Raw genomic sequence first — 142,751 nt, forward strand, 5'->3', positions numbered from 1 at the left:
TTGGTTCACCAATCAGAATGTGCTTACGGAAGTCAGGTAAAAGAAGGAGTTTTAGTTTAAGTCCAGTGGGATCATGAATTCATTTTGTGGCTCCCAGTCTCAAGAGGTATATTTGAAATAGATATATTTAGTAATTAAAAAACCCTCATATCTGAGCTGCAGTGAGCCAAGATCGCACCAGTGCACTCCAGCCTGGGCGACAGTGAGACTCTGTCTCAAAGAAAAAAAAAAAGACATTAAAAAACCAAAAAAACTGCCAAGATCTTCATATCTGTTTCCTAACTCACAGACTCACAGAGTGAGGTCTATGGCCATAAGGGAGCACCAAGTAGCAAATAGAAGACCCTAGAACTGCCCTACCCCAGCCCATTCCCCCGTGCCAAGCTAGTAACCCAAAGTAAACCCACCGCCCCAGAGGAACTGCAGAGTTAGTGCCACCCTTTAAAGACATGACAGAGGCAGAAGTGGGATTCTAACCACATCTCCACTTAGCTTCTTTCCTGGCTCTTACAAAAGCCAGATGGTTTTGGAGAATGACTGTGGATTATTACAGATTTAATCAGTGGTGCCACAGTGCAGCCCTTGGAAGCTGGTATGTGGATATTAGCCTAACAAATTCCTCCTCCATCCCATTCCTACCACCAAAGGAAATCAGAAGCACTCTCTTGCCTCAGGCTATGGTAGTGTTCCTGCTCTTTGTCATCCTGCTGTCTGGAGAACCTTGGTTAACTTAATATTTTATAGAACATCACACTAGTCCATTACATTGGTAATGTGATAGAATGTTCAAAGGCTTGCCACATCAGTGAAGTTCATAAGGGTCTACAGGTCTAGTTCATATCAAGATATACTTTTTAAAGTAAAAAACAGCTGGGGGCCATGGCTCATCCCTGTAATCCCAGCACTTTGGGAGGCCAAGGTGGGCAGATCACTTGAGGTCTGGAGTTCGAGACCAGCCTGACCAACACAGCAAAACCCACTCTCTACTAAAAATGCAAAAATTAGCCAGGAATGATGACAGGTGCCTATAATCCCAGGTACTCCCGAGGCTGAAGCAGGAGAATTGCTTGAACCTGGGAGGTGGCGGTTGAGTGAGCCGAGATCACGCTACTGCACTCCAGCCTAAGTAACAGAACGAGACTCTGTCTCAAAAAAAAACATAAAATAAAAGTAAAAAATAATGGGTTGCTTATACTGCCCCTCCCCCAAAAAGGCATAGTGCTTGGGCAGCCTCTTTGGATTCTAGAATCAACAGATACCACCTATGAACATATTCCTTCTACCTATTTATCAGGAAACTCATAACAAGGTAATAAGACTGTCTGTTTTGAGTAGGATCCAAAACAAAAAACAACTTTGCAACAGGTCCAGGCAAGGCATCCGTTCACTTTGAGTCACACAGGATAACACTGACCAGCTGGTAAGTGAATGCAGCAGGTAGTGCATTCCCTAGAGGGATTGTCTTGCATAGCTATGTTCAAGACAAGCTTCTCTGGAATAGTAAAGCTGTGGGGTCATATGCTGGAAAGGAAGGGCGAGTCCGGTCCAGTCAGGGAAAATAGCTAATCAGCTGGCATATTGCCATGTAGCCCTTGTTTCAAAAATCCCAAGCGCAGGAAGTCTTCCTAAATGAGAGAGTTCATATTAAGCTCAGAGTTTCCCACCAGGATTAGGACCCACTTCTACTCAAATTCTCCTCTGTGGAACCATCAGGAAGGAATGGAAACAGAGGTGAAGTCCATCCACCACACCACTTCTGCCATTGCCTGCGTCTCTCCGAGAGGGAGATCCGAAGTGAGCGTCTGCCCGTCACAGTCCTGTGATGACTGAGGAAGGAGCCTGGGCGAAGAGCATAGTAAATAGTTGGCAAAGTTAGCAGCCTTCCGAGCGGGAATGGAGAAGGGAGTGATTCAGAGAGCAACGTGCAGGCCCCTGTAGCGGGAGCAGGATTTTTGCTCCTATTCCTGAGTGAAAGGGAAAAGGCTGCTATCCCCTGGGCCGGAGGGAGCTTCCAGCACCTCCCAGCGGAGTGGCTGAGCTTGAGGCGACCGGAACCCAGAACAGGGACGGCGAGGGCTAGAGTGACCGCAGCAGCGAGTTCGCAGTCGGGCTGCGGGGAGGGAGGGTGTCAGCGGCGCCCACAAGTATGCGGTGCCCTTTATGTGGGGAGCTGCTCTGGGACGGAGACGAAGCAGGGGGAGTTTAAGGCAGCTTAAGTTGTTGCTGCCTAACCACACAGTTGTCAGCAGCGGTACTGTAGTCGTGGCTTAGCTCCTGGCAGCGCCGCCTCCCCCCGCTGCGCTCCCGGCTGGCGGCTGCGGTTCCCAGCAGCTCTCCCGCCCGCCCCTCTGCACCGGCGCCCGAGCGCCTAGCCCGGGGCAGGCCTCCACCTTCGTCTCCCCTTCTCCTCCCCGTCCCAGGGAGCCTGCAGCCAGGGAGCGGGCAGGCGAGATGCTAAGGTACTAGTTGTATCAATGAAAATGGCAAACACACATCCTTTCCATCTGGCAGCACAAAAGGATAGGCTGTTGGGAATGCAATTACCCCCTAAAGGAGACAGTAAAATATTTGTCAGGTTTAGCAATAAAATTAATATCCCCAATTACTAGCATCTCAGTAATGAGATGAATACAAACTGCTTTTCCTAGTTGCAGAAGGAAGAACCCAAAGCCCAGAATCTCTGCCACTGAGACACATCTTCCATGACTGGAAACTCAGGGAGGTGAAGCTAGAGAGGAGGTTCCGATTGTCAGTGTCCTGCACCCTAACATTGCAGAGTGGGGTTGTGTATTGGGGAGTGTCCATCTGGAGCCTGTGCATCCAGGACTCTTGAGAGTCTGGCCGATCCCAGACCCACATGACAAGATGGCCAAGGGCCCCACACACCTTGGCGCACTGGTCGCTTTCCCCAATCCATCTGCACAGGCTTCCAGGTCTCCTGCAGCTGGTGGTAGTAGCCTACTTACGGTCAGATATTTCCCCAATTTCCTACATTATTTTCCTTCATGAAATTTGTATATAGCAAAAGCTGAGTTTGCTTTAGGCAGAGCATATGCTTCCTATTTATTGGAATAAGTTTTCTAGTTCCTTAGCATTCTGTTCACTGATATTCCGTATGTTAAAAATATCTCTGCTTTTTCCCCTGATACTCAGTAGTAGGCAGCCACAGTTTTCCTGTATAGTTTTTCTGGGTAGAAACCAGAACATGCTCTCCACAGCCTGGGGGAGTATTCTATACCTTTGCAGAGGATGACCTGATTTCCCACCCATAAAGAGAAATACGATTTTCTTACTCTCCACCAGTTTCAAGGATAATGCTATCAGGCATCCTGATTCCAGGGAGGACCCTTATTTTAGAAAGGAAAAAGCTAAGATCTAACACTTTGTCTCTCGCTAAGGGAGTCTGGAATTCTTATTCCTCTCACAGGTCTATAATGTGCTCTATGTAGGAAGCAAAAAGAAGAGGATCTGAATCCTTTGGTGAGTCTGGGACTCTAGGAGATTACAAATAAGCTCTGCAGGAGCACTCTTCCCAGGAGGAGGGGGGTCTATGGTCCCCTGGGGACCTCGCATGCTGAGCCCACAGCTCTGATGCCTCTGCGATTTCCCAGAGGTCCACTGTGGAGGCCATCGTCCCTGCTGAGCCCCCCAGAGACACAGGGAGCTTCGATCTCAGCAATGGGACATTGATTTTTTACAACTCCAGCAACAGGAGAACAGTGAGTAAGCCAACACTACCCACATTCGAGAAACAGAATTTGGAGTTAAAATGGCAGAATCAATATTCAAATTCATAGTTCTGTGTGTGCACATGTGTGTGTGTGTTTCTGTGTGTGTGTGTGTGTGTGTGAGAGAGAGAGAGAGAGAGAGAGAGAGAGAGACTGAGACAGAGAAGGAAGGAGAGAGACAGGGGAACGGGGATTTTATGACTAAAAGGGAAGAACAAACAATTCCTTGGAGGGAGGAGATCTCAGTTGAATATGCCCCTCGTCTGTGCTGCTGGAAGACTGGAATAGAGGATGGAGTGGCCAAGGCCAAGGGTGATGATGATACACTTTACTGGCTCCATCAACCCAGAGGTCTCCTGGGAAGAACCCACCCCAACCCCACCTCCTCAAAACCCATGTATAGGGATTTGTGCAATCTGTTGTCTGACCAGGGCATGGTCCAGGGGCTAGGCTATAATAGATCATGGCTTGGTAGAGTCACTAGCATAGCAGGGACCACCCTGGGTCCCCAGATCTGTCTTCTTAGGCCTGCGGGCTCTATAAGTAGATTGAACTTACATTTCAAATATTATGAACCTCATAGTGTTTCAAATATTCTTTTGTAAGCTGGTTGTCTATAATTTAGAATGTTTTTTCTCATATATGCAACACTCAACAAATGTTTATGGATTGTCTATCAGGTACTGGGGATATAATGGTGAAAAACAGAGGTCATATTCCAGGACCCACCCATAAAAACCTATTTAATCATTAATAAAGGCAAACTAATCTTTGTGTGTGGAGCATTGTATTCTGAGCTCCATCTTGGGATACCTGGAAAATAGCATTCCCTGGCTTGGCAATAGCAGTTGAAACTCCCACCTGGTCCCTGAGCAACTGCAACCACAAGTAAGAAGTGTAGAAACCAATATTTGTTGAGTGCCTACTGTATGTCTGGCTGTGCTAGCTAGCATTTTACATACATCTATGAGGTAGATATAATTGCTCTTGTTTTACAGCTAAAGAATCCGATACTCAGAAGCTAAGCAAGTTCCCTAAGGTCACACAGTTACTAAGCTAGAATTTGAGTCAAGGCTGCAGATACCAAAGCCCGTGTTCTTTCTTCTAGGCATCAACTGCCTCATTCTGGGCTTTGGCCAGGAAGGACGGGGCAGCATGGGAAGGCACTGAGGGCACTCTTAGAGTGCTCTGGCCATGGGGAGCCATGCAGCCATGGGAAAATGGAGCAGGCAGATGTACGTATGGATCATTTCCAGGCCCATGGTTCTGAAATCAAGCTCTGAGGGCACCAGTTTTCCTGACGTGGCTTGTTGCTGTTATTCACCTCGCTAGCTGCCCCGGAATCCTTAGGAGTAACCAGGCATTCAAGCCACCAAGACTCAGCTGGAACCAAGAACCCTCTTGTTCCACTGTGTTTTCTAAGGGGACATACTGTCGAGTCTTGCAGGAGGAAGCCGGAGTATAGTAATAAAGGAGTTGCTTATGTAATAGGAAACCACACTGTCTGGGGCACACAGACTTCTCTGGATCCAGGGAGCCAGAATTCCAGGGTTCTCGTTCAAGTTTACCCACACTTGGATCCATCTTTTTGAGCAAGTCACCTCACTTTCTCCAGTTTCCTGCTGTGCAACCTTGACACAGTGATGTTCTTTTTTACCCCTTCCCATGATGAGACCCCCAAAGAATGGCTGTGCATAGCGGCCACTGGAGCTGCGTGGCACTCTGAGCAATATCCTTTGGTTTCTACCCCCAGCCAATGCCTGTCTCACCTCCAGGTGCTCACTTTTCTCATTCCCCAGTGGGGATGTGGCCCCCTTTTATGCCTCAAATGTCTTCAGCCTTCTTTGATGTGCCTAAGATGACTTCTCCCTGCCACCCTCCAGGGGTCCAGTGACTGTCTAGCTTGTAACTGTCTAACTGTGAACACAGGAGAGACATCAACCGCTTCTACTTAAAATGAAATGGCTCAGCCTGGATGCCGTTTTCCAGTTCCACCCCTGCCACTAATGAGGTCTGTGTTCTGAGAATGTCATTTACTTCTCTCGACCAGTTTCTTCCTTTGTAACAAAAGGGGATTGAACCAGAGGTCTCTAGGAATCTTGCAGTTTCCTGATTTTGAACCCTTTACCTAGGAACCTGAGCCACCTTATACATCCTTTCATTTGATCACCTTAAAAATGACAAGGCTCCACAGGTTTATTAAAATGGGCACATGGAAACATGTACACAAATCCAGGCCCTTCCCAACCATGCACCTAGTTAGACCCCTAGTGTCGGTTCTCTGAGAGGCAGCATTCCAGCCACTGCAGTCAGGAGCCATCTTCACTAGGGCTCTGCTCTCTCCCCATCCTTGCACCTTCTCCCTGGCACACAGTCTTCTGCCCTAGTCTAGCCCCGGGAGAGTTTCTTCTGCACAGCAGGTGGCTGCGCACCAGCCAGTCCCTCTGGAAAGCTGGAGGGGCCAAGCTGTATGAGAAGATATTTTCCTTACAGGAAAATGTACTGGGATGCCACCCGCATCCCAGCCTCAGGACAGTTTTGCTCTGCTCCACACGCCCTGCGTGGGTTGGCTCCTGTTGCTAGGAGAACCTGACCATTTGCATTTCCTGCTGTTTTTATTTTAGATTAGCAGCCGCACTGCTGCAGGAACACAGGGTATTTTAAGAAAGACAAAAAAGGGAAGGGTGAGGGGAGAACATAGGATGGGCCCTCCTTCCCATAGGCCCCCAAAACACTCAGACCAAGGTAACAACTATCCCAGACCCTGTCCCCCGCACAGGACTCTAGGCTTCTCCCCCCTGAACAGCACAGTTGTCCAGTCCTGACACTTTCACAAACACCTTCAATCCATACAGGAACAAATGGCCCAGTCTTCTCACACAAAACACAGACAAAGGCCAAGTCTTGAAATCAACCTCACATGCACAGCACCAGCTTCCCCATGTTTAAAGAACCAAACAAACAGAAATGCTTCCAGATTCCCATGTGCATTCTCCAACCCCAAAACACCTGATCTCCAGAGATGACTCCTGCTTTTTTCTTTGTCCTTGCCCTTTCTCTACCCCAGAGAAAAAGACGTAACTTTTCCTTCAAAGCCTTAGCACAAATCAGCATTGCCTTCCCAGAGCCCCCTCAGTTCTACTAATCTTTCCCTCCCCTGTTCTAAAGATCCCTGCTTCTTATCACCATTACCTTTTGATCAGATCGGTAATCTACTCTTCTGTCTCCCCCAGTAGACTGTGAACTTCTAGAAGCCAGTGTCTTCATCATTTCTTTTCTTTCCTTTTTTTAAAAAAACAAGGTCTCACTCTGTTGCCCAAGTGGGAGTGTAATGGTGTGATCATAGCTTACTGCAGTCTTGACCTTCTGGGCTCAAGTGATCCTCCTGCCTCAGCCTCCTGAATAGCTGAGACTACAGGCATGTGCCATGATGCCTATCAAATTTTTTATTTTTCATGTAGAAATGGAGTCTCATTATGTTGCCCAGGCTTGTCTCAAACTCCTGCATTCAAGAGATCCTCCTGCCTCAGTCTCCCAAAGTGCTGGGATTATAGGTATGAGCCAATGTGCCCCACTGTCTTTGTCATTGTTAATGTTAATCTCCTTATTATCTCCAGTGCATTTTGCTCACAGCAGATGTTCATTGACACTTTTTAAAGTTTGTTCATCCCCATCAAACGCTTTGAGAGTTATATACCATAGATGGCCCAAAACAATCTCTACCATGAAGGAGCTCTTAGCCCTGTGAAGGAAGGCAAGTCGATAGTTTTAAACAATGTGACAGGTGTGGTTGTGAAGATCCCAGAGCAGATACAGAGGATTACAGAGTCACAAGAAGGCTCCTGGGGCAGGGATGGGGGATATAGAGAATGGTCAAGAAAATCAGGAACAGCTTCATGGACCTGACTCTCGGGAGGCATTCAGAGTCCATCAATGGGTGACCACTCCAATCAGATGGAACAGCTTGTGCAAAGGCTCAAAGATCTAAGAGAAATGAATTGAAGTGAATATACTACCCAGGTCCTAAACAAGTGGAATCTCAGACTGGCCCAGCTCACCCCTCCCACACTCACACCCAGACCCTTCCTCACTGTATCTTCCCTTAAGAAGTGAGAATGTCTTCTCTCTCCTCGGCCACCTGTTTCACACTGTGGGGAGCAAAGTATCGCCAGGAAGAAGATGATTATCAGAAACCAAACAAAGCTGTTCCCACACACACTCTGCAAAGCCTCCTACAAGGCCATGGTCCTTAATGAAACAAGCATCTCCTTTTTTAGCCTTCTTTCTAATAACCCTGCCAACCTCACTCAGGAGGACCAGCTTCTGAGGACCAATTGTGAGCTTTGCAATCCATACCAAAGTAGACATTTCCATGTTAGGCTTTTTCCTTCAGTCAGCTTTGTCTGAGCAGGGAGCACAGAGACCCTTGAGAGATGGTAGCATCTCCTCCCCCAAAGCCAAGGTTCTTGACCTTTTGTGAGACAGAGACTGCAGCAGAAATTCCTAGCTGTCTACCATTCTCTCCTTTTCTTTCCTACAAACACAAACACTGGTATTGTATGGAGATGCCCCATGTCAGCTAAACTGTCATATTTTCCCAGCCTCTCTTGCAGGTAGAGGTGGACAGTAAGATGGAAATGGATTTCTAGGAAAGTTCATTCACAGAGGGACAGAAAACTGGAGTGGAACTTTTTGATCTGTCCCACCCACCAAGTTTTTCCTGCTTCCTGCCTAGAATCTAGGTGTTCAGCTAGATGAGGCTCCAGCAGCTATCTCAAACCATAAGCCGACCTCAAAGATGGTACCACATGCTGAGGATGACTCTGTGCATCACATAGCAGCCCTACTGGAAACTCTGTCTCCAAAAAACTGGTGATATGCACAGAAACACTTTTGCAAACAACTTCCAGGGTTTGATGAGCCCTGAAACCAGTGCACAGATCCAAGATTATGAACTCTCAGTCTTAGGCCTGGCGCCGTGGCTCATCCGTGTAATCCCAGCACTTTGGGAGGCCAAGGCGAGTGGGTCACAAGGGCAGGAGTTTGAGACCAGCCTGGCCAATATGGTGAAACCCCATCTTTACTAAAAATACAATTGCCAGGTATGGTGGTGGGTGCCTGTAATCCCAGCTACTCAGATGGCTGAGGCAGGAGAATCACTTGAACCCTGGGAGCTGAGGTTGCAATGAGCAGTGAGCTGAGATTGTGCGCAACTGCACTCCACCCTGGGTGACAGTGCAAGACTTCGTCTCAAAAAAAAAAAAAGAACTCAGTCTTTGGGAAGTGGGGAGACCCAGCTTTACCTCAACTTCTTAGATAACTTGTTAAAGTGGAAAGAGCCTAGGATTGTGCTGTGATGTGTGCTCTGTGACTGGATGCGTCCTATCTTCCCTCTGGAATCCCAGCACAAACACCTTCCTAGCCTTATCAGTCTCAATAGTTCTGATGCAGGGCTGCTGCCGCCACCACCCATCTCTCCCTGCTGCCTCTCCCCTCTCCCCAGCTATTCTCCCTGGGCTGCCAATCCCACTCCAAAGTCACTTTCTACAGCAGAGGAAATTAGCATTTGTGTTGGGACAGAAAGTGACACTGCTCAGCTCTCACTGTCATTCTGCTCTTAATTAATATTTAACCTCAGAGAGATTGTGTAGCAGACGGAAGTGGCTGATGGGAGAACAAAGCCCTGGCTGGCTCTCCTTTTCAACACTACCTCCCCTACTTGCAGCTCCTCCCCCTGCACCTTCAGGCCCTGAAGGACCCAGAGGCCCAGGGGGAATGGGCAGGAGTGGAAGGGGACACCCCTGGGGACCCTTGACTGTACTGTGTGGATTTTCTCCTTTGGACCTCTTGTCTAGAAAGCCCTTCTGCAACAAAATGAGAGCAGCCAGTGCCCAGAACCTGATTCCCAGTGCCCAGAGCCAGACCCAGGCCTGGCCTGCCAGGAAGGATGAAGAGACGGGCAAGGGGGAAAGAAAAGCAATGCAAATGTGCCCCTCAACAGATTATATTTAATGATTTAATGCACTATTTTTAGTTGCCTTCAATCCCTCGGGGCTGTCAGGGCGGTTGCAGCCCCACTCCCCCGGGAGAGGAAATGACAGGCATTATTACCCAGCCCAGGAACACTGGTGCAGTGCGTGGTGGGTGGGGGAGGTGCTGCCTCGCCAGCTCCAAAATTTGGGAACTTAACTTCCAACGGGAAATCGAGGACACAGAGAAAGATGCAGCCTCAGGACCTCCTCCTCCCTTCCCAGCCAGTCAGCCAGATCACCCCACATGCACGTCCACTGGGCTCAGACCAGGCGTGTGGGAGTCTCCTCAGTCCCCAAGTTGTCTCAAAAACTAGGTTATACAACATCCTTCACTGCCAAGTTCTTCCTTCTCTCTAATCTTAGCCCTGCCTTCGGTCTAAGCCCATTTCCCCTTGCTCTGCAAGCAGAGGCAAAGGAGGACAGCTGGCCATCATCCCCCCCGCGAGAGAACCCTTCTTTGTCTTGGAAATGATTCAGTTTCCTCTCGGTCTTCTCGTCTTCAACCTGAGTCATTCCCGTTCCTTGAACCTTTCCATACATCATGTTTTTTTAGCTCATCTTGTTGTCACTCCTCTAACCTTGCTCTGAATATATCCCCAACTCCTCCTTGCAACCCCAAACAGAAACTGGACTTTGGCTGGGGAAGCACCTGTGCATCAATTTGAATGGAAGAACTTATTATGTATCATCTGGAAGAGGTTTTCTAATTGCCTTGATTGTCTTGCCTCTCCATAAGACCAAACACTTCTTACAGACTGCTCTGAACTTCCCTCACCCTCACCCAGCCAAGTGCAAGGCTGATTAAAAAGTGGCACATAACTTCCCATGGTGTTTAGGTTTGAATGAGATGCATATGTAAAATGTGTTGACCAAGTGCCTATAATTTACTTTGTAAATTATGCAATGGTATCTAAGTGGTAGGTTTTTTTTTTATTACTGCGGTGCATACCAGATCTTTGGAGAAGGCTTGTTTTCTTAACCATAGCATTGTAAATCATATAAACTGTAACATTATACTATATTCATTCATTCATTCATTAAATATTTATTGAGCTCCTACCATGTGTCAGACACTATGCTAGATGCTGGGATATCAAAACGAAAGGCCAGGCAGGGCACAGTGGCTCATGCCTGTAATCTCAGCACTGTGGGAGGCTGAGGCGGATGGATCAACTGAGGTCAGGACTTTGAGACCAGCCTGGCCATCATAGTGAAACCCCGTCTCTACTAAAAATACTAAAAATTAGCCAGGTGTGATGGCAAGTGCCTGTAGTCCCAACTACTCCAGAGGTTGAGGCAGGAAAATTGCTTAAACTGGGAGGTGGAGGTTGCAATGAGCCGAGATCGAGCCATTGCACTCCAGACTGGGGAACGAGCAAGACTTTACCTCAAAAAAAAAAAAAGAAAGAGAGACCAAATCCTGGTTCTACAGGCAGTCACAGCCTAGTGAGAAAGGTAAGACAGAAACAACGACAAGGCAGTGTCAATACAGCACACACTTGACAAGAGGGCATATAGGGAAACGGGGAGCTGACCACAGCTCTTTACTCTGCAATGATTCCGCCTTGCTAGGCATTAACATAGCCATTTTTTTGACTGCCAAGGTCCCTTCCTAGGGCTAGCTCACCCCTGCCCCAGTCCCCGTGGTCCTGGAGTGTTTGTCAGTAACACAAGCAAACACCCAAAAAAGGTTGCTTAGAGCCCTTTCACGAAATTTGATATACAGATACATAGAGATTGTTTCTTTTTCTCTTGAGAGTTTGGGGATAATAAACTTCTTTTCTCCACCATCATAAAAGGCCAATCTGAGGGTGAATCTAATACAGAGAGACCCTGAAGGAGGCACTGCTGAGAAATGGAAAGAGAGACAGAAACCTGATGACATTGTTCTAAGCCCCTGATCCAGCCACGTAAGCCCAGTTAAGTGGCTTCATAACATCCCCAATTTTGTTTGAGCTAGTTATTCCAGAAGGAAGCTGAAGCCTGGGAGAGCCCTCGATACCAAAATGACCTTTGCCAGAGGGGAGCAGAGAGGGAGAAAGTTGCTTAATATGCAAATTTAGTCTTCTGTCTTAATGGCTTCACACAGATTAAGGCCAAATTCATCCAGGCAGGAGAGGTGACCAAATAGTGGTGACAGCTTTAGAGTCGAACAGACTTGAATAGAAGCCCAGCTTTATTGTCTACCAGCTGTATGGCCTTGTTCAAGTTACTTTTCTGTGCCCCATATATATATTTTTTAACGTATAAAACATGGGGAATGGTATTTCCTTCACCAATGGAATTTGCTTGGATTATTGTGGGCGTGACACAACATAATGTACTGAGATGCGCGTGCATTCTTTAGTCATCCAGTACAAAACACCCTTTTCTTTTGTGGAACTGCTCTTCCCCCACTCTTACCAAATGGTTCTGCAGGGCCCTGCCAGTCATAGAATCCAGCTGGCCCCACAGTTGTGCCACAGGCTGGGTCAATTATAATGCTTCTCTGACCTAGCCACAAGGGTTGGTGTTGGGATGGGCATAAGGCTCAAATCTGGTTTATCAGCGATCTCCTCTGGGAATTTTACAATTATTATTAATGAGGTTGGAATCGAAGAATTCTATTTCTTCCTTGGTCTCAAGGCTATACTGGTTTAAGTTCAGAGCTGCCTGCAGCCACCGTTCCAGCATTATGGAAATGTCAGCATTATGCAGAAGGAAGCAGAAACAAGAGCCATAAAGGGAGGAAGAGAGTCTGAATAAGATTTTACATTCCTGGAACTCCACCTCTGCCCTTTCAGTGAATCAGTGTTTATGTTAATGTAAGTTGAGTTTCTATCCTCTTCTTCCCAAAGAATCTTGATCAATACAGTATGTAATGCACTTAGTATAAAGCAGATGGCACATAATAAATGCTCATAACAAAGATTTGGCACAGAAAGTGCTCCCCGGAAAATGATTTAAGACCTTCCAGACTTATAGAATCTTTGCTTTAACTTGAAATAAATTCTTTCTATTTTTTAGTTTTCTATTTTTAGAGGCAGAGTCTCACCCTGTTGCCCAGGATAGAGTGCAATGGTGCAATCCTAGCTCACTGCAGCTTTGAACTTTCGGACTCAAGCCATCCTCCTGCCTCAGCTTTCTGAGTAGCTGGGATTACAGGCATGGGCCTCCATGCCCAGCTAACTTTTTAATTTTTTGTAAAGACAGGGTCTCACTATGTTGCCCAGGCTGATCTGAAACTCCCAGGCTGAAGAGATTCTCCTGCCTTGCCCTCCTAAAGTGCTGGAATTACAGGTGTGAGCCACAGTGCCCAGCCTAAGATACATTTTTAAGCCCTTATATATATATGTGTGTATATACATTGGTTAACAATAATACAAATGTATAATAAAAAGAAGTGCCCCACCAGTGTCCCAGAGGTTTCTACCTTGTCAGTATAAGCCATTTCCATATGATAATTAAAAGTAAGTAATACTTATTTTAAGGGAGGCAAGAACTATTAGGGAGTCCTTGTCCTAAGAGTATCTAATTAACCTTTCAGAATATCAGAATAACTAGATTAGCAACTGTTATGGACTACCAAGTGCTGTCTGCAGGAATGGCAGAGCACAGGAACCGCTCCCAGAAGGATCTCCAAAGGCTGCACAAATGAGGGACTCTAGATGAACATTCACTCTGCCTTTAATTGATCTCCCAGTGCTAACTTTGGAGGGTTTTATTTTTATTCAAAGAAATTAGATGTTTCCTCATTGGGTTGTCTGACACGGTTGATCCTAATCCCCTTAACTAAGTTCATAGGTTAATGACTTCTGTCTACCAGGCCAAACCAGTGACCAGTTGGATGGAATGAGGACCAGCCAGCCACTACCATTCATAAGAGAGTAAGGGCCTACCACCTATCACTTTTTTAAAACCAATATACATTGGCCATTTGGCTAAGAGATAAAATGCCTAAACCCATCCAGTCCTCATCTATCTCTGGGTCCTCATCTTTGTCTTAAAGAAATTTTCCTTGGTTTTTAGTAATTCCTTAGTTATTAGTAATTTCCTTAGTTATTAGTAATTATAGCAAGCCCATACTCCAGACATAAGACAACTGGGAGAGGTTCACATGATAGAAATAGTGAAAGAGACCAGGGCACAAAGGCTTGAGTGTGACTATAGGAACTACAGTCACTTGGAATCCTACAATGGTTCTTTCAGTTAAGCAAAGCTAAGCTAGGACAACCAATTAGAAAATCAAGTTTGCACCAGATTGCATTCATTTATGTCTGAATTACAAGGTGTCCCAACTTAGACATTTCAGGCCTGTTGTCAAAGAATCCGTGGAAAAAACTTGCACATGCTGTCCCCATCTTGTCAAAAGATAGGTGCATTGATCTGATGAATTTGAACATCTCTTGTATTATTGTGGCACATTAGGGATTCATTCATATAAATCTGGGTTTGTTTTTGTTTTTTTGAGACAGTCTCGCTCTGTCACCCAGGCTGGAGTGCAGTGGCATGATCTTGGCCCACCGCAACCTTTGCATCCTGGGTTCAAGCGATTCTCCTGCCTCAGCCTCCTGAGTAGCTGGGATTACAGGCACCTGCCACCACACCCAGCTAATTTTTCTATTTTTAGTAGAGACAGGGTTGCACCATGTTGGCCAGGCTGGTCTTGAACTTCTGACCTCAAGTGATTTGCCTGCCTCAGCCTCTGAAGTGCTGGGATTACAGGCATGAACCACCAAGTCCAGCCTCATTCATATAAATCTAACGGAAAGACTGAATTATAGTGGCTTAAGTCTGTAGGATTATGAGGGGTTTTGCCTCATGATTTTATCATGTTGACATTTTGCTTCATGGTCATAAGACGGCTGATGCAGCTCCAGACTTCAGCTCTGTATTGAAGGAATAAGGAAAGAGGGACTGGTAGTGCCATCTGCCTTCTCCTATCTGGGAATTAAGAGCTTTTTCAGATTTCTCAGCAGAAATCTGCTTGTGTCTCATTGGCTATATCTGCATCTTGTGACTAGCCCTAAACAGGCTTAGACTATGACCTACTGTCATGTCTGGATCCACAACAACCCCAACAAAATTGCAGTTGCGTTATCAAACAAGAAGAGGGAGTGCATGGATATTGACTAGGTAAGCAACAGTGTCTGCCATGATGGTTTCATTAAGGTCTACACAACCCCACTTATTATCCCAAGTGCAGACTTTCCTATAGTCATGATCTGACATGTGTTTAGCAAATAGTAAAGTAGCGTGGCTCCACCATCCTGTTCCAGTGGAACAGGAAGTGTTTTCTCTTCAGGCTGGGCGCAGTGGCTCACGCCTATAATCCCAGCACTTTGAGAGGCCGAGGCAAATGGATCTCTTGAGGTCAGGAGTTCAAGACCAGCCAGGCCAACATGGGAAAACCCCGTCTCTACTAAAAATACACAAATTAGCCAGAAGTGGTGGCACATGACTGTTGTCCCAGCTACTTGGGAGGCTGAGTCCGGAGAATCTCTCAAACCCGGAAGGCAGAGGTTGCAGTGAGCTGAGATCTCACCACTGCACTCCAACTTGAGTGACAGAGTGAGACTCCAGATCAAATAAACAGACAAACAAACAACAACAACAAAAACAAAACAAAACAAAAAACAAGGAAGCGTTGTCTCTCCTTTAGGGATCACGCTGTACATTTTTCCTCTTTGGAAGAATATCTACTAGATAGGATTGTGCCTAGTACGAATCTTTGACTCTCTCTACTAGGTAAATGTGAACACTGAACATCTGTGGAAGAGTTATCTGAAGACCCCAGGGTCAAAAGAAAGTATGGTTTTTACCTTCACTTCCTTCTCTCTAAACATACCTTTTCTCTAAGCAGAGAGAACATTTCCACTAACAACCCAATCCCAAAACAGCTCACGTTCCAGTTCTCCCCTCACTCACCCCACTCCAACACACAATCCCATGAAGGCAAAGCAAAAGCAACACAAATACAGCAACCCAAATAACTATGGGTACATACCTCATTAAACCTAATTGTCCCACCCAAGCTGTAGTTAATCATCCAGCTGTAGTTAACAAAAGCTTGTACTTAATAATCCTTTGCCTTTCAGTGCTTCAGTCTGACCAAAAAGAAAAAAAATAAGTCAAAACAAACATCACTTTCCAAGATTAGTGCCAGGGCTTATCTGGGTAAGAGAACTCTCGTTTCTACGTAAAGTAAGACATTTGTTCATATAACCAATTCCAAGTGTCATGTGTCATGATCCAAGTCCAAGGGTATGTGAAGTATCTTTCACTTTGGGTGATGCCCTTGAAGAAGCTTTGGCTTGCATATGGCCTGCCAGCCAGCCTTTGCAATGGCTGACTTCTAATATCTGCTCATCCGTATGTTGGCCATGGTGGATGACAGTCCACTGGAACAATCCTGTCAATGTTTTCTTTCTTCTGAAGTCCTAAACTTCAGAACATGCCAACACTGACTATGAGAGGCTCATATGAAAACTCAGTAGGAGATGATTGTTGGTAACACCATCTTCAGCCAGATGGCTGACTTGGATTGGTTTAGAGAAGATGATAGCTGTTATGCCCTTAATTCCTCATAAGCAGCAGTGAAAAGGTGGTCTTCATCTACCCAACAGGCTGCTGCTTTGACCTGGTAGGCAGAAGTCATTAGCCTATGAGCTTATTTAAGCAACTGGGATATGTCAGAGCACCCAGTAAAAGAAATGTCTCATCTTTCAAAATAAAAATAAAACCCTCCAAGATTAGCACTGGAAAGAAATCTCCACATGCAACAGGACACCACGACCACGAAGCCCGAGAGTCGTATCCTCTTGTGATGTCTCCCTAAGGACTGCCACCACCAAGCTCGCTGCCCCACCCTGGTCTCTCTGGCCCAAGGCCTAGAGTGTAACTCTTCTTCCAATGTCCCCTCACACAGCTAAGACAGGTAGAATTGCTTAACCAAGTTAAAGAAAGAAAATAATAAAATAGAACTAGACAGAGAGTGACGTTAAACTAGATACATTGGAACAGATGTGGCTCCTTCCTGGCTTTCAGGTCCTGTCTTGTTCTGTCTCCCAACTGCTCCCAAAAAGAGGCCACCTCAGTATCAACTTCCTCTCTGTCTCGACTCCTCAAAATGGAAGCCCTAAGACCAAATTTCAGAGAGATGAAGTGTCGCCTCCCTATTGAAGGCCTAACTTCTGAGTTCTTGCTGAAAACATATCTGGACCTCTGACAGATGCATGGCCTGCTGCAAATAAGATCATGCCTGACCACAGCAATATGCACTTTACTGCTTGTTTCCTCTGATATATATTCATTCATTCTCCTTATTCATTCAATTATTCAAAAAATATTTATTGACTATCCACTATGTTCTGGATATTGTGCTAAGGCTACAGTGGTAAACAAAACATCTCTAATCGCTTTCCTTATTTTTTTCTTTACATTTTGTATTTTTCTTTTTCTTTTCTTTTTTTTTTTTTTGAGACAGAGTCTTGCTCTATCAGGCTGGAGTGCAGTGGCACAATCACAGCTCACTGCAGCCTTGACTTTCCAGGCTCAGGGGATCCCCCACCTTAGCCACCCAAGTAGCTGGGACTACAGGTGTATGCCACGCTTGGCTAATTTTTGTATTTTTTGTAGAGACCAGGTTTCATGATGTTGCCCAGGCTGGTCTCAAACTCCTGGGCTCAATCGATCTGCCTGCCTCAGCCTCCCAAAGTGCTGGGATTTTGAGGCATGAGCCACCATGCCCAGCCTTAATTTTATATTTTTCAAGCTTTATTGAGGTATAATTGACAAATAAAAATTGTACATATTCAGAAAGTACAGTGGGATGATTTAATATATGTATACATTGTGAAATGATTACCCCATCAAATTAGTTAACACATCCATCATTACACATAGGTGCCATTTTTGGTGTGCATGTGTGTGGTGAGCACGCTTAAGATCTACTCTCCTAGCAAATTTCGAGTAAACAATATACTAGGTTTTTGGGAGTTTTTTTGAGACGGAGTCTCACTCTATTGCCAGGCTGTTGTGTGATGATGTGATTTTGGCTTGCTGCAATCTCCACCTCCCAGGTTCAAGCAATTCTCCTGCCTCAGCCTCCTGAGTAGCTGTGACTACAGGTGCTGGCCACCATGCCTGGCTAATTTTTGTATTTTTAGTAGAGATGGGGTTTCATCATGGTGGCCAGGATGGTCTTGATCTCTTGACCTCATGATCTGCCCACCTCAGTCCCCCAAAGTGCTGAGATTACAGGTGTCAACCACTGCGTCTGGCCCTACAATATAGCATTATTAACTTCAGCTGCCATATTGTACATTGGCTCCTCAGAATCTAATCTGTTTCCCCACAGAACTTACAGACTAATGAACATATGCTTTAAAAATAAGTATTAAAAGGTCCTCATATTTCGGAGAGACATACTTAGATATTTATGAATGAAATGATAATGGGGGAATCAGAAGGAATATGAATTAAATAAGTTTAATGATAAATTGAGAATTATTGAATGTAGATGATGGGTACAGTGGAGTTCATTACTTTATTTACTTCTGCATATGTTTAAGTTTTTCTAAAATAAAAAAGTTTCTTTAAGTGTTAATATGAGGCAATAAATACTACATGCCGAATTAATGACACAGCCATAGCCAGTGGCTCCAGATTAGAATGATCAGTCCAAGAGTCCAGAGAGCATCAGCACAGAAAAGTGTGAGTCTGGGGTGCTGACCACATACAAGCAGGCAAGAGCCACTTATTCTGTATGATTTTAAGTGGGTCTCCATCTTCTGGATAAGAGTTCCCCTCTCCTTCTGCCCTTGAGGTAGACAATGATGGGGAGAATGGCCTGAACCTCACTTGGTTCAGCAGGCATGCATTGCTGGTTAAACCAGGAACTTCTTGTCTTTGACTATCCAGTAGAACCACAAAAAGAGCCAACATCCTTAAAAGAACTAAGAAATATGGTAAAAACTACATCTCATGTAAATCTTTTTGCAGAAATCAATTAAAACAGGTCTCTGTCTGGACCAACACTGAAATGCTTATTATTAGGTTTGTTCTAGAGTTTATTATTCAAATGGTTGGTGCCTTGTTATTAAAAAATTGTGTTGGTCTAACGTTTATGGGCAGGATATGCAGGCGCAGCAGAGACAGGCATTGTTTAGCTATCGGCAGCTTTCACACATTAGGAGAGGTGGGGAAGCAAGCTGAGGAAAGGGAAATGAAAAGGTAAGAACAAGTAGGTGTTTGGAGCAAAATAGGAATAATGAGCTACTATGTCCAGGACTTAGAACTACATCTGAGACCTAGAAAAATGGGATGGAGGCAGAGGAGGCAGGCATCTGGCACATCTATAGGAGCAAGGGCCAGGTGTGCATTAGAGCTCTGAGGAACAGCAGGGCTATGTTACTGTACATGAATTCAGAGCTCTGAGCTTTGGACATAAAACCCTGGGTAAGAGGAAGGAGAGTGGGACGGCTGACTCAGGGCCCTTCTGGGCTGGGGTGGCATGCACTCACAGTGACACTAAGTGTGGTACGTGGCTCACATTTGCTCCTGCCTCAAATGCTCTTCTGCCCACTCCCCGCCCTCTTCGCTCATCTAAGTCCTATTCTTGCGTAAGCCAAAAATAAAATTCTACGGCTTCCAACAGCCATCTGAACGAACCCCTCCTCTCAACGAAGGGCAATCCAAAGTTAACCTGGAAAACGAGTTCAGGCCATGATGGGAAGGCAGGTGGTCTGACATGCTTCATTATACCCTCCTTCCTTTTGGAATTCAGGAAAAGCCAACCAGCATTAAGACCAACACAGGCCAGGCACAGTGGCTCACGCCTATAATCCCAGCACTTGGGGAGGCCAAGGTGGGTGGATCATGAGGTCAAGAGATCAAGACCATCCTGGTCAACAAGATGAAACCCCGTCTCTACTAAAAATACAAAAATTTGCTGGGCATGGTGGTGCACGCCTGTAGTCCCAGCTACTCGGGAGGCTGAGGCAGGAGAATTGCTTGAACCCAGAAGGCAGAGGTTGTGGTGAGCTGAGATCGTGCCATTGCACTCCAGTCTGGGTAACAACAGCTAAACTCCGTCTCAAAAAAAAAAAAAAGACCAACACAGACCTTAAGTCTGGTAAGAAACATTTACAATCTATTCTCTCTGCAGCCTGCTACCTTGAGGTTTTGTCTGCATGATAAAACTCTGCTTATCATTGTATCCCAGACATTTTCTTTCTATTGATTCCAGGTCTTTAGATAATAACTCTTTCAACTGATCACCAATCAGAAAATTTTTAAATCTACCTATAACTTGGAAGCCACCACCCTCCACCACAGCTTCAAGTGGTCCCACCTTTCCAGATCAAACCAATGTACATCTTACAGATACTGACTGATGTATTACATTTCCCTAAAAAATATAAAATCAAGATGTACCCCTTGTACAAGCTTGTAAAGCAAGCTTGTATCCAACTACCTTGGACACATGGCATTCTGGACCTCTTAAGGCTGTGTCAACAGCTGCATCATTAACCTTGACAAAATGAACTTTTGAAGTTGATTGAGACCTGTTTCAGATACTTTTGTATTCACACTTGCTTCAAACCATCCTCCATGGAGCCTTCCTTGACCATCTGAACTCTCAGTCATTTCTCCCACACCTCAACTCTCATAACACGGTCTGCTTCATTGCTTTGGCATCTATCATTTATCACTTTATTTTATACATGCAGATGCCCACATATATGTACTTTTTCCATCAGATTACAATATCCAAGAGAAAAGAGATTATGTCTGATTTGCTTAGCATATGCTATGCTAGGAGCACTGGAGAGAAGAAACGCAGAATTCAAGGTCAGAACTCCTGAGTTTTCATCCTAGTTCTGCATTTAATCAGAGAGCTAATGCTGGACAAACGGCAAGTCATTCTCCCAGCCTCAGTTTTCTCCTCAGGAAACTCTTTCCAAAAGATGTTAGAAATAACACTACCTCCTAGGCTGGGTGTGGTGGCTCACGCCTGTAATCCCAGCACTTTGGGAAGCTGAGGCAGGCAGATCACTTGAGGCTAAGAGTTCAAGACCAACCTGGCAAACATGATGAAACCCTGTCTCTACTAAAAATACAAAAAAATTACACGGGCATGGTGGTGAGCACCTATAATCCCAGCTACTCAGGAGGCTGAGGCAGGAGAATTGCTTGAACCTGGGAGCTGGAGGTTGCTTGAAATCGTGCCACTGCACTCTAACCTGGGTGACAGAGTGTGACTCTGTCTCAAAAAAAAAAAAAAAAAATATGAATACCTCTTCACACAGTTCTTGAGAGCACCACTTTAAATAATGGATGTGGTAGCACTTTGTAAAGCGCTATTCAGATTTAGCCTAGAACTCACTCAAGAGTGTTGGTTCTTTCCCCATTTAGAAAATATATTAAATCAAGCCTTTCGTATTGCCTCCCTAGCAGCACCCTGAATGCAGCAGAAGTTCAAGAAATATTTACTCCTCTTGATAATGCTGCTAACAATCCTGATGCCGACAATGACTGATACTGAAATGACTGCTGGTGAAAATGACTTAATGGCCACCCAATGCCCAGCGAACCTGATTTCTACCTTTGAATACGCCACTTAAGCCACGTGCTTTCTCCCCCTCTCCTTTCTGACATGTGGGGTGAGGGTGGGAAGAGGCCTCCAGCCTGGCAGAGGCCCCTTTAAAAATGTACCCAGGCTCCTCCTCTGCCAACCAGGTTGCTAAAAATACCACAACAGCAAAAGCTGAAATATTTGCAGAGAAAACTGAATTTCCTGCTGCCTCCACCCCCTCCACTCAAATGGGTAAAATCCTGACCTAAGAAGCCCCCAGATCACTTCCACCAAAGGCATAGGCCTCTTCCTTTCCAGCCCCCTTCTGATTATGAGTCCTTCCCTGGGCTTGAGCTGGGATGTGACGTTCAGAAAGTGCCCACTCTGAGGAGGGGAAGCCACAAGTTATTGGCAAATAGATTGTCATGTGCCTTGGCTTTTCTCCCTGCTTACTAGGACCAACCCTCTCCAAATCCCCTTCCATCTGTCCCAAGAAGGATGTGTATTGGACTGCAGAAGCTTCCCACTATTCCATCTTTTATCCTGTCTTTTGTCTACCCCTCTCCTCTTCTGCTGCCTTGGCTTCTATTCTTCATCCCTCTCACCTCCATGCTTCCTGCTGGTTCCATCCTTCGGCACCCATCAACATGCCCCAGCTGCCTCTCTACCCTGGCCCTTCCCTTCCAGAGCTCATCTCCTTCCCAGGCCAGCAGTCCGTCCTCCTTCAGTAGTTATGGGGGTTGGAGACTGTAGATGAGAAGTTTTGAAATTTGAAAAGCCAAGAATAGCTACAAGTTCAAGCTCAGCTGGACAGTAGGTAACACTCCAAAAGTTGACCAGTGGCACCCAGGCCCCAGGCCAGGCAGGCTACTGTGGGGAGTAGTGGGGAGTGACTTGGCATCATTCTGCCAAAGACCAGAGGCCTGTAGAGGCAGACCCAGCCATCCCTTACTGCATCCGTCCTTCCTCCTAGCTCATCTATCTGAGTATCACAAGCTGAGTCCACCAGTCTACCTTGCTAACAAACCCCAGCCACCTAGAAGCCCAGAAAAGGGACATTTTACCAGAGCCAGTGGGTGCCCTGGCCCCACAATGGTTAAGGGGCCCACACTGAGCATGTCTTTGGATGTCAGTGGGTGACAACCTGTGCAGGGTGTGTGTCTCTGGGTGTGTAGGCAGTGTGTATGTCTGCATCTTTGGGTCTGTGTGTGTGTGTGTGTGTGTGTGTGTAATTTCTATGTAGCCATATGTGTTGCTGCTCCTGCCGCTGGTATTTGAGTTTGTGAGTGTCTGTCTTCCCATCTCAGGCTCTGCCTTCCTCTCTGCATTTTCCTCACCTCAGAGCCTGCCCATCCCCCAGGGCCAGCACTGTGGCCAGTTCTGCGTAGGCGCCTTGAGTGGGCTGTTGCTGAAATGGTTGTTTTGCGGATGGAATTGACAGTTGCTGTATCTGTTCCCCCATGGGCCCTCCAGTGTTCAGAGACACCCTCACCCCACACAAAGGTGTCCTTCAGGAATAGGGAGGGGCTGTGTGGCCTGCATGAGAGTTGGTGGGGAGGTGTTGTAAAGATACCCCCCACCTTCAGTTCTGACCAGCAGGAAGAAGGGCCCAGAGGCAGCGCAGTCTGCAGAGGGATGTTGCCTAGCAACTTGGGGACTTTACTGCAAACTCACCAAATCCCGAATTCCTCAGCTCTAATTTGGGAAAAGAAAAGCACAGAGTCTAGGCCTGGAATCCTCTCTGTCCCCCAATTTCCCCCTTTTCTCTCCTCTCTGGATTCTGGAGTTGAAGTCCAGCAGGAATTGGCAAAACCGAAGGCCACAGATGTGCCCATCATTTAGGCAAGGGCCTGAGTTCCCAGGACATCTGGCCATTTGGTGGAGGTGGGGAGATGGAGGATGTGCCAGAGACAGATTGGGGAACAGATTTTTCATTACAAAAGTGGGTGGGCCCCAAACATGCTGGGAGAGACACCCCTACATCCCAAGCCCTGGAATCCCAGCTAGCATCCAGCTCAGCCTGGGACCCCAAGCTGCCCACCCTGAATGGACACAGGCATTTCCCTCCCACTCATTTTCCCTTGGCAAGCAGAGCCTCTGGCCCAAACATCCAGGTGGGAAGGACTCATGTAACCATCATGGGGTCAGCAGGCATGGCCAGGGGCTGGGGATGCACTGCAGAGCTGTCTCAGGGTCTGTTGTCCCACCCAGAGCATTTCCTTCCTTTGCTCCGAGTGGCAGCCATCCTTTCCTCCTTCCTTTCTCTGGGACCTTAGCTGAGAAAGACTTCCTAATTTTCTCAGAGAAGGCCTACCCTACCCACATAACAAGCCACACTGCCAGCTCTTGTACCCTGCCGAGTTGGGGGAGGCTGACGACCACAACAGTGGCAGGCTGTCCCTCCCAGATGCTCTTTCCATAGCTCCCCTTCCCAGCCTCTCACGAAGCCCACATCCTGCCTCATCACCGACCCAAGAGCCAATTATTTCGAATTCCTTATACTTGGGTTTAGGATATTTTTCATCTTCTCAGGAGCAAGGGCGAGGATGGCCAGCTTTTGTCTTATCCTGAGGAAATAGGTCAAGAGGTTAGGCAGAGTCTGCTACGAAGGGGAGGAGGATACTTCTTCCAAGTCGGTGCCCATATACAAATACATGCAAAATAGGTGTTGTGCATATATGATTTTGTTTGTTTGCTGCCGGGCATGTGGACAGATCGATAATAGATATGTAATGCCGACAGCTTGAGCTGGGTGACTGTCCGTGCGCTTGCGTGAGCGCCGAGCGCCCACAACAGGGTGTCTGCATTTACCTGCAACTGAAGGTCTGCGTAGTTATTTTTGCAGGTTGTGTGTCTGCAGTGTCTGTATGCTGGAAGAAGGCCTGGGAAAATCATATATGGACATGTGGGGCTTGTGAGCTTTTGTGTGGACGCATGCCCATCGCCAGGTTGCACCAACAGGTTTCTCCTTCTGTAGCAGGAGTGATGATGAGACCTTTTTACCGCACATCTTAGGGAGCCTTTCTTTGCGGACTGTGGGGGAGTGAAGTTAGAGGGAGCCATATTTGGGACTCCTGCTAGGTTGTCGAAGTGTGGAGGGGTGCGTGGTTTTCTATGAGTGGGAGGGACTGCTGTGCCCAGATGTGGGTGTGTTTGTGCCTAGGGTGTCGGGGGCCTCCTTCTGACTACTCCGGCGTACATCTGCCTGGCAGTCTGCCGCCTAGCAAGCCAGGGGACTGAGCCCGGGATGATGGAGTGTGTAGGAGGCTAGGATACAAGCGTGTAGGCGAAGGGGCTGGGGCAGGAGGCGGAGCGAGGCGGAGGGAGTCGCAAGAGGGCGTGGTCCCCCCTCCACTTCTCCCCGCCCACCCTGCCGGAGGCTGCTCCTGATTGGCTTCCCGGCCGTGGAGCTCAGGTTACATTCGCGAGCGGAGCCGAGCGCGGGAGACCGGACCCGAGAGCAGAGCTGCTGGTTCGGCGCGGGTCGGCGGGCGGCCAGCTGCCCCAGAGCCCCCACCCGGCACCACACAGACCCCAGGCCCCCGCCCTCCGCCAGCCTCCTTCCTCGCCGAGGACCCCTGCCACCAGCATGGACTGCTGCACCGTAAGTTAGAGGGCCCGGGGGAGGGGCACTTGGCGGGGTCTGATGCGAGAGGCGCAGGAGAACGCCCTGGAGGGCGAGTGAGGGTTGGAAGTGGATGCGGAAGACCTAGGAGCAAAAAGAAAAGGGGTCCCTGCTGAGACGTGGGTGGTGGATGGTGGAAGGCGCCCGCTTGACTTGGAAGCCCTAGGACAAATGCTCCTCAACTCGCGGGGGCGTCTGAGCGCCCATCCGCCAGGCAGCCTCGGCTGGACCTGGAGCTCGGCAGGGCTCTGCAACGGGGAGCTAACTGCAGGTTAGACGAGAGGAGGCACTTCCTCCCCAGTGAGACGCTTGAAACCATCGCCTAGAGACACTGCGGCCACTCCTTTCTCCCGCCTTTCGGCACCCCCCCGTTCCCCTTCCCACTGCCGCCGCCGTCGGTGGGCGGACAGGCTGATCCTCACGACCCCCGAACGATCGCCGAAGGGCCCTCTACAGTGCAGGCTGGTGTAATCGATCCATATCGGTTAGCTCGGTTGTGATGCTGGCTGCAAAGAGCCTAGCCAGGGTGGTTCTGGGGAGGGGTTGTCCCGGTCCCCAAGGCCTTCTGCCTCGGAGAGGGCTGAGTGAAGTGGCCGTGAGAGAGCCCTGCTGGCGAGGGAAGGAAGTGTCTGCAATTTGTCAGCGCCCACGCGGAAACCTGGGTACTGCAAGTGCCCAACGCCCGAGGGTTACGGTTAAGGTGACTCGGTATGAAAGCGCCTGGCACAGGACCTGGCCCCTGACTCACCGGAAGACTACAGTGATCATACGTATATGAATTTTATTTGTTTGCTTATTTATTTTTTGCCCCTACACTTGGATAAAGACTATTCCAAAGTCCTTGTATTTTCAGTCATTCAGTCAACCAGCAAATGATGAAAGAGGTTACTGACTTTGCCACCCCATGGCACAGAAAAGAAAAGAAAAAGTGAGCTTTGAAAGGAAAAGATAGCCCAGGTCTGTAATAGGTGAGACTTTCCCATGTCTGGGTACCAAGAGGCAGAGAAAACTTAGGGGCAAGTGGTGGCCGTTGCGATTTTAACTCTTATTAGTGTCAATAATAGTTGCCAGTTTGTGAATGCCTACCCTATATTTAATCATCACAACAACCTGCGAGGTAGATATTATTTCACAGATGTGCCAACTGAGGTTTAAAAAGTTAAATGATTTTTCCAAGGAAGCATGACTCCTAAGTGTGGAGGTAGGTGTCAAACGTAGCCCTGTCTTCTTCAAAGAGCTGTGCTTTAACCTCTCCTCTAAATATATAAAAGCAATCTGCTCATAATAGAAAACGTAAAAACTAGAGAAAAGTATGAAAAAAAAAAAAACAAAACCTGTCAGTCACCTACAGTCCCACCCCCTGGAGAACACCCTGATAACGTATCTCCTTTCAGCCTTTTCCCTCTGATTCTTATTCTACAGGAAGCAATGTTGTGGTTATTAAGGGAGAAATGGGCTCCTCATGGAGGTTCCTGGGCTCCACTGAGGAAGAGCTCCTCCTCCCAGCAGTGTTGTTTAGAGAAGATAAATGGATGGTGGGTTCTGGGAAAGGAGTTGGGGGGAGGGGAGAGGTAAGGATGAGAGGGGAGTATTGCTGGGGAAGGGGAAGTGGGAGACATAGTCAAAGAGGTGAGTAAACAATCCAAGAGACGAGGGAAGGAATAGAATTGGTCTCCTCTGTCTGCAGTAGTAATTAGAATAGGATGTGGGGGTCTCTGCCTGGAACTGTTGCCCTTGAGTGTCATATTGAGATTAGAAGACATGGTTGGAGTGAGTGTCCCTTAAAAAAGGAGAGGTTACCCATTCAAAAGGTAAAGAAGAAGCAGATACACAATGAACCCTGAGGCCCAGGGCCTGGGGCATGTCCTTCAGTGCACCATGTACACAGGAGCCTTCCCAAGGTTGGCAGGGCAAAAGTGCTGAGCAAGAGAGAGCACCATTATCAGACTGTGTAGGGGGGCAGGAAGAAGAAGAAGGGGTGATAGGTGGAGGGGTGGGGAAGGGCAGAGCTGGGGTGGGCATTTTCCTCCCCTTTCTGTGGAGGGCTGAACTTAGTGCTGGGAGGGAGCTAGGATGTGTAGGAACAACAGCATACCTCTGGGGGGCTAGAGGCAGGTCCCTCTTCATCTTTGATTCTGGAACTCTCCTCACTGACCACCTCACCTAGTGTTTGGGAAGAATCTATTCCTGCCTTATTCCTGTTTCTCCTTGCTACAGAGGCTCAAATAGAAATGAGGAAGAAGAAAACAGATCTGCCTATTTTTTAAGAGACAGAGGAATGGTTTTTTATTCCTTTTGATTCAAATGTTGCAGTTGCTGATTTACATAGCCATATATATATATGACTTTTCCTGCATTCACTGCGTATGAAAAGGCAAAGAATTATTTTTTTTTGGATCCTACTCACTTCTTTTGCTTAGTCCAGTTGGCTTGGCCCTGCTGAATTCATAGAAATAATTACCTGCCCTGAGGCAGTGGCTAGAGGCAGAGGCTACTGAATCTGATCACTTCACTATTTGTCAACTGAGTGGCCTTAGGTAAGTTACAAAATGTCTCAGAGGCTCTTTCCTGACTTCCAAAATGGGGATTAAATGAGGTAATATGTGCAAAGTGCTTAGCACAGGGCTTGACATGTAACAAGCAGCAAGCAGGGGTAATCCTTAAAGCTATTAGGATTTGGGAGCTGAAGGAGACTTTATTCATTAGGTTAAGTTCTAGCTGTGGCTGAAGAAAATGAGACTCTCAGAGGTGAAGTGATGTGCCCAGCTGGGCTCCTGCTTTGCTGACCTGGGCACCTTCCACCTCCCCTTCCCCTCCCAGAAGTTCCTAGTTCCTATGGAACTGTCAGGCACACACCAGCAACCTTGGCTTTGGAAGGCACCAACTAGGCCCCATGACCAATGAACCCCTTCCCAGATCCTTTTAATCTACCAGTTCCACCTGTGGCCACACTGGCCACCTGGCAGCTCTGTCCTGAAAATTCAGCTGGCGGGAGAGGGAGCTGATTCTGGGGAGGAGCATGGAGTGTCGGGGGTGGCTTTGCCTGTTATTCCAGCTTTCCATTCTGGATCCAGCTGGGGCGGGCGGTGACAGCAGGTCGGGTCTAGCGTGGTTGGAGGCAGATATCCCTTCCTCCACTCAACCTTCCCACTCCTTCACAGCTGCGGGGCCAAGGAGGAAAGGGAGGTCAGGGATGGTTTTTTATGACTGTCACCCACTTTTGAGAAGAAGCCTCACTATTCCCTGAGGATATCCCAAGAAAGACTTGAGCTCTAGGGAAAAAAAATCCCAAAGGAGTCATTTCTGATTTCAGGTGAGGAATAAGATGTCAGGGAGCACCCTAGACCTGTGTTGGGTGTTGGGCCCCCCCACAACCATACCTATCTCTTTGTAACTCCTTTTTTTTTTTTTTTTTTTGGAGGGGGAGGGTGGGTCTTCTACCAAAATGTAACTCCTTTTAACTGTGTTTAAATCGACTGTGGGCATCTTGAGCACAAACTGAAGCCCAGGAAATGAAGCTAACCTTGGGAAACATGGTGAGGGGAGCCATTTATAAGCCTGGGCTTTGGTGTCTGGAATTTAAGTTTATGCTCCTGGGGGCGAATCTGGTTAGGACAGTGATTGGTGAAGCCTCACTCATATTCTGTCTACTTCTGTGAGCTGAATGGGTGATGGCAGGGAGAGTGAATGTACAGAACTGGACTATCATTACGTGAAACCTTGGTCATCTGGTGTCCTAGAAGAAAAATATAACGAAAGCACTGGAAGTCTTCATGAAAAAAAAAATCAAGGCACATTCTTAGAAGCCAGAGGGCCAGATCAAAAGAGAAATGTCCTTCTAACTTCATGGTAATCATCCCCATCCTGACTCACGATACTACTGTAAGTAATGGTAAGCAACAAAGGGGCTCGGAGGCTGAATTCCTCTCCATTCCATAGCCTTTCCTCTGCATTCTATACCATCAACTCCCTCACCCCTTCTACTTTCAGCTAGGGCAGGCTGTCAGAGACACAGAAACCTAGTTTGGGGCATAGAGGTGGGCCTGATTATTATTAGGTTGAACTATATGAAACTGTTATTATGTGACTGCTTTTGGCCTGCAAAACAACGATCTCACATTAACTTAATGTTATTTTTAAGGCAATCATAAGAGCTACTATTTATTGAGCAGCTAGGTTGTACAAGAGACTTTATGCATATCATGCTGTTTATTCTTCCCCACAACCCATACAAGTGGATATTATTATCCTAATATTTTAGAGGAAGGAGCTAAGAAAAGATTAGATAACTTGCCCGAGGCTACACACCTATAGCAAATGGTAGAGCCTTGGTTGGTTGACTGGGCTGCATTTGTTTATCCTACAAAGTAGGAGTAAAAATATATTCTGGACTCTGAAATACAGTGGTCTGAATCTTGGGTCCACTGGTAACTGTATGACCCAGGTAGGTTTTTAAACAGTCTAATCATTAGGTTTATTAAGTGTAACAATAAAAAGGTACGTCACCGCTTTATTTTGGGGGGACTAAGTAAAACACTGTTATTGCAGCTGGAACAAGGTAAGTGCTTAAATGGTAGTTATCACTGTAATTCCTTTCTTCCTCATGAGTACACCCTGGAAAGGGCTTCTTACTCCTGCTGGCCTTTTCATTTTCTTTTTTTATTTTCTTTTCTCTTTCCTTTCCTTTCCCCTCCCTCCCTTCCTTCTTCCCTTCTTTTCTTTTTTCTTTATTTGCTTGGAGTGAAGCCTTTTCTCTGTCACTTCTTCCAAATCATCTCCTATCTTCTGTGTTCAAACTCATCGTTGGGCAGTGGAAACTGAAGAGTCAATGGGAAAACAATTTCTGGGGCTCTAGCCTTAAGTAGGGTAGGCTGGCTCACTGACTAGTATCCCCATCCTCGCCCTAATTCTAGCTGTGAGCTTCTTGCAGTTCTACTGGGGAGAGGGCTGGGGAACTGAGGCTTCACCTTCTCCACGGAAAACCCTGGACTCAGACTGGGTCCTTCTGAGCTGGAGGTACCCTCTGAGAGCGAGGGAAAGGTGGCCACTCAAGGAGTGCCTGCTGCTGTTTTCCTTGCTCCTCCTTTCCACCCTCCAAGCAGCTCTGCAGACCCCTAACTGGATGCTGGTGATGGACCTGGCTCTCCTACACCCAATCCTACCTGCACTTCTCTTTCCTGAATTGAGACACGTCTGTCCACCTGGCCCTGAACCTTCCTCTTCACCTGTCGCTGCCCCCACCCCAGTGCGTGTCCTTGCCACAGCCCTGCGCCAGGCGAGGCACCCATCTCTGCACCTCCCATCCCCGCGTCGCCATAGTCTGAATCTCTCAGGCCTCTCTATTCCTACCCCACTCCCGCGGAGTCAAGACCCAGTGACCCCACAAGAACCCTCCTGCTCCGCCCCCAGGAGAACGCCTGCTCCAAGCCAGACGACGACATTCTAGACATCCCGCTGGACGATCCCGGCGCAAACGCGGCTGCCGCCAAAATCCAGGCGAGTTTTCGGGGCCACATGGCTCGGAAGAAGATAAAGAGCGGAGAGCGTGGCCGGAAGGGCCCGGGCCCCGGGGGGCCTGGCGGAGCTGGGGTCGCCCGGGGAGGCGCGGGCGGCGGCCCCAGCGGAGACTAGGCCAGGTGAGACAGCTCGCAGCGAACTCACAGCCGCAGCCCTCCCCAGAAGGAGCAGGGGGAGAATAAGGGCCGGCTAGGGGGGTGCAGGGGGGCATGGCGGGAGCTAAAGATTGAGGGATAGAAATCCGAGTCGGGAGGTGGGTGGGTGGGAAGAGGCTGAGGGTTGAGCGGATTCCAGGAGCTCACTTGTTTCTCCCTCTGCATCCTTTCTGCCCTGCCCTGGACGGAAGAAGAACTGAGCATTTTCAAAGGTAATGAACACGGCCCCGAGGCGACGGGGTAGGAGAAAAGGATTGAATCCCCATGCCTTCCCTCTGCCCACCCTCACCCCTCCCAGCCAGGGAAGATGTACCCTGCGCCTTTGGGTTTTCTGATACATCCAGACTCCCAAGGCTGCGACAGGGACACATCGAGACGCCCAAGGCTGCAACAGGGACATACCTGGACCCAGACATGCTCAGTCACTCCATTTGGCTGCACAAGCCCGGCCAAGGGGCAGAAAACACATCAGGGCGCGCACACACACCTGCCGCGGGGCTCATTTCAGCGCCATGACTTGGGCTCGGGGTTCTGGGTGGTTGGGGCCTCTTGGCACTCCCCACCCAAGGAATCTTGGTACAGAAAGGGGGAAGGGAGTGGGGAGAGGAAGTAGCAAGAGAGGATGGGTTCTCAGACCTTCTCTCTCCTCAGTTCCCGAGGAGAGATGGATGCCGCGTCCCCTTCGCTGCGACGAGACTTCCCTGCCGTGTTTGTGACCCCCTCCTGCCCAGCAACCTGCCAGCTACAGGAGCCCCCTGCGTCCCAGAGACTCCCTCTCCCAGGCTCCCTCGCGGAGTCGCTGAGTCCGTGCCCTTTTAGTTAGTTCTACAGTCTAGTATGGTCCCCATTTGCCCTTCCACCCCAACCCACCGTAAACCCTGCGCTCCCAAATCCTTCTTTTGCTTCTCGCCCACCTCTCCCCGCACCCAGCATGCAGCTCTGCCTCCGCAGCCTCTGCGCTTTCCTGCGCGCACTGCGGAGGGCGCCCTAAGCGTCACCCAAGTACACTTACTTAAAGAAAAAACAAGTCCTTTCGTTCTGTGCGCAGCTAAAAGGGGCGCCCTACATCTCCGTGCCCCAAGCCTAGCCCCAGGACTTTGGATCTGGGGCGAGATGAAGAGAAGAGGGTTTTAATGGTGTCGACGCCCCTTACTCTGATCGGAAGAGAAGTCCCTATCCCACACCTGCCTGTCACGTTCTCTCCCCTTTCCCCAGCGCACTGTGGAGGGCAGCCTCTCCAGCTCTCTTGTTTATGCAAACGCCGAGCGCCTGGGAGGCTTGGTAGGAGGAGTCTTCCGCGGCCTCGCCCCGCCCCTGTCGGCCCCGTCCCCGCTCCCCGCTGGGCTCCTGGGGCTGTGGCCGAAAGGTTTTTTATCTCCGTGTGTGCATGTGACTGTGCTGGGTTGGAATGTGAACAATAAAGAGGAATGTCCAAGTGTCCAGAGGGTGCCAGGGGAGGGAGTTTGGGTGCACAGGCCTCGGCTTGGAGCTTGAACAAGTCTCCTTTGGCCAAACCAAAAATCAGGGTTGGTGGGCTGAGGTGGAGAGGCACCTAGGTTGAAACCTACCCCTTTTACCCAACCAAACTTCCTGCCAACCTACAGCATCATTTCTTGGACTTCAAGCTCATTCCTTCCCTTACTGTTAATACTCTTTGAGCCGCCTAGAGGAATTCGCTATACCAGCAGAAAGAAGGAGACAGTATGGTACCCGCAGACTTTAATTACTGATATTCCCCTTCGCCGCCCTCAGGGATGAGAAGTTACACAACCATAGGGAGCTTGGACTTGTTGGTCGTCACGGTGCTGGCAGATGAGGGTCTTTCCAGGAGCCCTTTGCTAGAATCAGCCCTCGAAGTGTGCTCAGAGATCCCAGGAGCGACCGCATCCTCCCTGATGGGTATAGGCAAGTTCTTAGTGAAGAGCTGAAGTCTCCTGCAGAAGAGGGCTGTCCTCTAACCTGAATGACTCACTGTACATGAAAATCATCTGTGGAACTTTGGTTAAAATGAAGTTTCTGGGCCTCATCACTCCCCAACACACAACTCTAGGAAGGCTAGGAAGTGGCCTGAATATGAATGTGCAACTAGTTCCCCATGATTTCTGTCCAGGTAATCTGAGGACTCCACTTGGAGAAATATTGCTCTAAGCCCTATCCTAGACCCTGACTAAAGTAAATGACAGAGGCAGCTTCCCCTCCCCTTTCCTGATTTCTTCCACAGAAGAACTGAACTCAGCTGACTGCTCAGGACAAATCCAGCTTCTGGCATCTATCAGCCACTACTACTCCCAGGTGGTTAAAATATATGAAAATGCCTTCAGAACAGAAAAGTAAACTTTATTAAATAGGAGGGACTGGGCAGTCCTGCAAACTGAACTTCCCTGCCGCGGCTTCAGGACCAGCCACCCCACCCTGTACTGCTTGCCTTCGCCCTCAAATACACAGGTTATACTGCTGCCACCAGAAAATCCCAGAGCTGAACAACACCCACCCATAAACACGTTTAAAGATGTGAGAGTTTGAGGGCTGCAGGCACCCACTTTGAACCCAAGCCCTTTCCTCCCTCCTTGCACCACCCCCTAGCCCTCCTGCTCACCGAAGGTCACTACCCCCATATGTCTCCTTGGGATTCTTCCCCCTCTCTTTCTGGAACTTGATCAGGCTGAACGCAGTAACTGACAGCAACAGCACGCCCAGGAGCACCCCAATTAGAGCCCCAGCCACTCGGCCTTGTGAGGGTTCTAAGGAGACACAGGACCCACAGAGTTGCAGACATTCCTTGGCCCACCAGTGGACAGCTTCATGCAGCCTCCCCAACACAAGCCTGCTGGCCCGGCCTCCACCCAGCATCCCTACCGGTCACAGAGAGGGTCAGCTCACAGGATGCACTGCCCATCTGGTTGGTGGCCACACAGCGGTAGGTGCCCGAGGAGGTCAGGGAGAGGTTGGTGAGAATGAGCTGGCCAGACACCTCATCTAGAGGATGAAGAGGGAGTGTTCCACCACTCATTCAACTCTGAGCACCTCTATGAGGAGAGCACGTTTCATTTCATCCTTATAACAAACCTGTCGGGGAGGAACTAATTTTTTTTTTTTTTATTGGTGGGGAAACTGGTTCAGAAAAAGGAAGTAATGTGTCTGAAGTGACCCAGCGTGGAATTTCAAAGCTGCTGCGACTTACCTGTTCTTTCCACGCTACATAGATGCCTTTTGGGGAGGAGGAGGGCTGCACACTCATGAAGGATTCAGACACTGGCAATGGAGTTGGGGTGGGGTGCTGACTGGCTGATGTCAGGCTCCTGGTTTGGTGTAAAAAGCTTGATTGCTAGAAACTGCATCCTGTAGGGTGGCTCTAAGCTGACACATGCTTTTCTAAACTGCTTGCCTTAGAAGGCAGAGCATACACCAGGAGGTGATCTGGGGGTGGGGTGGGGATCATTCATTTCTGGATTGATAAAGAGGTGTTCTGGGGCTGGAGGGAGAATAACTGGATCCAGGAAGAGGAAGCTGAGAAACTACGGCTCCTATGTATATGGTTCCTCCAAAGAAAATGGTTAAAAGATTCAAGCCAATCCATGCTATTCTGCCTCAGTTTCCTCTCCAGGAAGTCTGGAAATGATCCATGACCCTTAGGAAACCTAAAATAAATCTCCCCAAAGCAGATGAATGGGCACCATCAGAATGCTCCCTGCCTTCTACTCTCTTCCAGGATATCAGGAATATATTTAGCTTGAGAAATACTCCCAGGATCCCCCGGCCACAGACTGTGCAGGAAGACAGGCAGGAGGGAATACAGGAAGCCAAGGAAGAGGAGGCAGGGAAAGGTATAGTGGTTTGTCTCATACCCCTAGTCATGGAACTGGTAATATGGCTGTGTGGGATTTAGAGACCAGATTTGCCCAGGTGTCCAGTCCCCTCTTCCTGATGCCCTTGGCCCTTACCTTGAACCATGCTGCCAGGAGAAGGTGTAGGAGAAGATCCAAGACGCACCCAGTTGTATACTGGCCTGGGAGCCCCCTCGGAAGAGCTGCATCTCAGTGCAGTAGAGCCTCCCACAGTGGTTTGTCCATTCTGACTGCATGAGGGATTACTGGGGGGAACTGCAAAAACCATAGAAAGTTCCTCAGAAATCCTCCGACCCCACTCCTAGCTCCATTAGGTGCTACATTCTCTACTTCAATACCCCTGTCAAACAGTGGACATTGTGTTCACACACCCCTGCATCCCCAGGAACTGAGGGATTTCCACATTGGAAATTCTGATTGTTAGAGAAAATTATTCCTCATGTTGAGCCAAAATGTGTGTAACATAATATCCACCCATTGGTTTCAGTTACTGCCCTCTGGACCCACAAAGAAATTAAAATCTCTCCTCCACATGACAGCCCTTCGGGGGTTGAATCCAGCAGCTGTATATACACCACATCCTAGGTCTTCTCTTTTTCTTCTAAACACTGCCAGCCTCTTTGACAGTTTTTCTGGTTGCTCATCTCTGAGCAGTCTCTACTTTGGGGTGAGACAGAAGCTCTGAGCATGAGGTTGGTGCCCAGTAATAGAGGCCCTTGTTCCTTTGACAGCCACTCCCCTTCTCTGCCACTGACCTTGGGAAGGACAGAATCCAACTACCAATGAGAGGTTACCCCATGATGGAGCTGCTGGGGACAGACTCAGATCCCCATGTATGGGAAAGGCTTTCTCTCACACACTCTGTTATCAGGCTCTGATGGAGGAGATGCCCTCGGTGGAGGGTGGAGTTGGAGTATGACCATCTGGACTAGAAGACTTGGAAGGGGAGTACTTTCCCTTGGGGCCCCCAGCACAGTTGTGTACTTGGGCTAAAAGTCAAAAATGGGAGATTTAGCAGGACCAGTGCAAACTCTGAGTATGTGAAAGAGTAGGTGGCTGGTGGATCCCCAGCCTGCCTTACCCAGCACAGTAAGGTTGATTAACCCCAGCCCATTGGTGTAGAAATCTGGTGGGTTGTTGACTTGGCAGAGGTAGGTTCCAGTATCTGAGGGGTGGATGTCAGTCAGTTTCAGCGTGGCCACCCCCCTTGTGGGGGGGTTCTGAAGCAGGGTGACCCTCTTTGACTTAGAACCAGTTGGATACAGATGGCCATTGGTGAAGTACAGGATCTAGGGAGAGGCAGAAGACACACATATGTGCCTTTTTCTGCCTGACCAACTCTACAGTCCTTCATCCTCAAATTAGGTATGAGGCTCCTGACTTACATCAGCCAGGGAGGCTGATACCCTATGGCTGGAACCTCAAAGGTCTCTCTCCCAAACCACCCCTTTTCAGGTGCGACATGAACCAGATTCATTGTGTACTCTCTCTCCCTCTTCCTTCTCTCTCCCTCCTCCCTCCCTCTCCCTCTCCTTTCTCTCCTCTCTCTCTCTCTGTGTCTCTCTCTTTCTCTCAAAGAGCCAGAAGAGGCATGTATCATCTTGGTATCAGTCACAACACCTTAGTGTCAATGGATATATTAACTGAAACTCCGACTGCACTAAGGCAGGGGAGGTGGAAATAGGGGCTATGGGGGAGGAAGGGAAGATACAGGGTGACGCAGACTGCAGCCCTGAGAAGACCTAGGCAGAGCCCACTTACCTTTTCATCCAGGCATACTGATCCCCAAATGCCCCCTCCCGACCCCGTGCCCTCATCCTGGGTTCCTGTCTCTCCAAGCCAACCCAGCTTCATGCAGTTGCTCTCAGCTCACTGGATGGGACTCAGAGATGGGCTTCCCAGGCTGCACAAAGCTCCACTCCAGGGCAAAGCTGTCTCCCACGGACGTGCTGTAGGTGCAGGTCAGCTCGGCTGTCTTCCCCACTGGCGTGCTCAGCGGCTCAGTGGATACCTTCACCTCCACCGCCAGTCCTGTGGCCAGGAACCAAAGGGAGGTAGGAACCCAAATTCCAGTAATCTGGAGGGTTGGGGCCACTCCGGTCATCTACGTTGAAAGCTGAGGGCTCCTTTCCCAGAGCACAACCCTCTCCCCTCAATTCAACCCCTCCCTTCCCAAAACCTGTGGTTTCCGGGAGGGGCCGGGTCTTTGTGGGTAAAAGGGCCAAGACTGGGCCAGGTAAGAGGGTGTGTGTATTTAGCAGAGAGAGAAAAACACTACCCCTGCGGTGAGTGGTTCAGGCCTGTACCACGGAGAGGCTGAACTCCGCCAGCTTGGGGGGCCTCTCTCCTCTGCCCTCTTGGCTTTCAACACCCCCTCCCGGCCTCAGCCCAGGCAACTTAGGGCCCGTCTAGCCCACGGCAGCCTTAGCTGGCCTGGCAGGGACAGAGTGGGTCCCCAGGAGCCGGGAAGCCGGGCCTGTGCCCCCCAGCTCTCGCTGTGATCCCGCCCAGCCCCTCCTCACCACTCAGGCACAGATAACCTAGCAGGGCCCCGCAAAGAAAGGGCCCCGGGAGCCCGGCCATGGCCGCGTCCAACCGTCCTGCTCCTGCTCCTGCCAGGCCGGCGGTCAAGGTCAGTCTGGGTGTCGGGGAGGGAAGGGAGCACCCAAGGGTAGCTGCCTGGACTGGGCAGGAGCAAGACTGGTATCTCAGAGCAAACAGGGGAGAGGCCGGCACTGCAGATTTAAAAAAAAAGTGTTCCTCCCTCCTCCTCTCCAGCCCCAATTCTGCAAACCCTCTGTCCCTGCTCCCTCCTTCCTTCCTCTTCTCCCCAAGGTCGGAGGGTGTGAGGCCTTGGGAAAAGGGCGGGGCTTGGGGTGGGCCTTCTATGGAGACAGACTTGGCACTGGAGTTCCAGAAGGAAAGCTGACTTTGGAAGATGGAGTTGTCCTGATACCCCAGAGCTGGCAGGTGGCGTCCCCATCTCGGAACCTCAGTGACTGTGAGCCCCAGGCCGCAGACCCTTTCCGTCCATGCCACTTTTCATTTCACCACTGGGGGTGGTAGGAGTCTCAGTAGAAATGAGCGTCTCTCCCTTCCCAGAGCCACTCCATTTTAGGGGCAGAGAAACTGAAACCAAAAGGAGACCCCACCCTTGGTAGGAAACAACGTGGCAAAATTTGGACAAAGACCTGCACCCCATACGATACCCGGCTCTCCTTCAGTAAGGAGGAAGATCTCTTCCAAATGGGCAAGAAGGTATCTTTGTTAAGGATGCTGTGGTGTGGGAGAGGAGCCCAAGTGAGCTTCCTCTGCCCTGTCCCTGAAAAGGAAGCAGGTGAGGCACACGTACCCCTCAGCACCCCTCAAGCTGTAGCTCCAAAGCATACTAACTCCACCCCCTACTGCTTAGAGTAGCTTAGGGTCTCCTCCCCTTCTCCAGGGGACAAACAAGGACCCTTCTAAACACCAGAAGAGCTGCTCTGATCCTGTGGGGAGAAGCCCTCCTGGGTACACAGCTTGGGAAGGGGTCTGCTTTGCATTATCCGGAAGCTCAACTTCTAGAATTCTTAGTTTGAAAAGGCAACTTGATTCTTATCCCATACAAACACAATGCATCTTTATTGAAATTTGCAAATGAAAACACACACATTTCATGTTAGTTTTAAAAATACATTCCCTATCCTCTGTTCCAGTAAAACCTAGTCAAGCCAGCCGGACAGGTTATATCAATGCAGGGAGCTGGAGTGGGAGCAAAGGGTGGTGTTAGATAGGGGTGGGGTACAGATCAAGGAGGCCTGGGAGACTAGATGACTGGCAGTCTCTGCCAGGGCCCTTGGTGAGTAGCTAATTTCAGCATCTGGCTTCACAGGGAGAAGTGATGGTGTAGGGGGCAGTGGAGGCTCCTCCCAATTCCAGATCCACTTCTCCCTCTTCTGCAATCTCCTGGACACTTGGGTCTTACTCAGACGGTTTTGCCACAGTAAAGAGAGGTAGGGATAGAGGACTAAGGGTCTGGAGTGTGACTACTCTTCCATGACTCAGGCCTCTGTGCTAGAGGTGACCCCTATAGGAAGGAGAGACCCCAAATCCTTTAGCCAATGACTGGCTGAGTCATCACACCAGAGATCCAGCTTGACTCTGGGCAGGCACCATCACTGGCACAGCACCCATGCGGCCCAGGGCAGAGGAAGAAACCCCACCAGGAATGGAGGATACTGCTTGAGGGTGGCCCCCATCTGTTGTGGGCAGTTTTGGTGAGGGCAGGACCCTGCTGGAGAGACTGGGCGTGGGGGTCAATGCACCAGGCCTGGGAGGGCCATGGGGTGGCCGGAGGGCTCGTGCAGAGGTGACAGAGGAAAGGGTCCCATTCCTGGAGATTGTGTCTGAGCTCTTGGCCCAGGGCAGGGTCCGGGGAGCAATGGCATCCTCCCTAGTCATCAAAGAAGCAACAAGAGGTCAGAAGTGAGACAGGGAAGGAGGAGAGAGTGGTCTTATATTCTGTCTTTCCCTGCACACTTCAGTACTCCTTTCCCTCTCCCTTAAAACCTGCCCACAGGAATGTTTCAGCCACTGCCCACCTCCTTCCAATAGATGAGAGCTGCCTGAATTCTCAGACTCTGTGAGGAGAGCTGGGAGAGACCCCACTGCAGCAGAGACCAGGAACACTTACTTGATATCATTGGCTGGCTCCTCCAGGGCCTTGCCCCGGCGATGGTACAAGAGGACCAGCCCAGCCAGCAACCCCAGTCCAACCAGGGTACCCACAACAGCTCCAGAAACCACTGCAGCTCCAGGCCCTGGAAAAGGCATCGTGTCAGAGGGGAACACCCAGCTGAGGCGTTCCCACATCTCTCCAATCCCACTCCCCCGACCCCACCTGCCACCATATACATTCTCTCTTTTTCCCTGTCAAGGAGAGGGATGGCTGTCAAGCAGGAAATGGCCAGTCACTGACCAAATATTTGTATAAACATTTGACCAGGGCAAGCTCCAGGCCCTGTTGCAATGAGAGGCCTCAGCAGACAGGCTTCCTCCCCTCTTGCAACCTCTCTCCCACTGTTGACCACTCTTCTTAACCACACTTACCCCTCACTGACCTGTGCTCACGTCCAGGGTCACATTGCACTGGGCAGTGCCCACCTCATTGTGGGCCTTGCAGACATAGACTCCAGACATGGAAGAGGAAAGGTTGGTGAGGCTTAAAGACCCACGGATGATATCTGTGGACACAATTTATCCATCAGTCCAGGGACCCTCTTTCCTATTTAAAAAAAAAAAAATCTTGTCCCTTCTCTGGATTGTCCCCTTTGACCCGCTGGGAGTCATAGCTTATCTATTCTCTGAAGAGGGGGAAAGGTGTGACAGCTGGGATTGGCTCCCAGCTGCAGACTGGCTAGCGCAATACCCTCTCCATTCACTCCTCATTCACTGCCCCCAGTGGAAATCTGACAGGAGGCTACAGAGAAAGTAATGCTCAGAAAGCCAAAACACCCTTTTTACTTTTATTTTGCCAAGACAGCATGATGAGAGAGAAAGAACATTGGGGTAGGAACAGGCACACGTGGGTTCCAGAACAGGCCACGGGACTGACTTTAAGCAAGTTACTTGATATCTGAGGGTCTAAGTTTCTTCGTCTGTAAAACTGGGACAAGATGACCTCCCTGATGGTGTTGGAAGGACTACACAGACTAATCATTATGACAGTTAACGTTTATTGGCTGCTTACTCTGCACCAAAGACTGCTCTAGATTCTTTACATGTACAAACTTACCACAATTTCCCAACAAACCTGTGAGGTAATAAAGGTTGTTTTAAAAAAGAAAAAGCTCCTATTATAAAAATGGTCATGTGAAAAGTAGAAAGAGAGGCAAAATGAAAATCCATATTCCCACAACCTAAATCCAACATTTGCTTTTGACCATATTTATTTTCTTTCTTTTACTTAGGCATTTTAAAGCAAATACTTCAGCATAAATCTCCAAAAAAAAAAAAAAAAAGGGGGTAGATTGTTCCATATCACCACAATAGCATTGCCACACCTAGAAAATTGATAAAATAATTATCTAAAATCATCAAATACTTCATATTAAAAATGTTAGAGTTATCCCTAAAATATTTTGTATAACTGGTGTGTTCAAGTCACACTAATGAGTTCAAGCTGGTGTGTATAAACTCCACATTTTACAAATTCAGGAACGAAGGCAGCAAGTCACACACAGCTAGTCACTAGAAGAGCTGGAATTTGAACAGACACTCCAGCTGTAGAGCTTCTTTCTTGATAGTACGCACAATGAATGCACCTAACACAATACCTGCCCTGGCAGGGCATCTTTCTCCGTCCCCCATTCTCCCACATTCTCCTTCTCCTTCCCAGTACTTGTTAGCATTGGCTCCCCTTTTCACCCCAGTCCCTGTGGTACCTCTCATCTTTCCCCTTCTCCAGCCTCAGTCTTGGCTGTTTCCAGAAGTGTCCTCACCTAACCCTGGTGCAAAGAAAGTCTGGAAGGATGGGAGCTGCCGATCCCACTGGTATTGGGCAGCGGGCTTACTCCTCGGGGACTGGCAGCTCAGAGTCACGTTGGCCCCCACACGAGGCACACCCAGGAGATGGCAGGATGGAGGAGCTGGAGGAACTGGGGAAGGGGAGACTGATTAAAACCACACCAGGAGACCCACTGATCCTCTCCCTCTTCCCCACACCCTTCTGTCGCTCCATTTGTCCCTCCCCTAACTCTTTCCCTCAGCCATTTAGGAGAGAGACCTGCCAGACCTCCCGGTGAGGGTGGGGAGGGGTCCGGAAGTCTGTGCTTCTCACTCACCCAGTACATTGAGGTCTAAGGTTTTGATGCTGTGGCCCCTATTGGTGCCTTCTTTGTCTTGCACATTCACAGAACAGCTGTAGGGGCCAGAGTCTTTCTCCTGGAGACCCTGTAGCCGCAGGGATACATTCCGGGAGGGCATAGAGTAGACCAGGGATACTCCAGGTTTGCTTGTTGTGGCCCCATTGATGTAGGCCAACACCTGGTATGGGGCATAACACATCCCCGTTATTACTTCATGTATATACTGTACCGCAGGCTCAGCCAATCTCCCTCCCCCAACTGGCGTTCTCCAAATGCCCCTCACGTGCACCCATTCTTCTAACCTGAACCAGCTCCCCATGCACCTTTTGTCCCTAGTCCCCTCTTGCTGCCCCGGGGTCCTCTTCACCAGAACCGTTCTTGGTTCCTGTGCACTGTCTCATCTCCCAGTTGCGGTGTTTAGAAAGGTGACATGACAGTGGGAGTAGGGACAATGTAGGTAGGAGGTATGGATGCAAGCAACTCAGACTGCTGGGGTAGATCCAGGTTTGCAAGACCTGAAACTTACACAATAGGGGAGGAATCTTCGAGGAAAAAATATTTAAAACATTTTTTTTAAGTGTCAAATGAGGCTGGGCATGTTAGAGCACGCCTGTGAGCACTTCGGGAGGCCGAGGCAGGTGGATTGCTTGAGTCCAAGAGTTTGAGACCAGCCTCGGCAACATGGTGAAACACAGTCTCTACAAAAAATACAAAAATTAGGCTGGCATGGTGGCGTGTGCTTGCAGTCCCAGCTACTGAGGGGACTGAGGTGGAAGGATTACTTGAGTGGGGGAGGTAGAGGCTGCAGTGAGCCAAGATTGCACCATTACACTCCAGCCTGGGCAACAGAATGAGACACCGTTTCAACAAAACCCAAACGTCTTCCTTGAACAGTTTTCAGTGGCTCCTAAACATTGTTTCATTCTCTTCTGGGTAAATCTCTATTTGGATGGATGGGAGATTGTGGGAGGAGATGGCCCCTTGGCTCTCAAGGTGGTATAAAGGGACAAGGTGACAGATAAGGATCATTTGGGAAGAGAATTGGCCTGTGACTCAACAGTATTCAAAGCAGAGAATGTGAAAACAGAAATATGCTTTTTTTTTTTTTTTTTGACAGAGTCTCACTCTGTCACCCAGGTAGACAGTGGCTCGATTTTGGCTTGCTGTAGCCTCTGCCTTGTGGGTTCAAGTGATTCTCCTTCCTCAGCCTCCCAAGTAGCTGGGATTACAGGTGTACACCACCATACCCGGCTAATTTTTGTATTTTTAGTAGAGATGGGTTTTTACCATGTTGGCCAGGCTGGTCTCCAACTCTTGGCCTCAAGTGATCTGCCTTTCTCAGGCTCCCAAAGTGCTGAGTTTAAAAGTATGAGCCACCACGTTCGGCCAGAAATATGCTAACTTTTACAAGTCGTGTATGTTACTTCCCCTAAGCTTTTCTCAGCCCTTAACTTCCATTCTTCCTCTCCTCCTTTTTCCTCCATAACCAAGTAAAATGCCTCTCCACTTTTACGGTGTTTTGTGTCCTGGAATTTTAGGAAAAGTTGGGCAAAAGATAACTGGGAAGTCCCCAATATCAGAACAAAAACTGAACTGGTGAGGACTTCTGCTCTTCCCTGAAACTCCTTCCCCGCCCGCATTACCCAGCCCCCATTCCCTCGCCACCCCTCCCACTGCTACCAGCTCTTTCCTTACAACCCCGCTGGGAGCAACAGGCCTCTGGCTGAGAGATGTTCCTCCCTCACCTGTTCCTCATTTGCTTCTTTCAGTTGGAAGAACCACATCACAAAGGGCTTCTCCCTCGGCTGGGCTGAAGACACCTCCCCTTGCAAGGTGTACCACGCTGGAAGCACCACTTCCCCTCCCTCCACCGCCTGCAACTTGGTGGCGGGCACGTGCAGATGCAGCTGGGCGCGCGAGGGGGGCGCTGGAGACAAGAGCGAGGCGTGAGCGCCCCGTACGGGCTCCCAGCTCCGCCCGTGGACCCTGCCCACGCGGCTCCACATGAGAATGAGGAAAGTTGCGCAAACGGGTAGGAGGAACCGTGCGGGGTCCGGCCCCGGGAGGCCTCAAGGGGTGCCCAGGGACCACTGGCTCAGTGTCCTGCCTCATTTCATCACAGCTTCCTCTCTCCATCGTCGGCCTCTACGGTTGTAGCGGGGATGGGGACACATTTCTACACATTTGTTCGCATCCAGAGGCGTGGGGCAGATTTCCAGTGAGGAGGGGAAGATGTCAGGAGAAAGGGAAGATCGGCAGCTTCTGTTATATGCTCCACATAGCCCACTGGCTTCCCCAGTTTTCCTGAGCGGGAGCCAAGGGAGAGTAGCGATGCTGCTCAGGACCACCAGGGTCCCTCACTACCTACTTCTCTATGAGCGAAGGGGTTGGGAGGACGCCTGGTTACCGATTAACCCTGTGGCTCCTTCTGAACTCGCCGGGAGCTGGAGAGGGCAGAGCGGCCTAGCTCCCAAGCCTGACCCAGTGAATGTGGTGCTCCCTGCCCTCCGGCACAATCCCAACGGCGGGCTTCCCTGGGAAAACGGAGGGTTGAAACCCAGAAAGCACCTGGGAGCCCTTCTGGAGTCGGGGCAATCTAGGCAGAGGCCTCTCGGGTGGCAGGGAATTACAGGCAGCGCGAACAGCGATCTGGACAAGTATAGAGCCTCCCCTGAGTGTGTCCGGCGTTCAGGGGGTGGACCCGGGCGTAGGTTTCAAGGAGGGGCTATCGTTTGCACCACAGTGTCCAGAAATACCCAGCCTTTTCCCTTCGGAGAAGCAACAGGGCAGCCAACTGCTAAGCCCTTTGGGGAATAACCCTGGGCTTGCGCACGGCCTGAGGATGCTGGCCATCCTCGTCCAGGGCCCTACTCCCTGCAGGCCTCGGCGCTCTGCCTCGGAGCTGAAGACGCCACCTCCGCGTGGCGAGCAGGCGGCCAACGCCGCGGGAAGAGGCCGCAGCCAGACCCGGCTCTCCGCCCTCGCGCGCTCAGAGCCAGGCTGAAGGCCTCTAAGGGCTGGGAGCTGATCCGGCCAGGATGCACGCCACCCCCACCGCTTCCCGGCTGCGCTGTACAGAACTCCCACCTCTGTTCCTTGGCCTTCTTAGCAACCCCCTTCCCATTTCCTGGAGGATCCCTGTGGTCTGGGCAGGAAATTTGTACCCAGTGATAAGGCAGGAGACAATGAAGCGGGGAGCTGCTAGACCGGAGGCTCTACGGGAGAAAACAATCCCCGCCTCAAGGAACTGGACGCCCCCTGGGGGCCCTGCCCACTGGCCATTCTGCCGAGGCCCAGCACGCCGGGGCCTTGCCTGCGGGTGGTGCGGGCTCTCCCTCAGCCTTCCTGCGACACACACGGACGGAGCGGACAAAGCGGGCAGAAATGGTTTCCGCCAGGAAACTGCCTGGGGCCTGGAAGGGGTGCGAGCTTCCTTCACCTTGGGGACCACCAGCGTCCTCCCCAAGTTCCACATTTTAAATTCCACTTTACAGAAGGTAGAGGAGGGTTGAAAGAGATTGTAATGGACACACTGGGGTCTGGGCATGGGCTCCCTGCTCTTCGCACTGTCAGAAACTAGGAACAGAAGAGGGCCTGAGACTTTTCTGCCCTGTCCTTGGTGTCTGCTGGCTCGAAAGCCCCCCAACTGGTCTTTTTTTTTTTTTTTTTTTGGTCCCAGGGTCCAAGGAGCCACTGGGTGAGAAAAGGAGGCTGGTTGGGTCTGAGCGAAGGACACAGGGACAGCTCAAGAAAGGGACCCTTCCGGCCCACAGCCCTCTCGGAGACCAGAGTGAGGGAGCCGGCAGGGGCCGAAGGAGAGCGAAATGGGTCCGCTCCCCAGGGCTACTATTTTTAGTCTCTCTCTTTCTCTGAGAAACCCCCCCCCGCGGGCTTCTCACGCCCCAGGGGCAGCAGCGCTGAGCCTCCGAGGAGCAAGCTGAGCGGGAGAGCCTCCCCAAGAGCCCAGAGGAGTGGAGCGGGCGCCTGCCCATTGCCCCGCGGTCACCAGTGCCATTAACCCTCGAGTGGCTGGCGGGAGCTAGGCAACCCTTGGGGGGTGGGGGCCAATAGAACTTTTGAGTATAGGTCTTCAGTGCGACAAATTGAGCCTCAAAGCTGGGGTAGGACAAAGGGTTGTAGATGAGCAGTATGTGAAGCCTGAGATAGCACGCAGCCAACTTGAACTGTCCTTCCTTGCTTCAGAGATTCCCCCCAGCCTCTACCACCACCACCCCCCCGCAAGGAAGAGGGATAGCGTTGGGGTGGAATGCAGAAGGAACAGAGAAGTTGAAGTTGGTAAACTGGGAATGAGAAGTTTGAGGGATCCTGGAGCAGGCATCACTGGCTTTGGTGTGGCCTGGGGGACTGTTCTTGAAACTCACTTTGTCCAAGAACTGTAATATTGCATGTCCCAACAGCTGTGGGGCACAGAACAGGCTAAAGGGGACACTGGTGATCTTCATCTCAGTCCCCATCATTGTGGCTGAATTTCATTCTACATCTCTCCAGGCCTTACTTGTCTGACATCCTCCAACCCGAGCAATGAGTTAAATATGGCCAAACCCACCCTTCACCACCATTCAACATCCTTGAAGGGGGATAGCAAGAAAGCCTGACGGAAAGCAAGTGAAACAGCTCAAAAGGCCTAGTCCTGCTGGTCCTTCTCTCCCAGATAGAATTCTGAGCCACCCCAACTCCAGCTGAAGCCAGCGTCCCTGGAGGCCTCCAACACTTCCCAAGCACTTTCTCCAAGGAGGTTCCCTTCCTCTCTGACCCTTGGACACCCTCCTCCCAGTTTCCCCTTGTCCCTTTGGCTCTGAGAACCAATAGGGGTGGCGAACCTGGAGTGGGGATGTCACAATTCTGCTTCTCTGTGCATTTGAACCCTTCTGCCATTTCCTGTGTCCCAAATGACCTCACGGTCGTCCTTTGGGGGCACCTCCCTTAATTCCCAGGGTAGGAAGCAGGAGGGGGCAAGAGAGAGGATCTGTGCTGGGGAATTGACCCGAAGTACGTGTGTCAAGCCTGGGGACCAGGGGAATTCCCCCGGGGGATCTTCCTCATCAGCTTGTGTGTGGGGTCGGGGATGAGAGGGGGCTAGAGTTAAGTCCTTAAGCTCTTTAGCCAGTGTCTCATCTAGCGGCTCAGCTCATCCGGCTCTGCTGGGTGGGGGTGGGGAGTAGACAGGGAGAAGAATGGTTCCAATAACTCACCCCAGAGGTATCCAGGTCTTTCGCGAGATGCCCTTATCTTCTCCCCCTCCCCAATCCCTCTCACACCCAAACTGGGAGCCGTACCCGCCGAAGCGCGGAGAAAAGTCTGCGCCCGCCAGTGATGCCCTGGGGTGGGGTTGGGAGGTCAGGGGAAGAGGGAGCGTAATGGGACCTAGTTCCGCAGCAGTGCCCAAAGTTCTCCCTCAGGGTCGAATTCACCCTCTCCCGCATCCCAAGTCCCCTCCAGGTCCGGGTTTCACTCACCGAGGATACTCAGCCCCAAGAACAAAAACAGCAAGTTGGTCACCGGGGACCTGGGCAGGGAAATCATGGCCCTCCCTGGCCCAGACGGAGTCAGGGGCGACAGCTGCGGGATACAGGGACCCGCAGGTGCCGAAGCTGCTCCACCGCGTGAGCGGAGCGTGCGCGGGAGCCGGGCCGCTGACACCCAGGGCGGCTCCAGCCCAAGTCTGCGTGCTTGTGTGCCGGTGGCGGGGTGGGGACCCAAGGGCGACAGAGGGGCGGGGCATTCGAGGGGGCGGAGAGGTCGCCGTCCTCCCGGGCGGGGCGCGCGGGGTCCGCCGCTGGGGGGCGCCCTCAGCAAGAGGACAGCGGGATGCCACCCCCCAGGTCAGGACGGAGGGAGGGGTGGGGTGAGTCGTGATACCCCGAGAGCCAGCCAGGGAGTGGAGGGGGAAGAGGAGGTTCCAGAACTATCCTGCACCGTACCCTCCCCTTCCACCGGGGTGGGATAAGGTGACCAGGAAGGGTGGGAAATTTGGGGACTATCCGAAGTCGGAACCACCAGTGATCCTTGACTTGTAAAAGCTCCAGGGCCCTGCCTCCAACAACCCGCTCCAAGCTTGGGGATGCCGGGGCCCCGGCCCAACCAGGGGAGCCTTCCTGAAGGAGGAAGAGGGAGAGCAGCGTTTTACAGTCGCAGGGAGAGGCGGGAGCGACAGCCGCCCGCGGGATCTGTGGAAGGAGGGGGCTGCGAGGCCACTGGAGCGCCGCAGCAAGGGTGACGGCAGAAGCCCTGCGGGACCCCAGGACATCCCGGGACACGACAGCTCTAGCTGGCGGCGTAGGGAATTTTCACCTGCGGGCAGGAAAAAGGAACGCTGAGTTCCGCAGACCCCGACAACCCAGCATGGAGAATTACTCCAACAACCGGCCTCATATTCCAAGCAGCGAAGGTTGTCACAAGATAGCCCCAGGAGCCGAGCGGGAAACTGAGGCAACGCCCGTGCAGCTCCCCGCTTAGCCCCCGAAATGAGCGGCGTTCGGGCCTGAAGCTGACTGGGGAGGGGCAGCTGCGGGAAGGTAGGCAGGACAGTCCCTCCGTTTCTTCTTTATTCCCCGAATCTTCAGTGCCTCCCATTCCCGCAGTGAAAGGCTCAGGTACGCGCAGATCCTTTAATTCTCGAGACTAGCTCATGTTCGCTGTGATTTGAATTTAACGCCCCCCTCCCCGTGCCATTCGGTCAAAAGGCACCTTTGCGCCCTCTGGCGGCCGCCCCTCCCTTACAGCAAGGCACGCACCTGTTCTTGCTTCTCTGTCCAATAGCACACACACACATACACACAAACACACAAAAGATGCTTGAAACATCCCAGCACAGCTCAACCACCCAGCAAAGGTCACTGAGGGCAGAATGCATAACGACGAATTCCTGGCGCTACCTGCTCTGCGGGCAGAGCTGTCTGAGAAGAAAAGCAGCCAGGGCTGTGGGATTCCATTTACTGCACATAGTTGTGCAAATACTGTACACAAGATCTTTTTCTATACAGTGCCTCATACGCACTCTCGGCTGCTTCTTCCTAGTGTGACCTGCCTGGCTCCTCCTCAAATACCTGCCATGCAGTGGGTTGGAGAAATGCCTACGCAAACATGAAGTTGCTCATGCAAACCCTGGAATCTAGTACTTGGCAGCTCAGTGGCAGCAAAGACAACAGGAAGAGATACCTGCCAGTCTCACGCTCTTGTGCAGGGAACTACAAACTTGAACTTGCCAAGCAGATTGTGCGGTGGGGTTGGGGTTGTTGGTTTGATTTTCCTATCCATCACACTCAAATTTTTCTTGGCTTTAGTCTGCACTGGGAACCATCTCTTGTAAACACCCCTCTCCTTCGTTTCCAGACAAGTCACCCCAAGTAACTCCTTCCAAGAGAGGAAGTAAAGTCTTTTGGTTCTAACCCAGAAACACCAAGTATCTAATCACACAGGCTTTGTTCATCCTGATCAGGTGGCTACATAAGGTGTAGCCTCAACAGTCATTCCCTGTAGCTAACTTTTCCTTCAGAATTCAGATCCCAAATTACTTGTGACATGGGAAGAAAAGCAGCAACTAATGATTTACAGGCAGTGAATGTCTCCATGTGACACAGGGGCAGTCTCTTCAGGATTCTTTGACCCTAAATAATTTTCCTTACTGTCTCCTATTTCAGCTATTTCTTTCTTCTGACCCTGAGGCAGTCAAGTAGCAGAAGTTAGCATAACAGCTCCATTACTTTCTGAAAATTTTTACCAAGATGCACTTGAGGGTGGATTGCTCTTCACCCTAGTGTAAATCATGAATGCAAACAGATGATCTGTGTGCCACCTGGGAACTGCTTACATAAATATCTGTGCAAGAGCTAAGTTCATAGCTTCATGTTAGAAACTTGCAGGCCATTCATGTTTCTTCCAATCACACCTCATCTTAGGTTTCCAAAGTATTTCCTAATATTTATTTTTACATTTGAATATACTTTCTCTGTCCCACTTGAATCTGTTATAAGGCTTCATTAAGGTCTAAATAGTCCATTTCTTATTTTTGGCAATGCTCATATCTGTCCTCCTGCTATCTTTTCTAGACTGTTCTGGACAAAGAGACTGGAGATACTGTATCAGCAAGCTACTTTCTTGGTAAACCTCCATTTCCCAAAGCTCAACCTTGTCCTCTCCCAGCCAACCATTCCAAGACAAATGGTAAAAACATCTACTGGATCCAGCCTTTGCTATGTTAATGCCACTCACAGTGTGTCTAGCAATGGCCCATTCTCACTAATGTTCGGTAGGTCTAAACATTTTTATGAAATGTTACCCAAATGTTCTGCCCCAGCTAAGCAACTAACAACAATGGGAAGATGCAGAAAAAAAATGCATAAAGCATGTTAGTTTTGGGACTGGTCAATGGCAAAGTTTTAGAGATGCCATGAAGTATTCCTGGTAATAATACTTTTTCCTACAGCATTTAGCACTGAGTACTATGAGATTATTGCTACAAGATGGTCAAGAGTACCTCAGCCTTTAGGATCAGAATTCTAAGTTCCAAAGAAGAGCAAACTCAAGGAGGATTTCCTCAGGCCTCTGCCTAGAGATGCTGCCCAGGGAGTGTTTTGAGGTGCTATACTCAAAACACTCTCAAGATATTTACATTCTCCTTAAACTAGTACTCATTTTTGGCAGCTCTCATCAGAAAACAACCAACTCCATAACCCTGGACTCAAATAACAGAAATAAAAGCCATTTCATTGGTTATAAGCTCTCTAGTTATTACAAAAATAATGAAGTGTTAACCAACAGGCATCGGAATGAGAAAAATCACTGATTTGAGAACATTCAGGTTGCAGGAAAAGAACACTTTTTGTTAATATGTAACTATATCTTCAGTAGTATAGAAAAATGGAAGAATGAGAGTTCTTACCTGGATTTGCAGCTCACTTAAAGTAGAACACTTGAGAGATGCTGGGAAATCATTAAAGATAAATAACCAATCTAACGAGTTCCTGCCATGAGATCAAAGAGATCCCTGTCTATGCTATTAGTAAGTGATTCTGAGTCACAAGTACTAACCTGTAAGTAGTAGTGGTTGGTCCATTAGAAATCTCTGAAAGATCTAAACATGACAGTTACCTTCCTAATGGACTCATACCTGTCAATTCCCACTCCTAACAAAATACTTCTGGTTTGGCCCCAGTGGCTCACACTTGTAATCCCAGCACTTTGGGTAGGAGGATTGCTTAAGGACAAGAGTTTGAGACTAGCTGAAACCAGGGGGAAAACAGCATGATTTATCAAAGCATGATAAAATAAAATTTATTTATGGTTTTGGTAGAGATAAAACATATCAAATAGAGTGGGAAACAAAACATGAGATATGTTTTGTCTCTACCAAAAGCATAAAGAAATAAAAAAAAACATTGCTGGCGTGATGGCACTCAAGCCTGTAGTCTCAGCTACTCAGAAGGCTTTGAGGCAGGAAGATCACTTGAGCCAAGGAATTTGAGGCTGCACTGAGCTTTGATTGCACTGCTGCACTCCAGCCTGAGTGACAGAGCAAGACCCTGCCTCAAAAAAAGGATATTTCTATTGGATTCTTCTATCCTTTTGAGAGACAAGATTCCATCAATTTTCCAGTTGTACTCCTTGAGAGCTGCCCCTGAGCACTAAGTGTAAAAGATGAGGAATGACTCTTACAAATTCATGTACTTAGTCAAAAGGATTATCCTAGTCACTTTTAAAAGAACTGCAAAACGAGATGTCCAGTGACCTTTGGTACTCTGACAATAAATGATGACATTGGTCAGCAAGGCATAGAGTGAAAGGATGTGAAGATACCCTGCTGTTTTTTCTCTTCATTCTTAGCAGTAAAGTCAGAGCACGGCCCCCACTGCCCGTGCGGCCACACTCTGCTACAAAAAGCTCAACTACTACGCCAAGAGGCCAGGAATTACTTTAATTTTTTTTTTTAAAAAAAGGTTTAAATGGCAACACAACTGTAAAGTTGGTACATCACAGAAACAAAGGTCTTTGCAGGCAACACTGATTGGAAATAGCAAAACACTTGGTTGGTGAAAAAAATGAAACTCTAAACTATATACAATAGTAGCTAAGGGTCATATTGAAAAACAGTCTTTTTAACTGTGAATCAAGATTTAACTTGCCATTATCTATTGCTTATTTATTCAGGGTTGTAAATATTACTTATATAGAGACATAGAGATGTGTAAAAATGAAACATTGTGAAAAAAATACAATTTTTCCATTTCATATGAAACTCAAAGTATAAGTTTTGTCCAATATGGAATGTACCTACATTTGTTTATATTAGGGCTCTAAAACCATTTAAAAATTGTTTTTCTGTTTTTAAAAAAGAAACAGCTGACCCACCATGCAAGTTCACTATATATCTTGCTTGCTCAAAATGAGCATTTGCAGGTGAGGTCTGTTTTTTTCTGGCCAAAGTCTACCATGATTCCTTAGAAGTTGTACTGGCCCAATCGAGGAAAGAGTTTCCATGAAGACTCTGATGGCAGCATCTGGATGAGGGGTGGTCTGGGTAATGGGAAGTGAGTAGAGAAGAAGGAGCTAAGAGCCCAAATCCTTATGAAGGATGACATTCAGTTGTTAAATTTTAAGGGGTATCCAATGGCTTTTTCCAGGCACTCAACTAAAGAGCCGGCGGAAAGAAAATCCCTCTCTACTTCTACAAATTTGATATAGATGGATTTGGGGGAAACTCCGGGATCCACAATACAGTTCTGAGACAAAAACCCGTTAATACCAACCCAATCTTTGCTGAAGGTTTTGGTATTTGCTTGGAAATGTAAAAATAAGCACTGCTGCAGAGTCCTGACCTCAGCAATCCCGAGGTAGCAATAGATAATTCGGGTGGGCTCTACTTCCACCTGTAATGAGGCTTGTGGTGAAAGGGTTTCCAGGTCAACCCGGCCCTCTTTTCCTGGGTCCAGGGAATGTTGCTCCATGTGGGGTGAGAGGGGCCTCTCAATACATTCTTCATATCCAATGGCATAAAGGCCTGGGCTTTTAGGAATACCTCCAGGCAATAAATACTGAACAACATTCCCACCAGTTGGTTTGGAGTGGGCAATGGGTATCCAGTCAATTTCCATGTGCAGCTCCAAGCACCTAGCTTCACTAATAGTGATCTCTAAAAATTTGTAGTAAACATTTTTCCAGTTCATTTTCTGCACTCGGGTCATAATGATCCGTCCTTCAGGCTTCTCAGAGTTGAAGTACTCCCGAAGTCGCTTGCCAAGGGGCACCTGGGAGCTGATCTCAGCATAATGGTAACGGATATCCTCTTTCCAACGGGTGTTATAACCAATTCCAAAAATGGCCAGTTTATTAGAAAGATGGAGCCTTGAAAAGTCTGTCCAGCTCTGAAAAAGTTCCCATTTCAACTGTACTGATTCCAAAATCTGTACAATATTCTGCATGATGTCTCTCTTCCTGGAAAGAGAAATAAAAGTCAAATTCCTCAAGTGTCTAGAACAGCAGTGTCCAATAGAACTTTCTGTGAAGGAAATGCTCTGTATCTGCTGTCCAATATGGTGGCTACTAGAACTTAAAATGTGGCTAATGTGAGGTATTACATTTTTTAATTAGATTTAGTTTAAAATTACATTTAAATAGCCACATGTGATTAGTGGCTACTGTACTAGGCAGTGTAAGTCTAGACAATCACCATATTAATATGAGAGAAACACACCCCTGGCAAGTTTCTAAGAATTAATGAGAAACTGCTTTCCATGACTTCTGTCGCCTCACTGTATCATGTTTAATCAGTATCAATACCTTAGACTTTAGGATTTCAGAAATCTATGGATCATAACATTTTTAAATGGCTATTATGTTTATCATGGCTTTCAGACCTAACTACCTACCAAAATAAGGTGAAAAATGCTGTATTTAGAAAAGTATCTGGTATCACTTAAAATAATTAAAAGCTTAATTTCTAACCTGGAAATTCAGAAAGTCCAATATTTTTGCCCCATACATGTGTGCTGTGGGAAAACGTGCAACTGATTATGACTAATGATCTTTTTTAAATGACATTTTCTATTTGTCTGAAATTCATTACTACTCCCAAAATTAAAAGAAGTCAGGTTAGCATAGAATTAAAATCTAGGAATTCAGATGGAAAAGCCTCACATTAGGCTTAGATTTCAAGAGAGAAACACCCAAGATAATGAATTGAGACTGTTCTAGGAAACTCTTTATAAAGGGAAGCAAAAATATAGGAATTATTTCAATTTTGACTCATATACCTAACAGAATAAGACAAAAAACTCTGGAAAATTATTTTTATTTTACAGGCTGCTTAAATCATGTAATCTATATATACATGAAACTATATAAAGTTTGTTTCTCCAATATGGCAAAACTTTGATACTGGAAGATTGGTTTGTTAAATATTAACTTGATAACAAACGACTACACTCCACACCAACTACAGGTTTAACCTACAAAAACACTCAACTACCACACTTACATAAATCACACACAGGCAAGGAAGGAGGGTGTACATGCTGATTTGCTAACAGCTTCTTGAAAGGAGGCTTTGGAAGCAGCAGGATCCTTGAGACTTTCCTGTTACATTCTCATGCCTTCTAGGGGAGGAGCTTTGGGAACATTCTGGGGAGGCTTCACATAGCCATTCTCAAGTCTGTCCTCTTGCTCTCCTTGACTTTCTTTGCAAGATGGCAAAGAATGAATATTTTGTTATCAGCTGCTTCTTGGAGCTAAGACTGAGACTGCCCTGAATTTGCCAGTCTTTTGATACTTGAAAAAGCTTTCAAGTATCAGAGTGGCTATCTAGATGAAATCACTGCATTCTCGGGGAATTATTCCTCTTCTTAGAGGACACAAAAGCACTTGGCCAGTTTTATGATGTCTAATTGTGGTGCTTATGAGGCTAAGACACAGACCGTATTTCTGCATAGGTCGATGCTTAAGAGGAAAATGATCTTTCATAGCTACCATCATCTTTCCCTGCCCTTCTTCGAAATGTTTTATCAATCTTACAGTGGGCTATGCTAAGAGTTGAGATGAAAGGCAGAGATTTTTGTCTATTCTGTTCAATGAAGTGACCCAATGCCTCACATATAGGAGGCACCTGAGAAACGTGTGTTGAATAAATGAGCAGACTAGGGGATTAGCTAGGTTCAGCTAATCCTACTATACCTACCTATAGAGAAAAAGAAATCCCATGTCCAAATCATGTTATTTTATTCAGCATTGTCATGGCACTAAATCATTAATGCTATAGTCAGAGTGTGCAAATAACCGTTTTAAAGAAACTATTGCACTGGAAAATAAATGGCCTACCCAGACCCTGTTCAGAAATCCCTCACCCTGAGAGCTGAAACCTGAAGGAGAGGCAGCACTAGCTGGAGATTTCTGCAGAACCTGTCTGTTTCCTACCCTGCTGATCTGAGCCTGAAGCTGATTTGAGCTCAAGACTCATATCAGCGTTTCAAAGCTATGGAACACAATGAGAACTAGACCAAGTTATTTAAACAATTCCTGAGAACTGTCTGTTACATTTCCTGGTTTTTGAAGTTCCAATCACCAGAAAAATTTAAGCGGTTTGAGGTTGCTGACAACAAATCCATGAAATTGGAGTTCATTCCTAGTTATATCAACTGGGCCTTCCTTAAAGGTCCTGAATGTTTATAAGGAAGAGATAAGAACATTTTAGTGAAAAAGCCAGTGACTTTCTTTTTGCAGAATAAGGGTCTGAAGGTACAGATTTGTAATAATTTTTTTGTTTTTGGAGATAGGATCTTGCTCTGTCATCCAGGCTGGAATTCATGGTAAACTGCAGCCATGACCTCCTGGACTCAAGTGATCCTCCCACTTCAGCCTTGAGGTAGCCAGGACTACACTGTACCTATAGCATAGTACACATACTATACCCAGCTACTTTAAAACTTTGTAAGATGGTGGTCTGGCTATGTCTGGCCCAGGCTGGTTTTGAATTCCTGGGCTCAAGTAATCCTCCCACCTCAGCCTTCTGAGGTAGCTAGGACTACACTGTACCTATAGCATAGTACACATACTATACCCAGCTACTTTAAAACTTTGTAAGATGGTGGTCTAGCTATGTCTGGCCCAGGCTGGTTTTGAATTCCTGGGCTCAAGCAATCCTCCTGTCTTGGCCTCTCAGGGTGCTGGGATTACAGGCATGAGCCACTGGTGGTGCCTAGCCTTGTAATAACTCACTTTTTTTTTCTTTTTTTTTTTTCTTGAGACAGAGTCTCACTCTGTTGTCCAGGCTGGAGTGCACTGGCACAATCTCAGCTCACTGAAACCTCTGCCTCCTGGATTCAAGTGATTCTTGTGCCTCGGCCTCCCGCGTAGCTAGGATTACAGGTGTGTGTCATCACATCCAGCTAACTTTTGTATTTTGTTTTGTTTTGTTTTTTGAGACAGAGTCTTGCTCTTGTTGCCCGGGCTGGAGTACAATAGCACAATCTCAGCTCACTGCAACCTCCGCCTCCTGGGTTCAAGCAATTCTCCTGACTCAGCCTCCCGAGTAGCTGAGATTACAGGTGCCCGCCACCATGCTCGGCTAATTTTTGTATTTTTTTAGTAGAGACAGGGTTTTGTCATGTTGGCCAGGCTGGTCTTATTTACTCCTGACCTCATGATCCACCCACCTCAGCCTCCCAAAGTGCTGGGATTAAAGGCGTGAGCCATGGTGCCTGGCCATAATAACTCATTTTTTACAACAATAATGTTTCGCTTCCTTTGTACACTTTGATGTCACACTCTTAGATGATAACTACTTCCCAATAAGAAATGGCCTTAAACTTACTGAGGTGGGTCATTAGCTTCTTTTTTGAAGAATGGAATAATGGGCACAATTTGGGGGAACTCCTGATCCCTGAACTCTCACCCTCTCCCCAGACATGGAATCAGATGACAATGGGAATTCTTTGATTCCAAAGAGAGACTCTGAAAAAGAAACAAGCATTTGCAAAGGGGAAGTGGTGGTGGTGGCTTGTTGAATAAAAACAACTAATGTGGCCAGGCGCGGTTGCTCACGCCTGTAATCCCAACACTTTGGGAGGCCGAGGCAGGCAGACTACTTGAGGTCAGGAGTTTGAGATCAACCTGGCCAACATGGGAAAACCCCGTTTCTACTAAATATATGAAAATTAGCCAGGCACAGTGACATGCCTGTTGTCTACTTAGGCTGGAATTACAGCTACTTGCAGTGAGCCAAGATTGCACCACTATGCTCCGGCCTGTGTGATGGAGTAAGACTCTATCTCAAAAAAACAAACAAACAAAAAAACAACTAATGCTTTCTTGTTGTGCTGCCTGTTACCTATCACAGCCCTTTTCGCCTCTGCTCTACCATCTCTCAGACATCAACATCATATATGTGGGATGAAGCACCCAACAATAAGTGGGTGCTATCCATGCTCCAAGGTCAACAGGTGAAAAAAATGAATGGTGTTTCTTACTTTCTCCACAAATTTATCTGCCAATATATTCTCTTCAGTAATTACATTTAATCAGGGACTCACTTAAAGCTATTAAAAAGAACCACAAATACAATGTCACTGGTAATTCCAGGAACAAGGATGTCCTTGCACAAAAGATAATGCTAAACTTGGGGAAGATCAAGCTTCGTGGACCACTGTCCCTGGACCTTCTTAGTCTTTCCTCTAGCAACTGTTTTCTTCTCTAAATGTTTAATAAGCCATCTAAGAGCTTTCTTTTTGATTCCCAAAATGTAGTATTTCAGGTGTCCCTCTGGTCTGCCTGATCATTTCACCTAACCCCAGATAAACTCAGGTTCCTGTGACTCATCTTTGTGCCTTAATTAAACATCCAGATGTTCACATCCACACACAGGCAAACACCATAAACATGCCTATTTTCATGTAACACATTTATTTCTTCTTCTTCTATACAAAATTCTCCACATTTTACATAACCTCTGGAAGAGTTAAGCTAAGATGTAAAAGAATGTATAGACGTCACAGTTCTCAGAATTACCAGTGATGCTATGCTTGTGATACTTTTTACTTTAAGTCCCTGATTAAATCTAAAGAATGAATAGACATGCCTCCTTGGTGAATGGCTGGAACTTCCAAAACATGTCTAAATATTTTCTGATCCTTCCACTGGTCATTAAACTTAGGCAGACACACTTTCTGTAAAGGTGAAGCATCTACTTACTGTGCTTCTTCAGAAGACTCTTGTTTTATTTTTAATGTTCTCTTTGTGATAGGTATTTCATCTGAAAAGCAAAGATTTTGAAACAGGTTATATTTTCCTAAGTAATGGCATGCATGTATGTAGATAAGTAGCTATGTTTACTGATTATTCCATACTTTCCAAGCCCAGGCTTTTACTCTAGTGTCAAACACTGTCCAATGTCAGATGTATAAATATAACTCTTACATAATGAGATGCATACATTTATATGCAAGATCAGAAACCAGCTCTAAAAGTATGAAATTCTTCAAGGTCACCAGTGGATTTCTAGCTAGGAGCTTAAAGCTTAATTTCACTGCAGACATGATTTTAAAAGGACAAGAATAAAAATAATTCTGTTCTATTTAGATTTTCTATGTAGGTTTTATAAAGCAATTATTCCCCCAATATCAGGATCAACATATTCTGCATACTGTTTTTTCCCCAAAGGTTTGAGTGACTTAACTCTCTACAGCAAAACCAGTGTTATGGACTGCCAAAGTAATTTAGACCTTATTTCTCCTTTGAAATTAATTGGTAGTGATCACTTACCATCTACCCCTTTTATTCTTCTAATCTTTAAGTCCATCTTTAATATGTTATTAGTCTTAGTTTTATAACCTCTTTCTTCTTTCACTCTCTTCCAGTATTTGAGAAATATTTTTCAAACAACATTGCTAAGAAACATATTAGCATTTAGTCCCTTTTCTTTTGAATTAACATTTTTCCATCATCAAGAATTTGGTAAAAAACAGAGTCCATGAACTTTTATCTAAAGGTCAGGGAGCATGTTTATAATGCCAATCCTACTTATACTTCTTTGGGGGCTACCTGAGTACCAAGAGCTGGAAGCAAGAACATTTCCTTCCAAGCAAGCACTCATTACACAACCTGCTGTTAATGTACAATCGCTGATTGATCAGTATCTCCAAATTATGAAATCAATATGAAAATCAAAATTGGAGCATGTAATGCAAAAAGAAACAGAACAAGCCCACAACGACATGTACACTCTTAATTAGGCCCTACAAGTTTAGATTTGACGGTCAAGAATTTTATTTCCATTTTTAATACCTATGACTGTATAAATCAATCCAGTTATTGTTGGGACGGGGTCCCTTAAAAAGTGTGAAGGAATATGATCACACAGTTCAAATATCAGCTCTTTTCAAGATAAATGGAAGCTTCCCCTCATTTTTTGTTCAGACTCAAGTCTGGGAGAAGATCTTTTCCAAATTATAAACAGAAAAGAAAAATGTAGTTGGGACAAGGGAAGGAATTCCTAAGATAGCTACATCTACAGCAGTTGGGCCAAGAGTCATTATCTTAGCAGTCATCTTAGAACTAGAGGGTACAGAATATTTAGAATTGCATACAATGCTACCTGTCACTGAGTGTCCTTGTATAGGTCAGAATTAGAAATTCTTCTGTGTTTTTGGGAATCTTCTTGGTAATCAACTTGTCAAATGAACAACATCAAGCACTAGTTGGCAGTTTAAGGGTAAATCAAGGATGCCCATATTGCCCCAAACAGACTGGGGCATGGAAATGCATAAAAGACATACAAGACAGAGATGTCCTTTATGCCTTGTGCTGACCACTACGGGAACAGCACCAAAAATACTTACAGATAATAAGTACTGGTACACATACATAAAGGTACATAAATACATACAAACATAAGTATCATGTATGTCGGCTTTCTTACCCAATTCCTGATCTGTTGGATAGCCATGGAGATCCTGACTGTGGTTTCCCCAGTCCTCCTGTGAATAGTCCTCCATAGTGCTGCCATCTGACTCCAGCTCCTGGTACAAGCCACTACTGTTAATAAGTACAGGCTGGCAGGGCTGAGCATCCCATCCTCCCTGACCAAACACCTGTTCCAACTGTTCAAATGTGTAACTGCTCTTTCTTTTCCCAACACCATGTTCTTTCACCCGACTGTAACACCTGCGAAGGGTCTAAGACACAAAGTCTTTTGTTATTCCTTTAAAGCTGTACTTCCTCTTCCAGGTACGGACCACAGATATTAATTACTATTAGACAGACACAGACAGACAAACATAGACACATTGTTACAGGAATGCTAGATTTCAAATTCATTATTATATTAGAAAAAAATACTAATTTAGCATTTACTCAAACATGTTATAATTAAAACAATTATTTTGCAATTAATTATCCATTAAACAACAAGAAACATTACAACATTATTGCATGTACCCCATACACATATTTTTAAACCCCCACCCCCATTTAAAAAGAATAAGGGGGGGGGAAAACAAGAAATACCAGCCAGCCAATAGGATGCACACCTGCCACAGAAGAGAGAGAGTTGCTGTTGTGCCCAGAATTTGGAAAAAGTGAGGGAAGGGAGGACAGAAAGAAGAATTTCCCAAAGCAAAGAATACCTGCCTTACTCTTGAATAAGAGGGAATGAATACAGGGTAAAAATAATTGCCTAAACAAATTAGCTAGTAAAACATATTACTTACATAGTCTGTATTCCTTACTAACTCAGTCTTTGTGGAAGCTGCTAAAATTCAAAACAGAGGTCAAATCAATAATGCTACAAATTCCAGGTCTCAAACATCAAGGATCAAGAAACAGAACACTAATATCTACGTTTAAAACTAGACAATCAACTAGTCTATTCTACCAACTCAAGCTGCCAGCTAAACAAGCCAACAAATGAAGCCAATGATTTCTTTTTCGGGGGAAGGACAGGGCAGAGGGGTGTCATTTCACTTCTTTTTCTGCCATGTAGCACACAGCAAATAAATATATTATGCAAGCCCACAGATAAAACCTAAATAATTTTATTATCTTGTACAACCCTTCCATCTTTTCCCATGGTCTTTATTTCTAACACATATTTCTGATTATTAACCCAGTTTCCTGAGTTTAATGCTACATCTTATGCTATCTTACATGGCGTTTCAGAAGATAAATCAAAGGCTTAGTCCTAGCTTTCAAATTCAGTTTAGTTGCATCCAGTCTCTATCCCACCTGTCTCCCTTTGTTCCTTCTAATCTCCCTTCTACTTTACTTTTACTGAGAATGTTCTTGAACTAATATCCCTTTTCCCTCCAAATACTTTCTAACTCAACAGTGCAAAAGTAATTCACCTTAGACTTAATTTATAGGCACTGCCAGACTATAAATTTCTCCAAAATGTGAGATTGCTCTCCATAAGCCAATATGTTAACTATTCTCACCACACTAAAAAAAACTCTTCATAATTTTTGTAACGCCTCTACGGAAGTTCAGTATCTTTATTTATTTTTTATTTTGAGATGGAGTTTCGCTCTTGTTGCCCAAGTTGGAGTGCAATAGCGCAACCTTGGCTCACTACAACCTCCGCCTCCCGGGTTCAAACGATTCTCCTACCTCAGCCTCCTGAGTAGCTGGGATTACAGGCATGTGCCACCATGCCCGGCTAATTTTGTATTTTTAGTAGAGACGGGGTTTCTCCATGTTGGTCAGGCTGGTCTCCTGAACTCAAGTGATCCACCAGCCTTGGCCTCCCAAAGTGTTGGGATTACAGGCGTGAGCCACTGCACCCGGCCAGGAAGTTCAGTATCTTTAAATCACAGTTGACAATCTACAAAACACTCTTTCAGATACTTTAAAAATCTGTCCCCAAAGTCAGAAATCTAGATGGGTAAAGGATACTAAAAGCATGACATGTGTGATGATCTTCCTCACACAAAAACAGAGCAACAATTAAGAGTCTCCAACCCTAAAGCCAGCCAGCCTAGCCCCTGGACAAGCACCTGCCTCATTCTTCCTTTCTTGAGATCGTTTCTGGAGCCTCAAATGATACGTTATAGAACTGAGGTTTCCAACAATACACTCTTTTTAAAAGTGTTTCTTCTTTCTCTTTGTAAGAGATAGTCACAATTACATAAGATAAAACTTTCTAGAACAAACCAGAAATACGAACTTGGGAAATGCATCATGGGCAAACCTTCCAATGGAAGGAGACAAATGTCTGCAGCAGAGCTCATTTGACTTTCTCCACACTCCCCCTTTCCCAGTGCCCTCTGCCCTCCTTGCAGGGATTGGAATTTGAATTGCAAACATCCCTTGCCAATTTATTTTTATCTCACAATGTCTACTTTCTGCCTCCAAGAACACCCCAACCACTCTTTTCAACTCCTCCAAGGACCGTAAATGGAGAGTCCCAACCATGTCCCTTTCACTCTTCCAAGGCCATAAATGGAGAAGGAAACCATGCCACTGCTCACTACTTACTGACTGCCCAGAGAAAAGCATTCAGCACACACAAGAGCCCAGCTAGCTTTGTTCTGAGGGTTATTTCAGAAGTCAGGGAATAAAACTAACATTCCTTTGAAGAAAGGTACCATACTTATCCGGAAGTAAAACGAGCATAAGCAAAGGCACCAATCTCTGGTGATAGACACGGTAGGAAACAAGAGAAAAGACTCTTACTCTCTTTGGAACCACCAAATTGAGCTTAATACTTCCCTTGGCTTATGTAATTGTGAATAAGAAAACTAGCAATGTCTAATGGTTATACATCTGAAAGAAAAGTGATACATTTTACAATTTCTCAAAGACACTAATAGATATTGCCACCTCTTACTTTGTAGTGTACTTTTGTAATACACTTGAATAGTGCAATATGCTAGCATGTAAAATACCTATCAGGGCTTGAAGGAAAGATGTTAGGTAGCTTCTAAATCCATGATAGGAATTTGATGTATTGAAATCATGCTAAAAAAGATTTCCCAACTAATTTTAACTCTCTCAAGATATAAATGCATTTAAGAGGTAACTTCTGGGTTCAGTAAAGACCACAGATCCAGGGAGACGCTGTTTAAATAGAACACATCAATTAATAAAAAAAGAATAAGAACTTAAACTTCGGCTTGACTGCTATTATAAGAAGCAATGGGATTTGTTAAACTTGAGGGAGTTTAGAGATGAATAAAAAGGAACCATGGAGAACTTCCAATTATCACTCATAATAAAGCAAAATAGGTTACACTTTCCACACTCTAAATTAGCCAAAGCATGTAATTAAGACTGTGTGTGTGTGTCAACAGTCCTAAATAAACCAACTTAAAAACCTACCCTAGAGCTGAGATTTCAATAATGCGCAGAAAAACGAAGCCTCAATTCCCATTTCAGACAGCTCTCAAATCCAACAAGAACTTCGATACGGCTTTCTCAGAGAACTCTGTCTTATTCAACACAAAAATCTTGCTTCCCTTCCTTTTTCCATTACCTTACTCATCCTAGAAATCTGTAATCAATTAAGCTTAACAGTTTCTAAAAATTAAGGTCTGGGGTGGGGGCAGAAACTTGCTTAAAATTATTAAAAACAATTCCATTTACAATTAAAGATTATAATTTTCCTTACAATTGGAAAGTTCTTCTGTAAACTGACATGATGCTTTTGTCTCCGCCCTGGAGGAAGAGTTGTGAGAGAATACTGTATCCTGATTGAAGCTAGGGATAGAGGTCAGGAGTCAAGAAACCCTGGATTGAAGAACTAAAGCACAGGTAACTTGATTGGTGGTCAACCGAGAGGAGTTCATGGGTATTTGATTTGGAAGAAATGGCAAGGGAATGCTTATTAAATCCACCATGACAAGTGCTTAATGAGTACAAAGGCAAAAGAACCAGAGAAAAGACTTGAAAGATGTCCCATTACCAAAGCAGGAAGAAAAATAAGATGGCTGACAACTGACAATTTTTAGGACAGAGTGAAAGTTTTGCCAAAGTTTAAGATTACAGTAAAAGGAAATGAGAGAATAAAAAGATGACATTCATTGTGGATGAATGTATGGGGAGTCTATGGGGGAGGGGAAAGGTAAACAAAGGCAGGAGTTTTAGATTGGCAGGATTGGGGATTTAACGGCAGCAATGCAGAGAAAGACCCAGGGTTACAGTACACGTAACATTAAATACAGTGCACAATGCAGCTATCTTGCCAAAGTAAGTAAATCCAGTATTGGGTTGTATAAGCAGAGGAATCACATGTAAGCTATGAAGGTGGCTCTTCCTCTCTATTCAGCACCGGTGAGGCCACAGCTGGAGCACAGCATTCAGTTCTGGGCATCGAACCAGCTACAAGAGAGGGAAATTGTAGAGTTCAGAAAAGGGCAAATAAAATAATGAAAGGCTTGGAAAATAAGATCTATAAGCAGGGACAGTGGTTTCATCAAAGCCCTTCCTGACATCATCTAAGCTACTTTTAGGGTGAGATTAAGGTTTATTTTGCTTCAGTGTCCTCCAATCCTTTGACTCTCAGGAAATGGGAAGAATTAAATTCTTCCACGGTAGGGCAAAGTAGAAAACTAAATAAATCATAAAGGCATATGCCAGCCAATTCCAGTACTGGCTTAATAATTTTCTCAAAGTTTGCCCCATTTCATACAATCATAAAATAATCACCAGGACAAAAACCACTGTTCTAGCTAACTGACCATACATGGAACAGAGCATTATAATGAGGAGGAACAGAAATAAGGCATAATAGCTACAAAAATGTGTTGTTTAGAAAACAATGGCTTGATCAGTCTAAGATGTCAGATGAAAAATAAAGTCAATCTGCAGGGAGGACAGCTTAGTTATAACAGCAGGAAACGACGTTACAAGAAAAAAACAGGCAGTGAAACAGATTTTCAAATGTAGTTGTCAAGCTGGCCACACTAGAAATGGATTACAAAGTTACCTTCATCCACTGCCAAGTACACATGATAAATTTAAGATTCCTTTTACTCAAATGATTAAAGAACACACTTATTCACAAACAAGGCCTTAAATAAAAATCACATATTATGCTCCACAAGAGATGAGGAAATTATACTGGGAGTAAATTTCCAGTGACTGATTTTCTTATTAAATTGTTTAAAATGATACTGCAGACTAAAGGAGACATGTATTGTGAAGCAACAAAGGTCTTTGTGAAATAGATCTTTCTTACTCCTTTAAAGTTACTGCCATTGTAACTGTTACAAACAGTTGCTCTTAGTTAACTGAGGCAACAAAACAACACCATTTAATATCTTTAAGAAAAACTTTAATTTCTTTAGCTATATTTTGTTACTGTGAGCATAAAAGAAAGAAAATATCTTACATAGCATACATAAATCAAAAAGAATTTCTGCACACAGTAAGAAAGAGGTTAAGAATCTAGTATAAATTTCTAAATACATCTTTTGACACAGAGCTGTAACTAATGATTAGGAAACTACCTAAGGCAAAATCCATGTGGGGCTAGCAGAACTTTTGCTACCTTTTTTCTTAGGTTTTCTGTTCATTGATATCTGACAAATTGACTTGCCAATCCCCTAAATCCTTTAAAACCAAACTAACAAAAACACCCCAACAAAATAAAACCAATAAAGAAAAATGTAGCAAACTCGTTTCACACTTACTGGGCTACAGAGCAAGTTTTGGCAAGTACAAAACGTTTTTATTCTTAAATCTTTTGCTTTTCCTTTGCAGGGTAGATGGTCTTAACCTTTCTGAGTCATGGGTCCACTCCTCAGAAAAATGCACACATACACAACCTGTTCCATACAATTTCAAGGGAGTATATGGACTCATTAAAGATCCCATACAAGAACCTCTTGTTAAAAAATTCTGCTTTACATTATGTAGTTTTCTTCATAAAACACAACATATATTAGTTTGAAACCCTAAAATAAGGTAAACTTGTATCTTAAGTTTTCCAGGAGATTCTAAAGATTAGAACAACTACTTTAAGTACAATTACCAGTTCACTCACTATCCTGTTCATTTAGATAAAGCAGCGTTAGTATTTTCTTTAAGAGGTAAATTAGCCAAATTCCCATTTCTTGAAAGAAATAATTTCTATCAGTAAAAGCATACAAGGGTCGGGTGCAGTGATTCACACCTATAATCCCAGCACTTTCGGAGGCCGAGGTCAGAGGATCACCTGAGGTCAGGAGCTTGACCAGCCTGACCAACATGGTAAAACCCCATCTTTACTAAAAAGACAAAAATGAGCCAGGTGTGGTGGCAGGTGCCTGTAATCCCAGCTATCTGGGAGGCTAAGGCAGGAGAATCATTTGAACCCGGGGGGTAGAGGTTGCAGTGAGCCAAGATCGTGCCATTGCACTCCAGCCTAAAAAATAAAAGCGAAACTCTCTCTCAAAAAAAAAAAAAAAAAAAAGTAAAACCATATAAGGATATTACTTTACTCTTCACAAAAATGCAGCACTTCTTGGCTGGGTGTGGTGGCTCATGTCTGTAATCCCAGCACTTTGGGAGGCTGAGGTGGGCAGATCACGAGGTCAGGAGTTTGAGACTAGTCTGGCCAACATGGTGAAACCCCATCTCTACTAAAAATACAAAAATTAGTCAAGCGTGGTGGCAGATGCCTGTAATCCCAGCTACTCAGGAAGGCTGAGGTAGGAGAATCGCTTGAACCTGGAAGGTGGAGACTGCAGTGAACTAAGACCTCATCACTGCACTCCAGCCTGAGCAACAGAGTGAGATTCCATCCTAAAAAAAAAATAAATAAAATAAAAAATATAGCACTTCCTTCTACCTGCTAGGCAAGAAATCTTTTTCTGAAGTGATAATTAAGCAGTATTAAATATTTCATTAGTTATGCTGATTATCTGGTCCAACTGCATCACACAGTACTTGATCATTCATTATCTGATTGACTTATCAATATAGATGCCAGATAAATTATATCAAGTAACAACCTAAAACGGAAAAACACACATCCAGAAACAAGTACAGAAAAGTAAGTCTTGATACGCTCTTAAGCTTTCATATCTTCCAGCTTTAACACTGCCTAATGACCAAAGGGTCTCACAGGAATAGGCAATGCCTGTAATAATTCAATCCTTAACCCAAAGGGATCACAGTCTAGTCTATGACTCTATTAAAACTGTTTCTATTGTGATCATTAATGTCTTCTTCTTTTTTGAGACAGAGTGTCGCTCTACTGCCTAGGCTGGAGTGCAGTGGTACAATCTCAGCTCACTACAACCTCCACCTCCCAGGTTCCAGTGATTCTCCCGCCTCAGCCTCCAGCGTAGCTGGGACTACCGGCACCCACTACCATGCCTGGCTAATTTTTGTCTTTTTAGTAGAGACGGGGTTTCACTATGTTGGCCAGGCTGGTCTCGAATTCCTGACCTCAGGTGATCCTCCCACCTCGGCCTCCCAAAGTGCTGGGATTACAGGTGTGAGCCACCGTGCCTGGCCAATGTCTTCTTAATAACTAAGAACAGTCCTTGAACTTTGTCCTTAACTCATTTGACTTCCCTGCAGCATCTGATGCTCTTTATCACTTATTCATATCACTATCTTGGCAAATGTCTCTTTATAACCCTTTTTTTTTTTGAGACGGAATCTCACTCTTGTCACCAGACTGGAGTGCAGTGGCTTGATCTCAGCTCACTGTAACTTTCGCCTCAAGCAATTCTCCTGCCTCAGCCTCCCAAGTAGCTGGGACTACCGGTGCACACCACCATGCCCAGTTCATTTTTGTATTTCTAGTAGAGACGGGGTTTTATCAAATTGGCCAGGATGGTCTCGATCTCTTGACCTTGTGATCTGCCTGCCTGAGCCTCCCAAAGTGCTGAGATTACAGGCGTGAGCCACCGTACATGGCCTATAACACTTTTTATAATATAGTGATCCAGTAAGGGTGGGTGGAACTGCCTAAGGGTCTAACTACAAACCAGGCTCCAACTTCTAAAACGTTATGGGGCCAGGCTCAGTGGCTCATGCCTATAATTCTAGCACTCCAGGAGGCCAAGGCTAGAGGACCCTTCAAGGCCAGGAGTTCAAGACTAGCCTGTTCAATATAGAATACTGCAAGACCTTGTCTCTACCTAAAAAAAAAAAAAAAAAAGTCTGGGTGTGGTAGTGTGCACCTGCAGTCCAGCTACTGGGGAGGCTGAGGCAGGAATGTCCCTTGAGCTCAGCAGGTAGAGGTTGCATTGAGCCATGATCACACCACTGCATTCCAGCTTGGGCAACAGATCGAGACTCTAAAAAAAATTAAAATAGGCCGGGCGCAGTGGCTCAAGCCTGTAATCCCAGCACTTTGGGGGGCCGAGGCGGATGGATCACGAGGTCAAGAAATCGAGACCATCCTGGTCAAAATGGTGAAAACCGTCTCTACTAAAAATACAAAAAATTAGCTGGGCATGGTGGCACGTGCCTGTAATCCCAGCTACTCAGGAGGCTGAGGCAGGAGAATTGCCTGAACCCAGGAGGCGGAGGTTGCGGTGAGCTGAGATCGCGCCATTGCACTCCAGCCTGGGTAACAAGAGCGAAACTGTCTCAAAAAAACAAAAAGAAAAAAAGAGGAGTTTGGCATATGAAAATTATCAAATGCCACTTAAGGAACTTTAATGTTTCCTAAGAAAGTTATTTCAGTAGATTGTAAGCTCCATGAGGTAGGGACTTTATCTACGTTGGTTGTTTCTATTCCCCAAGTCTAGGACAGTACCTATCACATGAGGCTTATTCAAAAAATATATTTATTCAATACATAAATTAGGCTAATTTTAAAGTAGTAAATCACTAGCAAGAGGATAAAATTTTTCTTAGCAAAGAACATCAGTAAATTTATTGCTTAATTAAAGCAAATTATAAAATCAATGAATCTTGGTAGGCACGGCTCCTGAAACTTTCTGAAAATAGCTGGGCAAGGTTATTTTTAAAATATCTATCATTCTTGTTGTTACAGCTTTCTTTGGACAGGCAGGCCACATGCCAAAAAGAGCTCTGCAGCCCTGTCCAAATTTTATTTCTTATGCTTTACAAAGTAAACAAGTGAATGAAATATTCAAGAATATAAGGTAGTTCTATCAAAGATGGGAAGGCAGAAAGACTCAATTGTTCCCTGATTTTAATAGGGTCAAACAGAATGACCACCAAAAACAAAGAGATCTTACCTCTCTGGAGCCTCAGTCTTTGTGGGGAACTGTCCAGGATTGAATCCTATCAGCTTGCACTTCATTCTGAATCTGGCTATTAATGACTCACTCACTTTGTGTTTATAACTGTTCAGTACTCTCTCCATGAAAGAAGATTCTTGCACAGAATATATATTAATAATTCAAGGCCAAGTGTGGTGGCTCAAGCCTATAATCCCAGCACTTTGGGAGGCTAAGGCAGGCAGATCGCCTGAGGCCAGGAGTTCCAGACTAGCCTGGCCAACATGGAAAAACTCTGTCTCTACTAAAAATACAAATATTAGCCAAGCACGGTGATGCACACCTGTAGTCCCAGCTACTCGGGAGGCTGGGGCATAAGAATTGCTTGAACTCAGGAGGCAGGATGCACTGAGGTGAGACTGCGCCACTGCACTCTAGCCTAGGTGACAGAGTGAGACTCTGTCTCAAAAAGTAAAAATTAAAATAAAAAAATAAAGTAAAAACAATTTTTTAAAAAAACAACATAAAATTCAGGAAATTTTGATTGTCAGTGAATATCAGGTTGTAAGCTTTCTAGGTTCTTTCATGCTAGCAGCTGAGGGTTGTGCCCATTCAGATTACTAAGAAAAAAACCCTCAAGGAGGACAATACTAATTGTTAAAAACAAACATTCCTCCATGGCTCAAGTAACTAAATTCATGTAACCATAAAGCTTCTGACCCTATGCTATGTGTGCTTCTCAAGGACATTCATACAATTATCTCAGATGAGCAGTGATACTTAATAAAGTCACACCTAGCATGCATGTTCATGTACAGGGCTTCTTTAGGGTACAAGAATCCTTCAAAACATGGAATTCTGAAGTGCTTTTCTATTTAGAACAATACAGATCAAAAAACTGGGTTATACTGAACTATTTCAGTATATAAACAGCAATAGGTAGCTAGTCACCAAAGATAGCAGATAACACTATTTGTCTAGGACCTTCTCCTCACCTGAAAGGGGGCAAAAAAAAAAAAATCAGTTGTTGGCAAAGAACTGACTAACATTAGAGGTTATTTTCATTTGACCTCCTATTCCACCTCTGAAGTTGCTATGTCAGCAGCTCTTTGAATCCTTTTCTCAGTACTTCACACCTTAGGGCACTACCTCAAAGAGGTATTCAGATACACTAAAAATGATACTAACCTTTATTAGTATGTGGTATCTACAACACATTCAAGAAAATTATCTAAAATATAGCTGGCAGGGCAAGGGAGAACCAGTCTTCTTTAATGGACTCCCAAACACTTTCCACTACGAACTAATTATTCCGTGGACAACCATGTCTAAAAATTAAGAACACCCCACCCCTCAAAAATCTGCACACAGCTTTACCATTACAACATTGTATTGCTTCCCAAATACGAAGGTGTTTGCATTCATGAGACCAATGTTTAAACGGTAGACTGTGCAGAGCAGGCTTCTCCTGAAGCAGTAGGCACTTTATTCCTTTCATCTGGTGACCATGTGATTCTCTCAGTTCTGTAGTTATTTTCTTACTAAAAACTACCATCTATAGTGCAAAGATAACCTATAATAGAGATGTTTCCATTAGTAAATTTTACACATTTGGTTATGAGAAAAGGAATCCTGGCATGCAGATAAAATCATACAAAAATTAAGGTCATCTGAAATCTTCCACCAAGACATCTGGTTACAAACATTAAATCCAGATTCATTTACTTGTGAAAATGTAAACATTCAAAAAGTATATATTTTTCACATTTACACAGTGTAAACTACAGGTCATCAATGCATGAAAAGAATACATCTTCATATTCTGACATATATTCTTTCTAAGAAAAACCTGAAAATAAGCATGTTTTATTACCAGTAACTGTCCTAGTGACCTGAACTTATTTAGGAAGTTGTTAGAAAGAAATTCAGGCAATCATAACTATTTTTATAGCTAATTTGGTAGAATGTTTATATTCTATTCTTAGCTTTATGAAGACTGCAAAGACAAACAGCCATATGAAAAAATATCTCTGTACCTTGTACAAAAACCAAACATTTTCCTTACATGGTTCAATGTGCCATATAATGAAGGTAAATCATAGCTACCATTACCTGAGTGCCAACTGTGTGCTGAGTTTTGGCCTAAGCAATTTACATTATCATTCCTACTTAACAACAAATGTTAAAAGAGTGTCCCAGGAAACAGAGTCAGAGAAAACTGTGCAGGTATGCTGGGGAAGGCTCCTGGAAACCACACACATGATAGACTGAGAACCAGGGCTAGGCATAGAAAGAAGTTAAGTAAGACATACTTGGAACAGCAGCCTCTGCTAATCCTAAAATAAGGTATGGAACTCAGGTTATCCTTCAGAATTACACCAAAATGAGGCAAGGAGGCTGGATCTTTGTATTTCAGCACTGACCAGTCACTGGATTCAGGCTGCCACCAGAGAGTTGGGAGCCTCACCTCCAGTGATACAATTCCCTTGGGCAGAATTAAATTCCGAGGAAATCAACCAGAAGCCAGCAGCAGTCAGCATTACAGGCAGCTTGGGGGCACTAGCATCTCATTCCTGGGAGAGGGATCTGGGTAGTACATCACATATATATGAAGAGATATCCGGTGCATCCCTCTTTTACAGACAAAAAAATTATTAATAAGACAGAATGGTTATGAGCTTATCCAAAGTCACTAACAGTGTCTTTAATGTAAGTTCATCTTTGGTTTCAAAACTAAGACCTAGTATATTTCTCTTCAAAAGACACTGAAAATTATGACAAGTCACTGTATTTTTTTTTTTTGCCACAGTTGCCAAGAAGCTCATAGCTCATTTTAATTTTTAGTTTAAGTAAACATATTTACCTAGGTTACTGCTATTTGCCAAAATCCTGATTATTTTTTCTTTTTTTTTTAAATATAGGATCTATGTTGCCCAGGCTGGAGTGCAGTGACTATTCACAGGGACAATCATTATGCACAACAGCCTTGAACTCAGGGGGGCTCAAGCAATCCCCCCACCTCAGCCTCCTGAGTAGCTGGGACTACAGGAGTGTACCACCACACCAAGCTGGCATTCTCTGTTTTCTTATTTCCTGATTCCACTTTTAGCTTTCTCAATATGCCAATATGTTTTGTTTGGTACATCATATATTAAAAAACAGTCCATCTCATCCCCATCATCTATCTCTAAGATGTACCCGAACCATTTACACATTAGGTAAACAATGGCAAGGCATAAGGGTAGTGGACATTCCATAGTCTCCTCTGATAAGCCACTTCCTTTTACTGTCAAAAAGTAATTCTACATTGTAAATGTTTCTCTTCCTATAATTCAAACTTACTTCTTTCTGGAGGAGTTGGTCATTCAATAAATACCATCATTCATTTGAAGTCTTGAATGAATGACTCAATGAATCTTCTACAATTAAGTCTTTACTTACTATGTTTCAATACCTATTATAAATTCTTCCTTAGGACTTCCAAATCTCCTTGTGGTTTTCATCTTAAGAAACCATCAATTATCTGCAAGAATTAAAAAAATTCTTGTTTTCATTTCAATGACAAAAAATATCAGCATAATGCTGTCCATCTGCTTGTTACTATAAGATTCTGGTATTGCATTTATGACTGTTGATAATCACATTATTGCCAAAAACATGACGTCAGTTTTCAAAATTTAATAAAGATGAGCTGATTCAGAAGGAGGTGATGTAAGCAAGTGGGTAAGAAGAGCATGGGTTCCAGAGAAAGACTGCTTAGTTTAGTGCCACCCACTTGGAAGCTTTGTGATAAATTAATCTCTCTGTGCCTTAATTTCTTCATCTATATGGTGGGGCTGGTAACAGTACCTCCATCATAGATTTGCTTTTGTATGATTTTGTTTTTAATTTAATGTGTGAGCATTAAATTTTAAAAAAAAAGCAGCATTTACAACTGTCTGCCTAATTGCTTGCACTCAGTAAATGTTTATTATAAGTGTTACAAAACTGATACAGTCACACCATATGGGGATCAAAGGCCTTATGAATTAAGGTTAGTTCAAGTAAGCAGGACAGCAAAGTGTGGTATCACCAGGCACAACATGGATAGGAATAACATGTAGGAGTAACATACTCGTAACCTTACCCTAGCAATTACTGTCAGAGTCATGTTTAGAAAGCAAGCTTCAGCTAAACCACATCATCTAAAGCATCATTAATGGAATGCAAACTTTTCTTTTTTTTCTTCTGTTGCCCAGGCTGAGGTGCAGTGGTGTGATCTCTGCTCACTGCTACCTCCACCTCCTGGGTTCAAGTGATTATTCTGCCTCAGCCTCTTGAGTAGCTGGGACTATAGGTGCACACCACCAGGCCTGGCTAATTTTTGTATTTTCAGTAGAGACGGGGTCTCACCATATTGGACAGGCTGGTCTTAAAGACTTTTTTTGATTTTTCATTTTATTCAAAATATTTCAAACAACTGTTTGTGTTTAATAACATGTGAACTCCATAAGTAAAAGGAGTTTATACCTAGGAGTACCTATGTAAATAAACATCTTTTTGCCCATACATTATTTGAGTTTCAGAAACACCTGGCTATACTGTCATAGCTTCTTTTACTTTTTTGCTCAGTTCTTTTACAGATAAAAGCCAATTAGTGCCAGGGGCAGTGGCTCCAGCTCTTTCAGAGGCCAAGGTGGGCAGATTGCCTGAGCCCACAAGTTAGAGACCAGCGTGGCAAAACCCCACATCTACAAAAAATACAACAATTATCTGGCCTTGGTGTCGCACGCCTATAGGCCCAGTTACTGGGAGACTTAGGTGCAAGGATCACCTGAGCCTGGGGAGGTTGAGGCTGCAGTAAGCTGTGATCACGCCACTGCACACCAGCCTGGGCAACAGAGCAAGACCCTGTCTCAGAAAAAAAAAAGCCAATTAATTAATCATCTTTAAAGATTTATAGTCTTGGCAAGAATGTGGCAACTAACACACTGACATATAAACCAGTGGGGAAAAAGGAAGCCTAACTACTCACCACACAGAATGAGGATTAGACCTCACTCACTGGGCAACCTCTTTACAAGAAGGCAGGCAAAACTTAGCATGAATAGAAATAATAAATGTGAATAACCCATATATACTCTTGGAGTTCGACAGAAGAAAAAGCATGGAGATCTTTCATTCCTTTTTTTGGTGCACAGACATTTACTGGAATTAAAATCAGATTTACCACTACCATTTCTTGAAAAACATCAAAAGGCTTCATGGATATATGGTTACACTGCAGTGAGGAAGTTAAAATTTTTCCTCTTAATTTTATAGTGTGCTTATATTACCTATATAAGGAAAACGGAATTATTTTATACTGTTCTAAAATTGAACAAACTCTGACTGCACAAGGCTCAGCTATTAACCATGTTTCCTAATCTGTACAACAGAGAAGGGATATCTCCTGGTTTTGCTTAAGACTGACTCTTTAGGGCTCCATAAAATGTCTGGCACAAGAGCAAATGCTCATGAACTGATGGCTGAATGAGTAAGAATATAGCATTTTGCTGCTTGGTGATACAAACCTCAATGACAACTGCATATATATAAGACAAAGGAATTACATAAAATCATGTAAATCATTCTTAATAAAACAATGGCAAATGAATTTCTATTTCATAAGCATAATGAAAAGTACAGAGCTCAACTTCAAGGATTTATCAAGGAATATAATATTTGAGGGTCATTTCCCCTAATTGTGTTAACTGCTCAATACATGTTTTAAATATCACAGTTTTCTAACAGAATGTAAACTCTTTGAAGGCAGGGTGTTTTTTGTCAGTTTTGTTCACTGAGGTATTCCCAGAGCGTAAATCAATGCTTAACATGTAAAAGGGGTGCGGTAAGTTTTTGTTGAATGAATGAATGGAATATTCCTTAAGATGGTGTATATGTAGTGGAGATACCAAATATTAGGTTGAAGTACTTTTGACCTATCCTATTCTCTTTAAATTATAAACCAGCTATTTCCCTTTAGATAAAAGTATTTGCAAATTTAAAAAAATAATAAAAGCAATTTTGGGTAGATATGCACTTTTATTCTGGTTTTATTAATATCAATTACAAACATAATTGGTTTATTTGAATAAAGTAATCTGAAGATAGTAGAGAGACAGTACTATAAATTTCAAAGGCTATTACAACAAAGTAGTCTTACACAGGCTGAGAAAATACAACTAGAAAGCATATCTAAGTAAACAACTTCCACTACTGTATTTATATTGAGTATTTGATAGCCCAAAATATATAATTTATGAATACAGCCAAGAACACACATATAAAATAAAATGATGGCTGCTGTTTCTAAAATACCTAAGAATAAACACAGGTTTGTATTTTACTAACTAGTAACAACACATCCTACTAAGTGAAAAGGTAATACTCACTTGATTAGTGCCAAGAAAAAAAAAGTATTTACCATTGGCTTTTAAAGACTTTTCTCAACTAAATATAGTTGAGAATGATACAGATTTAAATCCATTCCTTTTCTCATAGTAGACATCCTTCAATTATTTAGAACAAGTGGAAGGGAGAGGAACTCCAGATAATTTATAACATGCGTAGGAGGCACAGATCCACTAAGCATTAATTTTCAACACTGAATGAAGCTTCTGCAATGGTAAATATTAATAGCATGCAGAACACAGTGGAGGAAGCCCACAACAGAAATAAAATTAAATAATATCTAATCATAACTGCAATCCTAACAGTTAATTGTTTTAAAAAGTTGTTTAGAGTACTGGTCTGTTGTTTGTGAAACTGAGTTTTCCTCCTCTTTTATTTCATTTGTTTTTTTAACATTACAAAGATATAATTTTCCATAGAAAAATACTGCTGTACTACTTTAACACTAAGAGCACACATCCAGGTATCTATCTACATGACACTTAACACTTGAAATATTAGATCTGAATTTTAGTTCTTACTCTCTGATAGTATTATGAAAAAGAGGGGGAGGGAAGCAGGATAACCACTTTTTGAAGACTGGGAAGCAGAACTGAAGAGTCTGTAGAGAGTATATGCTAGAGGTAAGATAGACAGGACTGTCCTCATTTGGTGTTTTAATTGGCTTTCCTTGGGTTCTTAGAAATCAAGCCTAGAAACTTAAGCTATGAAATACTATTACGGTCTTTGATGACTGCAGCCAAGAATCCTCTGTGTGAGTTGGTAGGGAAGTAGACAATGAGTTGTCTCACTGGTTAGGATCTAACAAATCCTGGAAATTAAAATTTCCATATTCTTCGAACAGCCCCTTGGTTTTGATGCATATGAAATTTATTCCTGTGTCTCCATCTTCATTACCACTGCTTTATTGCACCTTCCATCTAGCTTGCTGCAAGAAGCCTCTAAGTGCTCTTTGTGCTTCCAGACTTACCCTTTCTATTCTCCACATTACAGCCACTGACTGTTCTAAAATTTAAGACTAACCATGGAACTGCCTGGCAAAATCCTTTCATGACTAGAATAAAGTTCAAACTCCTTAGTACATCACCTGACCTCTTGTTTATGTCTCCAGTCTCATTTCTTACTACTTCCCACTCTCCCTCTTCACCCTTTATTTCAAACCCTAAGCTCAAGCTATCTAAAACCATCTATAACACATTTCACCACAATATCTGGGACAAGAGCTGTTGCAAATAAACGATGTTTCTGGAGTTTCGATATCTTAAGTCTAAAAGAAAACAATGAATGAAAAAAATCTCAATCTCACTGTATTATCTTCTAGTCCTCTTTATCTAACTGTAGGTTATGGCCCATTAGTGGGTTTTACAATTAATTTTAGCAAGTTGTGACCACCTTTTTAAACACCACAAGTGGGAGCTAAAGAGATAACGTGTAAGAAACAAAGACGTAAACTGTTCTGGTGAAGAGGACCCAGGGGCAGCGAGAGGGGACTAGGGACAAAAGGTGAATGGGGAGATGGTTCAGGTTAGAAGAATGGGTGCACATGAGGGGCATTTGGAGAATGCCAGTTGGGGGAGGGAGATTGGCTGAGCCTGCAGTACACTATATACGTGAAGTAATAACGGGGATGTGTTATGCCCCATACCAGGTGTTGGCCTACATCAATGGGGCCACAACAAGCAAACGTGGAGTACCCCTGGTCTACTCTATGCCCTCCTGGAATGTGTCCCTGTGGTTACAGGGTCTCCAGGAGAAAGACTCTGGCCCCTACAGCTGTTCTGTGAATGTGGAAGACAAAGAAGGCACCAGTAGGGGCCACAACATCAAAATCTTAGAACTCAATGTACTGGGTGAGTGAGAAGCACAGACTTCCGGACCCCTCCCCACTCCCACCGGGAGGTCTGGCAGGTCTCTCTCCTAAATGGCTGAGGGAAAGAGTTAGGGGAGGGACAAATGGAGCGACAGAAGGGTGTGGGGAAGAGGGAGAGGATCAGTGGGTCTCCTGGTGTGGTTTTAATCAGTCTCCCCTTCCCCAGTTCCTCCAGCTCCTCCATCCTGTTGTCTCCTGGGTGTGCCCCGTATGGGGACCAACGTGACCCTGAGCTGCCAGTCCCCGTGGAGTAAGCCCGCCGCCCAATACCAGTGGGATCGGCAGCTCCCATCCTTCCAGACTTTCTTTGCATCAGTGCTTGGTGAGGGCATTTCTGGCAACAGCCAAGACTGTGGCTTGGGAAGAAGAAAGATGAGAGGTACCACAGGGACTGGGGCAAAAAGGGAAGCCGACGCTGACAAGTACTGGGAAGGAGAAGGAGAATGTGGGGGAATGGGGGACAGGGAAAGATGCCCTGCCAGGGCAGGTATTGTGTTAGGTGCCCTCACATGTGTATACTGTTATGAAAGAGGCTCTACTGCTGGAGTGTCTGCCTTCAACTAGAACAGAACATAGCAGAGTATATTACATGTAGTTAAGTATAATGTCATTATGTGGATTTACAAAGCACTTTGAATAGTGCATGGCACATAGTAAATGTTGTTATAATCATTGTTTTGTGAAATTTGTTTCAGTTATACATATATGTTACGTGACTACTAGGTCCTACGGTAAAATATCTCTCTGCTTCCTGTGAGTTGTGGCCAAAAATGATGTACTGCTTTGGTTTTTCTTTCCAGTATACAAATTAAGAAATGAGATATATAATGGCTATTTGCACAACTGCAATTCAACGCCATGAAAAAGTTGTTACTCATCACAACATGTAAGTGACCTAGAATTGTTATGTCCACTATAAGGTCATCCCTAAACTACTGGCTCCACCCTTTTATGTGGTTATGACACCATGTAGGCATTATTTACAGCTCTTATATCACTCTTTCACACATGTCATGCACTACTGGCAAATTATTCTTCAATTAAAAAGCATGATTTTTTAAATAGCTGAACACTTAAAGATTTTTTAAACTATGCCACTGTTTGGATGCTTCCAGTTTTGCATTCTTGGGTAAATACCTCTCACCATATTTACAGTTTGCACTATTCTAGGTTATGCTGCCTCTGAGCTTTTACACAAATTACTCATCTACTTTGGAGTCCACCTTCACCTTCAGGATCCACCTTTTGAAAGCCTCAGATGTATGTGCTCCTGTAGCACCATGAGTATAACATTAACATGACACACAAGATCTTGTCCACAATATTGTAATTGGGTCTTTAGCAATCTGACTCCTTTATTAGAAGGTGGACATCTTGAAGGTAATGTTATACTGCCGTATTTCTCAGACGTACTTCAGTAGGCACTCAAATATTTGTTGATGAATAACGAAAAAAATTAAGACTTTATTTCAGACCTTAGTATTTAAAGAAATCTTGTGATGAATCTGTCAGTTGAGTCTGATGACAGGGAATGAGCAAAGTATCGAAATCCCCCTCAGATGCCTGAACTTTAGCCAAGAGTTAAGCTCCACACTTTTTCCCTGTAACCTTTCCCTGTTTCCCTCTGGCTTTCTAATGGCCATGGAATTCAAGAGCCCGGCACCACTACAACAGCCAAGAAAGATATCAAAAAGATGTGAGTTCTAAAGCAGCAGTCTTTAACCAGGGTAACTTCCTTTAACAATTGATGGGGGGAACCTGAAACCTTAGGAATTCCTGTCATTCCCCCTCCTCTGTATATTGTTTAAGATATCAATCCTGGCCCCTGAATTTAGAATAACCAAAGCAATAAAGGCTAGTGATATTGTTTCTTTTAAATGTAACTTGAATATTTACTAAACACCAAAAATTTCAAGAGACCCACAAATAATAATTTTATGTGTATTTTTCAGATTAAGTTTGTTATTCAGTACATTTTATCGCCAATTCTCATCATATTCATCTCATACTACACTTAACCTTTTAAATTTCCAAACACTTGATGAAAATTTTTAAAAATCTTTGAGAGGATATATTTATTTCAAACTCTTTTGAGAGTACACAAGCAAAAAGTTTGAACACCCATTATTCAAAAGCTGTTTGGGCCAACGAAACAGTCACTAGCCACAGGTGGCTATTTAAATGTAAATTAGATAAAATTAAAAATTCAATTTTGCAGTCATGCTAGCCACATTTCAAGTCCTCAATAGCCACCTGTGGCTAGTAATGCCATACTGGACAGTGCAAAGTCATAACACTTCTATCATCACAGTAAGTTCTATTGGACAGGGCATCCTAGTTGAACCTACAATATGCACTGTTTGCCCCAGTGAGCTGAAGTTATAATACTTTTATTCCTGGCACCACCTCCAGGAATGGCAGGCCATTCTTCCTGACTTTTATCAAGGTTCCTCCTCCACAGGAGTAGTGACAGAAAGGTCAAGAAGGAACTTTGAGCTCCCCCTAGAGGTTTGAGTAGGTGGCCATGAGAATCTTTTTACAAAGATGAATTTAATACTGTGAATAACCTTGATACCGTTCAATACGGTAGCCACTAGCCACATATGGGTATTTATAACTTAAAACTAAATTAGTCAAATATAATTTAAAATTATGTTTCTCAAGCACATTTCAAGGGCTGAACAGCCAAATGAGACCAGTGGCTATCACACTGAACTGAGGTAGACAGAGAACATTTCCGTCATCACAAAATTTTATGGAACAATACTGTTTGCACTACATGCGTTCTAAATTATTTTCTTTTACATATCCTCTTAACGAAGTAGCCTGAATATTAACTTCACCCTTCAGTGTATTTCCAAAAATGCCAGAAAATAAACCCAGAAACCTACTCATTCACAGTTTTAACATGTGTTTGTTAGCTCCTTTCCTTCTAAAACTGAAAACCTAAATATAAGTGTATGATTGGTAGTAAAAGATGGTCTATTCTTTGAAGCCTCTGTCAAATTCACAAACCAACAAGCAAACTGGAAGGCACAAGATTTCAGGTAACATCAGGATGGTAACAACAGAGATTAAATATATAAAAAATAACAGAAACAAATCTAAATCTCTCTTATGAACTATGTGAGTGGCTTATCTTATTTCTTAGAAATCTTTCAATGAGAAGGTAGAAGAAATGTCTTATCTGCAAACACCAAAGAGAAGTCCTCAGAGATGGGCAGAGTCTGTTAAAATGCTTATCAGGGACAATGGTATCTTTTTGCTCCAAGTTAGTTATCTTTGCCCTGCTTGTTCTTACAAACAAGTAATTGCAATTGCTAAAATGAAAGACCAAATACACTATACAGTGACTTTCCTGTTAAAGTACAAAATTTGTTCCAAAGAGAATGACAATTACTGATGAATAAATCTAAGCAATGTCCCTAGAAAACTAATCATTTTGTTTGCTGGGCAGAGGACTCTTTTTAATTTTTATGTATTTATTTATTTAGTGACAGAGTCTCACTCTGTCACTCAGCCTGAAGTTCAGCGGCACAATCTCGGCTCATTGCAACCTCCACCTCCCAGGTTCAAGCAATCCTTCCACTTCAGCCTCCTGAGGAGCTGTAACTACAAGTGTGAGCCAACATGCCTGGCTCATTTTTTGTATTTTTGGTAGAGACAGGGTTCCATCATGTTGACCAAGTTGGTCTCCAACTCCTGAGCTCAGGCCATCTGCCCGCCTCAGCCTCCCAAAGCGCTGGGATTACAGGCATGAGCCACCATGCCCGGCCTCTTTTACCATTTTCAAATTTGTGTGATGAGCAACCAGCACTGATTCAGAAAAGGCAAATCTTTTAGGTCACATACAATCACCTTGCATTTCATCTTGAGGCAGAGCTAGAAGTACACATCTGTTTCAAAGACATAAAGCCAACTCTCAAGAGGCAAATTTTTGGAGAACACCCAAAAATATGGGACTTGAGAATGAGTTTTGCAGTGCATCAGATTAACTGACTCAAGTGTGAATGTAGCATCTGGCTCAGAGGGAATGCTTTCATGAATTCCAAGTCTAGATAGGTCCTTCAACTACTACAGCGTGGACGGTGATGAGATTGTTCCCTCCTGTGAAGTCATCACACTTACAGTCTGCTTTAGGCAAACAACACTTAATCAAGTACCACCTTCCATTCCATCCCTTGTGTTGTCTTGTCCAGTTTTTTAACTTATTGATGTATGTATACAAGCCTCAGGTGGATTTTAGGCTCTTGGACTACAGGAATTGTATATAACACTTCTTTTACTTCTTTTTCTCTTCCTTTTTTTTTTAAAGCTACATTTCTTTAATTCATCCTAACATCTAACACCTAGCAGACAGCCCTCCACATAGTAAGCACTCAAGTATTTAGTGACTGGAGATATGAAGGCCTATAAGAAAATCATACAATCACTAGACAAACAACTACCTAAATTTGTGTATATAACTCCACAATTAGTCTGGAATTGTTAGCAGACAAATTTTCTTCTGGCAAACAAACAAAAATGCAACAAAATTTCAGGATAAACAATCTATGTAGCAAGGTAGTGTCAAACACATCCATTTTACCCAAACCATAGAACAAATACCATACCAGTAACATGACAGACATCAAAATGAAACTTTGCAGCAATAAACAAATGTTTATATCTGACTGTAAATTATAATCTTGTGTGCTCAGAAACATGTTCACTTAGTATTAAAAAGTAGGATGTTAGTCTCAAAATCCAAGAGTTAAATTTCTAATTCAATTTCAATATTTATAATTTTAACTCTTTCGCTGTATAGCTAAGAGGACCAAGGCACAGTCCAGAGAAGGTAAGTGATATGCTTTAAGATTATTCAGGACGGTGGTCAGAAAAGGGTGCCTTAAGACTCAATTTTCGGATCCTTTATACAATGTGAGGAAAGCTGCTAATCAGAAATTATCTGACTAAAGGAAGGTTTACATGGAAAAATTAAAGTTACTATATATCTCTTCCTTTTAAAGTTAGAAGAAATTTATTGGGTTTTCATAGAATTCTTTTTTTTTTTTTTTAAGAGACCAGATCTCACAATGTTGCCCAAGCTGGAGTACAGTGGCTATTTACAGGTGCTATGAACGTGGCACACTGCAGCCTCGAATTCATGAGCTCAGGCAATCCTCCCATCTCACTCTCTAAAGTAGCTGAGATAACAGGAAAAGTGCTACCATACCCGGCTCATAATTGAACTTCTGACAGGAATTACAAATATATTAGACCAGAAATGTAATTGATTCACACATATTCCTTTTCTGTGAGCCTCTGACATTGAGTTCACTTGTACCATAGTCTGCAGAAGAAGTTTCTCCTTTTTCCACATCTTACTACTTGCTTCTATTTTGTAAAATCTAAAGTTTCTTTTTCTATTTCTCATCAACACAATAAAGTGAAAGAGATTTTTGAACTCTTGTTTTAAATCTGCATTTCTAAAATTAGGATCTAATGACTTGTTTTCACAGATTTGAGATTCTCTGAGGTTTTAAGACAGTAGTTTTATTTTCATAAGCATAATCTGAGTTACTTGAACATCCACCTCATAATTGTGTAGGAATATGATTTCAGTGACATTTGATTCTGTGCTGAAGATTACATTCACACATTCACACTAAGTCTCCTTAAATGCAGCATTCTTCAGACTGGGTTCCAAAGTCTGATTTTGCACTAAAGTTTGAATAATACTGATGCAGATTTTTATATTTTCCAAAATTCTCTTTTTAGACTTTACTTGGTGAATTAAATAAGGTCGGATGTGGTGGTTCTCACCTATAATCCCAGCACTTTGGGAGGCCAAGGTAGGAGGATCACTTAAGCCCAGAAGTTTGAGACCAGCCTAGGCAACACAGGGAGAACCTGTTTCTAAAAAAAGGAAAAATAAAAAATTTAAAATTGGCTGGGCGTGGTAGTGAATGCCTGTAGTCCTAGCTACTAAGGAGGATGAGGCAGGAGGATCACTCAGGTCCAGGAGTTCAAGGTTCCAGTGAGCTATGATCACGCTACTGCAGTCCAGCTTGGGCAACAGAGCAAAATCCTGTCTACATTAAAAATAAACATAAAACAAACAAATAAATAAATAAATGTGCGTCTACTATATACTAATAAAGCAGTGAATAAAAGAGACCAGAACCAGTCCTGAGAGAGCTTATCATTCTGGCAGGAAAACTCAACATTACTAATGAAAACGTCTGGGTTCCTTGACTAAAATCACATAAAAAGTAGAGCACTTTAAAACACAAATCAGTTATCTGCCCTCCATGTTAACAGCTACTGTGTATCAGAGAGCCCATACTTATCTTCATATTCTCAAAATATCCTAAGAGTTTGAGGTCAAGTTTGTTTTACCTGTCTGGAGACAGATAAACTGATCCTCTTTTAAAAATTATTCAAAGAAATTAAATCTCCCTTCTTTGCTTTAAGCTTTCCTTCTCATAACTGGACAATGAAGCAACCCAAGTAGATACTCTCTGGTTGCAAAACAATTTTATAGAGAGATTTAAATTCACTGAGGTTTTGACAACACACTTTTTCTGTGTGTTTGGAAAGTTTCTATAGACGAAACCAATCAAGCTAAAACAGTTAAAAATGCCTGAAGTGCACTTCTAAACTCAAGAAGAGGTCATGGATAGATGCTAACCAAGATGGTGCAAAAACTCTCCCAGAAATTTAACCTTGGCTGGGCGCGGGCTCACGCCTGTAATCCTAGTGCTTTGGGAGACTGAGGCAGGACAGCTTGAGACAGCGGGGAGTTTAAACCAGCCTGAGCAACATAGAATACCCTGTCTCTACAAAGATTCTTTTTAAATGAGCAAGGTGTGGTAGGGCATGCTTGTAGTCCTAGTCCTAGCTACTGGGGAGGATTGTTTGAGTCCAGGAGTCCTTCAGCTTGGGCAAGAGGAGAGTCTGAGTCCAGGAGCACTTCAGCTTGGGCAAGAGAGGGAGATCCAGTCTCTAAATATAGATAAATAAAAATTAAAATGTAATCTTAGTAACTTTGAATAGAACAACAGATGAGATTCAGAAAAGAGTAGCTTTGTCCTATTAGCTACGACTTTAATGTCCTTGTTAAAAAAAAGAGAGAGCTTAAGAAGTCCCAAAGATACCTGCCATCAAATAAATAAATTTAAATTTGTAATGGAGTAATTAATGAGTGGCAAATTCCTTGAACAATAGTATCTGCATAGTTTTCAAGTATCTTAGTTTCTGGGCCAAGTTTTCTAAGCAACATCACCAAAGGAATGTTGGAGACCTGGAGAACTTTGGTGCAATTTCCCTCCTTTAGCTTACTCTAACTCAAGATTTCTCCTTTTGGACTTTACTATTGTTCTTTAGTATGATCTTTCTTACTTATGATTGTTATTAGTGGTTTTTACCAATCCCCCCCGAGTTTCCCAGAAAAAGTGCCAGCTGTATCAGAAAAGAAGTGTACAGATAATAGGACTAAGTAGTATGAGTAGTTCAGTGAAAACTGGGAGAATCCTACCACAATCTTTTTAGCAGCCACTATCATGAGGAAACAAACTTAACTAAAATACAACTCCTTATCTGCCAATAATACAAATATGAACCCCTAAAGTCAGTAGTAGTAGCAAAATCATAACCTGGCTGTGTTAAGATTTCTAGCCCAAATTAAGCCTCTGCATTTAAACATGCAGGTACACAAGGATGGCCAGATGCACACTGAGAGCTCTACTTGTCACATCTGGCACAGTAACTGAAGCAGGAAAAAACTGACTTTGCTGAAGGAGCTTCTTCCTCGGAAACAGCAGGGCCTCAAGCCTATCTCACTGGAGGCATCGACAACCCAAATTCCACACCAACTCTTGGCCAAGCTAACTTTCATGGTGTCCACTAACTCCACGATAACAATACACAATCTGGCTACAATCAAGCCTTTCCAATTCTCCAAAGCATCTCTAGTCTTACTCGTCCTTCGAAGCTCAAGATAGAAGCAAAGCGACTGACACAAAGGCCAGTCGTCCCAAGGAGCATTTTGCATGGCTCTGCTACGGCCACTTATTAAATATTCCTAAACTGGGGGCTCAATGTCCCCCTCTTCTGCCCTTCCTCAATCCCGCCCCGGCCGGTAAGCCTCTGCCTGGGAGCCCCTCCGCCTGGAACAAAGCGAGGGGCCCCGGCGGTGGGGGCAAGAGGCGCTAGCGGCAAGGGGAGTGCCGCACCGCGCACAATGAGAAACTACCAACTTCAGAGCGTAGGAACATCCTCAATTGGCAAGAAAGAGGGGCGGCGGCAGGCACGCCCAACTTCAAACTCAGGAAACCTACGGGCTGGCGGCCATCTGGGAAAAAGCCCTTCCCAGGGAGAGAAGAAAAAGGCAGAGATGCGAGTCGCCCACCGGGCCCCGGAGGGGAGCCCTGCTCTCAGACCGGCCCCCGCCCCCGAGGCCCGCTTCCCCGCCTTCTCTCTGCCTCTGGTTCGCTGCCCCAGGCCGGGCGGCCGGTTACCTTGATGCGCTCCCGGCACTGGGACGGGGTCCGCTCGTAGCCCAGCTCGGCCAGGGCCCGGGACACGCGCTCGTACATGGCTGGCCCGGGGGCCTTGCTGCCGAACACCGTGCCGGCTCCCTCCAGCTGCTGGTACCGCGCCTCCACCAGCCGCTCGTTGCCCCACACTGCGATGAGCGCGTTCGTCTCGGCTGGCGTCCACGACATGCCCCGGCAGGCGGCGGCGGCGGCTGCCGCAGCCCCGCCACTGCCGCCACCAGGGGAGAAGGAGACCGAGGACGAGGCGGCGCTGCGGCCCCCCAGCCCCAGCCCAAGACCCCCGGACGCCGCTGCCCCCGAGCCCGCCGCACTGCCCGGCCCGAGCGGGGAGGCACCCCGAGGCGTGGAAGGGTCGGACAGCGATGGATTTCCGTCGCTCAAGCCACCAGGAGAAGCCGGGGAGAGCACCTCCATCTTCGGGATTTTTAGCGGCGAGTTGGCGGGCAGCTCCGAGCCACAGGGCGCAGCCATCTTCCAAGCCGCCGCCGCTGCACCGCCCGGAAGTGACGCGCCCGCGCATCCGGCCACCGCCGTCTCCGGGGCTGCCCTCGGGCCTGACTCGCCCGAGGGCGGACGGCTTCGGGTCTCTGCAGCTGTGGATGTGGCTGCTGGGCGGAGGTCATCTGATCCCCTGGGCCTTTCTCCGCGAGCCCTCCCACGCCGCCCGCTCCTCTCCCTGGGCGAGGGGCGGGAACGGTGCACGCCGAAGCCCCGAGCTGAGGAGAAGGGTGGGGGCATGAGGGCGCTAGAGTGAGGAACAGATTGGAGCCTTCCCACTTCCTCTCCAATCTCAGCCCCCGGCGGGAGGGGTGAGGCCCGCGAGGGGGCCCGGAGTTAAGGAGGAATTGACCATTTATTTCTCTCTCCTGTCTCCCCCGCCTCTGCCCGTCTTCCCTCTAAGCCGGCCTCTAGGTGTAGAGGCTGACGTCCAGGGTGGAGACCAGGGAAGCCTCCGTAGGTGTATCCGGGAAGCCACCAAGGCTGAAAGGAGAGCGGTTCTGAGGGGGGGCTTTAAAAAGCAGTTATGGGCCAGGATAGAGTTCCTACGCTGAAGCTTTTCAAGAAACCCAATCTCATTAATTGAAGAACAGCAACTGTTTAATTCCAGTTATAAACTATTGTTTTCCAGTTAGTCTGGGTAGGTGTGACCGTTTGTGGAATAGTCTTCATTGCGTTGGTACAGTTGTACCAATTGAACATGTAAAAACTCCTGAGCCCAGCAGAAAAGTTACTTTACAATACCATTCTCCATTCTCACTGCTTTGGAAGTTGCATCGTTTTCCCGGTTTTTCATACCGGGACAATTATGACAGCTCTGTGCTCCGGTATGAATTAGTGCATTAGCTACTCCTGAACGTTCCTTAAAGTGCTGGAACTTAACAGTAGCACGCCACATCCAGTACACATCTGTACGGTATTTCCCTATTCTCCAAAGCTGAAAATCTTAATTGTATATCTTGGATCATTAACTTAAAAACCTCAGCGGATTTTTTTTTTTTCAAAACAGACTTGTAACTGAGGATGCTGACCAATGAGTTCGAATAAACTATGCGATAGTTTTTGAAATAACAAATGTATGTTAGTTTTTTTAAGCTGAGGTCACCTACGTTTGGGGGGGTGTGCTTTTTTAAATTACCGTTTTATTTCAATTGATTTTTTTTAGGGGGGAACAGGTGGCATTTGGTTACATAAATAAGGTTTCTAGTGGTGATGTCTGAGATTTTGGTGCAACCATCACCCGAACAGTGTATACTGTACCAAATGTGTAGTCTTTTATCCCTTCACTATCCCCCCGCCTTGCTTTTCCCCCTGAGCCTGCGAGTCCCCGAAGTCCAATGTATCATTCTTACTGAGATAAGCTACATTTTTAACTCTGCGACTCACTGGAGAGAATGACTGTGGTTTTCTTTGGTTGTTACTGAAAAGCTAAAGGATTAAGCAGTAGGGATAAAGTAGAAGAGGAGATAATTGTCTTTGTATGTCATGTGAAAATGCCACCATAGTTTATAAGCTAACAGTAAGAAGCCTAAGGAAGTTCCCGAAGTTATGATATCCTCTTCCCTTTTGTGTTGATATTCACTCGGAGTGGCTGGCAAAATATTAAAGATATATTGGGGAAAGTAATAGATTAGTCTCAAACCTTTTGGAACGCCAAAAGATTTTATTGGGGCAGGCCGAAGGCCCATTAAGTTGGGATGATAAGAAGCTTTTCCTAGTTTAAGTCTGTTTACCCTACATCCCGTTGTCTCTAACTGTTTACTCGTGTAAACTTTGTGCTGGATGGCCCTATTGGGGAGATCAAAAGGGAATTACCTGTTAATAGTGTTTATTCTGGGCCTGGAACCTAAAGCTTTTATCATTCGTAAAACCACTCTTTTAACCATCTTAGTTATCCACAAGCGTGTTGACTTAGAACCTCTGTTATGAATAAATGTGTGGATGGACAGAGGGTCTTGGTCAATTGGTTGCATTTCACCCTCAGAAAGGAGCCAGCAGCCATCCCTGGCCCACTTGTATCACTGTAATGGTGTGAGTGAATTCATTCATTCCTTGTAAGTCAGGGTCTGCAGGCCATACTTGCGCAGGTGATGACCAATGGCTCACTTTTTTCCAAAAAAAGATGCAGTCTAGCACCTCAGTTAAGAATATGGACTCTAAAGTCAGACTGCCTGGCTTCAAATTCCATTTCTGTGACCTCAGCAAAGTTACTTAACGAAGCTCTCAGTGTCTTGTTTTCTTCATCTGTAAAATGAGATGACATCACAGCATTGTTGAGAGAACTGATTTAATACAGGAAAAGTCCTTAGAATGGTGCCTGGTTCACAGTAAACATTGTGTGAAGACTCTAGTAGAATCTCAAACATCTGTTAAAGCAAAATTAACTCTTAATCAGCCCAGTGATAAATTTTTTTAATGTCATAAGGTATTTAGTGTGGCGTCAGAGATGCCAAAGATTTGTGTGTATGTGCCTGTGTGTGTGTGTGTGTGAGAGAGAGAGAGAGAGAGTCTCACTCTGTCACCCAGGCTGGAGTGCAGTGGTGTGATCTCAGCTCACTGCAACCTCTGCTCCCAGGCTCAAGTGATTCTCCCACCTCAGTCTTTCAGTTAGCTGGGACCACAGGTGTGTGCCACCTCACCTGGCCAATTGATGTATTTTTTTGTAGAGAGGAAGTTTTACCATGTTGCCTAGACTGATCTCAAACTCCTGGGCTCAAGTGATCCTCCCACTTCAGCCTTTCAGAGAGCTAGAATTACAGGCATGAGCCACTGCACCCAGCTCTCCAAAGAGTTTTAAAATTACCACTTTAGGGCTGGGCGCGGTGGCTCACGCCTGTAATCCCAGCACTTTGGGAGTCCAAGGCGGGTGGATCACGAGGTCAAGAGATTGAGACCATCCTGGTCAAAATGATGAAACCCAGTCTCTACTAAAAATACAAAATATTAGCTAGGCACGGTGGCACATGCCTGTAATCCCAGCTACTCAGGAGGCTGAGGCAGGAGAATTGCCTGAACCCAGGAGGCAGAGGCTGCAGTGAGCTGAGATCGCATCATTGCACTCCAGCCTGGGTAACAAGAGCGAAACTCCGTCTCAAAAAAAAAAATTACCACTTTAACCTCTCATCCCACAAGCCTGAAAATAAAAACCCTCCTCCTATTATCATGGGATCCTTGGGATGTCGCTTTGCCAGCCAGAACCCTCCTTGGCTGGTGGTGCCTTTGCCCAAGTTTTGCGCAGACCCACTAGGCTCCTTCCACCCACTTTCAGCCTGGCAGGCTGCACTCAAGTCATGCTACCAGCCCAGATGCCATGCCTGCCAAGGGTGAACCAGGTGCAGAGTGACAAGGGATGCATGAGTGAGAGAACGTTTGGTCTGCCCACTACACACAGCCAGGCACATCAGCTATGGAAGGGTGGGCAGCTCCAGGTGCCAGCATGGGCACTGGCTCCCTGCGAGGCTGCGGCTGGACCAGGTGTACTGCACATGGCTGCTACTGCTGCCACCAGGGAATGTGGTGGCTCCCAGAAACTTGGAGACACCAGGAACTGCAGAGCCCCAAAGAGGGTATCACAGCCCTGGCTCAGGGAGCTCCTATATCTGGGCTCCTCAAAGAGCCACAGCTCTTCTGTCCTCTCTTCTCCTCATCATGCACAATGTGGAGAGTGAGATGCATGTTTCAGCCTTATTTGTGTTATATCTCTTTCAGTACCACTATTCAGCAGGTCCCAAGTTCTTGTTCTTCCAGGAAGAATGAGGTATGCAGACAACTGGAGGGTGAGAAAGGGAAAGAGGTGCTTTAATGAGTGACAGTACAGCCCTCAGGAGACCCAAAGTGGATAGCTCCTTTTTATAGGCAGGTTGTCCCAATGAGTGCAGCTGTCAGCAGAGAGAACTGGAGTGGGTAGCTCCTATCTGCCGGCAAGTCATCCCGTTATCTGCCTGAGTCTAGCTGAGTCGGGGTTTTTATGGGCTTCAGAGGGGATAAAGTGCCTGCTGATTGTTTCATGGGTAGCCATAGGGTGGCCCCGAAAAAGCATTGTAACTTCTCACTCGGGTCCACAGAACTGGCAGCCCAGCCCCAGGCTACAGGTTGTCCCTGGCTTGAAGGTGGGGGCTTCATCAAGACCTACCCCTTTCTGCCCAGGAGACTACCTCCTGCTGCTGTCAACCTGCTGTCCACAGCACCCATGGCACTCAGGCTGTTTGTGCTGAGGGGTACCTGCAGACCCACACTGAGCTGCACTCAGCCTCCCTCCCATGTTTGTTGGTGTCCAAAGTCCAGAGGGGCCTGAGGCAATAGGGGTCTGGTGTGTCAGTGCTGCCCTGAGTGCGAGCACACCTGGGCAGGTTGCGACAGGACCGAGGCTCACCTCAACTTGGCTCCGAGATTGGATTGGCCTGGGGAGTGGGGAGAGGCCAGACAGTGGGAGCAGGCATTTCTCTTTTTTCTTTCTTAACAAGATTCGTCCACTTTAATGCATAAAACCCTTTTAAATCAGTGTCAACCAGGAAAATTCATGTCAGAAAAAATGGAATGAGAGCAAATATTCTATATTCAGAACATCTGAGAAAACATTTTTGACTGTTACAAAAGTTTATTTAACAAAAAGTCTAATAGGAAAATGTACATGACCTAATTTTTACATCATAGTGAAACAGGCCCTATAGAGAGAGGATATGGGTTTCTCCGCTGAACAGTCATTATTTATACTCGTTCCAAGGCTTCTAACATGATGATACTATTTCCTCGTATTACCACCATTCCAATATTGTTCTGTTGTCCGCTAGTCGCCATCTCCACACATTCATCTAACACAAGATTCATAAAGGGATCAAATCCCCTCACTGTTCGTTGGACATGTCTGCCACCATTTAATTTCAATGATAACTTCTTGTCCATAAATTTTTTCAACTCAAGAGGGTGAGCTTTGCTCATGATGGCTACTCTGTGGGCACACAGAGGCCTTGGAATTTCTCAGCCTGCAGGGGCAGGGGCTTCCCAGGTACTTGAGAGTACAGAGATGCCCTAATCTGTGGCCGTGGCTGGGTGGCTCCCTGTGCCTGGGAGGGTGGTGCTCCTGCCCTGCCATCTCAGAAGGCGGCGCCTGTTCCTGGCTAGCTCTATGGAGCACACAGCCTGGCTGCAACTGGCGTCTTGCAGTAGCCACTCCAGACAGGGCATTGCTGCTATCACTATTGCCTAATTTTGGGTGATTCTCAAATCAACCCTGAATCATACAGGAAGACTTCCTCAATAACATGACATGATTGAGAAGTCGCCCTTCCCACAAACTTCCGTTTCTAATTATTTCTGTATTATACCTTCTCCACCTCATTCCCATACCCATCAGTCTACGTAATGATAAAAAGCTGTAACAAAAATGAAATTTCCAGCAACATCCTAAAGTTAAAACTAAGCCAATACCATAAAAGCTATTAATACATATTGCATACTATATAGGCACTGCTAAATAAGCAGCCAGGATCACATATTTGTCATATTGGCATGACTAATCCTGGATTTTGGTGGATGTGTGTGTGGTGCAAGGTGCCTGTTCAAGACGTCATAGTCCAGTCAATTTATGGAATGCCTACTGTGTTTGAAGTAGTGTGGTATGCCTAAATGTCTCAAAAATAATATAATGTGCAAAAGAATAAGACAGTACATATTAATCTTCTATCTGTAAACTGTCATCCGCTCCCTTTAGTTGTATCATCCTTCATTCTTTTCCTCCACAGTCTGTGTCAAGTCAACTTTCCTGTGTCTTCCCTGAGGTGACACTGGTCAGAAGTCCTCTATCTAGTACCTGCTCACACAACCTGGCACCTCACATTCCTGTTTTCAGTTTGTTTGTTTTTTTTTTTTGAGACGGAGTTTCGCTCTTGTTACCCAGGCTGGAGTGCAATGGTGCAATCTCGGCTCACCGCAACCTCCGCCTCCTGGGTTCAGGCAATTCTCCTGCCTCAGCCTCCTGAGTAGCTGGGATTACAGGCACGTGCCACCATGCCCAGCTAATTTTTTGTATTTTTAGTAGAGATGGGGTTTCACCATGTTGACCAGGATGGTCTCGATCTCTTGACCTCGTGATCCACCCGCCTCGGCCTCCCAAAGTGCTGGGATTACAGGTGTGAGCCACCGCGCCTGGCCCCTGTTTTCAGTTTTAAAAGCTTCGTTAATTCTGTTGCATGCTCTAGCCCTAATGTTTTATGAGTCAGTGTGTTTGTTTTGTTATCTTATTTCCTTCACATTCCACATCAAGTCCTATTACCTCTGTCTCTGAAATATTTCCTAAATCTGACCACTTCTCAACCCTAGTCTAAGCCTCCACCCCGTCTTTATTCAATAACTGGACTTCCTGCTTATACATTTGCTGCCTACACAGTAGCCAAAGTGAACTTAGTTTTTAAAACTTTTTCCTTGTGAAGTATGCATATAGAGGAGTACATAAAATATATGTATAATTATATGCATTATTATAAAGCAAATACCACATAAGCACCATCCAGATCAAGAAATAGAAGATTTCCAAAACTCTAGAGATCTTGCCCCACTCACCCCTTCCCAGTATTACCCTCATCTCCCTTGTCAACATAACCACACTCCTGACTTTCTTTATAGTTTTATGATTTTATTATGCATTGCTAAACACTAAAGTTTTCTCCAGTTTTGAACTTTTTATAAATGAAATTATGTAATATGCATTGTGTCTGATTAATTGAATATTATTTTTTAAAATTAAGGTTCAGGCCAGGCATGGTGGCTCACCCCTGTAATCCCAGCACTTTGGGAGGCCAAGAGAGGCAGATTACCTGAGGTCAGGAGTTTGATACAACTTGGCCAACATGGTGAAAACACGTCTCTACTAAAAACACAAAAATTAGCCGAGTGTGGTGGTGGGCACCTGTAATTCCAGCTACTCAGGAGGCTGAGGCAGGAGAATTGCTTGAACCTGGGTCATGAAGGTTGTAGTGAGCCGAGAACACACAATTGCACCCCAGACTGGGCAACAAGAGCAAAATTCCGTCTCAAAAAAAAAATTAAGGTTTATATATGTTGTATGAGGCTGTAGCTAATTCTTTTTTTTTTTTCTGTAAAATGCTCTTTTGTGGCTATGCCACCTTTTTTTCTTTTGAGATGGTATCTCATTCTATCACCCAAGCTGGAGTGTAGTGGCACAGTCACGAGTCACTGCAGCCTCAACCTTCTTGGCCTCAAGTGATCTTCCCAGCTCAGCCTCCCAAGTAGCTGGGACCACAGGTGTGCACCACCACACCTGCCTAATATTTAAAATTTTTGTAGAGGCAGGATTTTACTACATTGCCTAGGCTGGTCTCAAACTCTTGGGCTCAAGCAATCCTCACACCACCACTTCCCAAAGTACTGGGATTACAGGTGTGAACCACTGTGTCCAGCCCAATATATCACATTTTATTTATCCATTCTACTGTAGAATTTTTGAGTTGTCTCAAAAATTTGTATTTTTTGGTATATTATGAATAACGCTGCTATTTGAACATTCTTATACACATCTCCCAGGTCATATGTCCAAGTATTTCTATAGCTCCCTCCCTTTCTCCCTCCTTCCCTCCTTTCCTCCCTCCTTTCCTTCCTTCCATGTGAATACAAAATTATTCCAACTCCATTTATTGAAAAGACTATCCTTTCCTTCTCTTTTTTGTAATGTCATCTTTGACGTAAACCACGTGTCTGTATATGCATGGGTCTGTTTCTGAGCTCTTTCTTCTATTACATTGGTCTGTTTGTCTATCCATTTTTCTATTTGTGTTGCTTGTGATAATATCACACTGCCTTAATTACTGTGAGTTTATAATAAGTCTTTTGTCAAGTACAGGAAGTCCCTCCTTCTCACCCTCTTGCTTTTTCTCCTCCTCCTCCTCCAAGAGTAGCTTGCTATTTTTAACACTTTGCATTCTCATATACATTTTAGAATTAGTTTGTCGTGTTCTACAGAAAAAACTGTGGTTATATTGAATGGTATTGCATTGAATCTATTGGGAAATTTGAGAACTGACATCTTTACAGTAATCACCCTTAGAGTCCTTGGAAATGGAAAAAACCTTCACTTATTTAGTCTTTAGTCTCTCAGTAAAATTATATAATTTACTTCATAAAGGTCTTACACATTTTTGTTCAATTTATTCCTAAGTAGTTGATTTTTAAATATGTTTTTATCAGTGGTATCACTTTTAAATTTTCTTTTTTTTTTTCTTTTTTCTTTTTCTTTTACAGAGTCTCACTCTGTCACCAGGTTGGAGTGCGGTGGCGCGATTTCAGCTCATTGCAACCTCCACCTCCCAGGTTCAAGTGGTTCTTCTGCCTCAGCCTCCCAAGTAGCTGGGACTACAAGCATGCGCCACCATACCCATCTAATTTTTTTATTTTTAGTAGAAATGGGTTTTCACCATGTTGTCCAGGATGGTCTCGATTTCTTGACCTCGTGATCCGCTCGTCTCAGCCTCCCAAAGTGCTAGGATTACAGGCATGAGCCTGTATTTTTTTTCTTTTGAAACAAGGTCTTGCCCTGTCACCCAGGCTGTAGTGCAGTGGTGTGAACATGGCTCACTGCAGCCTCAACCCTCGGTACTCAAACAAACCTCCTGCCTGAACCTCCCAAGTAGCTGGGTCTGCAGGCATGCACCAACACATCTGTCTAATTTCTAATTGTTTTTGCTGGTATAAAAATACTAATTGATTCTCTCATTTTTCTATCCACTAATCCTGGTGAAGCAATTGATTAAAGTTGTAAATCATTGCACATTGTTCTCTTTTTAAAAATCTGAGCCTAGTGAGACCCCGTCTCTACAAAAAGTTTTTTTTTTTTTTTTTAATTAGCTGGGCGTGGTGGTGCACATCTGTGTTGCAGCTACTCGGGAGGCTGAGGTGGAAGGATTGCTTGAGACTTGGAGATGGAAGCTGCTGTGTGCCATAATCGAGCCACTACACTCCAGCTTGGGTGACAGAGCAAGACCTTGTTAAAACAAAAATCACCACCATCACCCACGAATGGCTTTCCCTTGGAATGATATAAGCAAAACTCTGCCATGACTATGGTGGTTTTAAAACATGTCTGCACACTGTTTGACATTCTTCCAGGATGTCTGTGTTTCCTCCCCTTAAATGTGGTTGTGTCTTGGTGACTACCTTGATAAACCAAATGCAACAGAAGTGACACTGTGACTTTCAAGGCTAGATTTGAAAATATCCTGCAGCTGCTGGCAGTTTCTCTTGAGATACTTGCTTGGAGATATTTCATCCACCATGTAAGAAGTTAGGCTATCCTAAGTGCACATCGAGAGACAACAAAGAGAACAAGAGAGATAGCCAATGAGCCAGAAGTATTCCAGCCTCCAATTGTCTTTCTGCCTACTCCAGGCTCCAGACTTGTGAATGAAGAAGTGTTGAGATGATCCCAGCCCCAGCCACCATCTCATGTCAACCACGGGAGAGATCCTAAGGAAGCACTGCCTAGCTGGCCCCAGATTCATAAGCAAAATGAATTATTGTTGTATGTTCTAACCCACTAAAATCTTGGGTATTTGTATGTAGCAATAGATATTTGGAACAACAATCTGCAAGGCCCTTTTGACCCTGAGCTTAGCCTACTGTGCAAACTTTATCTACCACCTGAGATATGCTCCAGAACACTGACCTCATCTGTCCCATCAAACAACTCAAGTTTATTTCTGTTTTGGAGCATGTGGGGTTGTCACATCTCCTTATCTTAGAACACTCTTAGCTCTTCCAGTGACAATTGCCTTCCTATAATTCATCTCCTCAAATGTCACCTCTCCAGAGAGGCCTGTTACCATTTTGTCAACAGCACTTATTTTCAGAAAACATTTGTTTATGTATATTAATTTTCTTATGTATTTATTGTCTGCATTTTCTTTCTAGAATGTAAGCTGTTTTTGAAGCTGAGGACCTTGTCTGTTTTGTTCACTTTCAATAGATTCAGCACTTAGAAGAATGCCAGGCAGGCTTTCCCCACCAACCAAGATGGAATAACAGGGAAAAGACATACCCTTCTATTTTCAATAATCAGAAACCCAGACAAAGTACATGAAACGCTGGTTTTCAAGACATGGGATATCAGACACTCAAGGACAGTAAACATGGAGATGGGAAACAAACAAGGTGAGTACGACGACTGCCCAACATTACAGCTGGAAAGAGTTTCCAAACCATGGCAGAGAAGGGGGGATCCTCAGAAGTTCTGTGGTCTCCTGAGTTGAGGAGACAAAGTTGAAATTCTGGAGTGGCCGAGGCAGCTAGAGTTCATAGAGCAGAGTACCAGAGAGAAAACAGATGCACAGAGAGAACCTCAGACATCTGCAAAAGATCTCCCTCAGCTCTTCAGCTGTGCATGTATCAGTACATGCGTGTGACAAAGCATCCCAAGGCCAAGGCCAGGGGAAGAATCACCTGAAAGTATGAAGAGAATACTTGGAGCACATACAAACCAGGAATAATTTCTGTTCTCACCAGCCAAACTGGAAGACCCCATAGATAAGGGGCATTAGGTAGAGCAGGGATCCCCAATCTCCAGGGCCACTGCCCAGTAGTGTCCACGGCCTTTAGGAAATGGGTCACACAGCAGGAGGTGAGCGACAGGCTAGCCATCCATCCATATTTATAGCCACTCCCCATCACTCGCATTACCGCCTAAACTCTGCCTCCTGTCAGATCAGCAGCAGCATTAGATTCTCATAGGAGCACCAACCTTACTGTGAACTGCGCATGCAAGGGATCTAGGTTGCTCGCTCTTTATGAGAGTCTAATGCCTGATGATCTACGGTGAAGCTGAGGCAATGTTGCTAGGAGATAGCTAGTTTGTTGCTGGGGGGTGGCTGCAAATATAGATTAACATTAGCAGAGAGGGTTGACTGCACAGAGACCGTAATAAAACAGTTGCCTGAAGACTCATATCAAAGCTCTATCAGTGAGTGGAAAGTGACAATTAAGCAGCATCCGGTGGCAGACTTTATAGTGGCAAGTGAGTCGATGTATTTCAATTGCACAGCTGTATCTGGTAGCAGGTTTGAAGTCAGAATCTGACACTTAATTTAGTCTGCGTGTAGCCTGCCCATTATTTTATTTACCACTTCTGTCCGTGAGTTTTTCCTGCACTGTCTGTCACAGTTTTGGTAAGCCCGCAAGCTAACCCTAGGTAAATGAGTGAAAAGCAAACATCACTGCAGAGCTTCTTTGAAAAGCAAGAGAGACCCTATGACAAAGAGCAGAAGTCTCTAAGACTGCCAACAAAAAGAAAGCTGCACTTAAAAGAAAATACCAGGCTGGGCGTAGTGGCTCATGCCTGTAATCCCAGCACTTTGGGAGGCTGAAGTGGGTGGATCACTTGAGGCCATGAGTTCAATATCAGCCTGGCCAACATGATGAAACCCATGTTTCTAAATACAATAAGCTGGGCAGGGTGGTGCATGCCTGTAATCCCAGCTACTTGGGAGGCTGAGGCAGGAGAATCACTTGAACCCAGGAGGTGGAGGTTGCAGTGAGCTGAGATCATGCCACTGCACTCCAGTCTGGGCAACAGAGTAAGACTTTGTCTCAGAAAGAGAGAGAGAGAGAGAGAGAAAGAAAGAAAATAAAAGAAAATGCCAAAGGTACTACCTAAATTATTGGGTTAATTGCAACAGGTGATTCACATTCTCCAAGCCCACTTTGTATAACATGTGATGACCCCCTATTCAAAGAAGCCATGAAAACTTCAAAACTGCTTCACCACCTGGAGACTAAGCACCCTGCATTAAAAGACAAGTCTTTGGAGTTTTTCAAAAGAAAAAACATGGACGTGGAGAAAAGAAGCAATTATTGAAGGCCTCCACTTCATTAAATGTGTCTGTACTGACAGCATCGTTCTTAGTGGCTAACCACGTCACTAAAGCTAAAAAGCCCTTTAGTATTGGTGAAGAGTTCATCCTCCCAGCTGCTAAGGACACTTATTGTGAACTTCTAGGAGAGGCTGCAGTTCAAAAGGTGGCACGTGTTCCTCCTTCAGTTAACCCCATAACTAGACAAATTGATGAAATAGCAGAGGATATTGAGGCACAATTGTTAGGATAAATGAGTTGCCATGCTACACAATCCTTAAAAGGGTTTTGCCCCAAAAATAGACTTGTACATAAATGGTCAATGATTTTCAACAAACGGTGCAAAGGCAATTCAGTGCAGAAAAAATAACCTTTTCAACAAATGGTGCAGGAACAATTGGATATCCATAAAATGAACTCGGATCCACCCTTTGGCCCATACAAAGGGTGCAAAATACGTATAGGTCCTCGACCTAAATGTCAAACCTAAAACTCTAAAATTTATCAGAAAAAAATGGGATAAAATCTTTGTGGTCTTGGATTAGGCGAAGATATTTTCTTGTGTGTTGGTGGGTAAAGAAACCTTTAATGAGGGTTCAAGATGTAGGAGGAAGACCTTGCAGAGAGCCAGCGCTCAGGTCCAGCCTCCTCATGTGTACACGGCTCTGTAAACGTTCTCCAGTCGGTGCTGCTGTTTTGAGTCTTATCTCCTCTGTGCTTCTCACAAGTGTCATTATCAGCAGGCAGCTCCTGGCAGCACAAGGGACCATTTGTCTTGCTTAGCAAGGGCAGAATGCAGTTGGAATGGAAAAGGTAATGGCAAGGCATTCCAATAACAGTCTCCTTCTCCTCAAACACACGGGACACTGTGTGTCTCAGCCTGAGAGCTCCTGATTGTCCTGGGGAGGTTCCCAACCACCGTCTTGGCAGCTGGTGGAGGCCGATGGTGATTCCAATCTACTCCCAAGTCTTCCAAGTCCATCCTATTGAAAAGTGATTTTGTGAGCTCCAGCAGCATGTTGGTTAGGGTCTCCTGCTTGGGGTTCAACAGCTTGCAGTCATGTTCCTTGAAATCGGATGCTATGGCTGCTCCACTCTCTGACATAGCTCTTGGACTGGCAGACATCTCCATAGATATATCTATTATCTAATAAAGATATTAGATGTGACACCAAAAGCACGATCCATAGAAGAAAAAATGGATACATTGCACTTCATTAAAATTAATGTTTTCTCCTTAAAAAACAATGTTAAGAGTAAAAATACAAGCCACAAAGTCGGGGAAAAAAAAAACCTGTAAATGACATATCTGATAAAGTACTTGTACCCAAAATATGCACAGGAATATCAAAACTCAATAATAAGAAAATCCAATTTAAGAAATTATTTTAATATATATTTTACAAAAGAAGATATACAGATAGCAAATAAGCCCATGAAAAGATATTGAATATTATTAATCATTGGGAAATGCAAATTAAAACAAAATGAGATACCACTACACACCTATTAGAATGTCTAATTTTAGAAGACTAACCATAAGCACTGATGAGGATTTGGAGCAACTGGAACTCTCACACCCTGCCAGTACATAAATGCAAAACTACTTTGGAACACAGTTTATCAGTTTTTTAAAAAGTTAAATATACATCTGCCTTATGCCCCAGTCATATAATTTTTAGACATTTCTCAAGGGAAATAAAAGCCTATGTTCATTCAGAGATATACATGCATATTCATTGAGCTTTATTTGTAATAGCCAAAAACCAGAAACAGCCTAAATGTCCAGCAACAAAAGAATGGACCAAAAAAAAAATGTTTACTACGTAGCAGTTAAAAGCAATGAATCACTGACACACACAGTTGCATTAAAAAAGAAGAGGAAATGAATTAATGATAAATGTAACAAAGATTACTGCTGTGAACTGAACGCGAGCCCGGGAATCCCGTCCAGCGAGAGGGTCCCAAACCTGGAAAAGAGCGTGCGCCGGAAAAAAAAGAGATAGAAAAGAGCGAGGTCTGGAGGGCTACATGCCCTATGCCCATGCAGCAATTTTATTTTTGCAATATGTTTCATTATATGTTTTTCTGAAGTTAAAGTTGTTTACGCCAGATCAACGTACTTAAGTTACAGTAAGCAAGTTACACCCACTAAGTTACGCCCAGTAAGTAAGTTAATCCCAGTAAGTCAGTTACACCCAGTAAGTTATGGTAAATTACCAAGTGTAAATACTTAAGATAATGTTTTACAATGAAGGTAACAAGGGTCCAAAATGAACACAATCAGGCAATAAACCATAAGGAGCCCAAAGTAGACACAATGCCTCCCAAGTCCTCATATCCATAAAGTAATGTCTGTTAATTATTTTGGATAACATATAGTCCCTTTCTCGATTCCTGCTTTCCCTCAGCTCGACAACCCCAACCGGGGATCTGTGTCCGGGCTCTAGCTCACCGTATGGTGAGGCCCATTTCCTAGGGGCCTCACACGGGAGCGATCCCCACAGGTCTCCCTTAGTTTAACCTCAGAATAATTAGGCTAAGTCAAAGAAGTGAGACCCTGCTCCCTAAAGGAGTATATACTTCATGGTTCAATCTGTATAAAATTCTATAAAATGCAGAATAATATATGATAACAAAAAGCGATTGCCTGGAAATGGCGAGAGGACAGAGGAGTCAGAATCAACCAGGAGAGATTACAAAGATGCACAAGGACATTTTTGAGGGTAGAGGATATCTTGAGTGTGGTAATGGTTTCACAGTTGTATGCCTATGTTAGCAGTTATCAAATTGTATGCTTTAAATATGTACACTTCGTTGTGTATTAATTATGCCATAATAAAGTTATTATAAAAAGCAGTTTCCGGCAACAGTAGTCACTCAATAAACATTTGTAAACTGGTCGTTGACTTTCTTGGACTGTGACTTCTTAGCAGTTAGGGATTGATTCGTTCGTACGTGTTTATGTAATACCTGGCAAAATACCATGTTGAAATAAGTGCTCAATAAATGTTATTTTCAGAATGTTATGGACTAAGCTCAGTGGCTCATGCCTGTAATCCCAGCAGTTTGGGAGGCCGATATGGGTGGATCACCTGAGGTCAAGATCAGCCTGGCCAACACAGTAAAACCTTGTCTCTACTAAAGATACAAAAAGTTAGCCGGGTGTGGTGGCACTCAGCTACTTGGGAGACTGAGGCAGGAGAATCACTTGAACCTGGGAAGGCAGAGGTTGCAGTGAGCTGAGATCACAATATTGCACTCCAGCCTAGCTCAAAAGAGCAAAACTCCCATGTCAAAAAAAAAAAAAAGAAAGTTATCATCTATTACCGATCCATCAAATTAATGTCATTAAGTGAGACTAAAGATAATATATTTTTTCTAACAAAATGTTTAACTTCATTAGCAATTTAAAAATACAAATTAAAATAATGAAATACTGTTCTTAACCTTTCAGTTTGGAAATAATTTTAAATGATAGAATAAGCACGCTGTTTCATATTTGGAAAAACAAAAGAAGCTATTTTCATTTCTAAAGCATGTTATGGTCAGGCACAGTGACTCACGCCTGTAATCCCGGCACTTTGGGAGGCCAAATCACTTGAGGTCAGGTGTTCAAAACCAGCCTGGCCAACATGGTGAAACCTCATCTCTACTAAAAATACAAAGAAATTAGCCGGGCATAGTGACATGCACCTGTAATCCCAGCTACTCAGGAGGCTGAGACAAGAGAATCACTTGAACCCAAGGGGGCAGAGGTTGCAGTGGGCCATGATTGTGCCACTGCCCTCCAGTCTGGGCAATAGAGCAAGACTCTGTCTCAATAAATAAACAAACAAAAAAACTATCATACCTACTTGACAAAAGATTGGGAGCATAGGTGCTCTCTCTTACTCTGCTAATTAGATGTAAACAGAGAGAAATTTTCTGTTGGACAATTTTAATAAATATCAAAAGCATTAACAACTTAAGAACCCTTTGATCCAACTGTCCCACTTCTAGAAATGTATGCTAAAAAAACAAGATTGCACACAAGGATTTAGTTACAAGATTCTTCATCACTATATTGTTTATAATACCAAAAATTAGAATTGACCTACAAAGCCAGCAGTGAGATTGGTTAATAAACACTGCTATATTCATTCCATAAAATACTATTTTGACATAAAAAATGGTATAGTAAATGAACTAACTTAGTTCAAAATAATAGGTTTGTGTGAGCCAGTTGTGTGCACCTATAGTCTCAGCTATTCGGGAGGCCAGCCTGAGCAACATAGCGAGACCGTGTTTCTAAATAATAATAATAATTGGCTTGTTAAAAGAATGAAAAGACAAGACACAGACTGGAAGAAAATATACGAAAAATATGAATCTGGTAAAGAATATGCCTCCAAAATATACAATGAATTCTTAAAACTCAACAATAAGAATTACAAACAATTGAATTTCTTAATATAAGCAAAAGGTCTGTACAAAGATGATAAACAGATGCAAAATATGAACGTGGAAAGATGTCATCAGGGAATGGTGTACTGAAAGAACAGTGAATTACTGCTACACTCCTATTAGAAAATAGCAAAATGCAAAACACTGACAACACCCAACGCTGGCGAGGATGTGGAACAACAGGAACTCTCATTCACTGCTGGTAGATGTGCGAAATGTGCAGTCACAAAGCTAAACATGGTCTTACCATGTGATCCAGCAATCGTGCTTATGTCCACACAAAAACCTGTACTTGAATTTTCAACAACTTTATTCGTAGTTAACAAAACCAGAAAGGAAGGAAGATGCCCCTAAATAGGAGAGTGGATAAACAAATGGTGGCATATCCACACAATGGAATAGTATTTGATAAAAAGAAATGAGCTAACAAGCCATCAAAAAACATGAAGGAAATTTAAATACATATTCCTAAGTGACAGAAGCCAGTCTGAAAGGCTATGTTTCCTACTATAAGATATTCTCAAAGAGGTAAAACTATAAAGAGTAAAAAGATCAGTGGTCACGATGTGGGAGGAGGAGAGGGATTAGTAGATGGAGCACAGGGGACTTCTAGGGCAGTAAAACTCTTTTGTATGATATTGTAATGGTGGTGTTATTATAATACATTTGTATACAATTATAATGGTAATATTAAACATTTGTTAAACCCCACAAAACTATGCAACCCAAAAAGTGAGCCCCAATGTAAATGATGGACCTTAGTTAATACTAATATATCAACATTGGTTCATCATTTGTAACAAAGGTACTATACACTAAAGCAAGATGTTAGTAATAGGGAAAACTGTGTGGAGTGTGGAGGGCTGGGGAGGGGACTCTCCGTACTGCTGCTCAATTTTTCTATAAATCCAAAACTGCTCTAAGAAGTAAAGCCTACTAAAATGTTTTTTTAAATAGGCTTACACACATTTGTTAATTTGAAAAAGGGCTGAAATAAATATGCAACTGCTTTTAGGACTGGCTAGACTGAATGCTGATTTTCTTTATTGTTGTTTATCTTTGCTTTCTTACAAAGAAAGAAGTGATGGTCTTGTGATTCTTAAGAAAGGAAAATCAGTTGTTTAAAAAAGTATTGCAGTCATGTTCCCTCCCTTCCGTGGCTGCAGCCCACCCTGGGCCACTGTATCACTGAAGGTAGCCTGTGTCACATTTGTTGCCCGGTGGGGACATAATGCCTACCTCATAGGAAAGAATGAGGCATAAATAAGGTAATTCTTCAAGGGTACTTTGCATAGAGCCTGATGCTACTAAACACAATAAAAGATCACTGATGCTATTTCCTCACATCCCCATGGAAGGTCTCCCATCCCCATTCCCACCCCTATCCAACACTGACAGCCTTGTCACACTATCTGACTTGGGACCACCAGTACTAATCTCATCGTTCCCTTTTACCTGTTGAAGGGACTTACCATGAGAAGCCCAGGAATCTGAGGACATTCCAAATGTTCTGAAATTTAGTGCCCAAGAAACTCTATAAAATTCTCTTTTCTAATTCTGTTACTCACCCCTTCCAGACTCTTTTGGTATTCAGGGTGGATGATTTAAAAAAAAAAAATCCCAATGTCCTTTATCTCTTATCAGACCATGCTTTACACTTTCTGGCTCTTACTCAAACTCGGCTCTCTAATTTCCCCCTCAGCCCTCATAAGTGAGGGCTGTTACTTCTCAGCTCACTGTTCCTTCCTCTCTTTGTAGTATCCATTTGGCAAAACCACAATCCTGTTTAAATCCAACTGTCTGCCTATGCCCTGCCTGCACCATATAACTGCTCACGGTTAGGAAAAAAACCACAAAACCATGCCTATTGGGCTTCCTTTCAATTAGATGTGACCACAGATTTCAAGTGAGCTTTTAAGGTGGCTCAGCAACCATTTCTCTTATTCATTCTCTCACTCTTATGGAACTATGTTATGCCTTTGGCCACCTCAAACTTCCAAAATCTCTTTCCCCAGTCTTCACTCTTAGCTCACTGTCTTTCTTCCTATTTCACTGAAAAAAGAAATGAAAAGGATTAGAATCAAAGCTCCTAACACATTTACTTACCTGCATGGTGTACCTTCAGTTCATACTAGTTAGTAGTCTCTACTTTTAGTTAAGATCAATTCCTCTGCCTAAGCACTAAATGGTATCACCTCTACCTACCAGGAAATTTTCTCTTCCAAGTCCTTCAGCAGCAATTGTTTTCCCCTTGTATTGGATCATTCTTATCAGTATATAATGCTTTCATGATTTTTATCTCATTTTAAAAAATCTCAAAACCTACCCTTTTCCTCCAGCTACTGTCCAATTTCTCTCCCTTTTAAAAAAAATATAGCACAGCTGGATGCAGTGGCTCATGCCTGAAATCCCAGCACTTTGGGAGGCTGAGGCTGGCGGATCACCTGAGGTCAGGAGTTGGAGACCAGCCTGGCCAACATGGTGAAACGCTGTCTTTACTAAAAATACAAAAATGAGCTGGGCATGGTGGTGCTTGCCTGTAATCCCAGCTACTTGGGAGGCTGCAGCACAAGAATTGCTTGAACCCAGGAAGCAGACGTTGCAGTGAGCTGAGATCATGCCACTGCACTCCAGCCTGGCCAACAGAGAGAGACTCCATCTAAATAAAAATAAAAAAGATATAGCTACTTTATTGAGATATAATTCATATACCATATAATTTGCCAACTTGAAATGTACATTTTGATGATTTTTAATTCCTTCACAGAGTTAGCCAACCATCACCACAATCAACTTAGAACATTTTCATCATCACCCAAAGAAACACCATACCCTTTAGCAGTCACTCCCCATTTCCTCCCAACCACCCCGGCCTTAAGCAACAACTAATATATTTACTCTCCCTATAGATTTGCCAATCCTGGACATTAATATGAATGGAATCATGTAATATGTTGGTTACTGTGACTGGCTTCTTTTGTTTAGCATAAAGTTTTCAAGGATCATCCATATTGTAGCATAAATTAGTAACTCATCCTTTTTTATTGCCAATGAATACTCCATTGTAAGGATAAACAACATTTTATCATCAATCGTTGGCCACTTGGGCTGTTTCTTCTTTTTGGCTATTATGAATAATGTTGTTATGAATATTCATGTAGAAAAAAATTTTTTGAGTCGAGGTCTCACTCTGTTACTCATGCTGGAGTTCAGTGGCATGATCATAGCTCACTGCATCTTCCAACTCCTAGGCTCAAGCTATCCTCCTACCTCAGTCTCCTGAGTAGCCAAGATTATAAGCACACGCCACCACACCTGGCTAATTTTTAAATTTTTTTATAGAAACGCGGTCTCATTATATTGCCCAGGCTGGTCTCAAATTCCTGGCCTCAGGAGAGTCTCCCACCAAAGCCTCCCTGAGCTGCTGGAATTACAGGTGTGAGCCACCATGCCTGGCTGTCTTTAACTTTCTTGATAACATCACTTGAAACATAACAGTTTTAAATTTTGCTGATGTTCTATTCGCCAAATTATTTAATTTGTCATTTGTGCTTTTGCTATCAAATCTTAGAAGTCTATGACTAACCCAAAGTCACAAAGACTATATTTTCTTTGAAGACTTAGAATGTTAGCTCTTACATTTAGGTTTATAATTCATTTTGGGTTAATATTTGTGTATGGTATAAGGGAGAGATCCAATCTTTTTGTTTTGCATTTGGATATCCAGTTGATCCATCACTGCTCATGAAAAAGACTATTCTTACTCAATTGAGTTGATCCCCCTGTCAAATATCAATTGACTGTAAATGTGAGGACTTCTAGATGCTCATCTGGTCCATCGATATATGTCTATCCCTCCGCCAGTACTACACTGTATTCATTATTGTAACTTTATAGTAAGTTTTGAAATTATGAAGAATGAGTTATCCAACTTTGCGTTTTCAAGACTGTTTTGGCTATTCTGGATCCCTTGCATTTCTGTAGAAATGTTAGTTAGCATCAGCTTATTAATTTGTGCAAAAAAAAAAAAAAGCCAGCTAGGATTTTGATGGGATCTCACTGAATCTGTAGATCAATTTGTAGATGGGGAGTACTGACATCTGCTATGGTTTGAATATGTGTGTTTTCCCAAAATTCATATGCTAGAACCCAAGATCCAATGTGATTATATCAAGAGGTGGATGGCCAGGCACTGTGGCTCATACCTGTAATCCCAGAACTTTGGGAGGTGGAAGCAGGTGGATCATCTGAGGTCAGGAGTTTGAGATCAGGCAGAAGTTTGAGACCAACATGGTGAAACCCCATATCTACCAATAATACAAAAAAATTAGCCAGGTGTGGTGGTGGGTGCTTGTAATCCCAGCTACTCAGGAGGCTGAGGCAGGAGAATCGCTTGAACCCGGGAGGTGGAGGTTGCAGTGAGCCAAGATTGTGCCATTGCACTCCAGCCTGAGTGACAAGAGTGAAAATCTGTCTAAAAAAAAAAAAAGGCTAGGGTTAGTGGCTCACACCTGTAATCCTAGCACTTTGGGAAGCTGAGGCAGGTGGATTGCCTGAGCTCAGGAATTTGAATACAGCCTGGGCAACATGGTGAAACCCTCATCTCTACTAAAATACAAAAAAAAAATTAGCCAGGCATGGCAGCATGAGCCTGTAGTCCCAGCTACTCAGGAGGCTAAGGCAGGAGAGTTGCTTCAACTCAGGAGGTGGAGGTTGCAGTGAGCTGGGCAACTGCACTCCAGCCTGGGTGACAGAACGAGATTCCATCTCTAATATAATAAACACACAAAAAAAGAGGTGGATGTGGAGTCCTGATAAAGCAACATCGAGGAAGGGGCCCCAGGTTGGAGAGAACAATTGTTCGGAGAAATGGCTAACCGCAAACGACCCACTGGTACAACATTCTGTTCACAGATACCTTGCTCCATACATAGCCCTAACAGCACGACCTTATCTGCACACCTTAGCCACATGTAGTCCCCTTCAGTGTGACCCTATAAAACTTCCCTCCAGACTCTGCCTCTTGGCAGACAGCCCTTTCTCTGCTGTGCTGCCTGTTGTACTCTCGGTTTCTCTAATAAACCCACCTTCCTTTACTCACAACTCTCTTGGTAAATTATTTTATTCCCTGGGATGCCAGCTCCCTCCAGTCACAACCCATGATATTTTGGTGCCCCACATGGGAACTCTCCCCTTCTCCTCCCTTCAACTGCAGCCTTTTGGCAAACAGTGTCTGAGCCTGGAGACAACTGACAGCCCCTCCCTTGCAGAGCAGAAGGTCCTGGTGGAAAGACATCTGACTGCTGCCCAGTTGGATGAGAGTTTAGAGATTTTATTTTCAGTCTTTTAGCTGACAATCTCTAATATCCCTCTGGCAAGTGATGGCAACTGGCCAGGGCCACTCCCTAGTGTAGCCTGACATCCAGGAGGTGAACAGATTTGGTTGCCTTGCCTGAAAGGGAGGAAGGTTCTCTCCTATCCTTTCTGGTCAAAAGTCCCCTATGCGGGACATAATTGATGGTGGCAGCTTGACCAGGGAGAATCAACACATGTTTTGAGGAATTCAAACCCACTCTTTCTCACTCTAAATTATTCCATGAGGACAGCCACCAGCCAGCTCTGGATGTGTTAAGCCAGGTGATCCCAAACAGCACGAGATGGTGAGTCTTCCTTCAATCTTTCCCCCTTGTTCCTGGATTGAGCACTCAGCCTAATTTGTACCTGCACTGACCTGGGGTTGCTCACATAACACCCCAGTTCCAGGAGAGCCTTTCTAGTAGGTGAGCTGCCCCTTCGGAAAGTGCATCTCAGAGTCCTTCAGTGAACCTCAGGGGAGCCCTTTTCCCTCAGTGGGATGCCCTCCAAAACAATGGTTTGTGTCCCCAGCAGACATTCTTTCCTGGACCCACCATGGGACAAAGCCCCACCATTCCTTCAGACTCACCCCTGGGCTGCATTTTAAAGCACTGGGATAAATTTGACCCTCAGACTCTCAAAAAGAAACACGTAATTTTCTCATGTGACACAAAATGGTCACTTAATAAATTTCCCAACCAGGAGGGCTGGGTGAGACTCTTGTCTCCAATGCTATTTTACAGCTTGACCTCTTCTGACATAATTTCTCTAAATGATCTGAAATTCTCTATGTCCAGATTTTCCTGTCTCTTGGGATTCCAGTCCCTGCCAAACCTGTCAAATGGGCTTGGCCAAATCCTCTGGCCCCACTGACTCTCCTGACATTCTAAACCACACTTCCGTTACTCTCTTCCATTCTCTCCAACAGCTGGACTGATTGAGGCCACACATTCTTCCCCTGACAAACCACTTTTATTTATTTTGAGACGGAGTCTCACTCTGTTGCCAGGCTGGAGTGCAGTGTGATCTCAGCTTACTGCAACCTTCGCCTCCCAGATTCAAGTGATTCTCCTGCCTCAGCCTCCTGAATAGCTGGGACTACAGGTGTGCACCACCACACCCAGCTATTTTTTGTATTTTTCGTAGAGATGGGGGTTTCACCACGTTAGCTAGGATAGTCTCGATCTTCTGACCTTGTGATCAGCCTTCCTTGGCCTCCTGAAGTGCTGGAATTAGAGGTGGGAGCCACAGCAGCAGCCATAGCACCCAGCCTCTCACAAACCACTTTTATGTTCAATTACACGTACTCCATCTGCTTCTTCTCTCTTACCTTCCCTAGATATCCCAACCTGGGATGTCATTTTTCCGTGCCTCCTCCTTATGAGGAGCCGTTCTCCTTCTTTTCGGCACTGGCATCTCAACTTACTTGTCAAACGTGTGTCTTCTAGAATTCAGCACCTTCGCCTTCAAATGCTGCAAACAGTATATCAGTCTCTCCCCAAAGATGACTGCTACCTTCTCTGCTGTGCTACCTGCTGCACTCTTGTAATGTATCTTCACACTTTTTCTAAAATAATCTACCTTCCTTTACCCATAATTTTCTTGGCAAATTCTTTTAATCACCTGTGATGCCAGCCCCAGCCAGTCTCAACCTGCAACACTGGAGCCTTTAGGAGGTCATTAAGTCATGAGATCAGTGGGATTCGTATCCTTATAAAAGGGCTGGAGGGAACTAGCTAGATTCCTTTGCCCTTTCACCTTTGCCGTTTGAGGACATAGCATTCAGTCCCTCTGTCATGCGAGGATGCAGCAACAAGGCACCATTTGGAAGTAAAGAGCAGCCCTCATGAGACACTGAACCTGCTGGTGTCTTGATCTTGAATTTCTCAGCCTCTAGAACTGTAAGAAATACATTTATATTCTAATTACCCAGTCTGTGGCATTTGTTACAGCAGCACAAAACAAATTAAGATACCATCTTAACAATATTAAGTCTTCCTATCAGTGAACGTAAAATATCTTTTGATATATAAAGGTCTTAATTTGTTTTAATAATTTTTGTGGTTTTTGGAGTGTAAATCTTGAACTTCATTTGTCAAATATATTCCTAAGTACTTGATTCTTTTTGATGTTACTGTAAATGGAATTGTTTTCTTCATTTTATTTTCAGACTGTTCATTGCTAGTGTATGGAAATACTATTAATGTGTATAATTGATCTTGTAGCCTGTGACCTTGTTGAACTTATTAATGTTAATATTTTTAGTGAAATCCTTATGATTTTCTATATACAAGATCATGCCATCTAAGAAATAGAGATAGTTGGCTGGGCGTGGTGGCTCACGCCTGTAATCCCAGCAGTTTGCGAGGCAAAGGTGGGTGGATCACCTGAGGTTGGGAATTCAAGACCAGCCTGACCAACATGGAGAAACCCCATCTTTACTAAAAGCATAAAATTAGCCGGGAGCGCTAGCACATGCCTGTAATCCCAGCTACTCCAGAGGCTGATGCAGGAGAATTGGTTGAACGCAAGAGGCGGAGTTTGCAGTGAGCCAAGATTGCACCATTGCACTCCAGCCTGGGCAGCAAAAGCAAAACTCCAAAAAAAGAAAAAGAAAAAGAAATAGAGATAGTTTTCCTCTTGCTTTCTAATCTGGATATTCTTTACGTCATTGCATTGCTTAAATTCCCTGGCTAGATCCTACAGTATAATGTTGAGCAGAAGCTGCAAGAGCAGATATCCTTGTCTTATTTCTTATGTTAGGGAGAAAGCATTCAGTATTTTGCCATTAAGAATGATGTCAGCTGTGGATTTTTTTAGATGTCCTTTATCAGGCTTAGGAATTTCCCCACTATGCCCAGTTTGTTGAGTATTTTTATTGTTAAGGGACGTTGGGTGTTCGTTTTTAAAATGCTTTTTCAGCCTCTGTTGAGATGATCATGTGATTTTTTTGTCCTCTATTCTGTTAATACTGTATAGTGGATGGATTACATTAAATGACTTTCATATGTTAAACTGACCTTGCATGTTTGGGATAAATCCCACTTGGTCGTGGCTTATAATCCCTTTTATATGATGCTGGATTCAGTCTGCTAGTATTTTGTTGGAGATTTTTACATCTTTATTTGCACCCAACTGTTAGGTTCCACTAATTATCAACAAATTGCTTTACTGTTGTATGCTTTAACCTGGGGTGCAAATTGCTCCATAGTCTGATCCACTGAAATGTGGGCCCTTTTGCAGGGATAGTTTTGAAAGACTGTCTTTGAGGTTTGTCCTGACCCAGGAAGGGTGCTCTTGGCTGTCTTTTCCCCTGGTTCTTTCCGGTACTCTAGCTAGCCTACAGTTTAGCTTATTGTTCTCACACGGCTACCAGCCTTCTTTTAATTGCTTACCACCAGCCTCTTCATTGTTTTCAAAAAGTGCCCCTAAGCTTGAGCTCCCCACACTTGGTTCCAAATAAAGTCAGTTCCCTTGGGGAAAGCATAGACACTCTTTGCTCTTACGGTCTACTTCTCTTATGTGCAAAATCTCTGTACTACTGCTTCCAACTTGGTGCAGAGACAGTGGCCTGCTTGTTTCAGAGTGACTGCCTCTGCAGGGCACATCACGGAGGTGGTCAGCCTCTTGTGTTTCTGGCTTGCTTCTCCTCATGTGGAACCTCTGCCCTATGAGTGAACTAGGGTTAGGGTGATTGGGGCCCCAGTATTACTGTAACCACCCAAGGGGTTCTTCCTGCCTGCAGCATAAAGAAAGATGACAGTTTTGCAGTAAAGAAAGAGTTTAGTAGACACAAGGCCAGTCATACCACCTGGGAGAAGGAGTTGGTGCTCAAGTTATCTCATCCCAAACTGATAGATTAGAGGTTTTTCAGAAGCAGTTTATGGGAAAGGGGAGGGGTGGCTAGACTTGTTGCGGATTGATTGGGCGGCAGATGAAATCGAGCGGGTTGAAGCTATCCTCCTGTGGGCTGCATTGCTTCTCGCTAGGGCCACAGGAATTGGGTTGGTAGGTCCAGGTGGAGCCATGGTTGTTAGACATGTGAAAAACCTGAAAAGATATCTCAAAAGTGTCGGGGTCCGGCACGTCTGCCGGGGGACTACTGACCTGCAGGAGTCCCCAGGACCGCCAACGTAGATGTCTCGTTCAACCTGAGGGAGAGAGTGCGCGGAAATGAAAGAAAATAGAAAAGCGGAGTCTGGAGGGCTGGCTTAGGCTATGTCCAAGCAGCAATCTTATTTTTGCAATATGTTTCCTTATATACTTTTCTGAAGTCAAAGTTGTTTACACCATATCAACATACTTAAGTTACAGTAAGCAAGTTACGCCCACTAAGTTATGCCCAGTAAGTAAGTTAATCCCATTAAGTAGGTTACGCCCAGTAAGTAGGTTACTTTCAGTAAGTAGGTTACTTTCAGTAATTAGGTTACGCCCAATAGATCAATGTAAGTAAGTTACAGTCACACCCAGTAAGCTATGAGAAGTAAGTTACAGTTACACCCAGTAAGTTACAGTAAGTAAGTTACCAAGTGTAAATACTTAAGTTAATATTTTACAATGAAGGTAACAAGGGTCCAAAATGAACACAATCAAGCAATAAACCATAAGAAGCCAAAAGTGGACACACTGACTCCCAAGTCCTCATATTCATAAAGTAATGTCTGTTAACTATTTAGAATAACATAGTCCCTCTCTCAGTTCCTGCTTTCCCTCAGCTCGACTCCCCCAACCGGGGATCTGTGTCCGGGCTCAAGCTCACCATATGGCAAGGCCCATTTCCCAGGGGCCTCACACAGGAGCGATCCCCACAGATTCCCTCACAAAAGGCCAATCTACAATAGTGGTGTTATCTGCAGGCATAATTGGGGAAGTGGCATATCTTATAACCTCTAAAGTAATGGCTGACAATTGCTTGTGTCTGGGCCTTAGCAGGATTTAGGCTCCCTTCTCCCGAGCCTGATGGCTTCCCAAGAGCTTTGTTGAGTTTTGGGCAAGGCCCGTTATCATCTAAACAATACCCTAAGTGTCTTGCAAAGTTAGCTCGGCCCAATAGCCCAGGAATAGTTAAGGGAAAGTCAAGATCCAGGGTGGACTAGCTCAGATCTCTTTCACTCTCATAATTTTCTCATTGACACAATCTTTGCAAAGGCGGTTTCATTCTTGGCTTGCCACTCCTGGATAGAGCCTCTAACCTAAAATGGGATCTGGGTGAAGAAAGAGAGCCTCTAACCTCTTGGCAGCACCTGCCTGGAATTTAGCTTCTGAAACAGAGTTTGGGGGTAACAGAAATGCTGGTGGTCTGCCCCTAACAAGGAGATGGCACAGTGCTTGGCTGGCAGCCCGGTCTTCATGGCCACAGCTACCCAAAGTGGAGCATCTGTGCTGCTGCGCTGGGGGAAGTGGGCAAGAGAGGGAGCAGACTGCAGCTTAAGTGCCATAGACTCTCTCTGTTCTTACTGAGATTCTGTAGAGTTTCTTGAATAAATGTTTCTTCAATTACTGCACGCCCTTAGGACAATTTCCAGGGACTTTAAAAAGTTGTTGTTTTTCAAAATAATTTCACCAGTTGCGGTTGTTTTGTTGGGGAGAGGTGTTTGGAGCTCTTCACTTTGACACAGCCAAGTATAAAGGGATCACCAGAAAACCTCCAACCAATCTGTGCCCTGGGAGGAGTGCACACTGGGGTGGAGCCTCGGGAAGGGCAAGTTCCTACCGTTTGTAGGGCGGTGGAGCCTGGCCTCTCCTGTTCTGGGTGGAACCTGGGATTCAATCTGTGAGGTGAGAAGACTAGTAGCAGGACACTTGCTCTGCTGATTCCCTGATTCCCTGTTTCCTGGGCAGGGTGCAGGAGTGTTGGGTGTGGGAGCTTTCAGGTAGATTTAAAATTTTCTGGTTGAGAATTAGTTGAATTTATTTAAAGACCTGGAAGTGTCTGGGTTGTGGTAAGAGGTTGTGGAGACCAAAGTTCCATCATGCAGATAAAGTCTCCAGGTAGCAGGCTTCAGAGACACTAGATTATAAACGCTTTTTGTCAGACTCGAAGATCTGTGTTGATATTAATGTCGGGGAGTTATAATGAGGCATGCCTGATCCTTGCTTTGCATCATGTCCTGAACCAGTCTCTCGGGTTAAATTTTAAGAACACCCTGGCCGAGGGAAGGTCCGTTCAGATGGCTGAGAGGCCGTAGAATTTTATTTCTGGTTTACACTTACTTCCTTGTGATCTTGTAAATGAGCAGCTTGGCTTCAAGCTGCATTTTAAAACTTTGTTTTCTTTCCTCCTTTCTCCACAATCTGAAGATACAGCTTTGAGACAAACCGCATATGTGTTTCCTTTCATCTTGAAATACAGCCTTGGAATGTGCTGATTCTCCACTCCTTTCCCTTTCCCACTTTATGTTCCCATGCCTTATGCACATTTATTTGCCCAAATGCTTGTTAAACACATACCATACTCTATCCGGCCATGTATTTCCTTAGAAGTTTCAGGGTCGGGATCCTGGTGTTGCAGTAGGTAGTCAGACAGGAGCAGGGCAGGAGAGACTCCCCCACTCCACAACAGGAATGTCAGGCGACCATCAGGTGATGGTCACACTGTCTGTCTCACTGTCACACTGCCTGGAGCCAGGAAAAGGCAGTCTCCCAATAGATAGAAAAACCTGAAATATCGCCATTCCAGGTCTGCTTCCTGATAAGCTGAGCGGCTTCCTGATAAGATCTCAGGAGTTGGGCAAGTGGGCTCAAGCCTGCTCACTAAGAGGCAAAATGGCAGAGTTTAACTGGTATATGACCTTGTTACAGGAACTCTCAACCAGGAGGAGAATAATGCCTCAAGCGAGCATGTGCACAACTTCAGTAAACACACTGTGCCTGTGGCCTCTCCCAGCTGCTGGCAGGCCACCACTCATGTGGAATGCCAATGTATAGAACCCCAAGCCAAAGGTCAGACCATGCAGTTGATCTCTCAAGTCACCCATTTGGCACTTTTCTGAGTGTACTTTACTTCTTTTCGTTTCTACTCTAATACTTTTTTATTTTTTGAGACTGAGTTTCGCTCTTTTGCCCGGCACCAGGTTGGAATGCAGCGGCCCGATCTCGGCTCACTGCAACCTCCGCCTCCCAGCTTCCAGCAATTCTCCTGACTGAGCCTCCCGAGTAGCTGGGACAACAGGCGTCCACCACCATGCCCAGCTAATTTTTGTATTTTAGTAGAGAAGGGGTTTCACTACGTTGGCCAGGATGACCTCGATCTCTTTGACCTCGTGATCCTCCCACCTCGGCCTCCCAAAGTGCTGGGATTACAGGTGTGAGCCACCATCCCTGGCCTACTCTAATACTTTTAAATAAACTTTTGCTCCTGATCTAAAACTTGCCTTGGTCTCTCACTCTGCCTTATGCCTCTTGGTTGAATTCTTTCTTCTGAGGAGGCAAAAACTGAGGTTGCTGCAGATTTGCTACGACTAACACTGATATTGTATTAGTTAGGGTTCTCTAAAGGGGCAGAATTAACAGGATGTATGTCTATATGAAGGGGAGTTTATTAGGAGAATTGACTCACATGATCACAAGGTGAAGTCCCACAATAGGCCGTCTGCAAGCTGAGGAGCAAGGAAGCCAGTCTGAGTCCCCAACCCTCAAAAATAGGGACGCCAATGATGCAGCCTTTGGTATAGAACCGAAGGCCTGAGACCCTGGCAAATCACTGGTGTAAGTAAGTCCAAGAGTCCAAAAGCCAAAGAACTTGGAGCATCTGACACAGGAGAAAGATGAAGGCTGGAAGACTCAGTAAGTCTCTCTCATTCCACGTTCTTCCGCCTGCTTTATTCTAGCCATGCTGGCAGCTGATTAGATGGTGCCCACACAGAATGAAGGTGGGTCTGACTCTCCCAGTCCGTTGACTCAAATGTTAATCTCCTTTGGCGGCACCCTCACAGACACACCCAGGAACAATACTTTGCATCCTTCAATCCAATCAAGTTGGCACTCAATATGAACCATCACATGTCCACCCCTTGTCAACTTCAACCCATACTCATCTCCTGAAATTATACATAATCTTCAGACAAATGTAATAAAAAGGTCATAATTATGCCTAACAAAATACAGCTATCCTTCATACAACCAGAAGTACACTAATCCTTAACCTAAATGCTATTACATCAAGTTAACAACACTTAAATGTTGACATGAAGTCCATAAATCTATGTCACATGATAAAGGAAAAAGAAAGGAAATAAAATGAAGATATTTTCTTAGTACAAGTGTATACATGCACAAACATGTTTTTAAAATAAGGAGGAAATACTCATGACAGTCCTAGGTTCTGCAACGGGTCACATGGTCATAGCTGGTATTGATGATATCTTCTTCTACTTCCCATTCTGCATTAACTTTGCCTTCAGCAAGCACCTCAGCGGGTCATCGTTTTTTACCTGGTGAAGTGACCTAAACTTTCACTCCTGAAGGATCTGGGCCATTTATAGCCCTGCTTGGATTGCATTGCTGTAGTTTTCCATTGACCTTAATCACAGGGCATGGTAATACTAACAGGTAATACTAACATGGTAATACTAACAGGTGCCCTAAGGGATCGCCTATATTTTATGCATAGTCTTCCTTACCTCCATTATAGAGTAATAGACTGATTTCATCTTGATAGTCTAGGTCAACCACCCCAGCCAACACCGTAACTTCCTTCTTAGTCTATTGACTTAGAGGTAAGAGAAGCCCAAAGTGCCTAGGTGGCAATTTTAACTTCCAGTTTAATGGAATTGTTGCTGTGTCTCCTGGTGGCAGCATTCCTTCATCTGGAACTAAGATCTTAGGCCAGCAGATTGTAATGTCACAGGAACAGGAAGGAAATATTTTGCTAGGGTCACTAGGGGTGATGGTGCGTGGTGCCACTTCTACTTCCACCCCTTGATTCCTGGACCCATGAATCCTGGCTATGGGGAAACAGTACCATATATTGGACTCTGATTTGAAGCATACGCAGCCTTCTGGAGAATTTTGCCCCAGCCCTGCAAAGTAGTGTCACCTCATTGGCATTGTAATTATGACTTCAAAAGGCCATTCTACCATTCTGTCAATCCAGCTACTTCGGGATGATGGGGAGCATGGTAAGACCAGTGAATTCCATGAACATGAGCCCACTGCTGCGCTTCTCTAGTTGTAAAGTGAGTGCCTTGGTCAGAGGTAATGCTGTGTAGAAGACCATGACAGTGCATAAGGCATTCCATGAGTCCACAGATGGTTATCTTGGTAGAAGCACTGTGTGCAGGATAGGAAAACCCATATCCAGAGTGTCTGTTCCAGTGAGGACAAACCTCCGCCCTTTCCATGATGAAAGAGGCCAATATAATCAACCTGCCACCAAGTAGCTGGCTGATCACCCCAGGGAACGGTTCCACATCGAGGGCACAAGTCTCCCAGTTCTCGATACTCATCCACGTGTTAATTGCTTCCAAATTTATATCTCCAGGCCAAGCCTCCCTTCCAAACTGCACACTTATATAATGTGCCACCTCCTGGACATTTCCACATTGCCTAACAGGCTTCTCAAACTACTTGCACAAAACAGCTCCTGGTCTTCCCCTCCAAACCTGCTCCTTCCAGCCCTCCTCATCATTCCAGCTGCTCAAGCTAAAAACATGAGTTGCCATTGACTCTTTCTTACTCTATGTCCAATGTATCAGCAAATTCTGTTGGCTCTACCTTCAAAACTTATTCTAAATTGGATTTCTTACAGCATCTACTGTGCTGTTTCAACTCACCATTATCTTTTTTATTTTTTGAGATGGTGTCTTACTCTGTCGTCCAGGCTGGAGTGCAGTGGCCCGATCTCAGCTCACTACAACTTCTGCCTCCTGGGTTCAAGTGATTCTTGTGCCTTAGCCACTGAGAAGCAGGGATTACAGGCACGCACCATCATACCAAGCCAATTCTTGTATTTTTAGTAGAGATGGGGTTTCACCATGTTGGCTGGGCTGGTCTCGAACTCTTAACCTCAGGTGATCCACCTGTCTTGGCCTCCCAAAGTTCCGGGATAGCAGGCATGAGCCACCACATTGGGTTACCATTATCTCTTGATTAGATTATTTTGAAAGCCAACTAAGTGGTCTTTCTTTGTCTACCCCTGCCCTCCTCTTCAGTCAACTCTGATCCAAACAATCGGAATAACCCAGTTGCCTCTCTCACCTCATCTCCTACTGCTGCCTCCCTTGCTCCAGCTACCCTGGGCTGCTTGTTGATTCTTGAGTAAATAAAGCATGTCTGCCTCAGGACTCTGGCACATGCTGTTCCCTCTGCCTGGAACGCCCTTTCCCCATATCCACATGGTTCACTTCTTCATCAGGACCTCTGTCCAATATACCTTCTCCTCTGGCCTGAAATTCTGCAATTAGAGAATCATTCCCATGTACTTTACAAAAATTTCTTTTTCAAAATCAAATATACCTGAAAGGGAGAATACACTAAATCTTTATCAGACACTAATAGCCTAGCATTAAGTGTTTACTACATTGGGGTTGGCACAGTGTCTCACACCTGTAATGCTAGAACTTTGGGAGGCCGAGGTGGGCAGATCACCTGAGGTCAGGAGTTCGAGACCAGCCTGGCCAACATGGTGAAACCACGTCTCTACTAAAAATACAAAAAACAGGCATGGCGGTGGAGACCTGCAATCTCAGCTTCTAGGGAGGCTGAGGCAGGAGAATTGCTTGAACCCAAGAGGCAGAGGTTGCAGTGAGTCGAGATCATGCCACTGCACTCCAGCCTGGGTGACAGAGCAAGACTCCATCTCAAAAAAAAGAGTGTACTATATTGTTTTTCATGCAGATAACTAGTTGAGAGCGGGGCGGAAATGGTAACCTAGCAAGTTTTGAATAGTGCTCTCCCCAATAAAGATTAGGAGGGAAAAGCAGGAGCGGAGGACCTGGCACTGTGAACAAAGAGCACAGGGCACAAGGGAGGCAACTGGGTGATTTGCAATCTCGGAAAGGGAAGGTGGAAAGGATGTGAAACACACTCTGTCCATTCCAAGACGTTGCACACTATCACATTAGCATAGGGAAAATGAAGGGACCTCCCACGGGAGGTGTGTATGCCCCAGTTCTTTAAGGAAAAAAGATACAACTCAGAAATGACCAAAACATATCAATGTACAGTATGGGACTGGCCAAACAAGTTGTGAAGGGCAAGTGTCAGCTGTTTTATGCTACCGTGTAAGAAAACTACATTTATTTTTATTTTTATTTTATTTTATTTTTTTATTGCATTTTAGGTTTTGGGGTACATGTGAAGAGCATGCAAGATAGTTACATAGGTACACACGTGGCAGTGTGATTTGTTGCCTTCCTCCCCTTCACCTATATCTGCCATTTCTCTCCATGCTATCTCTCCCCAACTCCCCACCCCCCTGCTGTCCCTTCCCTATTCCCCCCTATTTTTTGAGGCAGAGTCTCACTCTGTCGCCCAGGCTGGAGTACAGCGGAGCGATCTCGGTTCACTGCAACCTCTGCCTCCCAGGTTCAAGCGATTCTTGTGCCTCAGCCTCTGAAGTATTATAGCTGAGACAATGGGTGCACCACCATGCCAGGCTAATTTTTGTAGAAAAATACATTTTATATTAAGATTTAAAAACCAAAACAAAGAAAAACGACTGGTGTTTGTGTAATGAAGAATTATCACTAAGCAAAGAAAAGTCCTACCTTTGTTTCCACTTTTGGAAGTTTTCCTTGAATCCTTTGAAATTTCCTGAATTACAGGAGTGAAATCAGCCTGACCTCCAGGGAAGGAGGGTGGTGGGAAATTGCGTTCAGCGAATTCCAGCCAACCTCAATTATACCCGTGTAATGACTGAGTTATTATCTACTGAAGCCTCGATATAGAGGCTGGACATCAAACGAGGAAGAGCTTCATAGGTTGGCACACATTCCTGAGGACACTCTTAGTTCTGGATCTGCCATATGGGCCTCCTTCTTTGGTTGGTTCTAATTTGTATTCTGTCATTATAATAAAACTGTAATTGTCATCCCCAAGTTCTGTGAGTCTTTCTAGAAAATTCTTGAACCTGAGGGTGGTCATGGGAACCTTCTAATTTGTAGCGGGCTGGTCTGAAGTGAGTAAATTTTGCATACAATGAGTGAAATGGGGCATATTTTATTTAATTAAGAGCAACTATATTCTCCGCATACAGATGGCCTTTCCCAGGGGAAGAGAGAATTTGTTGACCTCAGCAAGACCAAAATTGGTTATCTAAGGAAACTTTTAGTCCAGAGTCTTGAGAGAGCCTGTCCCAGAATTGGTATCCAGATATCCCACTCCTAACATATGCTAGTTCTTGAGTGCATGGAAAGATAATATAAAGAGAAAACAGCAAACTTATGAATAGCCGGTTTTGAGAAAAAAATATGTAATTGGCTCTTAATTAAACAAAAGATGTCCAATCTCATTCATAATATGAAAAAGACAAGTTATAACTATGGGGAGATGCCATTCTTACCTGTCATGCTGACAGAGGAAAAACTCTATATTCTGGATAACACATCATGTTGTGAGATCTGGGGAAACCTGATCTGGCACCCTGATACATTGGGAGTAAAATTCACAATCGGTGCAGCCTCTGTGAAGGGTGACTTGGCAATACTTCGCAAAATGGCAAATATATATTTGCATTTGAATCAGCAAGTTCACTTTTAGGAATTTATTCTATAGATCTATTCATGTTTTAGTGAAAAGATGTCTGATGTGAATTGAAAAACATTGTCACATTATTTTACAACTCTTTTCATCAAGAGTTGGGTCAATTTCCCCACTCCTTGAATCTGGAGGGGCTCTGTGGCTTGCTGTGACCAACAAAGTGTGGCAGAAGTGACGTTGTTCCAGAGCCTAACCTCAAGAGGCTTGTAGCTTCCACCCTCCTTCTCTTGGAAGTCTGCCCCAGGACCAGTTGGTGGTTAGAGGCTGGAAAAGCACCAAGTAAGCTGTGAGCAGAGGCTGGAGAAATGGCGAACCAACAGCTGCTGGAGCCGGAGAGGCAGCGAGAAAATAGTTACGGCAGGCTGAAGAAAGGGCAACTTGTGTTATGTCGTTGTTGGAATGATTGGCAAAATGTTGCCTGGGGAAACTTGAAAGATAAAAAAAGTACCTAATAACGTTTTAAAAACATGATTAAGGAGATCTCCAGGCAGAATGTGGAAAGTGCCATTTGGCTTCTCCTGCGTATGATAACATACCGGAAAAGAGACATGAGCAAAGGAAGGAATCATTCAGCTTATAGGCAGAGTTTAGGGGATTTACAGAAGCCCAGGGATTTGCTAGTTTGGAAAACATAACTGTCTCTTATCCTCAGTTTTCCCAGCTGGTAAAAATTTCTCTATGTTGGCCATCCATGGTGGCTCACACCTGTGATGGCAGTGCTTTGGGAGGCTGAGACAGAAAGGTTGCCTGAGGCCAGGAGTTTGAGACCAGACCGGGCAACAGAGGGAGACCCCATTTCAAAAAAAAAAAAAAAAATTAGTGGTGGTGTGTGCCTGTAGTCCCAACTATTCGGGAGGCTGAGGCAGGAGGATTGCATGAGCCCAGGAGTTTGAGGCTACAGTGAGCCATGATTGAGCCACTGCACTCCAGCCTGGGCAACAGAGCAAGACCTTGACTTCCTGAAAGTTAAAGGAGTCTGAAGCCAAAAATCCCATCAAGGGTATGGTTGTAAGAAGCCCTGTGAAAACCTCCGAATGATTTAAGGCACTGTGTGAAGGAAACCTGCAGCCACAGCTTCTGAGAATCTTAAAGGCATTTTCCCACAGCAGCCTCAAAACCTAGCCTGAAAGACTTTGATTGGCTTGATATTTACCCCAGAACTCCAAGAAGTTTCCCCCTTTTGATGGCATTATGTCCATTGTATCACCAGAGGTGAGAAAATAAACCCTAAAGTGACTGGGGGTCTACCGTATTAGTGAAGTTTTTAGGGATTCAGTTGTGAGGACAAGTTCTTGTACCTTGCTCTTCTATCACTTAGAGGTATGGTACTGCTAGGTCTCTTTGGTTTTGCAGACAGCAACACACCTCTGTGAATACTGCTTCCACCCAGGTATCGGGTGACTCAGAGGGCTCTGGGTTTTGAAGGAGACCCAGAGCAAGCCCACGCTCTGCGGCAGGTTCTAGCTGCAGTTTAAACGACCTTACTCTTGGGCCATGTGCCTGGTAACTGCACGGTGCTAGAGGTGCTTGTTGCAGGTGTGTATGCCACGCAGCGTCTGTTGCAAGCTCTGTTAGGAGAGCTGCAGTACTGGCCTCTAGGGTTCTGTGGTAAGGCCATGCCTGCAACAGTTAATGCTCCCCGAAGCAGATATTAACAAATGATGGAGAGAGAGTTGGTGGATAAATATCTTAACTTCCTTGCCCCTCAGGTGGGATAACTCTGAGGTGCACCCTAAACTGTCTCTCCCAGAGTTTCCTGAAGGAATTAAGCCCCAGCTATCCACAATTCATCCTCTACTGGCTTCTTTCCCTTCTCACACCTCTGTTTTCCTGTTGGTGATCTTCCTCAGATAAACCCCTTGCACCCAAATGCTTGTCTCAGTGTTCATTTCTGAAAGGATCCAACTCAACTGACCAACAATTAGAGAAAGCAAAGGATCTTGGTCATCTTTTCATCCTGCTCAAAACACAGCTTCTTCCCAGAACAGGAAGTCCTATGATGTAGTATCCTGGTTTTGGAAGTTCAGTAAGATTTCTCCTTCCCTTCCTTCCTTCTTTGCTTTGCTTCTTTCCTTTCCTCCTTCCTTCCTCTTTCTTTCCTTTCTCTTTCTTTTCTTTCTTTCTCTTTCCTTCCTTCTCTCTTTTCCTTTTTTCTTTTCTGCCTCCCTTTCTTTCTTCCCTTCCTTTCTTCTTTTCTTTCCTTCCCTTCTTCCCTTCCTCTCCACTCCCCCTTCTCTCTTTCTGATCCTCTCTTTTCTTTATTTCTTTCTTTTGGTGGGTCTTGCTCTGTCAGAAGGCTGAAGTGCAGTGGGTGTACTTCATGGCTCATTGCAGCCTGGAACTTCTGGGCTCAAGGAATCCTCCTGCCTCAGCCTCCTGAGTAGTTGGGACTACAGCCAAAAAATTTTTAGAGAGACTGGGTCTCTCCCTCTGTGTTGCTCAGTCTGGTCTCAAGCTCCTGGCCCCAAATAATCCTCCTGTTTCAATCTCCCAAGTTGGGATTATAGGTGCTAGCCACTGGGCTTAGCTATGATGAGTTTTCTGTTGTATTTGCACATGCATACTAAAGAGGCAAGAAAAAACAAAAAACTGAAGTTTTTTTTTTGTATTCTCTACTGTTCCTCCCCGCCCTGACACAGCCATTCAATATTTCTGATACCAGACATGGTGGGGTTTTCCCAGCACACCAACCAAGGCTCCAGCAGATACCAGCTGTGCCTCCTCCAGTTCAATTCCAACACCTTCCACCTGGAGACAGGTTCGGTTCCCACAGTTGTGGGCTCAGTCCCACAAGGCTGCCCCACTTCAAATGCCAGTCACAAGCACAGGTTGCAACCCGTGCTTCTGACCAAGCAGCTATAAATTGAGGTTTTCAGGGCCCTCACCTTGGGTTTGATTAATTTGCTAGAGTGACTCACAGACCTCAGGGAGACGCGTTACTTTCACTTACTCATTTATGAAAAGGATGTTACAAAGGACACAGATGAAGAGCCAGCTGAAGAGATGCACAGGGAGAGGCAAGTGGAAGGGGCGCATGCCCTCTCTGGGGCACCACCCTCCAGGCACCTCCATGTGTTCAGCTATCTAGAAGCTCCCCAAACTCTGTCCTTCTGGGTTTTCATGGAAGCTTCATTATGTAGGCATGAATGATTACACCACTGACCACTGTTGACCCAATCCAAACTTCAAATCCTTTCCTTTCCCCAGAGTTTGGAGGGTGGGGCTGAAAGTCCCAGCCCTCTAATCATGCACTGGCCACCAGTCATCTCATTAGTATACAAAAGACTCCTGTCGCTTTAGAGATTCCAAGGATTTGGGGAGGTATATGTCAAGAAACAGCAGAAGACCAAAAATACATTTCACAGTATCACACACACATGCTCTATCGATCACAGGTAAAGGTTTGCCCAAAGCAACACAAGTGAAGCAGGCTTCTATTATTGTGGAGGTTTGGGTCCGGTGGAAACTAATAACTTCTATTCTCTGATGCTTTGTTGCAGGGCAGACATTAAGCATTTCAGGGGGATTTATTTTTTTTGAGGCAGGGTCTCACTCTATCACCCAGGCTGGAGCGCAGTGGCGCCATCACTGCTCACTGTAGCCTCAATCAATCTCCAGAGTTCAAGTGATCCTTCCACCTCAGCCTCCCGAATAGCTGGGTCTATAGGCATGTGTTACCATGACCAGCATGCTGGTATTTTGTATTTTTTGTAGAGACAGGTTTTCACTATGTTGCTCAGGTTAGTCTTGAACTCCTGACCTCAGTCTCTCAAGTAGCTAGGAATATAGGCACATGCCACCACAGCCAGCGTATTTTTGTATTTTTTGTAATGACAGTGTATTGCCATGTTGCTCAGCCTGGTCTTGAACTCCTGAGCTCAAGGGATCCACAGGCCTTGGCCTCCCAAAGTGTGAGGACTAAGACGCAGCTGCCACACCCAGCCTTTCCATAGGTATTATCTTATTTAAGCTTCACTTTACAAGTGAGAAGGGTAGCCTTGGCTCAGAGGAGTTAAGTGACTTGTGGCAAATCACATAATTGCTAAGTAAAGGATCTGAGCTTTGGCCCCAGGACTATCTGACCTTGGGTCTAAACTTATACTACCATATTTTTCTTAAGTTAGTCAGAGTTCCATTGTTTGACAGAAAGTGTTTCCTTCTTTTAAGGCAGAACAAGACCCTCTGTCCAACCCTGCTCTTTCTTTCTCCTCCTGCCCTTAGAAGACAGGTAATACAGTAGAGGGTTTGGGATTGGGGTAGTGGTTGCAGAGAAGATCTGGAACTAAAAACATGGACCCGGGTAGAAATGGTGGTGATTCCACTAAACTTGGGAAATAATTAACAGGACCCCATAACATGCAAGATTTGCCAGAAATTGGGTGCATTTTCTATACCAGTGCCTTAAGTAGGTAACAAAAATTCCTGGTTAAACAAATGATTTAGAGAAGACAGACCAACTGTATATATATGTGTTCTAATAAAGGTTGTTAAGTATTAAAGTTAGTGGTGGGAGAAAACAACAAAGAAACATGAAATCTCCCTATGTTTATAAACTAATTTCAAATACCAAATGTTGGTCGGATGAGTCTGTTTTTGTCTTGATGAAAAAGAAGTGATTTTTTTTTTTTTCAGCCTAATTTCCTGGTATGAAAGGCAAGAAGGAATGACATTCCGTAACTGTTACAGAGGTGAAAACAGTTTTATTTATTGGTGGTCATTAATGGCCTATAACCCGGGCACAACCTTCCTGGTAAACATTTACCAAGCATTAGTAGAAGATCATTCACTAACTTTTAAAACTCTTCTTCTCTTATATGCATATTATTACCATGATGTCTTCAGCTTTTAAGCCCATATATACAGGCACAGGTACGAGTAAATTCCAACGTATCATTTGTAGTGGTTTACATAAGGGCTTGCTAGTTCAAACGGGATGGTTAGTTTTGCATCTCAAATTAGTTCCTGTCGACCCAGCAACTAAAGAAAATTCCTTTGTGAAAAGTTTCCAAGCATGACCCAGTAATTGTTTTAATGGATTTTCAATGAAGGGTGAAGTACTATGCTATGCAGCCTGTAGGCATTCCATAAATATATTTTGACTGACTCTGTTAACAAACTACATAGAAAAAACCAAAGGCATACTATTCAATCCTCTGATACTGTTTCTCATAGGCTCTGTTAGCATATTTACAAGCATTTAAAGTGTATACCGGAGCTGTTGCAGTGAAAGTGAATTGTCCAGTGTAGAGAAGCACTCTGGGCTGGAGGGTTTTACTTAGTCTAAGATTTTCACTGTGTACCTGAGATTTGCCCTTTCCAAAATGAGGAAGAGGCCTAAAGCCGATCAGCTGAAAAAAGTACTAAGCCCTGCAGGCTGAAACAGTAACGTCCCATCTAAGCTAGAGGACCTGGTGTTGGTTTTCTCTCTCTTCTACATAATATTTAGATCTGCTCTGGCCTTGACATTGTGGAGAAAGCTACTACACTCTCATTATCTGCTGGAGATGAGAAAGTGTGTAGAACAGAAATCTTCACTGTCCTTTTCCCAAAGCATTAATTGACCCCTCCTGTAAGAGATATATATTCTTTTTTTTTTGAGACAAGAGTCTCACTCTACTGCCCAGGCTGGAGTGCAGTGGCACAGTCGTGGCTCACTGCAATTTCAGCCTTCCAGGTTCCAGGTTCCAGGTTCTGAGGTTCCCAGGCATATTCTCGTGCCTCAGCCTCTTGAGCAGCTGGGACTACAGGCACACGCCACCACGTCCAGCTAATTTATATATTTTTAGTAGTGATGGGGTACCACCATTTGGCCAGGCTGGTCTTGAACTCTTGATCTCAGGTCATCCACCTACCTTGGCCTCCGAAAGTGCTGGGATTACAGGCATGAGCCATCATGCCCGTCCTGCATTCTTGCTGTGTTATGTAACCCTTGCTATAGTTATTATACAATTTAGGTTGAATTTAATTCATACATTGACTATGATCTGAGGGTCAAGATCATTTGAGTTAAGGGAGAGATCAACCACATATCCATTGACTACAAATAAGAATTTAGTAAGAAGACTCTGTGTAGGTTCTAGAATTAGAATAAAGCTTTGAGTTTTAGTCTGAGGAAATTTCAATATGGGTGACAGAACAAAGAACTTGGGTGGTAGGAATTAAGAGGGTACCTGCCGGACGGGCTGGAAGCGAAGGAAGCCATGTGCCTGTAAAGCTGTTTAGGGCTGCCATGTGTTTATGCTGTGGCAGAAACTCTGGTTAGAAGTTAGATTCTTTCTAACCAGATTAAGTTAGATTTTCAGAAAACTTGCAGTTTTCTTAGGTAACCCATTTTGTTACATCTACATCTTTTTTTCTCTTTCCAGAGGAAAAAAAGTTTCAGCGAGCCCTTCTTCATGGATGATGAAGCTCAAGGTATTACTCAAGCAAACTGCCAGCAGTTACCAAGATATTTGCAAGCTCTGTTCTCCCTACCCCAATTTCTGAGTCATCTAAGTAGAGAAACAGCTCTTCTTGCCCTGGCTCAGATGTGAAAAAAGTAGAATTCAGGCCAGGCTTCAATTCTAAGAATGATTCTCATTAATGAGGTTAGGTCTGCCACCTGGTGGTGAGAAATAAAATGCCACCTGCTTTTCTCATTTCATCTGCCCACACTTTAAAAAAAAAAAAAAAAAAATTCCACTTTACAAACACATCCTTAGCCTCTGACTTGGGTCTTGCTTGCCACCAGTCAAAATCTCCCAACCAATGATAATGATACCAACACCTTGGGGAGAATTTTTAAGCAACCATCTGGAACTCAATCTCTTAAATCACATTGGAAGTGTTGTAGAACCACCTACTGGTGTTCTAAAACACTTCCAATGTGACTTAAGGGCGATTTTAGGATAACACGTTTCTCCTAAAGAGGAAAGAAAGCACTAACTCATTCATTAGTACACAAACTATTGTGTAATAAAATCTATGCTCATCAATTTGCAAAACTGAAATGTGTGAGACAATGCCCCTGCTCCATCAGTGATAAAGAGATGGGAGTGGATAACCAAGTTAGGCTTAGAAAATATGAGTAATTCTTGCTTCCTGTTGAAAGGCTGAAGAGAGTGCAGAATCATCAGAGTCCATTAGGGGGAGTGCGACGTCTCCAGAAACACACACACACACACACACACACACACACACACACCGAATTCTGGAATATGCCCATAATTATCTGGGGATTTGGCCTATGGAAGATACCCCAGTACCCTGGAGAGTGTTAACTTCCAGTAACCTTTTCCAGCACTGAAGACTTCATCTCCTTCCTTTTTTCACCTGCCCCTATTTTCCTTTCCTTGCAGGTTAGTAATCTCAAAGTGTGACTCCCAGTATCACCACTGACACCACCTGGGAAACTTCCAGAAGTGCAAAAATCTCTGTCTCTACCACAGACCAAAGGAATCAGAAACTGTAGGGTGGGGTTAATAAGGCCTCCAGGTGATTTTCACGCACGCTGTGAAACTCTAGTCCAGGGTGTCTAATCTTTTGGCTTTCCTGCCACACTGGAAGAATTGTCTCGGGCACACATACAATACACCAACCCACTAGCTGATGAACTAAAAAAATTTTTTGCGGCTGGGTGCGGTGGCTCATGCCTGTAATCCCAGCACTTTGGGAGGCTGAGTCAGGCAGATCACTGAGGTCAGGAGTTCGAGACCAGCCTGGCCAATGTGGTGAAACACCCATCTCTACCAAAAATACAAAAATTAGCCAGGTGTGGTGGTGTGCACCCGTAGTCCCAACTACTCGGGAGGCTGAGGCAGGAGAATCACTTGAATTCAGGAGGTGGAGGTTGCAGTGAACTGAGATCCAGTGCCACTGCACTCCAGCCTGGGCGACAGAGTGAGACTCTGTCTCAAAAACATTTTTTTTTTTTTTTTTTGCAAAATCAACTCATAATGTTTTAAGAACATTTATACATTTGTGTTGGGCTGCATTCAAAAGTGTTCTGAACTGCATCCGGCCCCTGGGCCACAAGTTGCACAAGCTTGCCCTAGTCTTAGGATGATCCTGTGGGCACAGACTAGGGAGACTTGCAGGAGTGGGAGCTAAGGGGAGAGGCAATGGATCCTACAAGACAATCTAGTTACCCCCCCCCCCACCTCTTACAGAGTGTTAGAGGGAGCAGAGAACAGCCGCAAAGGGAGGACAATCATTGCAGAAGTTTTTGCCAACTCGGTGCCAGCCTTGTGGACACTGACCCCCAAATCACCCTTGGTCACAAGATCTTCAGACGGAAGACTCAGTCTTCAATTCAAGCGACACTAGGGAAGGATCCCCCAGAGCAAGTAAGAAATAGGGCTGTGTCCACCCCACCTGGGCACAGCTCCAACTCTCTCTACTCCCTTCCGGATCAGTGGAAAGCACCCCTGAGACACATATATTTGCGGATGGAATACCCGGATTGCGAACGAACACTCTGCACCCTGCTCCCTCCTCTGCTGGAGGAAATGCTACTTTCTAAAGGAAAATACTGTTTAAATGTGCAGAATTACAGTACACAAAATACTTACAGTATGGCAAGTATTAGTCCTTGGTATTTTTTCTGCCACCTTTTCCCATCTCCCCTATCCTGCCTGCCTGCACCTTCTTACCTTTTCAGCACAAAACAGGCACGTAATAAATAGGGCAGAATGAACAGCTGAAGCCTGCTTCTACTATCTTCCATATTTTTCTCTGGCTGCTGTCAAAGCGCACCAGCTCAGAGCCAGGGTGGTTGACTTTGTCACAGTCTCTGCTGAAAAAATGACTCTTTTGAGGGGAAAGTCATAAGCGAGTGCAGGCAGGTCCCTGCCCCCATTCCTTCTCCCAGTACGGGGGCACACAATGGGCGGCTGGCAGAGGTGGGGCAATGAGGAGCACCGGCTCCCTGTGTCCAAAGTCCCGGGTCACCTCGGCCTGGAATCCATCTAACTCAGCTGCAAACCAGAAGTCGCGGCCTGGGCGGGGCACAGAGCCCTCCCCCACCTCCCCAGGCTGGGGGGCTGTCAGGCCGCATCTGCTCCAAATTTATGGCTCCTCCTCGGGCCGCCGCCGGCCTCTCCACGGCCTCTTTACCAAGTGCAGCCCCAGCTGAGACCCCTCCCGCGGGGAGGGAGGCAACACGAAGCGCTGCCGGGGCTGGGGGCGGGGAGCAGGTGTGAAGCGGGGTGGCAGCGGCGCGCGGTCACCCTCCACCGCGCCGCGGAGACCCGGCGTCACCCCCACGCGCACACAATGGCGCGGGGGCCAGGCCGAGGGCGGCCCATTAGCGGCTGATGGAGGAGGCGGGAGCCGGGCGGGCCGCCTAATCCCGGCACGCGGACACCTGGGTCGGAGCGCGGGCGGGTGAAGGGCGGGCCTGCACGCAGGACCCTGGGCCGGGCGGCGGCCGAGACTGACGCTCTTCAGATCCCCATGCCAGCGCCAGTCTGACTGGCGGGATCGGGTCCAGCTAACAATAAGAGGCCCCGGGGTTGGCGAGGGATGGACGCGCCCTCGGAGCGCGCAAGCTGCGGGCGCCCCCGGCAGCGCCCTCGCCTCCTCCCCGCCTGCCCCGCGGTCGCTGATTGTCTATTGTGCGTCCCCTCCGCGGCCGCTCTCGAGATCACTCTGTGAGCTGGCCCCTTGGATTCTAAATGAGCAGCCAGAGCCGCAGACACGTGCCAGGGGAAAGGTTGTTCACTGCGTGGGGCGGGGGACCTGGGGGATGCAATAAGACAAGAGACCGCAAGGAAATAGCTCCGTGCAGGTCTGCAGCACTGGCCTTCTCACACGCCTCCGGAGAAGGCGACTTTCACTCGCTCCCCTCCTCGGCCCCAATCGCTCTGTCTACCCCAGATTGGCCACCCTCTTTTCTAACCCGAACAGCCGCAGGGGAGATTTCAGCCTTTTATTAATATTTTTTCCTGGGTAGTAGATTCCTTTGCCTTGCCCGGGTTCTGAAATGCTCAGGTAAAAAGTGGGTCTGGCCGGATGCAGTGTGTATCTTTAATGTGGAGGCAAGACAAGTGGATAGTCCGACGGCTCCAGACGCCCTGCTCCAAGCACCCAATGCTAAGCACCCCAATCCTCCTCCGGTGTCTTCCGTCCCAGGGAACTCTGGCTGGTCGTAGTGGCTTTGTTTAACGTTCCTCTCTGCCACACTATCGAGTTCCCTGTGGGATGGGCACCTCTGGGAAAGGACCTGAAAAGGGACCAGAAAAAGGACTGGAAAATCCTGGTCTAGTAATATGGGGTCCCACCACTGATGGTTTGGACTCTGGCAATTTACAGTTGGATGGAAGCTGAAGTGTCATCACATTTAGAGGCTGCGGTCTGGCAGCCTGTGGACTAAATCCATGCCACCAATACATTTTGGTTCATAAGGTGTTTTTTAAACTTTCTACTATGAATAATAGCATATTGTTGATCACGAACATATATACATTTGTGAGAATGATATAGTGACCCCCATAGTCCCACTGCCCAGTTTCAGCACTTAATCTATTCAAAGGCAATCTTCCTTCATCTCTTCTCCCACTCTTCTTCAGAATTTGAAGCACATCTCAGAAATCCTATTATTTCTTCCGTAAGTACTAAAAGGTAGTCCTAAAAGATGATTCTTTTAAATAGCATAATAATAGTACCACTCTCACACCTAAAATAATAATTCCTTGTCCTCAAATGTATAGTCAATGTTCAAACTTCCTTATTTTTCTTTATTGTTGTTCAAATTGGGGTCCACATGATTCTACAGGGTGCATTCTCTCTTTCAACCTGATAATAACCCAATCTCTTTTTTCCTTGAAATTTATTTGTTAAATAAACCAGATCATTTGTTCTGTAGAATTTTTCACAGTCTGGATTTTGTTAAATGTATCCCCATGGTGCCATTTAACATGTTCTTCTACCTCTATATTTCCTGTAAATTGGTCTTTAGATATAGAGGCTTAATCAATTAATGCTTGATTTTTTTCAAGGAGACTTCATAGACACTAGCTTAATTTGATCAGAAGTAATGTCTGCTTGTCAGTAACAACCATTGTCTAGATCCATTATTTCATTAGGGATTGCCAAGTTGTGACATTCTAGTTCTATGATTCAGTCTTCACTTATGAGCTGGAATACTTCTCTAAAGAGAATCTGTCATCAGTGGTTTGTTTATACAGAGGTACACTTCAAATAGGAAAGGCAGGATAAATGTTTGATTCTTTCCCTTATTATTTATCGAAATAATGAGGTAATTCCTCAGATTCCCCTAATGGTGACCAATTACTTTTTAAAGCACTTATGAACTAACGGATTTAAATATATCTCATTTGTTTCAAATCAAATATATTTTGATTGGGCATTTTTAAATTGGGAGATTTCACATTAAAAACATTGACCTCTGACTTCTATTGTAGAATATCTGGCAACCTTGAGCCCTTTTCCAGCAAGACTAGAGCAGAGTTTGGCTGAGGGGCACTGCCTCTTTCAGTAGGCATTCATTCTTGCCTTGGCATGCTTAGAGCTTCTTAGACCCTGGACCCTCTGCCCTGCAGGAGTAAGTCTGTAAACCTGATCCAATCCAGGTCTTTCACCTTATAGATGAGCTTGCTGATGAAGTAGCTTGCCTACCTCAGACTGGAAGACAAGTCTCCTGGCTGCCTACCAAGATGGAAGTAAAGCATACAGCAGAAACCAGCTCGTCTCTGCCTCGCCTGCAAGTTGAGCGAAGTCAGAGACCTGGGACCACTTCAAGGTAACCTTCCTCCCCATTTCCAAACACAGCTTGCAGAGGAAATTTGGGACTATTCCAAACTCCACTCTCTCTTTTGCCTCCCACATCCAGTCAGTCACCTAACCTGCTAATTAGCCTCCCTTCCTCCATTCCTGCCCCCTCTAACTCATCTTCCTTGCTTGCAATGAGGTTTTCCAAAACATATGTCTAATCTTGTCACTCTCTGTCTTTAAAAATCCATCACTAACTGCTCATTCCCTTTAGGTTACATCTAAGTCAACATTAGTACAGCATAATAAGCTCCTCCTGTCCTGGACCCTACCATGGCTAGCTCCTTACCTCATGCTGTCCCTTGTCACAACCCTGTCCTCCAGCCAGACTGAATACACACAGGGCTCTGTGCAACAGTTCTGACTATATTATGTCCTCTCTATATTTGCTGTTTACTGCTTTAAATATCCACTGCTTCACTGGCTGGCTCCCACTTACAGCTTAAGTCCCACTCGAAGCTTTGATCTCAGGAAAACCCTTTTTGGGAAGCCTTGGCTGCCTTCATGTCTGACTCTGCACTTCCACAGCATTCTGTGCTCCCTATAAGATGAGCACCTTGCTCATCTTAGACTCATAGGATGTTTTTTTTTTTTTTGCCTGTTTTCCTCCTGGTGGGTGTGGGAGCTTCCTGAGGCGCTACAGAGGCTATGTCTGTATGTCCCACACTTAGACCACGTTCCCAGTCATGTTCCCCATGCACACAGTATGTGCAGGCCAGTACAGATTTGGTTAGGCAATGAAATGAAACAAGAGATGAAAGTTTGCGGACTGTTTTGGAGAGAAAGAGGATGCCCCTTTCCTTGCAAGGACTTGATGCAAATGACCGATTGGCAGTAGGCTGGCTGGGCAGATGCCCCCCAGACTTTAGGGCTGCCTGGGGCTGAGGTAGCATTCTGGGAGGCAAGCCGGGTCTGCAGCCCTGACTGGGTCACGACCCGAGCTCTGCCAGGCTCGGCCATCCGCGGACCTGTGCATGCATGTGTGCCTGTGTGCGCGCGCGTGTGCATGTGTGTGTGTGTGCACGCGCGCGCACACACACAGAGACTGGCCAACCCCGCCTCCTCCCGCTGGGAGGATAATTAAAGCGCCGAACTGCGGAGCGGGCGGGCAGCGTTCCCGGGGGCTCATTTCATCGGGGCTGATTAATGAGGCCGGGGAGTTAATGAGGAGAAAGCTAAACGCAGGGAGCTGAGCCTCGGAAGACCTCTCTGAGGCCCTGGAGGAGGCCCTCCGAAGGCATCTCCCGCCCTCTCTTTCTAGTAGCGGCTTAGCGCAAGCCACATGGTGCCCCTGGCTCCACTAGGCGCCCTTGGTCCGGGGGCCGGGGAAGAGGGGTCGCCCCAAGTCACGCAGGCCGCAGTGAAGTCGGTCTCCTCCGCGTGTGCCTAATCCGGCTAAACAGCAAAAGAGCCTGCCTTGCCAGGTAAAACACAACAAAGGACCTCAGAAGACCCCCCTTCTTTTTCTCCTCTGGGAGCTTTGGGCATGGGTCCCAGACCACCTGGAGATTGCATTCCAGACCCGAATTAAGGATCAGCTCTGCCATGCCCACCGAGTAACCTTAGACAAGTTACTTAGTCCTTTGAGCCTCAGCTTCTGCATCTGTAAGATGGGATCATACTCCTTACCCGCCCTAAAAATGGCTTTTAGTGAGTGACAGACACTAAGCACTTGCGTGTATGATCTCATTTATTCTTCCCAACAACTCTAGGAATAGAGTTCCCAACAACTCTATCATCTTTACTTCAGCGATAAGGACATTGAGGCAGGGAGCTGGGACTTAACTTGCCTGAGGTCACAGTGCTGCTTGCCAGGAATGACTCAGCTAATAAGCAGTGGAGCTGGGAAGTGAACACACACAGGCTGACCCCAGAACCTGTGTCCTGTCCTTAGCATAAAGCTGTGGGAGTGCAGAGGCGCAATCTCCACTCACTGCAACTTCTGCCTCCAGAGTTAAAGTGATTCTCCCACCTCAGCCTCTGAGTAGCTGGGACTACAGGTGCGAGCCACCACACCCACCTACTTTTTGTATTTTTAGTAGAGACTGGGTTTCACCATGTTAGTCAGGCTGGTCTTGAACTCCTGACCTTAAGTGATTGGCCTGCCTTGGCCTCCCAAAGTGCTGGGATTACAGGTGTGAGCCACATGCCCAACCTAGAGAGGGACTTTGTACACTGTAAAGTGCTAATATTAAGCACTGTGGCTTCTGCCTGTAATTCCAGCTACTCAGGAGGCTGAAGCAGGATGATCACTTGAGGCAGGGAGTTCAAGATTCTTGTGAATCACATTCATTCCTAGTTTTATTTTTATTTATTTTATATTATTTATTTATTTATGCGGGGGGGGGCGGATGGAGTCTTGCTCTGTCACCCAGGCTGGAGTGCAATGGCACAGTCTTGGCTCACTGCAACCTCCGCCTCCCGGGTTCAAGCAATTCTCCTGCCTCAGCCTCCCAAGTATCATTCCCCATTTTGAAAGCAGAGTAAAGACAAAGCAGTGAGGGATGGAGCCACTGAACACAGAGAGAGAGCAGGCGGGGTGATGGCTTTTCCAGCAATCGTATCCTTGGGTCCTAACTGCAGCAGTAGAGCAGAGCGACAGTGACCTCTGCCTGACCTGACCCCCATGCTCTCAATGCACACCCCCAACGCACACTCTTCTGTGGTGAGAACATGGACACACCAAATGGTCTTCATCTCCCCACAAGTGGCAGAGAAGTAGTAACCTGAATTTTAAGAGAGAGAGAGCATGGTTCAAAGGGATGAGGGTGAGTTCGGACTTAGATGACCCATGTTGCCATATGAATCTGTCATCCACCAGCCGTGTGAGCCTGGGTGAGTTGCTTATCCACGCTGAGCCTCGTCCTGACGGTTGGGAATGATAGCTGCTCTCCCTATGTCGTAGGACGCAGTACTGCCGTGAAATGGCAAACATGAAGTTCTGGATTTGAAAGGACATTGTCACTTTTTGTCCTTGGTTGGAAAGAGAGTGCAGGTCACTCCCCTGGGGAATGCCAGGAATTCCTAGCAATGAGAAAAGGGCAAAGAGCCCAAGCTCTCCAGTGAATACTTCCCCTCCCCTAGTAATCTGATTTTTGGGATCTACAACTCCATATTGATCTCCAGTCAAGAATGATTTGAGACCAGAAGCCAATCAGCTCCAACCAAGTCTTGATGAGTTTGAAATGAGCCAATTTGCTCTGAATGAGTTTCTTCTGCTGAATCAGGGAAATTGAGGCTGCCCAGGCCAACTGAAAACAAATCAGTTTACGCCCATGGAAGTCAAACATTTCCACCCTCCCACCCATCTGACTCTAAAGCCCCCAGCCCTCAGTAAAGCTTCGAACCATCCCCCCCTCCACTGTGGGGGCCATCAGTACTGGCAAAAGGGGAAGCATTAATAATTTTCTCCATAGAAGCTTGTGTCTGGAGAAACCAATATTTAACATCCCCATTTACATTGAAAGCGTGATTCTGATTATGAGATGGTAATGAGGGGATTAGGCAGAGGAGAGGGCCCTCCTGCCTGCCGCCCCCTCCTGTTCTTCCCTCCATCACCCTGCGTTGCATGGGAGGACGTGGAGGAGGACGTGTGGGGGAGGGGTTTGGGCACTCCCACTGGGAGAGCATCAGAGATGCCAGAGCAGGGCAGGGGTCCTTCAAGACTCCAAGTGAGAGCCCCGTATTCATGTCTGGAATCAATTAGCCTCAGGAGGGGTGATGGTAAGATGCAAGATGCCTGACTCTGGTCCTTCCCGTGCCTCTCCCCTAGGCTGAGCCCCTCTGCTCCTGAATTCCACCCGGTATTCCTGACATGTGTGTTTCTTACATCGTTCTTTGTTTCTGAGGTGGACAGCTGAAGTCAAAAAGTATGTTGGGAGAACTTTTGCTTGGCTCCTGGCTTCTCTGGCTGAACCTCAAATCCCGCCCCTCTCCTCTAAATTCCTTATCTCTCTGGAATGGCATCCGGTACTCCTTGTCCCAAACCCTGCCTTTTAACCAGGCAGCAGTTCATCTCTGGCTTTCCCTGTGGGTCAAGGGATGGGGGATGGAGAGAACCCAAGGGGGTCACCATCCTGAGGCCCCGTTTGTTGGTGGACAATTGCGCTCAGACGGGATAATTCAGTGTGTGATTGTGGTCACGCCTCCCCCTTTTGTGCCCCTTTCAGAGCCAATCTCCCAGGCCCAGATGGGTTAATCCATAATGCAGACGAGCAAGTAACTGGCTGTCAGCCCAGCCCCCAGAACCCCTCCCTATTAGTGCCACTGCCCTAATGAAGCCCAGCTTGGCGAGCCCCCTTCTCAATGAGGCGCCGGCCCCAACCCAGCCCGGCACACATGTGTCTCCGCTGCTCTGCCTGAAGCCTGGCTCCCTTTAGGGACCCAGAGCCCAGCCTCCCCGGGGTGACCCAGCTGCCAGGGCTGTGGAGGCCCGGGGGGAGGCTGTGATGGATGGGACAGAGGTAGTTAATAGAGCCCAAAACACATGGGCCCTGTCTCCACCCTCCACACACAGACACTTTCACAGCTTCTGCTGACAGCATCCCTGCCCTTTCGGAAATAGCCCCATGGAATAGTCCCTACTCCCATCCCGATGTAAGTTGTGCTGAATAGGATTTAAATGGGGACGATGAAGATGCTTTTCTGGATACTGGCTCAAGTCGTTGCTACACAGCTGACCCCCAAATTCTGCCAACCTCTGCCATCTTGTAGATTTAGAGCAGAAATGGCCGAAGGCCAGTTAAACAATGAGCTCAACCTTCAGCCTTTAGTGTCTCAACCATTATGTGACTCTTATACCAAGAGATGTTGTTTTCCTTATGTCTTGGACTTTCGCCTCTGTCTCTTGATCCTCTCTCTCTCTCTTCCCATCACTTTTTTTTTTTTGGACAGAGTCTTGCTGTGTCACCTAGGCTGCAGGGTAGTGATGCAAATCTCTCCTGACTGCAATCTCTGTCTCCTGGGTTCAAGCGATTGTCCTGCCTCAGCCTCCCGAGTAGCTGGGACTACAGGTGCACTCCATTATGCATGGTTAATTTTTGTATTTTTTGGTAGAGACGGGGCTTCACATGTTGCCCAGACCGGTCTCAAACTCCTGACCTTGGGATGATCCACTTCTGTTGGCATCTCAAAGTGCTGGGACTATAGGTGTAGCCACTGCACCTGGCCTCTCTTCCCATTCACATCTGAACCAATTCTATAGGGGCAGGACTAGCCCACCAGATGAGGCAGGTGTCTGTAGAGAAGACCTGCTGTTTGTGGGAGCTGCCTTACGTTGTCCTAGGCACCCCCTGGGGAGGATTCAAGCCAAATCTGGATGACATCAGAAACTTCCAGAGGCAGATTTTGAGCTCCCTGCCTCTGGAAGGATTCAAGCCAAACCTGGATGACATCTGTTTAAAATATCATAGAAGAGAGGTTTGGGGAGGATGTTTGCAAAGAAAGCTGCTCTTCTCTGATTCCCTGCTCTTCCTTCATATTCCCACCTCTCTGTTCTCTCTTTTGCCCTAATACAAACAACTGGCCTTGCTAGCTCTAGTGCTAAACCAATGGGGAAAAGAGACTCTGGCTGTTGCAGCCTTGGGCTGCTCTAGGGTACCTGCAGAGACAGGAGCTTGGGGTGCTAAGGGGAGCCAGCCATAATCTGCCTGCCCACTGTCCCCTACTTCACCCTTCCTAAATGATAATTGTATATTCTTCCATTATTAATTAGGATGACAATATTCAAAAATGGAGAAAAGATGGAAAAGTTGTATACATCCTCTTTCACCTAATTTAACCATTGCTTATATTTTGTCTTATTTTTCATTCCATCTTTTTCATATGCACATTGGAAATCATTTAACATAATTGAAATATTTACTGAATATCTTCTACGTGCCCAGGCACAGAGATATAATTTTTCTACCTGGATTATAACTCTAGATCCATTTCTATTTCCTTTTCCTTCTAATGCCAGAGTAATTGCCCTGGAATAGGTAAACTTTCTCATCATGGAATATTTGGAAATTTTCACATTTAGAGATACAGGACCCTGAGATAATAGAGGTTAGAATCTATAAGGGGCTCTAAAGTCACAGTGAGGAATCTTTTCATGGTTACGACCATGAAGAGGAAAATAAAGCCCCCATCCTGATAAGTGCAGGGCTCAGAGGATGAAGGCAAATAACTCTGAGAAAGTCTAGCCCCATTTCTGATTAGAGGTGTTGAAATACTGTTCAGAGGTTGCTCCTAGGAGATTCTGAATATTTATGAACTATGCAATCAGGACTTAGGAGATAAGGCTTAAAAAATAACAGGATAGGGGTAGGGGAGAGAGACACGGAAGAGAAGCCACAAGAAATGGAGAGGGACACACAAAAAGAAGGAAGGGGAGAGGGAGTATTTCCCATGACTTGTCAGAATGGTGACTTCTCTTTATGTCCTTAAAACCTAGATGCATCTCATTGTGTAGATGGGGAGTGAGTTTACAGGGAGGCTGGACTTTCCCAGGGCAGATTCTGCTTCTCTGTGGGAACCCAGAGAGATCTTGGAGTCGTCTTTACTGCAAGGAATTGAGCTCTAGAAGTCAGTGGAAAGGAGCCCCTTATGGTGCAAGAAACCAAAGATCAATGTGAGGCAGTGGAAGGAGGGACTTTAGGGGCGAGGGATCCCTGCAGATAGCGGAGAAAGGTCCAATATTCAATGAATACAGACACCTAGGAATGCACACACAAGCACATAGAGACAAGACAAAGACTCAGTGATGTCAGGTGGAAAGCCTTTCATATATGCATTTAACACAAAAGCATTTCCCTCTGAATGGGAATCATTAGAGGCATGGGAATATTCCTTTTTGATTGAAAAGTGGGACATCCTCTGTAGCATGTAGGGGATTTGAAGATCTTAATTCCTTTGTGAATTTGATCCTTACATACAGAGAGAGAGAGAAATGGAGGGGGCGATGTGAGACAGAGGAGAGAGTTTAAGAGAGAGAAATAAAGAACAGAGTGCATTTCTGACTTCCTTGAGACTGAAAAAGTGTCAGGAATTAAAGAAATGGCAAATACAGCAATCTCTATCAAAATACTAATGACACACCTCATAGAAATAAAAAAAAAATTCTAAAACTTTTAGAGAACCACAAAAGATTCTGAAGAGCCAAAGCAATCCTGAGCAAAAAGAACAGGGTTGGGTGTAGTGGCTCATGTCCATAATCTCAGTGCGTTGGAAGTCCAAAGCTGGAGGATCAGTGGAGCCCAGGAATTTGAGTTTGTTCCCAGCCTGAGCAACATAGTGAGACCCCTCTCTCCAAAAAAAAAAAAAAAAAAAAAAAAAAGGCAGGCATGGTGGCACAAGCCTGTAATCCTAGCCATTTGAGAGGCTGAGGTGGGAGAATCCCTTGAGCCCAGGTACTTGAGGCTGCAGTGAGCCATAATTGTGCCACCACACTCTAGCCTGGATGACAGGGACCCAGATTCTAAAAGCAACAACAAAGCTGTAGGCATCATGCTACTATACTGGACTTCAGAGTTTACTACAGAGATATGGTAACTAAAACAGTAGGGTACTGGCATTAAAAAAACAAACACAGAGACCAAAGAAACAGCATAGTAAACCCAGATATAAATCCATGCGTTTATAACCAACTCATCTTCTGCCAAGGTGCAAAGAACATACAATGGGGAAAGGACAGTTCTTTCAGTAAATTGTGCTGAGAAGACCAGATATCTATATGCAGAAGAAGAAAACTAGGCCCCTACCTCTTAGTGTACACAAAAGTCAAATCCAAATTGATTAAAGACCTAAAACTATGAAACTACCAGAAGAAAACTTTGGGGGAATGCTCTAGGATATTGGTCTCAACAAAGACTTTTTGTGTAAGACATCAAAAGCCTGGTCAATCAAAGCAAAAATTGACAACTAGGATTGCATCAAGCTAAAATGCTTCTGCACAGCAAAGGAAACAATCAACGAAGTGAAAAGACAGCCCAAAGAATTGGCGAAAGTATTTGCAAACTAGCCATCTGACAAGAGATTACTAACCAGAATGTATAAGAAGTTCAAATATCTCAATAGAAAAAGAAAACCAAATAATCTGATTTTCAAATGAGCAAAAGATCTGAACAGACACTTCTCAAAAGAAGACGTGCAAATGGCCAATGGGTATATGAAAAAATGTTCAACATCACTAATCATCAGAGAAATGCAAACCAAAATCACAATTCATTATCATCTATTCCCAGTTAAAATGACTTGTATCAAAAAGACAAGCAATAACATACTGATGAAGATGTGGAGAAAGGGAAACACTCATACACTGTTGGTGGGAATGTATGTTAGTACAGCTACTGTGGAGAACAGTATGAAAGTTCCTCACAAAACGAAAAATCGCACTACTTTATGATCCAGCAATTCCACTACAGGGTATAATGTGTGTGTGTGTGTGTGTGTGTGTGTGTGTATGTATTATGTACACACACACACGTATGTATATATATATATAAGGGAAAACAATATATAAAGAGATGTCTGCACTCCCGTGTTTATTGCAGCACTATTCACAACAGCCAAAATATGGACTCAACCTAAGTACTCATCAATGGATGAATGAATGAAGGAAATGTGGTACATGTACACAATGGGATATTATTCAGCCATAAAAAAGAATAAAACCCTGTCATTTGCAACAACATGTGGGAAACTTGAGGCCATTATAGTAAGTGAAATAAGCCAAGTACAGAAAGACAAATATCACATGTTCTCCTTATCGTGGGAGCTTAAAAATTTGACCTCATGAAGATCCAGAGAGGATTGGTGGTTACCAGGGGCTGGGAAGGGGGCAGGAAGTGAATGAAAGGGGAAAAAGAGGATATAAATATATTTGTGACCACTGAACTGTACACTTAAAAATGGTAAAGATGGTAAATTATGTGTATTTTACCTCAATTAAAAGAGAAACTTCTGCCACACAAAAAGAGAGTTTGAAATTAAAACAGAAATTTTAAGAAAAAGGGAGCAAAAGAGCAAACACAAAGAGTACCAGGTTTAATATGGATAGGTGCAAGGGACGAAGGGATTTAGGAACTAAAAACAGAATGACAGAAAAATATCCAGAGGTCTTAGTGGATTACACTCAGTAATATAATGGTAGGAGTCATTCTGTTACAAGAAACATACATAAAAGTAGAATGTGTGTGGGAGGCAGAGCAGGGGGAGTCTTCCTTCTGCTCTGCTTGCTATACCAATGAAGGTCTTTCACAGAGATGTGGTGTACGGTATTGAGTACGCATATAAGCATGCAGTCAGCCAGAGTTTAAATCCTGGATGTTCTACGTCACAGCCAAGTAACTTTGGGCAAGTTATTTAACCACTCTGTGCCTAAGTCTCCCCATCTATAAAATGTGGATAATTTTTTTTTTTTTTGAGACAGACTCTCACTCTGTCTCCCATGCTGGAGTGCAGTGGCCTGATCTTGGCTCACTGCAACCTCCACCTCCCAGGTTTATGCAATTCTTCTGCTTCAGCCTCCGTTCCACCATGGTGGCCAGGCTGGTCTCAAACCCCTTACTGCAAGTGATCTGCCCATCTTGGCCTCCCAAAATGCTGGGATTACAGAGGTGAGCCACGGTGCCTGGCCAAAATGTGGATAATAATTAGACCTAGTCTTAGAGTTATTTGGAAAATTAAATGAGTGTTAAATAAAATGCATAGGAAGTCATTGGTTTGGACTGAGCTCCTGCACTAGACCCAACAGACCAAACTAAAAATGCAATTACTCAGGCTCAAGTTCCCCACGACCAGCCAAAACTAAGGTCTTCCTCTGACTTTCCAAGAAATCAGTTGGGGGAGAGAGACAGGTACTAGCCAAATCCTCAACCAACCAATTTTAGCAGATGTAATAAGGAAGTTCCCTCTGCTTTCACCTTTACAAGAAAAGTTATGTCGAAAAGATCAATCTACTTTTTTATTTTCCGTTTATTTTATTTTCTGTTTCTGCTTCTCTCCACCTTTTTCTGTCTATAAAACCAACCTCCTCTGCTCGGTTAATCAGAAGATTCATTCTATTTTGTAGAATGAGGTGTCACCCAATTCTAGAACCTCAAATAAAAGCCAGTTAAGAGCTTTAAGCTATTTTTTTTTTTGGTAATTTTGTCTTCTGACGTGGACAAATACATGTAAAGCACTTAGAACAGCCCCCACAATAGCAAATTCACAATTATGTTACATGTTAAAATTCATGACTTCATTAATGTTAAATGAACACCTACTATAAACCATACATTATGTTAAGCTCCAGGGATAAAAGACAAATAAGATACAGTTCCTGCTCTCTATGGGGAACTTGAAGCTTATGGGGAAAATATACATGTAAGCAAAGAATTAGAACATTGTTTATTAAGTTATACAGGAGGGAAATAAACCAAGTGGTCTGGAAGGACTGTACAGACTGAGAAGGTCGGAAAGAGTCTCTAATTAGTTAACTGAAGCTGGATTACTAGAATAAAAGGAATTCAGAAGGTGGGGAATGGAGAGGAGAGGGCATTTCAGGAAGTGGGAGTAGCAAGAGTCGAGGCATAGAAGTACAAAGTGAAGAAGTGCAGTCAAGAAAAAAAGGTGGTTTGGTGCTGGACTATAGATGCCCAAAGAGGGGTCGGTTGTGGGGGCTCACGCTTGTAATCCCAGCACTTTGGAAGGCCAAGGCTGGTGGATCACCTGAGGTCAGGAGTTTGAGACCAGCCTGGCCAACATGGTGAAAACCCATCTCTAGTAAAAATACAAAAATCTGCTGGGCATGGTGGCGCAGGCCTGTAGTTCCAGCTGCTTGGGAGGTTGAGGCAGGAGAATCACTTGAATAAGGGAGACGGTGGTTGTAGTGAGC

General features: G+C 45.0%; 4 protein-coding genes, 1 long non-coding RNA gene and 2 pseudogenes across 13 annotated transcripts; 2 read left to right on the forward strand and 5 right to left on the reverse strand.

Moving 5' to 3' along the window:
• The first annotated feature begins 24,761 nt into the window (after positions 1 to 24,761).
• NRGN (neurogranin) lies at positions 24,762 to 32,054 on the forward strand. 2 transcript variants are annotated; one of them, XM_035264956.3, is made up of 4 exons: positions 24,762 to 24,921; positions 30,352 to 30,578; positions 30,806 to 30,826; positions 31,266 to 32,054. In XM_035264956.3, the coding sequence occupies exons 1-2, from the start codon at positions 24,907 to 24,909 to the stop codon at positions 30,571 to 30,573; spliced, it is 237 nt and encodes a 78-aa protein (XP_035120847.1). In that variant the 5' UTR covers positions 24,762 to 24,906; the 3' UTR covers positions 30,574 to 30,578; positions 30,806 to 30,826; positions 31,266 to 32,054. The 2 variants fall into 2 exon arrangements, with proteins under 2 accessions (XP_035120847.1, XP_035120848.1); XM_035264957.3 differs by having other exon boundaries at positions 30,809 to 30,826.
• A 264-nt stretch (positions 32,055 to 32,318) lies between these two features.
• VSIG2 (V-set and immunoglobulin domain containing 2) lies at positions 32,319 to 37,099 on the reverse strand. Of its 3 annotated transcripts, XM_002754546.6 has the most exons (7): positions 36,982 to 37,099; positions 36,333 to 36,490; positions 35,541 to 35,748; positions 34,556 to 34,714; positions 33,471 to 33,590; positions 33,211 to 33,355; positions 32,319 to 32,506 (listed from the first exon to the last, which is right to left on the reverse strand). In XM_002754546.6, the coding sequence occupies exons 1-7, from the start codon at positions 37,040 to 37,042 to the stop codon at positions 32,377 to 32,379; spliced, it is 981 nt and encodes a 326-aa protein (XP_002754592.1). In that variant the 5' UTR covers positions 37,043 to 37,099; the 3' UTR covers positions 32,319 to 32,376. The 3 variants fall into 3 exon arrangements, with proteins under 3 accessions (XP_002754592.1, XP_009005288.1, XP_078195887.1); XM_009007040.5 differs by lacking the exon at positions 36,982 to 37,099 and having other exon boundaries at positions 36,333 to 36,577; XM_078339761.1 differs by lacking the exons at positions 33,211 to 33,355; positions 36,982 to 37,099 and having other exon boundaries at positions 36,333 to 36,577.
• Positions 37,100 to 38,056: 957 nt separating this feature from the next.
• On the reverse strand, positions 38,057 to 46,989 carry ESAM (endothelial cell adhesion molecule). Its single transcript, XM_002754547.6, has 7 exons — positions 46,782 to 46,989; positions 43,050 to 43,231; positions 41,281 to 41,482; positions 40,939 to 41,094; positions 39,559 to 39,681; positions 39,132 to 39,258; positions 38,057 to 38,891 (listed from the first exon to the last, which is right to left on the reverse strand). The coding sequence occupies exons 1-7, from the start codon at positions 46,846 to 46,848 to the stop codon at positions 38,576 to 38,578; spliced, it is 1,173 nt and encodes a 390-aa protein (XP_002754593.3). The 5' UTR covers positions 46,849 to 46,989; the 3' UTR covers positions 38,057 to 38,575.
• A 4,228-nt stretch (positions 46,990 to 51,217) lies between these two features.
• Positions 51,218 to 85,766, reverse strand: MSANTD2 (Myb/SANT DNA binding domain containing 2). Of its 6 annotated transcripts, none has more exons than XR_013523123.1 (5): positions 85,233 to 85,766; positions 63,532 to 63,621; positions 59,228 to 59,483; positions 57,502 to 57,562; positions 51,218 to 52,755 (listed from the first exon to the last, which is right to left on the reverse strand). XR_013523123.1 is itself a non-coding variant. In XM_002754549.6 (4 exons), exons 1-4 carry the CDS (start codon positions 85,740 to 85,742, stop codon positions 51,903 to 51,905), a joined length of 1,524 nt encoding a protein of 507 aa, XP_002754595.3. In that variant the 5' UTR covers positions 85,743 to 85,766; the 3' UTR covers positions 51,218 to 51,902. The 6 variants fall into 6 exon arrangements, 3 of the variants coding, with proteins under 3 accessions (XP_002754595.3, XP_002754594.3, XP_017833119.2); XR_013523122.1 differs by having other exon boundaries at positions 63,486 to 63,621; XR_013523121.1 differs by having other exon boundaries at positions 59,228 to 63,621.
• Positions 85,767 to 90,476: 4,710 nt separating this feature from the next.
• On the reverse strand, positions 90,477 to 90,707 carry LOC108593946 (small nuclear ribonucleoprotein G pseudogene; annotated as a pseudogene).
• Positions 90,708 to 98,171: 7,464 nt separating this feature from the next.
• LOC100402388 (E3 ubiquitin-protein ligase RNF181 pseudogene) lies at positions 98,172 to 98,726 on the reverse strand (annotated as a pseudogene).
• A 14,414-nt stretch (positions 98,727 to 113,140) lies between these two features.
• LOC108593947 (uncharacterized) lies at positions 113,141 to 114,789 on the forward strand. Its single transcript, XR_001914587.4, has 3 exons — positions 113,141 to 113,200; positions 114,224 to 114,364; positions 114,496 to 114,789. It is a non-coding gene; the product is annotated as an uncharacterized LOC108593947 (long non-coding RNA).
• Positions 114,790 to 142,751: the final 27,962 nt, after the last annotated feature.

This window comes from Callithrix jacchus, chromosome 10 (genome assembly GCF_049354715.1).
Source record: "Callithrix jacchus isolate 240 chromosome 10, calJac240_pri, whole genome shotgun sequence".
In the NCBI taxonomy this organism is placed as follows: domain Eukaryota; kingdom Metazoa; phylum Chordata; class Mammalia; order Primates; family Cebidae; genus Callithrix; species Callithrix jacchus.

What these genes read in the sequence shown, in the direction of transcription:
- VSIG2 (XM_009007040.5), bottom strand. Translation starts at nt 36,563, where the DNA reads ATGACCGGAGTGGCCCCAACCCTCCAGATTACTGGAATTTGGGTTCCT. An exon ending in CCATCTCTGAGTCCCATCCA is followed by an intron (nt 35,749 to 36,332) that starts GTGAGCTGAGAG and finishes GCCTCTCCCTAG; the next exon opens with ATCCTGTACTTCACCAATGG. An exon ending in TCCTGGCAGCATGGTTCAAG is followed by an intron (nt 33,591 to 34,555) that starts GTAAGGGCCAAG and finishes TTCATCCTCTAG; the next exon opens with ATGAGGTGTCTGGCCAGCTC.
- ESAM (XM_002754547.6), bottom strand. Translation starts at nt 46,848, where the DNA reads ATGATTTCCCTGCCCAGGTCCCCGGTGACCAACTTGCTGTTTTTGTTC. An exon ending in CTTGGGGCTGAGTATCCTCG is followed by an intron (nt 43,232 to 46,781) that starts GTGAGTGAAACC and finishes TCTTGTCTCCAG; the next exon opens with CGCCCCCCTCGCGCGCCCAG. An exon ending in GAGCCAGCCAATGATATCAA is followed by an intron (nt 38,892 to 39,131) that starts GTAAGTGTTCCT and finishes TTTGATGACTAG; the next exon opens with GGAGGATGCCATTGCTCCCC.
- MSANTD2 (XM_002754548.7), bottom strand. Translation starts at nt 85,742, where the DNA reads ATGGCTGCGCCCTGTGGCTCGGAGCTGCCCGCCAACTCGCCGCTAAAA. An exon ending in TCCAACAGATCAGGAATTGG is followed by an intron (nt 57,563 to 59,227) that starts GTAAGAAAGCCG and finishes TTTGCTTTTCAG; the next exon opens with ATGAAATACCTATCACAAAG. An exon ending in GAGTCTTCTGAAGAAGCACA is followed by an intron (nt 52,756 to 57,501) that starts GTAAGTAGATGC and finishes TTCTCTTTCCAG; the next exon opens with GAAGAGAGACATCATGCAGA.